The sequence below is a fragment of the Staurois parvus genome, unplaced genomic scaffold, assembly GCF_062004578.1.
Source record: "Staurois parvus isolate SC_StPar_1 unplaced genomic scaffold, SC_StPar_1.0 ptg000147l, whole genome shotgun sequence".
Lineage (NCBI taxonomy): Eukaryota > Metazoa > Chordata > Amphibia > Anura > Ranidae > Staurois > Staurois parvus.
The window spans coordinates 10,897,763-11,041,941 of NW_028317943.1; the positions used below are offsets into that span (position 1 = coordinate 10,897,763).

At 39.9% G+C, this 144,179-nt stretch overlaps 1 protein-coding gene and 1 long non-coding RNA gene across 4 annotated transcripts; one reads left to right on the forward strand and one right to left on the reverse strand.

Moving 5' to 3' along the window:
- The first annotated feature begins 7,445 nt into the window (after positions 1-7,445).
- SLC16A7 (solute carrier family 16 member 7) lies at positions 7,446-117,062 on the forward strand. Of its 3 annotated transcripts, none has more exons than XM_089674030.1 (5): positions 7,446-7,768; positions 65,195-65,428; positions 109,611-109,754; positions 110,970-111,746; positions 115,551-117,062. In XM_089674030.1, exons 2-5 carry the CDS (start codon positions 65,215-65,217, stop codon positions 115,802-115,804), a joined length of 1,389 nt encoding a protein of 462 aa, XP_089530156.1. In that variant the 5' UTR covers positions 7,446-7,768; positions 65,195-65,214; the 3' UTR covers positions 115,805-117,062. The 3 variants fall into 3 exon arrangements, with proteins under 3 accessions (XP_089530156.1, XP_089530157.1, XP_089530158.1); XM_089674031.1 differs by lacking the exon at positions 7,446-7,768 and adding an exon at positions 29,529-29,681; XM_089674032.1 differs by lacking the exon at positions 7,446-7,768 and having other exon boundaries at positions 65,174-65,428.
- LOC149464758 (uncharacterized) lies at positions 62,898-70,208 on the reverse strand. Its single transcript, XR_016312292.1, has 2 exons — positions 69,925-70,208; positions 62,898-65,665 (listed from the first exon to the last, which is right to left on the reverse strand). It is a non-coding gene; the product is annotated as an uncharacterized LOC149464758 (long non-coding RNA).
- Positions 117,063-144,179: the final 27,117 nt, after the last annotated feature.

Sequence of the window (144,179 nt, forward strand, 5' to 3'; positions counted from 1 at the left end):
CTCTTCTTTCTCTCTTTTTCACCTCTTTACCATATTCTAACTAACTATATTTTTCATAAGGTACAGAGTACTTACAGACACACAGGTGTAACAATACTCCTCCAATCTAATCTATAATGTTCAAGTACGGAATCCTAAGACATATATGCCTTGAGTTGACACGACTATTGCTATATACCTCACTGTCCTGTTTCTTTAGATCTCCCTACACTAGGACTATTGTACCCCGTATTTCTATAAATTACTTACTGCTAACATCATTGCTATGGGTATATACGGTGCCTTCCCCTTAGGACTGTATTTCAGGTTGAGCTACGATTTACTTCTATGTCCTGAACCCGTCTGCGTTACGGGAGAACATGCTTAAAGACTCGCGCGGACTGCGTTCCGTATTTGTTTATGACTTGTTATGCCTTTCATATCTCAATAAAATTTCTTGGAAAAAAAAAAAAAAAAAAAAAAAAAAAGTTTCTCATGTGATTTAATTCCATTCACAGTACTTTGAATAACAAGCTCACCTGAACTGAAATCTTTCACCTTCAGACTTGCAAACAAATTTTCCCAATTAATCCTTGACCAATGTATGCCATTGGTTTTACTTTGAGTGTAGTAAATGCATTATTATTATACAAGATTTATATAGCACCAACAGTTTGTGCAGCATTTTACAATTTAAGGGAGACAGTACAATTACAATACATTTCAGTACAGAAGGAATAGGAGGGCCCTGCTTGTGGAGCTTACAATCTAAAGGAAGGGGGAGGTGATACAAAAGGTGATAGCTGCGAGGGATGATCTGGTAGAGGTGATTCAAGTACAGTTCTTAGGTGGAGGTGGGGTAGGCTTCTCTGAATAAGTGAGTTTTTGCCTAAAGGCAGACAGGGTGGGGGCTGACCGGACACACTTTGGTGGGGAGTTCCAGAGGATGGGAGAGGCTCTGGAGAAGTCCTGGAGGCAAGCGTGGGAGGAGGTTATGAGGGAGCTAGAGAGGAAGATATCTTGGGAGGAGCGGAGTGGGCGGTTTGGGCGGTTTCTGCAGATGAGGGTGGAGATGTAGCTAAGGGCAGTGTTGTGGATGGCTTTGTAATCTGTGGTTAGTATTTACATTTAGTATTTAGCATTACATAATATTATACTGTACTATTTTATAAGAGTACGCAGAAAGTAGTACCATATGTTACACAGCTTAATATTATTGACATTCACCATTATCTGAAAAAAAAACCAAAAACAACAATGTACACATTTTCTCTCACACATACTGCTTGAGAATAAATAGAGTTTTGTTATTCTTAGCCTCAAGCTGCTATTTAGTGAAATGTTCAATTCAATAACAGAGCTACGATTCTTAGCACATGTATAAATTTGCTAAATCTTATGATAGGCATTTGCAAACGTGCCAACTTTAAGTATCTTCAATAGACTCAATAACAGTCATCAGCCAGACACAAGAACTTAGCAAATTCAGTAATAAATAGTGCAATGTACTATTTCCAATGGCTGCACATGGCAGGGGGACCATTCCTATGATTTACCAGTATTTGCCAAAGTTTAGCAGTCACAGCAAATCTTGTAAATAATTAGCAAATGTTTATTGTATGAAGGGTTGTATTTTCATTATTTCTGCTTGCTATTTATGTTGCTACAAAAAGATGAAACATATGATGTTCTTTTTTATGTGGCTTTGTATTAGCAAATGTCTGTTTTTTGGTTTAGTTATATTATTATATTCCATCTGTGTCTGTACCTTGAAAGTAGCATATACATGCACAGTTACAATACTAAAGAGTAGCATTCATCTAAAGTGTTAACTCTGCACTGCAATCCCACCCCTACATGCTTCTCTGGCAGAGATCCTGTATTTCTTGTGCTTCATCCAGCAGCATAAAGTCATATGGTGTAACGTGATCTCAATGACTTTGAAGGACATTTTTTTTAAGATCTTCAAATAAAAAAGAATTTAAAACTTACTATTCATTTTAAAATGCAATTTATCTCCTAATCTAAGTAATTTAGTCCAAGTAACGAGTAGATAAATTGTTATTATTATGTTTTCAAATATTGGCAATAAGGATTTCTAGATTTAGTATACTGTATGTTATCCTAAAATCTATTTTTCAGTATGTTTGACATCCTGCCTCACTGCATTCCGTTTTCTTATAAATTATTTTTTGTGACTCTATTGCAAAGTTTTTTCTTTGGAGATCCTGCTAGTAACATCGTTTCAGGTTGACAATGCCAAGCTACTGCCTTGCAATTAGCAGCAACATTTTTAGCCCACCATGTGTGCTCCTTCAGTTAGATGTTGGGAGGCCTATATGACAGATTTAATGGGCAGCACAACAGCCAACTGATGGAATGCACATAGCAGGCTCACAATACTGTTGCTAATTGCAAGAGGTGGTTTAGCTATGTCAGTCTGCAACATAAAGTGATTATAGTGTAATAGTCCTTGGTGGGGGAAAAAAAAATAAAAAGAAAGAACAAAAGAGGAAAGATGGGAGAGCCCTAGCCCTTATGGTGTAGTAAATATGCAATGGCATTAGATTTATGATGGCTTGAAAGAGATAGAAAAACAAGGTTGCAAATATCCAGAACTTTGAGTAAACACAACCTTCCAGTTCATTGTGTGTAGACATGGGCGTAGCATCAGGGGTCTCAGGGGTCACAATTATGACCCCACTCATGCTCCAAGGGGGCCAGTGCTGTTTCCCTGTCACTATGACGGGCAAAGCAGAATCCACAGCAAACTGAAAACTCCGAGCTCTCAGTTTTTTGCTCAATTTTCAAGTCCTGAGCCAGAGAGTAGCAGAGGAAGGACAGGGTGAGGCCAGCCAAGCTGGACGGAAAAGTGTCAAAGCTGACAACCAGGTGGGGATGGACACTGAGATGTCACCGGGCTGAGCAAAGGAGGAGGAGAGCACCGTCCAGGAGGGACTGCGGGCTCCAGAGGCTGCAGATTTTAGTGTGACAGTTTGAGCAGGATGAGCAGAGGGGGAGCTGGATGGGGAATATATCATTGTCAGCATGGGGGGGGTGAATAATGTGACATTACCAGGATGGTGGTGGTGGTGGTGGGGATTAGTAATTCCCTGGGGGCTATGTGTCATTACTAGGAGGAGGGCACCTGAAGGTGGGGGTCATCTGTCATTACCTGATGGGGAAGGGATCATTTGTCATTACCTGGTGGGGGAGGGGGTATCTGTCATTACCTGGTGGGAAAGGGGGTATCGGTCATTACCTCATGTGGAGGGGGGGTCATCTGTCATTATCTGATGGGGTAAAGGGTAATCTGTCATTACCTGGTGGGGGGACATGTGTCATTACCAGGAAGGGACATCATCTGTCTTTACAGGAGGAGGGGATCATCTATGATTATATGAAGTGGGGGCTCTTGAAGGAGGAGTTATCTGTCAATACCAAGAAGAGGCAGGAGGGCATGTGCCATTACTAGAACAGGCGGTGTTACTTCATATCCCTGCAGCCTGGTCATGAGAGAGGTAACTGGGTGCTGTTTAATAACATATAAAAGAAAGGTGTTTACAAAAAAAAGTGTGATATCTGCAGTGGTACATTCTCTGATCAGCCCCCAAGCCAGCCCAATACAGTACCCCCCTTTTACCCCTGCTCAGCCCTACACGTGCACACAAAGTCGGGGCAGGCAGGCCACACTGTGAGCTGCTGGGTGAAAGCGGTGGGCTTGTATGTGGATCTGGAAGTCAGAGGGCCTACTGAGTTTCCACTTTTACATATAAACCTACCGCTGTCACTCGACAGCTCAGAGAGTGGTCTGCCTGCCCCACCTTGTGTGCATGTGCAGACAGCAGCAGAAGAGAGAGAAAAAAGAGACATCCACCATACATCTATCATAGCTTGGTGCGCAGTGGGAGTATCTTGGCGCATGGTTGAAGGTAGTCGGGGGCCCCAGGTCAACTTCTGCATTGGGACCCGCAAGCTTCAAGCTTCACCTCTGTGCGTAGAATACCCCTCTCTCCAAGCAGAAAGTGGGTGGTCACACTCAATGCCACAGGGAAACTCAGCCCTAGGCCCTCATTGGGGGAGATTAGGATGGTTAGTAGAGCTCATTATTGGAAAGAAAAAACCCACCAACATAATGTCATAAGTAATGGTGTTTCACAAAGGTCTGTAATATACAAATCCCATTGATTGTTTTTTATACTCAAGATAATAAGATATGTATATTGACAAATTACTTGGCCCATTATCCCTTTTATGTTTTATATACACTCACTGGCCACTTTATTAGGTACACCTTTCTAGTGCCAAGAAAATATCCCCCACACCATTACACTGTTAGGGGCGAGGAGCCAGACACACAAGGAGGTGCAATTAAAGGTAGGTTTATTTACACAGAAACAAGGCAAGAGTCTATGCAAGTCCGACAGCAACAGCGGATGACTTGGTAGGACAGAAGTTCCCCTGCCGAGGTCGTCTTCCAGGATAATCAAGTCGAGAACCAGCGGGAATCGTAGCCAAAGCCGGGATCAGAAGCCTGGAAGAATGGTCGCCAGAGCTGGGGTTAGAAGCCAGGAAGGATGGTCGCAAGAGCCGGGGTCAGAAGCCAGGAAGAATGGTCGCCAGAGCCGGGGTCAGAAGCCAGGAGGAGTCTAATCTCACTGGATGTTTTCTCTTTTTCTGACCATTCTCTGTAAATCCTAGAGATAGTTGTGATTGAAAATATCAGTAGATCAGCAGATTTTGAAATACACAGACCATCCCATTTGGCTCCAACAACCATGCTATGTTCAAAGTCACTTAAATCCCCTTTTTTCCCCATTCTGATGCTCAGTTTGAACTTCAGGAAGTCATCTTCACCACTTCTAGATGCCTAAATGTATGTAGTTGCTGCCAGGTGATTGGCTAATTTGTGTTAAAAAGCAATTAAACAGGTGAACCTAAAGAGTGGCCCATGAGTGTATATGCTTGCATCCCTGATTTTAAACCAATATACTTTCATGTTTATGAGTTACCACATATTTATATATTTTAATATAACAAAAGGAACCACAATCATTTAGTTTCTCGTTTTTATGTTTCTATGGGATTTGTATATTACAAACCTCTGTGTAACACTGAAAAACTGATGAAGTGGCATGCAAACTACAAAATGCCTCTTTGGCATAAATAATAAATGCTTGCTTTTTAAAAATGATAACTTTGACCCCCATGATCTTTACCCCAAACCTTTAAAGACGTTTTGGCCACAAAAGCCATTAAAGGGTTTTTCTCTTTTCAATAACATGAAGTGATGTTACTGGCAGTATGTCTGGGTAAGAAAATTTGCAGCAACTCCCTCCCATCCATCTGTACTAAATTATCTTTCCAGAGAGTGCCCGAGGTATGTTTATGTAAGTTCACTTTTTGCAGTTGCTGCAAACCACTGGAGATCACTCTGACCTTGGACACTGGAGTTTCGATCAGTAACCGCTTTGAATGGTTATTGATCAAGTCATGAGCATGATTATTCCTTCCACTACCACCACTGTAGCTGTGTTATGGCAGTGCAGTGAAAGAATGAAAACAAACCCACATGCATTATTAAGAAATAGTTTTTCTGTTAACCATACCAATGTTCTGTTTCCCTACAGAAATTATTTGAATGACCCGATCACTTGAATGGGCAGGTGGGCCAGTGGTCATCCCCTACTTCCTTCCTGTTCCCTGGTTTCCTTTTGAAGAGCAAGGGCTAGTAACCAGTTGTGGGCCACAATGAAAAGGTTCCAAATTTCACATTTTTTATTTTAAATAGCATAATGAACATTTTCCTCCTGCACCCACTGAATGCCAGTGGGATGGAGAGGAGGAGAAGTCAGCTTTCAGTGGTTGCAGGAAGAAAATGGGGAGGATCAATTCCTCTCATTGCCCCTCCTGTCCAAGTGTAAAACAGAATGTGACAGGGAGGCTGAATGGGCCCGCCTGAGAGCATGGATCAGGGTCGCCATTGCAACCCCTAAAGCTACAGCAGTGTTTGCGGAGGATGTGATAAAAACAAATCTCAACTATGGGGTTTTAATGCCTCCCCAACTGCAGTTGTACCTCTAGTAACCCACAGATCAGGTTCCCCCAGAGCGCGGAGTCTAAGTCCTGGTTCACTTGTTCACCAGGGCCCCTGATGGTGGGGATGGACTTGGAGTGAACCGAGACCAGGTCGCGGCTCCGAAGTACACCTACCCGTGGTAGAGGAATTTTCCAGAGGCCCCCGCAGGGATAGAGTCTGATGTGAAGAGGCGGATATGCCCAGGCCAGGTGGATGGATGGATGAGCGAGAGCGTAGTCAGACAAGCCGAGTCAGTAGCCGTGGGAGCGGTACGGTACAAAGAAGCGGGCAGAGAATGGTCGGGTCACACGCCAGGTCAGCAACAGAAGATCAGGTCCATAACGGGGCATCCAGGAGAGAGGTCAGGTAAGCCAGGGGTCAGAGCAGGAGAACACAGAAAGGTCAAGACGATCCAGGTCAGCAACAGTAACTTAACAGCACAGGTACAGAATTAAGGACACAGGGATGCAGAAAAGACCATTTGGCGATTCCTGTCAGTGCAGGGCGGATTTAGATATCGCGTCCTGCGCTGTCATTGGTGCCAGGCGCGCACTCGCGGCTCCGAGTGCGCATGCGCAGATTTCGTCTCAGCCGCGGCTGGCCAGGACCTAGTGCCCGTACACCAGCGTGAATGGGCACACTGCGCCCGCGCCGAGCCGCGGATTGTGGCAGCTCCTGACAGATGCACTGCAGTTTACCAGCACCTGCCTTCCCATCTGGCAGGTGTGGTGCACTTTCTGAAAGTGCACCAAACCTCCTGCATTCAGTTTGAGCTGAGGGCCACATCAGGGGGCTCCGAGGGCCACACGTGGCCCACAGGCCACAGGTTGAGAACCCTTGCCTAGCAATCGGATTGTGGTGACAGTATCAGCTGCTAATGTACCAGTCTAAAAACCTGTCCTTTTCAGGTGCCAACTGTCAGAATACAACACCTATCAGTGGAGAATTACTGGGGAATCAATAAAGGATTCTTACAGTGTATGGCCAGCTTTAGACCATTGTCACTAGCACAGTTGAAGATTTAGCCTAACCTTTTGTTTTTGTTGACAGCTGTAAAATTTTAAATTCCCCATCACTTTCTGTCTTGGTGACAGTGTTCGCCAGGATGAACAATGAGGGTGAATTTACCTAGACATACACAGCAATATAAATATGTTAAGGATCCAAATCCTACTATATTCAAAGTTAAAAAAAAAGTTTTGGCTGTACATCCACTTTAGAAATGTAAAAAAAGTCAAATAATAGTAACCAGTCAGCAAGCAGCTTTCTTTAAACTGACTATCCCAATGTTTTTAAAGGTAACAGCTAAATGGTTGCTATGGTCAAACACGCCCACATATCACATCATGTGGTGCGTTGTTAAAGAAGCCTTAGAAAAATCCTTTAGGCAAAGAGGAAGCTGAACTTGCGTTGTAAACTGTTTGAAGCCATCACTTTAGCACCGGTTTCCTTTCTAGCACATTACATACATGGAAATACTTGGGCTGGGTTGCCTGAGGCGCTTGTACAGAACACTGAATGCAGAAAGACCAGCCCAAGACTCGTCACCCTCCCTTCCTTGCTAATACAAACAGCAAGATCATTCTCAGTCTACTCCTCCTACTAAAACATCAGAAACGTCAGTGAAACACTCTAGTGTATTCATTCATACTTCTAAAAAAAAAAAGAAATATAAAGCAAGACGTGAATAGGAATTCCAGCATTGATCAGGTAACCTGATTCCTCATACATTTATTTTACAGCCTAATGATAACAGTGTAGTGTATTCAGACCATTTATTTAACACTGTATTTGTACAATGTATATTTGTAAGGATGGATGACATTGGTAATGCTTTGTGGGTAATTGCTGCCTTGTTGTCTTTGTTGCTTTTAGTGAAGTATGTGAAATATACCGCTTGGATTGGGAGTACAGAATCTTCCCTGACTTGGCTGGGAAATATCTGTAGCTGTCCTACATTTCAGGGGGCGGGTGAGCTTGTTCCATGCTACCAATGGAGAGGAATAAATGTGTCATTGTGACGTCGAATAGTCTCACACTGCCATGTTTACACTGCATATGGATGAGTGAAATCTGCATTATACAGACGGCTTGCAAACCCATGGGAAAATCTCCGCACATACATACACTTAATCACAGCTTTGTACTGATTTATAGCTTTTATTCAAGCAAACGCTGAAAAAGGAAATGTTAGCTTTAACAGAAATGTTAGCTTTAACACAAACATGTTCCCTTTTTTTTTTTTCTTTTACAATACACAAGAAAATATGTGACCATATGGTGTCTTTAAAACTGCTGTTCAGAGGTCGAGAGCTGCGTGAGACATAACCACTATCTGGTAATGCAGCTGTAATGAATGTGCTACATTTGTAGGAAGTATGAGCACATCCTTGCTTGGTTAATCATATCCTTATGTAAAATAATCAAATGCAGATCTTAGGCAACATATCAAGCATATCAAGCAGCAGAATCACATTACTTAACGGAACAAATACTCTTTCTATTACAATTTTAATTTCAGTAAATAAATGTATTAGTGTATCCTTATCTGTTACCCTGTATATTAACAGTAAGTGGTCCCATAAAAACTCCTTTGTGGTTCGTTCACATGGGCGACAGACTTTGGCCACCCCCCCACCCAGAGGGCGGTAGAGCAGCAGCTTCCATGTGTTCAGGAGGGGAAACTGTTACCCCCCCACCCCGGATTCCTTTTTTTTTTTTTATCCAACGGGAAATTTTATATGGAACTACTGTGCTGCAATCAATTGGCATATGGTTGTGTGGTTGCGGTATAGTACTGTTCACCTCAGTGGTTGCATGTGGTACCTTGTCCTGGCACCTCTTGCTAAACATGGCATGCTGTTTAATTTTTGCAAGTGAAGTATCGCACCCAAGGCATTGTGTACAGAACTGTTAACGTATCAGGAGGCAGTCATGGAGCAGTAAAAATGTAGATCAGCTACCTGTTTATTACCACCCCTTGGTTGCACGCACATGTTAACTTAGCCTTCAAAAAGAAATGAATCCACATTTTCTATCTGAATGTATAGAACTAATCAAAAGCTGAATTTTTTGCTTGCAGCCCTTTTTGGTGGGTGAATCAATCCACTGAGTGTATGGACACGTAAAAACGTCCTTTACACCAACTTTAAATTTCATCATTGGGCTCATGCTTTATCTTTTAGCCCCTGTCCCATACCTCTGACTAGACATTAGTGATTGAGCAGGATCCAGTGTAGACTCTGAATTAATTATACGTTAAGACTCCTGGACTCATAGTCTAATAGACTTAATAAGGAACTACAATGCTTCCTTAATCATAGAAAGTTCTTATGAGCAAGTGGCTAAGTGATTAGAACTTTGACCTTGCAGTGCTATGGTTCCCAGTTTGAATCCCAACCACGGTACTACCTATATCATTATTATTACATCAAGTTTATATAGCGCCAAAGGGTTTACTCAGCGCTGTACAATAGAGGGGGGGGCAATACAAGAAACAGAACAGCAACAACAACAGTACACGAGGGGTGAGAGGGCCCTACTCTTTCGAGCTTACAATATGGAGTGTACATGTTCTTTCTGTGCTTGTGCAGGTTTTGTCTGTCCTAGTATGTGTATGAATGTGAGGTAGGGACCTAATAAGGAAATACAATGCTTCCTTAATCAGGGAAAGTTCTTATGTGCAAGTGGCTAAGTGATTAGAACTTTGACCTTGCAGTGCTAGGGTTCCCAGTTTGAATCCCAACCACCGTACTACCTGTATGGAGTTTACATGTTCTTCCTGTGCTTGTGTAGGTTTTGTCTGTCCTACTATGTGTATGAATGTGATGTAGGGACCTAAAAAGGAAATGCAATGCTTCCTTAATTGGGGAAAGTTCTTATGAGCAAGTGGCTAAGTGATTAGAACTTTGACCTTGCAGTGCTAGGGTTCCCAGTTTGAATCCCAACCACGGTACTACCTGTATGGAGTTCACATGTTCTTCCTGTGCTTGAGTAGGTTTTTTCTGTCCTAGTATGTGTATGAATGTGAGTTGGGACCTAATAAGGAAATACAATGCTTCCTTAATTGGGGAAAGTTCTTATGAGCAAGTGGCTAAGTGATTAGAACTTTGACCTTGCAGTGCTAGGGTTCCCAGTTTGAATCTCAACCACGGTACTACCTGTATGGAGTTCACATGTTCTTCCTGTGCTTGTGTAGGTTTTGTCTGTCCTACTATGTGTATGAATGTGAGGTAGGGACCTAATACGGAAATACAATGCTTCCTTAATCAGGAAAAGTTCTTATGAGCAAGTAGCTAAGTGATTAGAACTTTGACCTCGCAGTGCTAGGGTTCCCAGTTTGAATCCCAACCACGGTACTACCTGTATGGAGTTTACATGTTCTTCCTGTGCTTGTGCAGGTTTTGTCTGACCTAGTATGTGTATGAATGTGAGGTAGGGACCTTAAATATTATGCTTCTTGATGGCATGGACTGATTTGAATGTACTAAATATATATATATGGACAGAAATTCTTGTCCCTACACTCTAACTTTTTGAAAGGGGGTTAACTTTGTTATATGGGGGCACTTTGTATACATTAAAGTATACCTCAGCAATGTTGCTTGGAAAATAAATCAGTTGGTTGCTGTCTCCAGTAGTTTGCCTCTTATCACAACATGAGGACTTGCCATGTGATTACAGCAGGAAGACCACTCAGCATTCATTATGTAGGAAGTGGCTTCAGGAGGTAGAACGTGAATTGAATCCATATGCAAATTTCCATATAAATAACAGCAGGTAGGACCAGTGTGATGCAATCTTTGCAATATATATAACTAAGAAGAGTAAGAAGGACTTTTTGGTTTCAGCCAAAATTGATTGGCACTGCAATTACTATTATGACTGAGCTTAAGAAGCCATTCCCTCTAAAGTTGATAACTCTGCTAATTGTTTTTTTAAGAAAATGTAATGTTATATTTTATGAGGGCATTTATTAAGGCTACAGCAATGAAAAGCTGTGGCCACCAGAACCCTGTCATTATAGGGACCACACCTAGCTGCTCGAGCCGCAGCAGGAATCTCTGATTCCTCCAGCGACAATTAGCGCGAGCCTAAATCATCGGAGTAAATGTAGCCTTACACTTTTAACGTATGTAATATATGGAATGAACAAGGTCATGCATGCCTAGTGGAACCGCATGCAAATAATTTACCACAAATTAAATCAATTCAGATTAAAAGAAAATGGATTCAGTAGCAATAGCTAATATTAAAATGGCCATGCAGTAGTAGATTTTCAACATTTGTACAAACATTCAGATGAAAATTTGTGCACTGCTGTGCAGTCATGTTGGGACAGGAAAGGGCCATCCCCAAACTGTTCCTACAAAGTTGGGAGCATGAAATTGTCCCAAATGTCTTGGTATGCTGATGCCTTAAGAGTTCCCTTAATTGGAACTAAGGGGCCAAGCCCAAACCCCTGAAAAACAACCCCACACCATAATCCTCCCTCCACCAAACTTTACACTTGTATAATATATTAGTTTTTTTGGGGTTGGTTTACTCTTAAGTGCTAGAAGCCCTTTTTCTCTCTATTTGCTCACTATTTTTGTTTGTTATTTTAAACTTTACACTTGGCACAATACAGTCAGGCAAGTACCGTTCTCCTGGCAACTGCCAAACCCAGACATGTCCATCAGATTGCCAAACAGAGAAGCGTGATTTGTCACTCCAGAGAACATGTCTCCACTGCTCTAGAGTCCAGTGGCGGCGTGCCTTACACCACTGCATCCGACGCTTTGCATTGCACTTGGTGATGTAAGGCTTGGATGCAGCTGCTCAGCCATGGAAACCTATTCCATGAAGCTCTCTATGCACTGTGGTGCTAATCTGAAGGCCACATGAAGTTTGGAGGTCTTTAGCTATTGACTCTGCAGACAGTTGACGACTTCTGTGCACTGAGTGCTTCAGCATGATCTGATCCCGCTCTGTCATTTTACGTGGCCTACCACTTTGTGGCTGAGTTGCTGTTGTTCCCAGTTGCTTCCACTTTGTTATAATATCACTAACAGTTGACCATGGAATATTTGGTAGCAAGGAAATTTCACGGATGGACTTATTGTACAGGTGACAACCTATCACGGTACCACACTTGAATTCACTGAGCTCCTGAGAGCGACCCATTCTTTCACAAATGTTTTTAGAAGCAGTCTGCATGCCTAGGTGCTTGTTGTTTACACCTGTGGCCTTGGAAGTAATTGAAACACCTAAATCCAATGATTTAGAGGGGTGTCCCAATGCTTTTGCAATATAGTGTCGATGTTAACTTGGGACCCAAACTCAAAGTAAAATCACATGGGGTTCCCCCTAATTCAAACCATACATGTGCATAAAAGCAAACACCAAAAAACAATGTGAGGTCTCCCCCTTAATCTCAATGCCTGCTAAGATGCCACAGAAAAACACAGCTATTTCTATCACTTCACTCCAGTCAATTGACATCTGTTATAAACAAAAGGGTATTGTCTCCTGAGTGACATATATGGACATAACCATACTTGGCTAATGATGCCACAATATCTAGCTGCAGAGTCCACCCATAGTACCTCTATTCCAACAAAATGCTCCCCAACCTGTAACAGAGCGCCCAGCCCCACACAGTGACTTTCAGCCATCCACAAATGGCTTTTGGAGCCCCTAATATGTTTTCTCCTATTGATATCAGGGCATTTATTCCTCCAACTGAGAACTAACACTGGGGATTCCTTCCTCCTACTCAACACCAATATGGGGGGATTTATTACTACTAGTGATCACGAATGGCGATGCATTTTTTTCTCCTACTGACCACTGATGTTGGGTAATTTTTTCTTAGTATTGATCATTAACAATGGTGCATTTTTTCCTCAATCTGACCATTGACACCAGGGTATTCTTTACTTCCACTTACTACTGACAGGGATTTTATTTACCTGCTGGTTACCACTGGCAAGGCCTTTTCTCCCTACAGACCACTGATTAAACATTTTCCCCACACTAACCACTGATGAGAAATGTTTTTCTCTTATTGATATGTAATACTAGAATTTTTTTTTCATACTTTCCCTTTAAGTGTTGTCATGGTAAGACCAAAACATTAGCTTCCTTCTATTCTAGCTCAACTGTCATTGCAATGTAATTACAAATTGGCTAGTTATTGTTTGGTTACCAAAGAAGCTTGAAAGATATTTATATACCAGACACCAGGTACACTCCTCAGAACAATTGAGCTATCCAGTAGTATTTTGCAAAGAGAGTGCTGTACTTTATCAGCATATTGCTTTTGAACTTTTATTGTTTTTTTTTAAAATACATGCAATTTTCACATTTAACTTTAATATGAAAAACTTAATCGGGAAGTCTTAGAATTATACATATCTGAAATAACTGTTAATTGTAAATTCTAAGGGCTGGTTTACACCTGCAGCTGCTTTGTGATGTGGCTGCTTTCGTTCTCTGTGGAGTTCACTTTGCTCATATGCTAATTATTTATTCCTTTTTTCAGCTTTATTGGAATTTCATTATATGACATTCCATTCATGTTTGTTCCCCTCAGTGGGTTGCTAAAAGGTGAAGTGTGTTGTGATGCTGCTGTGAAAATAAAAAGTACTGTATGTCCAACTTTTTTCAGTGCACACTTTCGCAACACAGTTGTGTTAGAACTGAACAAACAGGACATAAGACACATTATCTTGTCCATGCATTGGCACTGCTGGTGTGAATGGACCATAAAACCCCCAAAAAGGGCCAGTGAGATGAATTAGTATTGACAAACTGTGTGAGTTTCCATTGTTAGCCTTCTTTTGAAAATGCAGTTGCCTGATTTTACATAGCTTCAAGACCTGCAAAACACAGGCCTGGAAGAAATATTAAGCAAATAGGTCAGAGAAAAGCCAACATTCCTTATGTCTACATCTATTTCAGGGTCAGTGGTTAAGAACTTGCATATCCAAATGCATCAGAATCTCGAGCATCATAGCATTTTCAGAAGTAGAGGTCTACAATAGGAGCCTACATATTTCTTCCATGAAAGGCTAACCATAAATACTGATCTAAAAAAAAAATTATATACAACCACTGGGAAATAAATGGACTCATGCGACATGTGACAAAAAGTAATCAAGAAGACTCCTACATCCAATAATCATTGTTAATTAAATCATAGCCAAAAGCAGATATGCCATCTCTGTAGACCGTGTATTGGTACAAGGGCCCTTTAGGACTGTGAATCAGGCTAGGACCCCCTTCTTTCACACAGACCTGCATGCTGTGGTCTACTGTGGCAGGAGAAAACACACCTATTCAAAATGAATGTTTGTAGCTGAATGGGTGGCCCAGAAAATGTTCTCGCACAGGGGCGAGACTTTTTCCACCACAGAGGATAGTTATAGACAAACTGCCTCTAGTATAATGTATGTATCATTTTTAAAGAAAGATATCATCATGAATTCATATCCAACTTATTAGATATAATTATCCCCTGTTATAACAGAATAATGTTCATAGCTGCTGCTCCTCACTCCAATTATTTTCTTAATTTAACGCCATAATTTATTTATTTTCTTAAGTTAATGTTTCTAATGTTGATACTCTCTGGTGGTATGATTGTCTTTGCTGGATTGCAGCTACCTAAAAATATTCCTCAACTGTTGCTGCCTCACTTCTGGATCACCTTCATAGATTGCTGGATCAGTTTCCTTTTGCTGCACAGCAGATCTCTCAGTCATGCTACAAAGGTACTTTGCACTTCAACTGGTGCAACTAAAACAGAGCTATTTCCAGATTATGGCTTTTGTTGTCATATTGACAACTGATGTGTTACATGCACCATAGCAAAGGACAGTGTTTTCTTCATTCACGTACCTGTGCAGTCTCTATCACTGCTTAATCAGTGCAAGACTTCAAGACCATCCTGCACCAGCACTAACCTCAAAAGCCTGTTTTATCTGCCTCATCTGGAGTCCCCAGAACCACTGAGACTGGCCAGAGTAGAATTGCCGAGCACCCAATACATTGGTTTGAACTAACTCGACTTGTTTGCATCCCCATAAATAACAAAGGATGCACCCTGGACCTTACCATTGCATATGACTCCTTTTCTTCCCCTTCTTCCATTGACCTAGAACTGTCTTATCACCTAGCTATTCTCTCTCAATCTGGAATTTCCGGTTTCTAACACCTCTCTATCTTCTCTGTAAATTACCACTTCTGGGTTTTAATTGATCAGCCCAGATTTTTGCTTCCCCTCCTCTGAATCTCCACTTCCTTAAAGTATAACTAAAGGCAAAACTTTCTTTTTAGTTTTAAAACCTGTCCGTTTTTATTGCTGTCTGTGCCCCCATTAGAGAGATTTGCCTCCTCCATTTGTCATGTTTACTGGTATCATTAAAAGTGAACGTAAAACAAATCTCACATTTTTGAGTTGTCCCCAGAACAGTAAGAGATGGGAAATCTTCCATTGGTGACACTAGACCCTGGTGACAACTAGAGATTCACTCACTTTGAAGGGATTTCCACCCACTTTCTGTGTTGGTTATTGGACAGGAAGTGAAGGGAAATCTCCCAAATGGGACACAGATGGCAATAAAAAAAACTTGACAGGGGTTATAACCCTCTCTTAATAAAAAAAAAAAAAGTTTTGCCTTTAGTTCTACTTTAACTGTGCTCTTTCATCTTACCTTACTCTAAAGTACAATGACCACTTCTAAACAATAAAGGCAGTCACCCAGACATTTGAAAATAGGTGGCATATTTCTGACCTGACTGTGCACTTTTAGGTTTGGAAAGATTATTTGTGTAAATATAACGGTAAAAACGAGCCTGCTAGATCCATCTACTTCTCCCACACTGTTGAAAAAAATCTTTGCAACCATAGACAGCTGTTGCACCACCATCAATAGATTGTTAAAAGAAAAATAGGCCCAAAGCTCTTTTGGCCATATTTCTCATGTGGGTCACAGGAGTGCACTTAGTGCTGCTCTCCTGTGACCCAGAATCAGCCAACAGTGGGCTAAAGACTGCTGTCAACTGATGCGGCTGCTCCAGTCTGTAGATGTATACTGACAATAATGTCAGGATCTACCCAGATACCTTTCAGGCAGCTGGCTCAACCTCTCAGCTCCACTGAGTGCCTGAGCTAGCTGATCCTGCCCCCTCTCTTGCCTGGTGCTCTGAAGGGGCAGTGGTAGTTGATAGTTACCATTTTGTGCTCAGAGTGGACCCAAGAACTGATTAGCAGTCACATGATCACTCAGTTCTTGGGCTTAGAACTGACAGGGGATAGCTTGCAGCATCAGATCGATGCTGTAGCAGGTAGGTGGGTATGTTTATTATTTTATATTCTTGCACTTCTCCTTTAAAACCTCTCTGTCCTACCACATTACCAGCCCTAACAGAGCTTTGTCACCTTTACATAGATTTTTTCACCTCCAAGACTGATAACATCCAACATCACATTTTTTCTACAACACGTTTCTTCAATATCTCTTCCTGGTTTACCTGGCTTTACTGGTTCTTCTCTCTCTCCCACTTCTCTCTACTTGACACCAGTGTACTTTAATTTATTCTCACTCATTTATTTAAATATTGTTTTACTTCTCTCTGCCCTTTTACTCTCAATATAGTAAATGATTCTTAAAATATAACTAAACACAAAACCTGTTTTTAGTTTGGGATAGAGTGGAGAGGGGTTAAAAGCCCTGTCAGTTTTTATTGCTGTCTGTGTCCAGGTTAGGGAGATTCACCTTCTCTATTTGTCCTGTTTACCATTATCATTGAAAGTAAAAGATAATCCCCAAATTTTGGATTTTCCCCAGAAAAGTAAGAAAGGGGAAATCTAATGGGGACACTAATTTTGGTAACCTGGGGGTTCCCAAGGAATCCCATAATTTTCAGGGATTTCCTCTCACTTCTTGTTTGGCTATGGGACAGGAACTGAAGGGAAATCTCTCCAATGGGACACAAATGGTGAAAAAGAAATCTACCAGAGGTTATAACCTTCCCTTACTATCTAAAATGAAAAAATATGTTTTGCCTTTAGTTTTACTTTAACCACTTGCCTACTGGGCACTTTTACCCCCTTCCTGCCCAGGTCAATATTCAGCTTTTGTAAACAGGTAATTTTTCTCCTTCACTGATGTGCGTTGATGAGGCTACACTGATAGGCAGCACTGATGGGCACTGATAGGCAGCACTTATGGGCATTGATGAGCTGGCACGGATAGGCAGCACTGATGGGCACTGATAGGCTGCAACGATGAGGTGGCACTGGTGGGCATTGATGAGGAGGCACTGATGATGCTGCACTGATAGGCAGCACTGATGGGCACTTATAGGCGGCACTGAATGGCAACAGTGATAGGTGGCCCTGACTAGTGGCACTGATGACAGCACTAACTGGTGGCACTGACTGATGGCACTGATGAGTGGCACTGCTGGGCGGCACTGCTGGGCAGCACTGATGGGTGGCACTGCTTGCCACTGATGGGTGGCACTGCTGGGCACTGCTGGGAGGCACTGCTGGGTACTGATAATCAGGGCACTGATCATCAGTGCCCTGTGTTATTTGTTGGTTGTTGGCAGTACTTTCCTCACACTGTCACAGCATGAGGAAAGTGCAGTCAATAACTGGCAACTGCATTGGACACAGCTGATCATGTGGTAACAGGCTGCTGTGATTGGCCTTTCACCCCATCATGTGATCAGCTGTGTCCGTAGGACACAGTGATCATGGACAGCACCAGGTGCGTGCTGCTGGGGGCGTGCAGGAGGGTGTGTTCTGGGAGGACATCATATGACACCTTCCCAGCACTGGACAACCTCGCTGTAGCTGTTATTTGGCTATAGCACGGTTGGCAAGTGGTTTTTAAAGCACAGGTGTTGTATCCATGATCCTTAAAACTGCTGGAATCACCTGCTACCAAAAAAAAAATAATATGGCTCAGGACATTTTAAACAATATTCTCCCCATATTCAATTTATCCTTCCTGGCTAAGGTTCTAGAATGTGCTATCATATCTCAATGACATAATCAGCTGTCTGTAAGCAACCTGTTTAAACCGCTCCAATCCCATTTTCAACAACTGTACAGCACAGAAACTGCCTTGGCCAAAGTCATCAATGATCTTTAATAGCTCCTGAGCCGTTAAGATCACATTTCCGTAACTATTACCCCTATGTTGATGATACTCAGATATACATGCATGCTAAATTTGGCTGTTTCTCTCCTATTCCACTATGTCTGTGGCTATGGATTCATTACCCTCTTTCATTTGCACAATTTGAGGAAGTCCACAGAAGAGACTGAGCTCATAGGAGTGCACAAGGGCCACTGAAACATAAGGCCGAAACTAGGAAAGAAACCTAGCAAAGAGTATGAGATTAAGCCCATTATATCAATCTGCAGGTGAGAGCTGGTGACACCTATAGTGCCCGGTCTTGTGCACAAACAAGTGCAAATGATTGTAGGCCTACAAGTGACTGTTTGTTGCTGATCCCTGACACACATTCTCATAGAACTAAAAGTAACTGTTTTCAAGTAGCATGTTTTAACCATCATAATATCAGCATGTTTCTTCATTTCCTAAAAAATGTGACCAGTAGCATCTCTTAGGCCCCATTCACACAGGCGGTCCATTTTTTAGTTCAACCATGTTTTTTCCAAGAAAAAATGGATACGTTCACATCAGTTTTTCATCAGTTTACGTCAGTTATGCATCAGTATACATCCGTTTACATCCTTTTTTGTCCATTTACATCAGTTTTCATCAGTTTACATCCATTTTCATCCATTTTTGTCTGTTTACGTCTGTTTTCGTTTGTTTTCATCCATTTACATCTGTTTTTGTCCGTTTACATCTGTTCTCTTTTTTTTAACTGAAGAAAAATAGGATTTTCTTCCATTCAAACAAACGGATGTTAGCGGATGCGGACATTAACTGATGTAAACAGATGATCATTCATTTACATTTGCTAGTCCATAGAAATACATGAATATCCATTTTTCATCCATAAATGGACAGATGAAAAATGGACATATGGAAGGGGCCTTAATCTAACACAAAATTATGTTTCTGGTGAGCAATAATATTTAGATAGTGAAAAGTATACCTTATGATGCTGCTCCAAGCGATTTCAGTGTCAGCAAATACAAGTGAAGGGATGGACGCTGCTCAACCGACCCTTAGTTCTCCTTAGTTGCTATTATCAGAACATTTGATAATTCCTATAGTTTGGCCTTTCCCCACTCTTTCTCTCCATTGTCCTGCATGACGTCCCTGATGAGGACTAAAGAGTTCTGAAAATTTTGTTTTTATAACAGTTTTGATTTTTCACACATACACATAGTTGTTTTTCTATTCTTAGCTATTTTTACCTTTTTCAAAATAAAGCTTAATTTTAGAGACTGATTTTTTCTTTCTTTCTTTCTTTCTTTCTTTCTTTCTTTCTTTCTTTCTTTCTTTCTTTCTTTCTTTCTTTCTTTCTTTCTTTCTTTCTTTCTTTCTTTCTTTCCCTTCTCTTCTCTTCTCTTCTCTTTTAGCATTACTATTCAGTTTCTCTTGTCTTCTTCTTGTTTTCCAATCTCTCTGTCATCACATATACACACCTAATTCTTTTTTCACGGCCGATGATGCATACATATTTCCTGGCTTCTCACATCCTCACTACCTCTATGACCAAGCCCCGGTCGGCGGGGCGAAATACTTCAGAGTGCGTGTCCAGTACGCTGGCTGAGGCCATTCCTCAACATTGGACTCCTGAAATTGGTTGAGCAGCGTCCATTCCTTCACTCAATAATATTTAAATATTATGATGATGAGCATTTGCACAGTTCATAGTATTTGCTAGCACTTCCTTGCCACATGTTTGTACCTGGATGAATGCCTACATAGATTTGCATTGCTGTTTTTAAAAAAAAACAGCATTGTACCAACAGTAGGGCAGCACAGTGGCTAAGTGGTTAGTACATCCATCTAACACAACACTAGGGTCGTTGGTTCAAATCCCAACCATGGCACTACCTGCTTGGAGTCTGCATGTTCTCTCTGTGCCTGCGTGGATTTCCTCCAGGCACTCTGGTTTCCTCCCACACTCCAAAGATATGCAGGTAGGTTAGTTGACTTCTATCTAAATTGGCCCTTGTATGCTATGTATGAATGTGAGTTATGGACCTTAGATTGTACACTCCTTGAGGGCAGGGAATGTTGTGAATGTACAATATACTGTATATGTAAAGCACTGCATAAATTGATGGCGCTTCACAAGTATCTGTAATAAATAATAGAATGAAACAGTATGATGGAAAAGCTATATCTTTTTCTTAGGACCTCAAGCTTTTATTGACAGTCTTTATGTATATAGGTCAAAAAGGGGTGCTCATGATGAACTGAGAGTTGAAAAGCTCAGTAAACTTTTCAAATATTATTTTGCTTTGTACAATATCATCTCAAAGTTAGCATGCCCTGCTGCATTTGGTTGTATTTATTCCTTGAGACCTATTTATTTTCCTAGCTTTCCCTGATGTTCTGTCTCCAGGGGAGTATTTCAGTGCCAGACCAGTAGCTCTTCTGAGCCACATGAGCTGCATGCCACATGTTTAAATGTTAGATGCAGCTTTATCTTTTTACTTTACTCTTAGGACATATATTTGATGTGTCTATCATTGGCAATAGAAGGGACTAGTACATTGAAGATGGTTTGTCTATTTATGTCCATGGTTTACTTCTACTTCTACTAGCTATTATCCACTCAGTCCAGTGTTTGCAGCAGAGCAAGGGGATCTGCAATTTCTCAAAAGGTGTGTAGTCCTCACTTGCACAATATAATACTGCCCTTTTTAGGTTATTAAATGAATTAATCACTTAGCACCCTACATTTATTGAGCTGATGCCAATGTCTTCAAATTAATGGCAATATTTGAATTTAACTACACAATGGGGTTGGAAGACTACACCCTGGCATATAGGCAATCCTGTGAAAAGAATTAAAGGACCACATTTGGCAAAATTCACTCACTGCTAGGGATAAATCCTTAGCAATTTGACCCTTAGGGATCACATTTATGAGAACAAAAATCATTGTTTACTAATATACTGTACATTACTCTAGTTTTAACTTATATTGCTTTTCACCTGCTTTCTATAGTACGCAGCTTCCAATTTTTACAAGTATAAAAGTAGAATAAATTCCAGAACAAGTGAATTTCAGTATCCTCTATGCAAGTTTTCGAATGTGAATGTTTTAGGAGTCGTGTGCTTTTTTGCTCCTGTCATCGTTGGGAAGCTATCAGCAAAATAAAAGCATATGTAAACTCAGAAACAAAATATTTTACCTACTGAAACTTATCATTCCTTTAGATGTGGTGGCTTTCTTTTCATCATTTTTTGTGGTCCTGCCAGTAACACACTTCCTATCAGACAGTGAGAGTGCCTACTCACTGTACTATATATAGGGAGCAGAAGCATTGTTACCCCAGGCTGCCCTCTTTATTTGGACTACAAACACCTCCCCCTCTGTATTATATACAGGGGAAGTGTTCTGTATTATCATTATTATTGTTGTTATCATTATACAGGATTTAAATAGCGCCAACAGTTTGCACAGCACTTCTAATATAAAGGGAGACAATACAGCTACAATACAATCAAAAGGAGGATTAAGAGCGCCACAATCTAATAGAGTGGGGCAAGTGCCACAAAAGGGTATAACTGTGGGGCATGAGCTGATGGAAGTGATAAATGTCTATTCAGAGGCATGATAGGTTTCCCTAAAGAGATGAATTTTCAGGGTTTGCCTAAAGGCAGCCAGAGTAGGGGGATAGCTTTCATAAGACAGCTTTAAGCCCTGGTCCTCACCAAATGTGGCTTTGAAATCATGCTACTTCAGCTAATTTCAAAGCCAAAAGTCAGTGCGATTTCATGTGCGGCTTTCAGACATCTGTGTGATTTCATGCACAGATATCAATGCAAGTTGCACATGAAATCGCAGGAGTGCAGGAACCTTTTTCAAATTCAGTGCAATTCGGAGTCACACCGATTTGAACGGTTCCATAGACACAAGTAGGGTGCCACTTGTCATGTAATTTTGAACTGACAAATCACATGACAGATCACATTGGTGTGAACGGGAGCTGAAAATTGATAGGATAGGGTGAACAGGTATTTTTCTGTGAATTCAAGTGTGGTACCGTGATAGGTTGCCACCTGTGCAATAAGTATAATTATGTGAAATTTCCTTGCTACTAAATATTCAATGGTCAACTGTTAGTGGTATTTTAACAAGGTAAAAAAAACTGGGAACAACAGCAACTCAGCCACAAAGTGGTAGGCCATCTAAAATGACAGAGAGGGGTCAGCGCATGCTGAAGCGCACAGTGCGCAGAAGTCGGCAACTGTCTGCAGAGTCAATAGCTAAAGACCTTCAAACTGCGAATGGCCTTCAGATTAGCACAACAACAGTGTGTAGAGAGCTTCATGAAATGGGTTTCCATGGCCGAGCATCTGCATCGAAGCCTTACATCACCAAGTGCAATGCAAAGCGTCAGATGCAGTGGCGTAAAGCACGCCGCCACTGGACTCTAGAGCAGTGGAGACATGTTCTCTGGAGTGACAAATCATGCTTCTCTGTCTGGCAATATGATGGATGTGTTTGGGTTTGGTGGTGGCCGGGAGAATGGTACTTGCCTGACTGCATTGTGCCAAATTTAATGTTTGGTGGAGGAGGAATTATGGTTTGGGGTTTTTTTTCAGGGGTTGTGCTTGGCCACTTAGTTCCAGTGAAGGGAACTCCTAAGGTGTCAGCATAGCAAGACATTTGGAAAATTTCATGCTCCGAACTTTGTGGGAACAGTTTGGGGATTGCCCCTTCCTGTTCCAACATGACTGCGCACCAGTGCACAAAGCAAGGTCCATAAAGACATGGATGAGCGCGTTTGGGTGAAAGAACTTGACTGGCCTGCACAGAATCCTGACCTCAACCTGATAGAACCTTTGGAATTAATTAGAGCGGAGACTGTGAGCCAGGCCTTCTTGTCATACATCAGTGGCTGACCTAATAAATGCGCTTCTGGAAGAATGGGCAAACATTCCCATAGACAGACTCCTAAACCTTGTGGACAGCTTTCCCAGAAGAGTTGAAGCTGTTATAGCTGCAAAGGGTGGGCAAATTCATTATTGAACCATATGGACTAAGACCGGGATGCCATTAAAGTTCATGTGCATGTAAAGGCAGACGTCCCAATACTTTTGGCAATATAGTGTGTATATTTTTTTATATATATATATATATATATATCCTAGATTGTAAGCGCTAACGAGCAGGGCCCTCTGTTTCCTCTTGTACCAAATTGTATTGTAACTGTAATGTCTACCTTCATTTTGTAGAGCGCTGCGCAAACTGTTGGCGCTATATAAATCCTGTATAATATATATATATATATATATATATTGCTCAATGAACACAAGAACAATTTCATAACTTCTGACCTAAATTGAGTTTTATAGAACATTTGTTTAGCTCATTACACAAAAGTAAGGTTAATAATATAACTTAGATTACAAAATCTTCAGTTTTACTCAAATTACTCGATGCAAAAATGAATACACCCCACAACAAAAACTATTCCATCTAGTATTTTGTATGATCTCCATGATTTGTAAGGACAGCACCAAGTCCTAGGCATTAAATTAACAACGTGGCGATATGTTGCAGCATCTATCTTTTTCCATCCTTCAAGAATGACCTCTTTTAGAGCCTGAATCACTTTCACCCTGTTCTTCTTCAGAAATGCAACAGTTGCCTTAGATGTGTGTTTTGGATCATTGTCATGTTGGAAAAGTGCACAACAACCAAGGGCACAGAGTGATGGTAGCATCTTCTCTTTCAATATAGAGAAGTACATGTGTGAATTCATTATACCATCAACGAAATACAGCTCCCTAACACCAGCAGCACTCATGCAGTCCTACAGAAGGACACTGCCACCACCATGTTTCACTGTAGGCACCATGCATTTTTCTTTGTACTCCTCACCTTTGTGACACCATACAATTTTGAAAGCCATCAGTTCCAAAAACATTTATCTTGGTCTCATCACTCGAGAGTACAGAGTCCCAGGAGCCTTCTTTTTCAACATGGGCCCTGGCAAATTCTAGGCAGGCTTTTTTGTACATGGGCTTTAGGAGAGGCTTCCTTTGTGGACGATACCCACGCATGCCATTCCATTGCAATGTATGCCGTATTATATCACTGTAAACAATCACGCCAGTATGACTTTTTACTTCTTTAGCTAACTGCAGTGAACTTGCATGGCAATTTTCTTCAACCGTTCTCATCAGAAGATGCTCCTGTCAAGGTGTTACCTTCTGTGGACGGCCTGGACCTCTGTGAGATGGTTGCAGTTCCATCTTTGTTAAATTTTTGTATCACTTTGGCTACAGTATTCTGACTGATAAGTAAAGCTTTGCTGGTCTTCTTGTAGCCTTCACCTTTCTTGTGTAAATAAATTATTGTCTTTCCCAGGCCTTGTGACATTTCTCTTCCATGTGGGGGCCATTGCTGACAGCATGAAATGGGAAGGGGTTTTCTTTGGTGGGCAATGCACTTTTATAATCAACTGTCTGCTGGACACCTGTTTATTGAATAATTATACTCACCTGTAGTTGAATTCTTGTTAACCACTTGCCAGCGGGCACTTTTACCCTCTTCGTGCCCAGGCCAATTTTCAGCTTTCAGGGCTCTCACATTTTGAATGACAATTGCGTGGTCATGCAACATTGTACCCATATGAATTTTTAAAAAAAATTTTCACACAAATAGAGCTTTCTTTTGGTGGTATTTAATTGCCACTGGGTGTTTTATTTTTTGCACAATAAACAAAAAAAGAGCACAAAAATGTTTTTCTTTGTTTCTATTATAACATTTCGCAAACAGGTAATTTTTTCCTTCACTGATGTGCGTTGATGAGGCTGCACTGATAAGCAGCACTGATGGGCACTGATAGGCAACACTGATGGGCACTGAGGTGGCACGGATAGGCAGCACTGATGGACACTGATAGGCTGCACTAATGAGAAGGCACTGATGGGAATTGATGAGGAGGCACTGATGATGCTTCACTGATATGCAGCATTGATGTGCACTGATAGGTGGCAATGATGGGCACTGATGGGCAACACTGATGGGTGGTGCTGACTGACAGCACTGACTGGCGGCACTGACTGACAGCACTGACTGGCACCACTGCTGGCGGTACTGCTGGGTGTCACTGCTGAGCAGCATTGATGGGTGTCACTGCTAAGCACTGCTGAGTGGCGCTGCTGGGGACTGGAGGATGGCACTGCTGGGTGACACTGCTGGGCACTGATCATCAGGACACTGATCATCAGTGTCCTGATGATCAGTGCAGATGTCCTGTGTGACATTTGCTGGTTATCGGCAGTACTTTCCTCATGCTGTGACAGTGTGAGGAAAGTGCTGCCGATAACCGGCAACTGTATTTACTTGGTGATCTGCTGTGTCATTGGACACAGCTGATCACGTGGTAAAAAAACGCTGTGATTGGCCTTTTACCTCATGATGTCATCAGCTGTGTCTGTAGGACACAGCGATCATAGACAGCTCTGTGTGCGCACCACTGGGGGCATGCGGGAGGGCACGTTCTGGGAGGACGCCATATGCTTGACTGTAGGCAGGACACACTTGTCTTTGTACTCCTCACCTGGTTGCCGCCACACACGCTTGACACCATCTCAACCAAATAAGTTTATCTTGGTCCCATCAGACCACAGGACATGGTTCCAGTAATCCATGTCCTTAGTCTGCTTGTGCTCAGCAAACTGTTTGCAGGCTTTCTTGTGCATCATCTTTAGAAGAGGCTTCCTTCTGGAACGACAGCCATGCAGACCAATATGATGCAGTGTGCGGAGTATGGTCTGAGCACTGACAGGCTGACCCCCTCACCCCTTCAACCTCTGCAGCAATGCTGGCAGCACTCATACGTCTATTTCCCAAAGACAACATCTGGATATGACGCTGAGCACGTGCACTCAACTTCTTTGGGCGACCATGGCGAGTCCTGTTCTGGGTGGAACCTGTCCTGTTAAACCGCTGTATGGTCTTGGCCACCATGGTGCAGCTCAGTTTTTTTCAGATCCTCAAAGAGTTCTTTGCCATGAGTTGCCATGTTGACTTTCCAGTGACCAGTATGAGAGAGTGAGAGCGAGAGCACCAAATTTAACATAGCTGCTACCCATTCACACCTGAGACCTTGTAACACTAACGAGTCACATGACACCAAGGAGAGAAAATGGCTAATTGGGCCCAATTTGGACATATTCACTTAGGGGTGTACTCACTTTTGTTGCCAGCGGTTTCGACATTAACCTCCTTGGCGGTATTCCCGAGTGTAGCTCGGGGTAACATTTCAGTACCAAGAGCGGTAACCCCGAGCTACACTCGGGAATACCATGCGGCACTGCTCCAGCATTTGTTCTTCACTTACCTTACCCAGCGCTCCCACAATGTGTCCCCTGCAGCGTCCCCGGCCATCTCCTCCGGCCGATGCCGGCATCCGGCTTCTGTGTCCTGTCCCTGTGACGTCGGGACGCACGGGCGCCGCCACCGGCGGCGGGAAATTTAAAAATTTTAAAAAATTTCATTTTTTTTTTTTTACATTTTATATAGTAAAACATTGCTGTCTCAACCAATTTCACATACATTTTGTCCCTACTGCTTTGTTCTGCGCCCTGCCTGCATTTTGTCTGTTCTTTCTGCCTGGAAACTGAGAAACGTCCATGGCGTCCAAAAAGTGTCCCTTTAGGTCAAAAGCAGGTTTAGATCAGCTAGAGAACAGCGATAGTAAATCAGAACCACTTGCAGAATTGAGTGATAATGATTTCTGGGGAAATTCGTCATCAGACACTGAAAACGATTTTGCGACTTTGCTCAGCAATGTGCGAACTTATTATGGCGCTATATTTCACATTTCAGTGTTTTTGGTTTGATTATATTATTGAATTAAATTTATTATTATTATATTATTATTTTTTATGATTATTTATTAAATTATAATTTATGATTTCGTGTTTCAAATTTTATCATACCCGGGATGTTTAATAGACTCTTCTTCGGACAGATTTCAGTGAGTTATTCCTAAATATTACAGGCCTACAATAAAAAAACTACATATTTCCATGTAAAATAATGGTACCGCTTTCAGCACCAAAAATCTGAAATAATCAGACCGCCAGGGAGGTTAAAGACTGTGTGTTGTTATTTTGAGGGGACAGCAAATTTACACTGTTATACAAGCTGTACACTCACTACTTTACATTGTAGCAAAATGTCATTTCTTCAGTGTTGTCACATGAAAAGTTAAAATAAATTATTTACAAAAATGTGAAGGGTGCACTCACTTCTGTGAGATACTGTATATATATACAGTGCATCCAGAAAGTATGCACAGCGCTTAACGTTTGCCACATTTTGTTATGTTACAGCCTTATTCCAAAATTGATTCATTTTATTTTTTTCCTCAACATTCTACAAACAATACCCCATAATGACAATGTGAAAGAAGTTCATTATGAAATCTTTGCAATTTATTAAAAATAAAAAGACAAAAAAACCCCAAAAAACAGTATTCACAGCCTTTGCCATGACACTCAAAATTGAGCTCTGGCGCATCCTGTTCCCACTGATCATCTTTGAGATGTTCCCCCAACTTGATTGGAGTCCAACTGTGGGAAATTCAGTTGACTGGACATGATTAAGAAAGGCATAAACCTGTCTATATAAGGTCCCACAGTTAACAGTGCATGTCAGAGCACAAACCAAGCCATGAAGTCCAAGGAATTATCCGTAGACCTCCAAGACAGGATTGTATCAAGGCACAGATCTGGGGAAGGGTACAGAACAATTTCTGCAGCATTGAGCACAGTGGCCTCCATCATCCATAAATGGAAGAAGTTTGGAACCACCAGGAATCTTCCTAGAGCGGGCCACCCTGCCAAAATGAGCAATTGAGGGAGAAGGGCCTTAGCCAGCGAGATAACCAAGCTCCCGTTGGTCACTCTTAAAGAGATCCAGTGTTTTTTTGTGAAGAGAGGAGAACCTCCCAGAAGAACAACCATCTCTGCAGCACTCCACCAATCAGGCCCGTATGGTAGAGTGGCCAGACGGAAGCCATTCCTCAGTAAAAAGCAAATGGCATCCAGCCTGGAGTTTGCCAAAAGGCACCTGAAGGACTCTCAGACCATGAGAAACAAAACTCTCTGGTCTGATGAAACAAAGATTGAACTCTTTGGCCTGAATGCCAAGCGTCATGTCTGAAGAAAACCAGGCACCACTCACCACCTGGCCAATACAATTCCTATAGTGAAACATGGTGGTGGCAGCATCATGCTTTGGGGATATTTTTCAGTGGCAGGAACTGAGAAACTAGTCAGGATTGAAGGAAAGATGAATGCAGCAATGTACAGAGACATCCTTGATGAGAACCTGTTCCAGAGTGCCCTGGACCTTAGACTGGGGTGACTGTTCATCTTTCAGCAGGACAATGACCCTAAGCACACAGCCCACATAATAAAGGAGTGGCTACAGGCCAACTCTGTGAATGTCCTGGAGTGGCCCAGTCAGAGCCCAGACTTGAACCCGAATGAACATCTCTGCAGAGATCTGAAAATGGCTGTGCACCGACGCTCCCCATCCAACCTGATGGAACTTGAGAGGTACTGCAAAGAAGAATGGGAGAATATGTCCAAAAATAGGTGTGCCAAGCTTGTAGCATCATACTCAAAACGACTTGAGGCTGTAATTGGTGCTAAAGATGCTTCAACAAAGTATTGAGCAAAGGCTGGGAATACTTATCTTCATGTGTTTTTTTTTCGTTTTTTATTTTTAATAAATTGCAAAGATTTCAAAATGAACTTATTTTATGTTGTCATTATAAGGGTATTGTTTGTAGAATGTTGAGGAAAAATCCATCAATCCATTTTGGGCATAACAAAATATGGCAAAAGTTAAGTGCTGTGAATACTTTCTGGATGCAATATATATATATATATATATATATATATATATACTTTTACATATTATTTGTAGAATATTTTGTTCATTTATTTTACATTCATATAAATTCTGCAACTGCTGATCTTATTTCTACTCTGCATATTACGTAAGCAAGAATGTGAAGCTCTAGAGTCCTTTCATTCACTGCTCTAAAATGTGCTTTAGAGGCACCTGACAAAAAGGAATCTCAATGTGAATGTCTTCTTTAAAGGTCATCTCTCAATGTCCCAGTTAAGGACTCAGCTACTCATTTTAATTGTTGGCAGAACACTAACCCTTGTTACACATGCTTAATTTTCAGTATAGTTATCCAAGTCAAGGCAATTGTCAACAAAGGGTTACATCTCGTGCTTACTAACAAATATAATCTCACATGTATTCTTCATGCAAACAATGAGGGGTATGGCTCTATTCAGCCAATCACAGGGAAGTCTAGTGCAGCTGGTGGAATGAATTGAACTCTCTTGAACATTGTTGTAAGACGTGGTAGGAAACATTAAACAGTTCAAGATAACCTTGCTCCTTGCTGCTTCTACAGGTGCAGTATAGTTTTCCTTTTATATTACAGTTTTTAATATAATTTTAGCATTCTTAGAGCTTAGTTTGGAATGTAATAGAATCTTTTGTGTGTTATGTGCTGTGAATATCTTTTTTACAAAATGCACGTGGTGTTAAACGGAAGCTACATGTATATACTGTATGCACACACAAATAACTGTCAGCTCAAAATATTTTGTAGGTGAAATATAAGGAGACAACACACTTCATACTTGAAACTTGAATTATTTTCATTAGTTTATTTTAGGATACACGTATGCTATGTTTTTGTAATTATTTGCAGTTCTGTAGCAATGTTATTTTTAACTGGGACTGTGTGGATTGTATAAATGTATGCAGTCCTAAGCAATACCATGTTGATGTAGAATCATTTAAATGATTACCAGGGGTATGGGGCAACTCAGAAAAATGAAGTGGATGCTCAGTAGTATTACTCTTCCCACAACAGTGCCTTGCTTGCTTTGAACCCTATTTACCACTTAATCTCTCAGAAAAAAAAACCTTAATGAACAGAATTTATTAAAGCACTTACCACACTTTTCTGGCTGTAGGGTCCCTTTAAAACAACCTGTGCCTAATTCAGGAAAGCCTTGTGATAGTTTAATTAAGGTTTCTGGCATCTGCAATAGATTCAGGTAATTCTTGTTACCACCACTTGAAAGCGAAGCTCCACCCAATAGGAGAAGTTCCTCTTTAAGCCTTTGTCCCTCGCTCCCCATTAAGGATTGTCACCTTTGGGGAGCAGGGGGGAGGGGGTGCGCAAATTTTTTACAGGTACCCACTCCCTCTTCCGCTGCGATCGCCTAGGCAATTGGAATCAGAAGTTGTCCTCCCCCCTCCCTCCCCGTAGTCTTCTGTGACACGTGACTGGTCTCAGAAGGCGACGGGGCCATTCACAAAGCGCAGCGCGTCTCACGCATGCGCAGTGGGCACCCGGCTTTGAAGCTGCAAGCTGTCACAGCCGGGTGCCCACACTGAAGATGCCAGGGAGAGAAGATGGTTGGTGAAACCTGCCCATGGTGAGGACACTGCTGGACTGAGGTACAGGTAAGAGTCTGTATTTTAAAAGTCAGAAGCTACAGTTTTTGTAGCTGCTGACTTTTTTTTCAGGTGAAACTACGCTTTAAGAACCATGACAGCGACAGATTCAAAGTGAATTACCATAAAGTGGCAGATTAAGAATCCTATGGAAATTAGGATCAGCTCTGATCTGGTGTAATGAGAGACTCCAATGCTCAGAGTATGAGCTGGGAAGTGGTCACGATTATAATTGTTCCCATAGGACATGTGGATTTCTAGAAATCCAGAAGCCTCTGGAATCCTAGCAACTGGTGACTTATCTCCAGCCCCATTCAGCTGCCAGCAGGCAGATTCCCCAGAAGATAGATGAATGTAAACAAAGGGACATACATGCTGGCTAATGTCAGCACCTGACTATGGCAATGGACATATTTGGACAATGAGAGGAATCTCCCAGCAGGTAGTTGAATGAGTCGTTAGTCGTGATGCTGTCTGCTACATACCAGCAATGTAGCTGTACTCTGACAGTAGAAGGAGCCTAATGGGGAATTCTTAGAGACGAGTTCCCGATCATATGATTAACAACAGACGGCAATGTGTGAATTCCATAGCCACTAATAGGTCCAATGATGGCTATGGAACTAGTTAGCCACCAATGCTATAGGAGCACTCTGACAGTGAAAGGAGTCTGATATGAGATTCTGGAAGAATAACTACCCATCAGGTCTGCCTGCTTTGAGGTTGATAATGGATGGCAGTGGGCAAATTTCATAACCACTACTCCAATAGTGGCTATGGAATCCTCTCACTATTTTCCACTTTCTATCACAAGGAAAGTGAACCTATAGGAAACTAGCCTTAGAGTTCCCATTTTGGCTCTGTCCACCCCACAAAAAAAATTCTCAACTGTTGTGCCTATGTGATGGGTGCAGCGGCTGGGGAGGGAGATTAGTAATGCGGAGCCTGTGATTTTGTCATGCTTAGAGTCAGTTAGCTGCACTAAGGACAGAGTGCCTGGTAGTATGAACACTCCGATATCAGTGCCAGCCACCTCCTACGGCAAATATATGTACATGTTCCCAAAAGGTGCATGAATCTATCACAAAACACTGACATTATGAATCAGATGTGTGTAAATTCTAAAGAATGTCTACAAAACTATTTATGGATTCCATTGATTCCTTTCTTTTCTATACTCGCCTGATGTATGTCCTGGCTGCTTGTGCTTGCATGTGTCCCAGCTGATTCCATACACACATAATACTGTATAACCTACTCCTCTGTTTAATATAGAGCAGATACTGTATGTGAAATGTCTGCTATCATTAACTTAGAGAGAAATTCCAGGAAGGAATATCTCATATTTGTGATAGGTTAGTATAAATTACCTACCTTTGTTCCTCAGGAGATCAGATGCTGCAGAAACCTGGCTCTGCCACTGTGCTAATTGTTCCAGCATTTTGATTGAAGTTATCAGACCCTTAAAAGTACATGGCAATGTTCTAAATTGCTTCAGAGCAGAGTGCAAGGACCAGAAGTGTACAAGAATTAAGAATGAACAAGGAAGCCAAGTTTACGTAGCTCTGATCTGCTGAAGTAAGCCACAGATGAAAGTATAATTTGCTACTTACATCTTACAAATCTAGAACAGCCTTCCTGGAGTCCTGAAGACACTTGTTCCCAGTAGTACCAGACTAGATCCTCAGACAACGGCCCCTCAGTCAGCTTCAGAAACTTTTAGTAGCTCCAGAGTCTCCAACTGCCCAACTGGGGCTTCCACATGGCATGCACATGGCAGAAGTGTCCAGGGAGGGTGAGTAGCCCTCCCCTAAACTGTGATCTTCCTCTCTGGAAAATACCCTGTTGCTCTAGGTTCCAAGGTATTTATGCATTCTTCCAGAATCCTCTGGGCCAAGACTTCCAGGGATTGCTTAGGGTTACATAAATATTAAGCTGCTGATTAGAGTCTTCCTGCCTCTATTACCCAGAGCTCCTCCAGGTTAAAGGGGGGGAGCAAACAATCACGCAACCTCTGGAACACAGACCAGACCAAAACAATCAATTGATTATAGTGGGCCCAAAGCTAAAATTACCTATCCTAACACTATCCAAATTCTACTACCCAGACAAAGTCCAGCTCCACTGGATATGGTGAGCCCAAAACTAAGTTTGCCTAACAGGACAAACTAGCTCCATTGACTACAATGAACCTAAATGTAATCTGCTTATCCTAGAACCTATCTAGGATGTTGCTACATGTATATACACAATACATGAAACACACATTTATATTTTTCCTCACAATAATATGCAGACCAATCTGTCCAACAAAAGTGACAGAGAAAGGCAATGGGATACACTCCTAAATGAGAGAAAAAAATAGGTTAGCCATATCCCAATGACATCAGCCTTCACAAAGCTTTTATTATTCTAGGACAAGATCTCAGAAGAGTCTGCCCAGACCAAGCTGGACTTATGATTTCTGTAATTAACCCCCTTTTGGGTGAAACCAGGGGCGGACTGACAACTCATAGGGCCCCGGGCAATAGGGGATCATGGGGCCCCTGTGTCCTTGCCCAAACTCAAAAAAGTCTATGAAAAAGGTACCAGGGGCATCTCATGGGGCCCCCTACTGACCCAGAGTCCAAATGATCAGTCCACCCCTGGGTGAAACATGTCGGAGTAAGATTTGGTCTGGGTGGATTCTAATGTGATCTAGTGAAATAATAAGCCTTGTGAAGGCTGGTATCATTGGAGTGTGGCTGACTTGTTTGTTCATTCTATATGTGAGGGCCTGAGTTTCCAAATGGTCAGTCTGCCCCTGGGTGAAACATGTCGGAGTAAGATTTGGTCTTGGTGGATTCTTCTGTGACCTAGTGTAATAATTAATATATAGGAACATTGACATGCTCCATCGGCAGGTAACTGAAACTAAAGAAATGAGCAGATTGCAGGCTTTATATGGCAGTTCTTTTTGATACTTCCTTAAAGTGACCATGTCAGCACAGGGTCACTTGTATGTAGAACATACCTGATACCTGATTACCCTTTCTGATGGCCCATTTCTTGAAAAACCACTGCATTACTTCTTGCTCATTATCTTTTACAAGTATTAGAGGTCAAATGCATTGAATGGCAACCTAGGGGTCTGCAAGAAAAGCCACAGCAAGTTGCAGGAGGAGCAGGTATTCACACAATCAGATATGTGTGAATATTTGGAGCAGTCAGGAAAGAGGTGAAAGAGTAGTTTTTCACAAAAAAAAAAAACAGTATATGGTAAAAAAAAAATTGCTTGCAGCATCTTTGATGCAGTTTCATCCAAACAAACATTACCTAGAGTTAAATGGTAACACACCAGCTGGTAGATGGGAATTTTCAACACAGATTTGTAGAGCAGGTGATGTTCTTTCTAGTGGAAGCCATCCAATCAATTCCACAACCTGGAAAAGGTACCACCCTCCTTGCCATGCATACTGAACTCCACTGTCAGTGGATGGAACTAGATGTGTGCAGTTAATTTAGTTCTGAATCAAAATTTGGATGAAATTTTCATTACTCAGAGATTTGGATGTATCCGAATTACAATAGTAACAAATTAAATGACTCCACAATAACAAAACCAAATTTCATCCGAAATAACAAATTATCTGAATTTGAATCAAATTCAAATCTAATTCAAAACAAATTAAAAACTTAAATCAAATTTGAAAAAACTAATTTGAAGTGGAAACATACTACTGACTATTGCTGATTTCCTTCAAAGACTGTGTATTACAGCCATCTTCCGAAATTTGAATAAAAAACAAATATAGTCGTCTTCTAAAATTCGAACTTAGAATAGAATAAAATAGAATAAAAAATTGAGTGAAAAGTAATAGAAAATAATATAATAGAAAATAAAAGAATAGAATATAAAATAAAATAATACAATAGAAAAAATAGAACAAAATAGAAAGAATATAGCCGTCTTCTGAAATTGGAATTTCAAATAGAATAGAACCAACAATTCTTCACAATGAATTCACTTTGATTCAATATTTTCTAATTGAATTAGATTAGAATACTTTGAATTCATTTGAAATTCAAACTTCAAAAAGAATAGAATAGAATAGAATATAGCCATCTTCCAAAATTCGAATTTCAAAAAGAATAGAATAAAATAGAAAAGAATAGAAGTGAATATAAAAGAATAGGAATATAATAAAATACAATAGAAAATAATAGAAAGAATATAGCTGTATTCCAAAACTGAAATTTTGAAATTCAAATTTCAAAAAGAATATAATATTATTAAATATAATGAATATAGCTGTCTTCCAAAATTCACATTTTGCATAGAATAGAACCAACATTCTTCACAAAGAATTCAGATGGATTTGATATTTTCAATTCAAACTTGATTTGAATACTTCAAAACCATTAAACAAATTAAAATCCGGTTGAAAACAAATAAATAAAATGAAACAAAACAAAACTAAATTACCAGAATTCTGTTACAAATACAACAAAAAAAAATTAGGTACTGACCGAATCGATCCGATCTGTTCTGTTCATGTCTAGGTTGAACAGAGGGAGACAAGCCAATAGTGAATGAACACAGAAGCAACGTGTATTACCTCCAGGTCTGGCTTTCACTTTCCTGGCTGCTGTGGCTGGGGAAGATAATAAAGGAACACAATTTGTGCTCCATTAGTTTCAGTGGAAGGCAGAGGAGACATTAGGGGTTTAATAGATCCCTGATGTCTCCGTAAAGAACCTGTCACAAATGCTATCACATAGGGGCTATCTACATTCTCCACCAAAAGGAACATTTAGTCTTCTCAGTATAGAAAGTACCACAATCACGTGTTCTGCAATCCACAAACTGCATAGGGAATACGCTGGCATTAGGTAAAATAATCCACTGGTGGTCATTAAATAATTGCACAAAACTACTAGACCCACATTTAAAAGTCCCTTTCTGTTTACAGGGATCTTCTTGCTGATCCCCCAAGTAATGGCTTTTTTCCAATTTTTCCCTAATGGAAGTAATTCTCCTAAACATTATCTCAGCAGTATCCCTAATAAACTCATTAACTTTTACATCAGGACAAATTCTCCCCAGACCTCCACACCATAATAATCCACCTTCTTCATGCAGCCAAGAATAATATTACTGGCCTATGGAAAAATATAGACTCCCCCACTCTAACTAAAGTGGTGACCACTCTGAACTTTCAGTGCGATATGGAAAGGAGATTTTCCCTGTCCCATTCCTCATATCACAAATTCTACAGAGCATGGCACTTATGGGCACTGCATCCAAAATATTTAATTAAAGTTTAATGGCATTTAAATTTTTAAAGAACAATATCCAGTACTGTGTTATAAGTTACTAATTTGATTGGTTTTCTCTACTCGTTAACACTATGAGTTGTAACTGCTGTTTCCTCCCCTACCTCCCCCCCCCCCCTACTCATCCTCCTCTCCCCCCTCCTCCCTACACCATACCCCTCCCCCCCTTTCCTCTGGGGTTTATATAGGAATAATTACTGCCATGCCTGTACACCTTTTTTACTTGTATATATGTATCTGCATACTTTATTGTGAACCTGAGGATGTCCTGGTTCGGTGTTTTCCATGTTTAATCAAAACAATAAAAAAGAGTTGAATATAACTTTTACATCAGTACGCAATAGATACTCAATACTACTGATAATGTTATGAATCTATTTATAATGATGAGTGTAGAGGATTTTTACTTTTACTCTATTTATTTTTTTAAGTGTTTTTTCACATTGCATTATACAGTGGGCAATGTCATGGTTTTTGTTTCTCATTATTGTAAGCTTTTTCAAACCTTTTTTTCACTATATCCACATTCGATTAGCCACTTTTGTACCAAATCACCTCATCCTCATCCGAACAGTTTTGCTTAAAGGATAAGTTTACCTTTGGAACATGTTACATGTTCCACCCATGTTAGTGTGCAACATGTAACATATTCCAGCATCTGTAGCCTCTCTCCCCCCCTTCTCCCTGTGATAGTGGGCAGGGATCCTCTTGTACCCACTGATCATGGGTACAATGCTCTGCAGATCCCTTAGAAAAAAATAATAAATGCACATTTTTTTTACCTCCAAAAAATGGTAATTTATTATTTTTTGTTTTTCAAAATTTGAATGTATCCTTTCAGGCTTAGATATTGAATATATAGGGGTTGATTTACTAAAGACAAATAGACTGTGCACTTTGCAAGTGCAGCTACACTTACTTTCCCCATAGGTTAATGAATGTGGTGAAGCTTCGGTTGTAAAAAATACACAATCAGGTGCAAGGGAAAAACAGCATTTTTGCTTGCACATGATTGGAAGATGATAATCATCAGCAAAACTTCACCACATTCACTAAATTCTGGGGAAAATTAGTGCAACTGCTCTTGCAAAGAGCACAGTCTATTTGCTTTTAGAAAAACAACCTCGTGTCTTTTTTCAATGGCTGAAAGCTAGTAATATGTGGTCTTAGGCTTCATGTACACGAGCAGCTCCTAGGCTTGAGTTTAGGAGCTTTTGGCATTTTTTTGCCAAAGCTCCTAAACTCAACTCCATAAAAGCCTGTGTCCATGTACACATAGGCTTTTAGCAGAGTATAGAAGCTGCCGCCTTTAGGTGAGGTTAAACCTCCCTCTCCTGAACGCAGAAGAATCGAGTTCAAAATAGGAAAGTTTTGACCGCCAACCATGGGAAAATGCAAAACGCGGCAAGAACGCAGTACCGTGGTTGCTGTGGTTTTGCCGTAATTTGCATTTTGCCGTGGCTGGCGGTCAGGGTAGGCACGTGTACATGAAGCCTTAGATTTACTTACACTAATTTACTAACTTTTTCTGTTGTATTGCCCACACCAGAGATAACAGGTCTTCTAGGTGAACATTGTAATTTGTCATTCATTTGTATGCATGGGTAGTATGATTTGTTTTGGTGGGAAATGCAGTTAGATTATTTAATTTTGTACCAATCAATATTTTTGATTATATTGGTACACATTATTTTGTATTCTTGATTATCCATAACCCCAACATTCCCTCTCTTATTAGAAGGCTTTGTTACTATAATATGGTTAACTTGCCATTGAATTAAAGATTAAAATTGTTTTTTTGTCAAATTATATACATTACATAAACCAGATTTCAGAAGTCATCTGTCTAAAAAAAGCACAAATACTCTTCTTTGTTTTTATTGATGGAAAAAAAATTCCTTTTAAATATATATTACAGTATCTTTTACTTTGTAAACCCTCAAACTCCTCATCCCCTTAGGCTACATTTGCATTAGAGTTTTGCAACGGTGTGAACAGCTACTTATACACTTCAATGACAGATTGTTGGTGGCTGCAACTATTAGTGGCTGCGGTGATCAATGATGGATCCACACAAAGCCACTCATAACTGTTGAAAACAGCAGCAGCAGGAATCAGCAGATTCATGCCCCTGCCATTTCCTTCCATCCATAATGCTACTAGTTTCTCATCCCTATTTCCTTCTCTCTTCTATGGCTAGATAAAGTGTTATTGAGATACTGAAATGGAACAAAACCCCGTAAGGGCCTGCTATGTATTTTGGCTTTGTAAGGGGCTTTGTTCCATTTTTTTAACGTTATCTGCCGGCAATGTAAACTACCGTATATCATTTTTTTTTCTTTGTAATTATCATATTTGATGTAGCACATCCTACAGTAAGAATGAAAGAAAAAGCATAAAGTCTCCCCAAAACGCACCTAAGTCCATACCAAACCCTTAATATGAGTATGCAGCCTGGCTGGCCAGGTGAGGGTGGGGGGGGGGGGGTGAACACGTAGTCCCTGTCCCAAACCATATCTAACCACATGTCCTCAACCATGTTGATGAGGACAGAGGCCTCACAACCCTGATCCTTTGGTTGTAGGATTCTGTGGGTGGGGGGCTTATTGTCATCTAGAAGGCCACCAATATAGAAATACCCTGGTAACAAAAATGTAAAGTGTAAATAAAAACACACAGTTTTTGCTTATTCCTTTATTTTTTAATAGTCCCTTAATGTACATCCATGATGCCCAATGCCATGGAAAGAAAACACCCGATTGCGCCACTTGCCGAATGACAGCTCCAAGAACTGCCATCAGCAATATAAAGAAAGGGGAGGGCATATGGGGGACATCATTGCCCAAATATGGCCATGTGGTCATATTTAGGTCATCGTATTTAGGTGCATGGCATTTCCAGCCATGTAAGTGAATGGATTGGGTAACGTCAGTGGTTAATGAGGAGGTGGTAGGTACAAAGACCTGCTGCTTCCTTAACAACCATTGACAGCTCAAAGCCATTACATTTGTTGATGATGCATGCCCTAAATATTCAGTGTTCGGACAAACATCTGAAAAGCCAGGGTTCGATCCAAATTTACATTCAGAGCAAACACTGAGCTCATCCATCATTCTTAACCCATTGACGCCAACGTCACACAAATATGTGGCCTCCCAGAACTGGGCTTTTTTCCGTGGGGTCGCATATTTGCGTATTTGTCTTTGTGCTCGGAGTGCGCCTCTCGGCAAGCTCCCAGCACAAAGACCACGGTGTCACAGGGTCAAAGGTCAAATGTCAAGATTTAAAAAAAAAAATTGGTGTCAGTTAGTGTCAATGTCAGTGTCAGTGTGTTTTAGGTAAAAAAACAACAACAAAAAGACAAAAACAAAATGCGCACTATTGTTTCTGGGCTGTACTACTAGTACAAACAACAAATAACACACACATATATGGTATCGCTGTGATCGTCAAGAGCTGGAGTATTTATTTTGGGTTGTTCTTTGGTGGTAGGTTATGGTAGTAACAAGAAACACACAGCTAAATAAAAAAAAATGATTTTTTTTTTTTACTATTTTGGGCCAGTTTTCCTTTGATAATAAAAAAAAAATCAAGAGCTATCCATTACCATTTACAGCCAAATGAAAGCCCAATTTCTCCTGAAAAAATCATGGTATAATCCATCTGGATGTACAAAGCATTTGTGATGATATGTATGGTTTTACTAACACATGTCAATGTTGAATTGCTTAGGCATTTAGATTTGTTTTACCCTTAGGCGTGTAGGGGTTTTCATATCAATTTTGTCATTATTGATATGGGCACAAATTTAGCCCCAATGCTAAGACTTCTTGCTCTTCTGTAGATAATTTGTAGGACACAATATTTCTAAATTTATCTTGCCCTGTACTGGTCTTGTGGTGTACTGTTCCATACTTCCTTCTCACTTCTGAGGCTAGACAAAGTGTTATTGAGCTAGTGAAATGAAACAAAACCACCATATTATTATTATTATTATACAGGATCTATATAGTGCCAACAGTTTGCTCAGCGCTTTACAATATAACGGGAGACAATACAGTTCAATACAAAAGGGATAGGAGGGCCCTGTTCCTTGGAGCTTACAATCTAGGAGGATATATACATATAAGTAGAAGGATGCAAGAAAGAAACTGAAAGTGGTGAAGTGGGCTTGACAAACCGGGCAACATCATAGTTGCTAAATAGATGCATACAATATAGTAAACCATTAAAGGAAAGCTAAAATGGTTTATGGTCCAATTTTTGTATTTTTTGTTTTAACTGTGGAATTTTTTTTTTTTATATATTTTATTTACAAATACATGCATGCAGTCTTGATCCTAGTTTTTAAAAGAGAACTATGTGATTTTTAAGAGGAAGCACAGCAATAGCTTTTCCCTTTGTGACTGTCTGTTTTTGGCTCTCCCCATATGTTCAAATTTGGCAGGAAGGGTGGATTGGAGATGAGTGTGTAATGTAGACATCAGCAATTTGGCATGGTAAGATATATTTTTTTAGTAAAGCAGTTAGGTTCTCTGGACTTGTAAAAATATTTGTGTTTCCTTGACCTGACCATGCTTTTCTGCTATGTTAACATACAGCACCTCACAAGTTGGAAATATAAATTATTCTTCCGAAGTTTTCCTGGCTCAGAATCATCATTAATTGCATTTGATTCAGTTTTTTTTTTTAATTAAGGCAATGTAGATGGAGCACTCTAAGAATGGTTCTCTCTTTTCTTTTTTTTTTACTTTTCTTCCTTTTACTTTGTGGGTCTGTTTTCAGGCCAGACCTCTTAATCTATAGTTCTCTGCTATTGTAATTCCATAATGCTTTGTGTTTGTACCAGACAGCAAAATCTTTTTGTGTTAGAAGTTAGAAATTCTGTCAGAATATTATTTCCATCTGTGTCCCCTTGTCTGTCTGTCAATCATCTGATTCAAGAAAATCCATGCAAAAAGGAATGATACCCATTGATATGTTTCATGTCTAAACAAGGCTATCATTTGTTGTCATGTGATATATTAGTACGTGTCTTTGTTCAAAAGATCATTTGTTGTCATGTTATATATAATTATGTGTCTAAGTTCAAAAGATCATACTTACACAGAGAACATGACAACATTTCTAGAATTCTAAGGGTCAGATAAATATTATTTATGGTCAGAGCAATTACACCCTGTTTGTGTTCATAACAGGAATCACTTGACTTACCCTGCGTTTATTAAAACGACAAAAGTTCATTCATTTAATTGGTCACTTAATAAACAGGTTGGACTGCTTTCATATTTTTTATGGCATTGAATAGATTTATTTATCCAATCACATTTCAGTTTTAATATACGCATATAATTTGTCTTTCCCCTTTGTAAAGTAGTAGACTACTACAAAAGAAAAAAAGCATTAATTTTGAAACCTTAGATTTATATTCGTAATGCTGCTGTTAAACGTATTGTGAACATTCTATGTTATAGACACAAAAGTTTTTTTTTACCTTACTGCATTCTATGCAGCAAGGTAAAATACCTTCTGCATGCAGCTTCAAACGCAGCCCCTCCTAAATACAGAACTGAGCCCTATCTCGATCCAGTTATGTGCGCTAGAGCTGAGGCTGTCTTGGCTCTTTCGCTCCTTATTGGTTCAGATACAGCAGCAGAAGTCATTGGCTCTTGCTGCGGTCAATCAGAGGAGTGGGGGGGGGTGGGACTGAGCCCTGATTTGTGTGTCTTATGGACATACAGAGCAGGGCTCTGGAGCAAGCACTCATGAGTGCCCCCAGAGCAAGTGGCTTGCTCTGGGGGCACTCGGTGAGGAGAGGAGCTCAGAGCACCGGCGGGGGACCCCCGGAGAGGAGGATCAGGGCTTCTCTGTGCAAAACCACAGAGAATTTAAGTATAATATTGGTAAAAAAAATAAACAATGAGCCTTTAATATCTCTTTAACTTTTTAAAAAGAACTGTCATGTGACCATCTTTTCTTCCTGGGGTTGCGGTTACAGGACACTGGGTGCCTGTGTTCCATAGTCTGTTCAGGCAAGATGCAGCAGCAAGGGGCATGTTCAAGAGGTAGGCTGTGATAGGAAGGGTGTGTGTGCCAGAGACATGTTGTGATTGATAAGTGGGCATGGTGGATAAATAAACTACCCAAAGCAAGCATGTTGTGTGTCTGCACCTCTGAATGGCAGCCAAAAGATGAAAACTGACCACACAAACTCAAATCAGCTTGTCAGTTTAGAACAAGGAAGGAAGCTGACTAGCAGGATCAACCAGGTACTTCTGATGGAAGAAGTACATGAAAATGATTGAGACACTTTAAGCACTTTCAACACATATAACTAATTATTGATATTTAGCTAACTGACATCTACATTGTTAGCTAAATGTCCAAAACCCACTTACTTGGCAATACAGTCTCAAGTACATTCATCTATGGAAGTGATCCTTTTCTCTGCATGTACAAAAGATGGGTGCAAGTCCCTTTAGATAAGAGTTTTTTTGCAGTTTTACTTCACTAGTGCATGTAGAACAGGAAGGAGGAGGAGGGAGCACAGGATACCGGAAAGTTGCTATATACACATGGCCAATGGCCTTCTGCACATCTTGCTTGCCTTTCTGGATCCCTCTCATAGGCTTATGCTGGCTCAACACTTCAGCTTCAACTGTGGCTGTTTGACAATTGAGGTTATAGTGGTATCTCAGTCTTAGAGAAGAGCTATCACCAGACGAAATAAAAACAGGGGTCCTTGTGAACATAGCACTTGTTCCCATTAAAATCTGAGCAGTTAACATAATAAATGTTTGTTTTCTGTTATTGCTGGCTGTAGATCCACCTACCTAAAGCCTAAAAATATGACTGATCTATGGGAAGGGGGGGTTGTTACAGTCAGCACTCAGCCCCATCCCTTCTCCTTTCCTCAGCACCTGTCCCCTCGTCTGTCCTGTCTAGTCCACAGAGAGTCTGGACCTGCAGCCTGTTATTCAGTACATGGAGAGAGAGTGGAGACTCAGCTTGTGTTGCGATCATTCATAACACATTCAGTGACAGTTTCCACTCTCTCTGCAGGCAGGCAGCAGCCCTGGACTCTGTAAACTAAAGATGACCAGACAGCACTGCACAGTAGATCAATGTTTTGCCTGTTAGCTTAGGCGGAGGGGACGAGGGCTTTGCAGGCTCTGTTGTTTCTGATGAACCTTGAACTTTTTGCTCCCCCCATGAACTTCCTCTGTTTCTGCACTCCTTGTTTTCCAGATTATTGTGCTCTTCTCTGGGAAATATCTTGCTCCTTTCACTCCTGCTGCCATCTATACCTTCACTACAACTTGCTTTGCTTGTTCCTCGACTTAATCCTAAGCTGCAACCATGTGTTATTGATCTTTGACTTGTTCCTTGACTATGCTTCCACTTGATCCCAACCTGAAACCATTTGTTATTGATCTTTGGCTTGTTCCTTGACTATGCTTCCACTTGATTCCAACCTGCAACCATTTGTTATTGATCTTTGGCTTGTTCCTTGACTATGCTTCCACTTGATCCCAACCTGCAACCATTTGTTATTGATCTTTGGCTTGTTCCTTGACTATGCTTCCACTTGATCCCAACCTGCAACCATTTGTTATTGATCTTTGGCTTGTTCCTTGACTATGTTTCCACTAGATCCCATTCTGCAACCACTTGTTACCGACCTTTGGCTTGTTTAATGACTATGCTGCTGCTTGATCCCTACCTGAAACCATTTGTTATTGATCTTTGGCTTGTTCCTTGACTATGCTTCCACTTGATCCCAACCTGCAATGATTTGTTATTGATCTTTGGCTTGTTCCTTGACTATGCTTCCACGTGATCCCAACCTGCAACCATTTGTTATTGATCTTTGGCTTGTTCCTTGACTATGCTTCCACTTGATCCCAAACTGCAACCATTTGTTATTGATCTTTGGCTTGTTCCTTGACTATGCTTCCACTTGATCCCAACCTGAAACCATTTCATATTGATCTTTGGCTTATTCCTTGACTATGCTTCCACTAGATGCCAACCTGCAACCACTTGTTACCGACCTTTGGCTTGTTTAATGACTATGCTGCTGCTTGATCCCTACCTGAAACCATTTGTTATTGATCTTTGGCTTGTTCCTTGACTATGCTTCCACTTGATCCCAAACTGCAACCATTTGTTATTGATCTTTGGCTTGTTCCTTGACTATGCTTCCACTTGATCCCAACCTGCAACCATTTGTTATTGATCTTTGGCTTGTTCCTTGACTATGCTTCCACTTGATCCCAACCTGCAACCATTTGTTATTGACCTTTGGCTTGTTGCTTGACTATGCTTCCACTTGATCCCAACCTGCAACCATTTGTTATTGATCTTTGGCTTGTTCCTTGACTATTCTTCCACTAGATCCCAACCTGCAACCATTTGTTACCGACCTTTGGCTTGTTTAATGACTATGCTGCTGCTTGATCCCTACCTGCTACATCTGCTACCAGACCCTGGCTTCCTCACCGCTTGAGGTCTGTGGCCTTGCACAAGCACACAGCAAAACCCATCTCAACCATCAGGAGCTCTGGTGAAGACCAGTTAGTGCTTAGACCAGGGATGGACTGACAACTCATGGGGCCCCCGGACAATAGGGGATCATGGGGCCCCCGTGTCCTCACCCACACTCAAACCACACCCAAAAAAGCCTATGAAAAGGTACCAGGGGCATCTCATGGGGCCCCCTACTGACCCCGGGCCCTCAGGCAGTGCCCGAGTTCCCAAATGGTCAGTCCGCCTCTGGCTTAGACCCCACACCTCGGGTGAGCTTACGTCATCAGCTACCTGCTCATGTACTTATCTCTCTCTGCTGCTATATCTTATCTATTTATCTGCTGCTCTCTGCTGCTACTTAGCCTCTCTAATGCTATAGTTACTCGTCTCCTAGTCTGACCCATGACCATGACAGTTAACTTGCATTAGGGCAACACATTCATTTGAATGAACCACCCAACTATGGAAAAAATTGTAAAAATGTAAACAGCTGAGCCTGTCCATTACTGTACATGCTGTGTGCTAGGGCTCCCCTCCCCCCATCCTTTGGATCCCTCCCACTTGTCAGAATTGAAAGTGCTTTGGATCAAACAAATCAAGTATACACTATAGAAGGATATGTTTTGTTCATTTTTCATTTCAGAGGTGTACAACTACTTCAATACATAATACATAAAAATTATATATATATATATATATATATATATATATATATAATATAGCGCCGCCCCCTCCCTTTCCCATGGAAGGGACACTTCTGTGGGAAAGGGACATGGACTGCTGTGTATTACCTGTGTCCGTGACTCCATGTCCCACGTCGATCCGGTCCACAAGGCGCTGCTGGAGGAGGGGTGCAGAGGGTGTCCGTCCGGTGTCTTCATCTTTCTGGATCTTAATCGTGATGTAGGCGGGATGACAAGCCACCCCTCGAATCTGGCCACACCCCTGGGATCACTGGGCCGCCTATGGCAGCCCGTCCCTCCCTCTGCAAGCTCCGCCTCCTCGTCAGTGATTGGCCGCCAGATCTGTAGCTCAGAAAAGGCACACAGGCGGCCAATCACAGGCGAGGAGGCAGAGCTTGGAGAGGAGGAGCTGAGCGGCAGGGCGAAGATTGAAGATCGAGTGAGGGAGCAGCTGGAGCCGGTGAAGAGGAGGAGAGCGGCTTGAGAAGGAAGACAGCTGATGGGTAAGTGTCTGTGCCTGAAGGAGGGAGCCCGGGCTGGAGCAGGGGTCAGCACAGCGATGTAAGTATAAATGGTGTCAGTGGGAGTAATAGTGCCCCATCACTAGTGTCAGTGTGAGAGGAATAGTGCCCCCTCATTGGTGTCACTGACATCAATGAGGGGGCACTTTTCCTCCCACTGACACCAATGATGGGGCACTATTCCTCCCACTGGCACAAATGATGGGGCACTATTCCTCCCACTCACACCAATGATGGGGCACTATGCCTCCCACTGACACCAATGATGATACACTATCCCTCCCACTGATACCAATGATGGGGCACTATGCCTCCCACTGACACCAGTGATGGGATACTATTCCTCCCACTGACACCAATGATGGGACACTATTCCTCTCACTGATAACAATGATGGGGCACTATGCCTCCCACTGACACCAATGATGGGGCACTATTCCTCCCACTGACACAAATAATGGGGCACTATTCCTCCCACTGACACCAAAGATGGGGCACTATTCCTCCCACTGACACCAATGATGGGGCACTATTCCTCCCACTGACACTATTGATGGGGCACTTCCTCCCACTGACACCAAAGATAGGGCAGTATTCCTCCCACTGACACCAATGATGGGGCACTATTCCTGCCACTGACACTAATGATGGGGCACTATTCCTCCCACTGATACCAATGATGGGGCACTATTCTTCCCCCTGACACTAATGATGGGGCACAATTCCTTCCACTGGCACCAATGATGGGGCACGATTCCTCCCACTGACACCAGTGATGGGGTACGATTCTTCCCACTGACACTAATGACGGAGTACTATTCAGCACACTGACACTAATGATGGGGCACTATTCCTCACACACTGACACTAATGATGGGGTACCATCATTGGTATCAGTGGGAGAAATAGTGCCCCATCGTTAGTGTCAGTGTGTGGAATAGTACTCCGTCATTAATGTCAGTGGGAGGAATAGTGCCCCATCATTATTGTCAGTGTGAGGAATAATGCCCCATGGTTGCCAGTGGGCGGAGCTCTAATAGGAAGCGGTGGAGCCTAAAGAGGAAGGAGTGGAGTTTGCAGATGAAAGGGTGGGACAAATTTAGATGGGGGGGTTTTAGTCTTGCCTAGGGCAGCACAAAACCAAAATACACCACTGACTCCCATAACTGTGGTGTCTCATTTCCCTTTAGTGTTCCATGTTCCTTTTGGCTTATGGACTTGCAGCCTAGTCCCCATACTCATTGCTGACCTTGACAGTTTTTCTAAAAGCCAACTGACACGTTCTGCCACCTGGCAAAAAGTATACCCTGTAGTGACTTGTTCCCAGCCTAATCACAGCTGTTATTAGCAGCTGCCTTATTGCAGCAAGGTAATATATGATTTGAATAACACATGCATGTTCCTGATCATGTACAGGAAATGTGGTATTAATATTTGCAGGTATTTGCTACATATAAATGCAGCATAACAGGTGATATATTCATATATACAGCAGCTTTGGCATGGCACTAAAGTAGACAATAAACATAACAAACAAACATAAAAATTAGCAATGCCCCCCCCAAAAAAAAAACCCAACACACATTTATTAACCTGCCTTTATAAATACGGGTATTATAGTTACCCCACTTTGCTGTTCAGTTTTGCTCTTTGTACTGCCTGACTGAAGAAGGCAGAATGTGTGTAAGCTCCATAGCTTCTAGATCAGGGGTCCTCAAACTTTTTAAACAGGAGGCCAGTTCACTGTCCCTCAGACTGTTGGAGGGCCGGACTACAGTTTATAAAAAAAACTATGAACAAATGTGGACACAGTACAGGAGATGACCAGAGACTGCGGACATAGTACAGGAGATGACCAGAGACTGCAGACAGTACAGGGGATGACCAGAGACTGCGGACACAGTACAGGAGATGATCAGAGACTGCAGACATAGTACAGGAGATGACCAGAGACTGCAGACATAGTACAGGAGATGACCAGAGACTGCGGACATAGTACAGGAGATGACCAGAAACTGCAGACATAGTACAGGAGATGACCAGAGACTGCGGACACAGTACAGGAGATGACCAGAGACTGCGGACATAGTACATGAGATGACCAGAGACTGCGAACATACAACGGCGGTGGGAATACTGGGCCGGCCGCTCCATAAGACGCACAGACATCTTCCTCCAAGTGTGTCTTATGGAGCGAAATATACGGTAAATGCAGGACACCTTGTTGGGTCAGATCTGTGTACAATGTAAAGAGAGAGAGGGGGGGAGATAAGGAGGGGAGAGAGAGAGGAGGGAGAGAGAGAGAGAAAGAGAGAGAGAGGGAGGGAGAGAGAGAGGAGGGGTAGAGAGAGGAGGGGGGAGAGAGAGAGAGGAGGGGGAGAGAGAGGAGGGGAGGGGGGAGAGAGAGATAGTACATGCACTACTTTTGGTGCGATTCACATAGACATCTGTATTAGATGTCTTGCAGATCGTACCTGAAATCGGCGGGTTCCCCGACTTTGAAATCGTGCGCTTTCACTATAAGTCGCACTATTTCAAAGTCGGGCTTGATGTGAATGGAGGGTCAGATGTCTTGCAAATCGCACCTGAAATCGGCAAGTTACCCAATTTTGAACTCCTGCGACTTCACTGTAAGTCACACGATTTCAAAGTCAGCTTGATGTGAGCGGGGTGTTCATCCTGTATGTGCAGAGATGGCCCTTTGCACAGATATACAGACACCCCTGTGTTGGAGGCCAAGTGCGTTGCGCTTTTTTTTCTCCTTTAACTTTATTGAACTATCTAAATGACATTTAATTCCTTATGTACAGCAGCTCGGTTTGCTATTATAACTTTCACCCAAGATTCACTTTGTTTTCCTTTAAATTTGTTTTTATGTAAAAATGCGTGAAAGTCCTGTGAATCCCAAGTGAAAAAGTTGGTAAGTAGACCCCTGTGGGTCACATGTGCCTGTAGATTGGGATGCATGCACTTTTTGCTGTGATTCCAGCCTGACACAAACATGCAGTGTGCTCCGGCGATGGTTTCCTGTAAATCTCAGCATTGATGAGTAGGGAGGCCATTGACATTTGGCAGCCCCTGTGATCGTCTCACACGTCACCGCCCCTTAAGCTCCTCCCAATAACCTCCCGCTCTGTCACCGAAGCAGCGGCTCGCACATGACAGTGCCCTGAAAAGACCACGCCCCTTATTTAACTTATCGCTCGCCCTCCCCACCCCATCCTCTCACTAGCCCCGCCTACTGCCATCTCTTAGTAACCCCTGTTCTAGAATTGCTGATCCCGCCCTCCTGCCTAGCTCTCCCGACCTGCCAAACCCTAGTCTCTTGCCTCGCGGCAGATACGCCCCTGCCCGGCGGGCCGGATAAATGTCCTCGGCGGGCTGCATGTGGCTTGCGGTCCGTAGTTTGAGGACCCCTGCTCTAGATAGTAACATTTTAGATACGTGAATCCTTTAGCCCTAAGACAATGTAAAAGTACTCAAGTAAACTATAGCAAGACATTCAAATATGTACATATTTTACAAGCAGTAAATAGCTTTAAATAACCCTTCACTGACCTCTGCAGTAACAACCACTGTGAAGTAATTCATCCTAAAAGTTTACAACAGAAACAGTGAAGACTTTGAAGTCATTAGACATTAGAAGGTTGGCAGGCTGACAACTCACTGCTGAGAGGGGTGAGCAGAGCTTCTAATAGAAAGTGAAAGTAGAATCTGGAAGCTTTGGCTTCAAACGTTGAAGTATCCCATCACCCATTAATATAACTATTGCCTCTGTCTCCTCTCCCTCCCTCTTGGAAAAATCTATCTGGAGTACAAAAAACAATAAATACTTTTAATTATTAACTTTCTACTTTCTATATCCTCATCTAGGTGAGCATGACATGTCCAGAGCAGTATACCATCATATCTGGCACATGTGCAGACATGCCACAGGTTTATCGGACCTGTCAAAGTGTCTGTACATGTGTGAAATCTCACAAGCCTCCACACATGTGCCGAAAGCAGAACGTTTCTGCCCAAAATAGAAGCGTAGCATTTCTCCACATATTTGGAGGTTTCACAGGATTTTGTAAATGGCATGTGTATACATGCACATGATATTAGTCCAAGAGTAAAGAAGATGAACATTGGCCTGGAAGGAGGACAAGGCTGGTTTCCATTGACTAGTAAATCGTTTTTTATTTATATACATGAACAATTACCAGGGACTCAAAATAAAATTTTAGATAGTTAGGGTAATGTTCCTCTTCAAGGAGAAAGTGCTTCACAGTGCATGCAGGTACAGAGGTCAGTGAAGGAACAAATGTATTTACTGCTTTATAAGAATTTGTAAATATTTAAAGGTCCATAGCCTGACCACTGTTCTACTTTAGGGATCAGTGGTAACAAAAAGTTATCGAGTGTTACATTGTGCATAGTGACTACTTAGTGTCATCAAAAGAAAGATGCTACTGGACACAGCCTTTGTTCTTCTCTTTAGGGCAAAAACCTTATGGCATATTACTTTGCTCTGCTGAACAATATAATTAACAAAATATCATAGTTGGCTAAACAGATTTATTCTGAATATTTAAAAGGACTTCTTCAGATCACCACATTGTGCAGTAGTGGACAAAGTGGGGTGCAATGCATTGCAATGCCATTCATTTTAAATGGACTACCGATGCTTCTCCAGATGCATCTCCAATGTATTAAAAATTATGGAGCAGTGATTTTTTTTTCTGCATGGCGATTCTATTCAAAATGAATAGGCTATGGTAATGCAGCATGTTGCAATGCACAGGTCATATGTGATAATATGTGTTAATGCAATACAAGCAGATATGAACAAGCCCTGACGGAATATACCCAGGAAGTTGTTTAAAGTAGAACTCCAGGACTTTTTTTGGGGTGGAGGCGGGCAGCACCACAGTGTAATAAGGTATTTCTATTGAAGACTTTCCTATGTCTGAATCACTGCTGGTTACTATACAATTTTCTTTATTTTTGCCGGATCTACACACAGTGCTCTTCTTCCAGCAGCGACTGATAGTTCTGACACTCATACAGTAAAGAATCCTGTCATTAACCCGCCCCCTACTCTCCCTTCAACCAGAATGCCTTATAGTCATTGCACACAACACAAGGCATTCTGGGAATGGATGAGGAAAAAGGGCAGGAGAAGTGGGTAAACAACACAATCTCCCCTTTTCTATTCACAGAGTGAAATAGAAATACAATACAATAAAAATGTGAAAAGAATACAAGACGTTTTGTGAATGGACAAGGGTAGAGGAGAAAGCAGGTGAATGCCAGGATCCTTTATGAGAACTTGAACTCTCAAGCCCAACACTGGAAGATCACTGTGTGTAGCATCTGGCATGAAGGAAACTAAGATTTAGTCCCGGTTCACACTATTGCGGTGCGAGAAACCACATGTGATTCGGACAGGAATCGAATCACATCCCTGTGATTTCATGTGTTTCTTTGCAGTGCGATTTGAGCCATTCATTTTGTATTGGTTAAATCACACCACAAACTGCATCACACCTGCAGGAAAGGTGCATGCACCTTTCTTTTTTCCGCACTGGAATCAGATCGCATGGGTGTTCACACCCATGCGATCTGATTCAGCCAATCGCACTCCTTTTTTGTGAACCACATTTGCCCACAGCGGTTCGCACAAATGGAGTGGGATTGTGATGTAGTGTGGGAAATGCACAGGAATTGCTGCGTATCCTGCATTGCATCAGTTGGAACCCGTACTCAGTCCCAATTCACACTATTGCAGTGCGAGAAACTACATGTGATTCGGACAGGAATCGCATCACATTCCTGTTCAAATCACATGCGATTCTTGGCAGTGCAATTTGAGCCATTCAGTTTGAATGGCTCAAATCTCACCGCACCCGCACAAAAGGGTCAAGCACAATTTTTGCACTGGAATTCGATTGCAATTTGTACTGCTGTGATGTAAAATCTCAGGATTTGTGTGCAATTTGAGCACGATTTCAGGTGAGATTTCTAAAGACTTTATTGCTACTTGTGAAGATTTTCAATGATTTCTTGCAATTTGCAGTGCGATTTTCATTACATTCTATGTATGTGAAATTGCAACAAAACTGCAGAAAAAGTAATGCAAGAGCTACTTTAGAAGTCACGCTGCAGCAAATCGTAAATGTTAAGACACTGACATTCACATTCATTAGATGCGATTTCAGGTGCGATTTCAATTCCCAAATCGCAAGGTATGACTGGGCACTTAACCTTATTTGCCAAAATTCATTATACAAAGTGAACCTATATATATGTTAGATCAATAATCTCTACTCCTTTCATAAATGAATCCCAATGTCCCAGATCTAGCTGCTACTGTCAACATTTAATGTGATAATGTGGGTCTTTAACTCCATATCTTACATAACATTGTTAGTTCAACGAAACATTCCAAGAGCAGAAGCCAGTAATGTCACTGAATGTACAAACGTAAGTCACATGCTTCGTACTCGGACAAGTTGGGCATGTCAGCTGATGTACGTATGCGTAGATAAAAATAGACAAGGTGACTCAGCTCCTTAATTCATTGTTCTCTTGAAAAGTCTGTTTCCACTCCATATATGTTGCTGCTGTTAAGGATTCTTTGCAGCCACTGTGCTATGCTCAGTCATTTTTTTTAAATTTCAAGTTGATTGCAAATGTAACTGTGATATGCTAAATGATACAATTCATTGAAAACAGCAGCCAAAATGTAATGTTTGCGTTATGCATGAAGATATCCCATAAAAAGATGAAAAATATATTTGAAATATATTTTAAAAATATTCTTCCCAAATTTAATGCATATATTTGAAATGCTAAGTGTTTTGGCCATATTCCATATATATAAAAAAAAAAAAAAATATATATATATATATATATAGATATATATCATGTTGAAATGCGTTATTACAAAATATAACATAAACGCATTTCAACATGATATATATATATATATATATATGTATATATATAGTATGTTGAAATGAGATATTACAAAATATATGAAAAATATTTTTAAGAATCCATTCAAATATACTGTATGTCTTTAAAAAGACAAATCTACATTTTTGCAATGCATTCACAAATATATACTGAAGACTATATATAAAAATTCATATTTAAAAATAATAATAAAAAAATATATATATATATATATATATATATAGATAGATAGATAGATAGATAGATAGATAGATAGATAGATATTTAAAGAAATATATTTTGAAATATATTGAATATGGTCAAAATTGTAGCATTTCAAATATATGTCAATATATTTGGGAAGAATATTTTTAAAATATATTTTTCTTCCATGTGGGATGGCAGTCTAAAGGTGCCCATAGATCTTAGGTATGTTTTGCCACTCAGTCGCTGACATGCCCGTCTACAGTAAAACATTAAATTATAATACTGCGTTTCTTTTGCAAGCAGGAATACCCATTGATCAGTTGTAGCTCTAGGTGTATGTATCATTAGTTGGGAAACTGATCTTCTCATTTATTGCTAGGCTGAACAAACAAAAGCAGATATTATGTTGTGGTAGAACATACTGCCAATTTAAGTATTGGTCATTTTACAGTGTGCATGGATAGCCTCTTTCCTATTATTCTTTCTTAGGGGCAACAGTTACATAAACTGAGTATGATCCCCATATGATAATGTCTAGACTTGAAGATTATTTGCTCAGACTCCAGACATTGCACTCTGGCATACGGGGTGAGCTGACTAAATATGTGGGGCACCATCTGTGATTGGACTCAGAATTAAAATGGCATTTTGTTCTAACAACACATGGTGCTTGCTGTGATATCCTAATGGTGTGTATATTCAGCCTAGCCACAGGTTTATTTCAAGGTTAGCCATAGATGGATACACTTTGTAGATCGGATCTTCAACTAATAATTTGCTTTCTAATAGAGCTACTACTGATAAAATCATGTGCTATTGCTGCCTGCAAAAATTAAAATCAGTGTCAGAATTTGATCTCTTATTGTACATAAATCTTGCATAAATAGATTAGGTATTTAAAGAGATTCTGAACTTTTATCATTTTTTTTTTTACAAATATGTTACATGTACCCCCTCTGTGCAGTGGTTTTGCACAAAACAGCCCAGATCCTTCTCTTCTGTGGTTTCCCGTCAGCACTCTTGGGTCCTCCTGCCTTCCGAGTACCCCCCTAGCAAAGGAGGGTACTTGTATGAGCTCAATGCTGAGCCCCGCTGCCTGCGTCCATACACTGGATATAAAAAGTCTATACACTCCTGTTAAAATGTCAGGTTTCTGTGATGTAAAAAAATAAGACAACAATAAATTATTTCAGAACTTTTTCCATCTTTAATGTAACTTATAAACTGTACAACAATCTGAAATCTTTTAGGTGGAGGGAAGTAAAAATAAAAAAACTAAAATAATATGGTTGCATAAGTGTGTACACCCTTAAACTAATACTTTCTTGAAGCACCTTTTGATTTTATTCCAGCACTCAGTCTTTTTGGGTATCAGTCTATCAGCATGGAATATCTTGACTTGGCAATATTTGCCCACTCTTCCTTGCAAAAACACTCCAAATCTGTCAGATTGCGAGGACATCTCCTGTGCACAGCCCTCTTCAGATCACCCCACAGATTTTCAATCAGATTCAGGTCTGGGCCATTCCAAAACCTAAATCTTCTTCTTCTGGTGAAGCCATTCCTTCGTTGATTTGGATGTATGCTTTGGGTCATTGTCATGTTGAAAGATGAAGTTCCTCTTCATGTTCAGCTTTCTAGCAGAAGCCTGAAGGTTTTGTGCCAATATAGACTGGTATTTGGAACTGTTCATAATTCCCTCTACCTTGACTAAGTTCCAGCTGAAGAAAAACTGCCCCAAAGCATGATGCTGCCACCATGCTTCACTGTGGGTATAGTGATCCTTTGGTGATGTGCAGTGGTGTTTTTTCATTAAACATATCTTTTGGAATTATTGCCAAAAAGTTCAACCTTGGTTTCATCAGACCATAACACATTTTCCCACATGCTTTTGGGTGACTTCAGATGTGTTTTTGAAATATGTAGCCGAGCTTGGATGTGTTTCTTTGTAAGAAAAGGCTTCCGTCTTGCCACTCTACCCCATAGCCCAGACATATGAAGAATACGGGAGATTGTTGTCACATGTACCACACAGCCAGTACTTGCAGCTCCTTTAATGTTGCTGTAGGCCTCTTGGCAGCCTCCCAGACCAGTTTTCTTCTCGTCTTTTCATCAATTTTGGAAGGATGTCCAATTCTTGGTAATATCACTGTGGCGCCATATTTTCTCCACTTGATGATGACTGTCTTCACTGTGTTCCATGGTATATCTAATGCCTCAGAAATTCTTTTGTACCCTTCTCCTGATTGATACCTTTTAACAATAAGATCCCTATGATGCTTTGGAAGCTCTCTAAGGACCATGGCTTGCTGTAGGATGCCACTAAGAAAATGTCAGGAAAGACCTACTAAGCAGCTGAACTTTTTTGGGGGTTAATCAGAGGCACTTTAAGGGCTCATGTGCACTGCAGCTGATAAACTCACTTTTAGGAGCTGTTCAGCGTTTTTTTTCAGCAGCCCCTGAACTCACCCTAATGTTTTCCTATGTGTCCATGTACACTATGTCATTTACAGTTGTTTACAGGCAGTTGAGTTTACAGTTCTTTTTTTGAATGCAGAAAACTTGCTTTCAGGAGTAGATTTTATCAGCGTTTTAAACACCAAACACTTGTAAATGCAGCTAAACGCGGCTAACCATGTTATAAGCGTTTGTGTTTGAAAATGTTTTTTAACTCTTCCACTTCCAGATGCTGTCTAGAGCCTTTTTTCATCATGAAAAATGCATGCAAAGCATTTTCCCGGTACTCAAATGGACCTGGTACACCAGACTTTGAGGTTTCTGCACAAAAATGAGCTGGAATACATCCAAACACTACAAAAAAAAAGACAGCTAATCTCAACAAATACTGCTCTCTCTGCTTCTGCTCTCTCTATTTCTCTCAAAATGTCTGAAATAGTTATTTTTTACTGTTTTTCAGTGCATTCTGGGCATTTTGGAAGGTCCATTGAGGTTATCTTTAAAAAATGCTTCTAAATGCAAACGCATATAAACGCCCATAAATGCGGTATGCAAACGCAGCTAAACAGAAGTTATTTAACCTAAGTTTTCCAGCAGTCAGTTTCCATCTTTCAGAAGTGTCCTGTGTGCATGGAGCCTAAATGATGTTAAGTGTGTACTGACTCCTATTTAACATGATTTTGAATGTGATTGCTTAATTCTGAACACAGCTACATCTCCAGTTATAAAGGGGTGTGCACACTTATGCAGCCACAGTATTTTAGTTTTTTATGCTTAACCCCCCCAAAAAAATTTCAGTTTGTTTTTCAATTGACTTGAACAGTTTATAGGCCACATTAAAGGTGGAAAAAGTTCTAAAATTATTGATCTTTGTCTATTTTTTTTTACACCACAGAAACGTGACATTTTTACAGGGGTGTGTAGACTTTTTCTATCCACTGTAGGTACAAATAGCAGGGCTTTGTCCCTTCTCTGTTCCCTCATCATAGAATTTCATTAACAGCAGCAGGGCTGGAGCCAATGGCTCCTGCTGCTATCAGTCGACTCCTTGTTGAGGGAGAGAGCGGAGGGAGCCGCTGCTCTTGTGCACAGCTCTGGACCAAGATCGGGCTAAGGTAAGTATGAGGGGGGCTGAGGGGGGGAGCTGGACACAGAAGGTTTTTTGTTTTTTTACCTTAATGCAGAGTATGGAGTAGGAAAAAAACCTTAAGACTTTAGAACCACCTCAAAAAAGAACAAAATATTATTTTGGAAACATGACATTGTCCCTTCATATTATACAGTATTCATTTTTTTTCAAGACAGTTAAATGTTTCACAGACCTTTCCTGCTTCTACAGACTATATGGAAATATAGCATTTATGTCATATAGTGTACATGTGCAGTACTCTCTGTGGATATGCCAACTGCTCATGTACACTACAGTATATGACACAAGTTTTATATTTCTATACAGAGGAAGCAATTCTAAATTATACAACATAGACCCCTCTGATCTCAACATGGACCCTAATCAAAGACAAATGCTTTTAACATAGTATCTCAAAGAATCAAACATTCCTGTCCTAACTGCAGAAGCAGTACATGACCTTGAATAAACAATTTTCGTAGTCAGATTTATTCAGACAATTAAAAACATGAAACTTGAGAAATCTCCAGACCCTGACAGCTACACCCTGACTTATTAGCAGGCAGATTTGTGGAAGCATATAATTCTGTCAGACAGGGTCATCCACTTCCCAGGGATACTTTCAGGCACTTATTACTGTAATCTCTCTGGCCTTCAGATTAATATCCTACATCCAAAAACGTATCCACCGGTACCAGTCTGGCTTTGTACCAGAACAAGAGGCCTAGAATATTACCCAACGCGTCTTTAATGCAATTCATCTAGCACAGACCAAGCACATACCCTTCATTGTAGTATCTGTGGATGCGGAAACAGCTTTCAATAGGGTTAGCTGGGACCAAGGGCAGACTGACCATTTGGAAACTTGGGCAGTGCCCGAGGGCCCGGGGTCAGTAGGGGGCCCCATGAGATGCCCCTGGTACCTTTTTCATAGGCTTTTTTGAGTTTGGGCAAGGACACAGGGGCCCCATGATCCCCTATTGCCCGGGGGCCCCATGAGTGGTCAGTCCGCCCCTGGCTGGGACTTCATTCATGCTATTCCAGCTCATATAGGCCTAGATGACAATGTGCAACAATGGAATTTAAGCGGTAAATAGTAATATTATAGCACTGGTATATGCCATGCGTCTGAATGTACTACTACCGAATATCACATTCTTTTATTTATGTTTTATACATTTTCTGTATATTTTATGATGTAATTAATACAAATTATTATGCAATAATGGAATTTAAGGGGTAAATGGTAATATTATAGTACTGGAATATGCCATGCATATGGATGTACTACTACCGAATATCACATTCTTTTATTTATGTTTTGTACATTTTCTGTATATTTTATGATGTAATTAATACAAATTATTATGCAACAATAGAATTTAAGGGGTAAATAGTAAAAATATAGCACTGGAATATGCCATGCGTCTAGATGTACTACTACCGAATATCACATTCTTTTATTTATGTTTTAAACATTTTCTGTATATTTTATGATGTAATTAATACAAATTATTATGCAACAATGGAATTTAAGGGGTAACTAGTAATATTATAGCACTGGTATATGCCATGCGTCTGGATGTACTACTACCAAATATCATATTCTTTTATTTATGTTGTATACCTTTTCGGTATATTTTATGATGTAATTAATACAAATTATTATGCAACAATGGAATTTAAAGGGTAAATAGCAATATTATAGTACTGGAATATGCCATGCGTCTGGATGTACTACTACCGAATATCACATTCTTTTATTTATGTTTTATACATTTTCTGTATATTTTATGATGTAATTAATACAAATTATTATGCAACAATGGAATTTAAGGGGTAAATAGTAATATTATACCACTGGAATATGCCATGCGTCTGGATGTACTACGACCGAATATCACATTCTTTTATTTATGTTGTATACCTTTTCGGTATATTTTATGATGTAATTAATATAAATTATTATGTAACAATGGAATTTAAAGGGTAAATAGCAATATTATAGTACTGGAATATGCCATGCGTCTGGATGTACTACTACCGAATATCACATTCTTTTATTTATGTTTTACACATTATCTGTATATTTTATGATGTTTTTTAATACAAATTATTATGCAACAATGGAATTTAAGGGGTTATTAGTAATATTATAGCACTGGAATATGCCATGCGTCTGGATGTACTACTACCGAATATCATATTCTTTTATTTATGTTTTATACATTTTCTGTATATTTTATGATGTAATTAATACAAATTATTATTTTATTTTTCGTAAACATATCTTCTTTAGTGAAGGACCTGTTGCCTCCTGAAAAGGTACCCATTGTAGGCTGGTCACTAGAGATTTCCTAAAATACTAGAAAGTCTCCTCAATTGACCCCATGATAGAAATAAATTGTTGTGCTCACCACAGTGATTCTACTTTAAATAGGTAAAGTTGCATCTCTAGCAGGACAGTTTTAATCAAAAGGAACTGAAGGTACAGGCAAAACCATAAACGTTTACTTTTACTGCCTTTTAGTTTGTGGTTGAATTATCATAAATTGTACTTTATACCCTTTGTTCTATTTATTTTTCATACAGGACATGGAAATTGTAAAGCTCATCACCTGTGTTCTATTTACCTAAAGGTCTTGAGCCAAACCTATCCTAGCTCTATACAAAAGCCTGTTAGACAGGATGGAGTACACTACCAGAGTGGAAGTGTAAATGCAATAGGACATTTGTTTTTGTTAGTCATACACAGTCTTTTAGGTGTGTATTTTGAGCAGTGTGATGCATCCTAGAAATTGCTGTCTTATGTAATCCAGTGCTTCATTTTCACTTTTCAGTTGTGTAATACAATATAGGTAATTTTCTAAATAGGCTTCTTGTGTTTTACATGTGTTAATCTTCTCTAACTGTTTGTTTGCTTTCTTTTGACTTTGACGTGATGTTATAAAGATATCAGTTTATGAAGGGATAACCAAACAATATAAAATAAATATTCATAAAAGAAAATGTGGTATGAAAGTGCTTTTATAGGCTGTGCTCAAATAACACCAATCCAGGATAGATAAGCACTTTTTATGGATGTTGCTTAGTGACTGTTTAACAGCATCACCCTTAACCACTTCCAGACCGGACACTTTTACCCCCTTCCTGTCCAGGGCAATTTTCGGCTTTCAGCGCTATCACACTTTGAATGACAATTGCGCGGTCATGCAACACTGTACCCAAATGAATTTTTTACCATTTTTTTGAGACAGATAAAGCTTTATTTTGTTGGTATTTATTCACCGCTGGGATTTTTATTTTTTTGCTATGTAAATGAAAAAGTCCAAAAATTTAGAAAAAAAGTGTTTTTTTTATACAATTTTGCAAATAAATAATATTTCATTATAAATCTTGGCCAAAATTTATTCTGTTATCTTTTTAGTAAAACAAAAAAAATCCAAATTAGTTTATAACCAAAAATTATCATTTTTAAACATTTTTTTACATTTTTTTTTAAATTTTTTATATTATTATTTATTTTATTTTTTTCACATACTGTCACCCTAGCAGTACAGTGTCACTATGGTGACACTGTACTATTTGTAGGGGGTGATGAAGTTTTTGTTTTCTTTTTTTACACTGATTGCTTTTACACCCATATAGGATTAAAAGCAATCATTTCTCTTTCTCTCTGTCTGCATTCTTGCAGTCATTGAGAAGTACTGAGTGAGCTGTGATTGGTCACAGCTTGTCAATTGGTACAAAGCTGTTGTGAATAGCCTTGTACCATGTGACCTCTGTGATCATTCACAGATTTCACAAGTAGTAAGCAATGATGTCACAAGTGACATCTTGCTTACTACTTTGCATGTGATCACTGATTGGCCAATCAGTGATCACATGATCGGGACCTCGTACAGAGGTCCCGTCCGACGATCAGTGTTTCACTGTGTCCGGAGGACACAGCGGGCACCGGATCGCGGTGCTGCACGCTCCCAGGGAGCGCGCACAAGCAGGGTGCGGGGAGGCCATTTATAAATGGCCACACGACCCTGCACTGCCACCGTCCGGCCATTTATATAGAACGGCCAGTCTGGAAGTGGTTAAGGGGCAACTCTCCATTTTTTTCTATTTTCAATCTCCACTTTTTTAGCTGGGTTATCCTCCATGAACATAGGTGTAGATTTATTAAGCAGAGATAATTTATCTCATTTCAGTTCTCTGCAGTTCTCAGGGAAAAATCTTCTCCTCTGTACCCCTGTTTATGATGGGGAGAACATTTGTTCTCAGAAGGAGAAGAGAGAAGTTTTTCCTCTGAGAACAGCTGAGATATGTGTAGAAAGGGGAGGGCTGCATGTGATCTTGTGAAATAATTGTGTGATTACAGATCACCTGAGATTAAACAGTGAAACCAAAGTAAAAAAGATCATGCAATTACATTAAAATAATAAGCACTTACCACTGCTGTTTTTTAACAAACATTTTGGCACTTTTTTAAATGTGTATTTCTGGCTCCTTTTTATTGCACATTTTAGCATTATTTATGTTCATTTTGCCGCTTTTTAACATGCTGTATTTTTTTACCACACATTTTGATGTGGGTTTTTTTATGTGCATTTTGGCGCTTTTCTAAACACACATTTACCCTAGGTTCACACCTAAGCATTTTCTGCAGCGTTTTGCAGAAACACAGTTCAGTCCGTTTCAAATGATTTCCTATGGGACATGTTCACACCTGTGCATTTTCACCTGGTGCGTTTTTTGGAAAGGGTAAAAAAGTTGAATTTTTGGTTTTATAAACTTCAATGCAAACCTTGCAGAACAGCTTGTATTGCATTTTTGATGCGTTTTTGCCACGTTTTGCTTTTTGCAGTTTAAATCTGTCTAGCAACAAGAACAATAAAAAAATTTAAAAAATGCAAAATGCATAAAAAACACAGCAATAATGCAAATGCAAAAACGCAACGCAAAACACAATGCAGAAACAGCTCAAATGCAACTTGCATAGGTGTGAACCTAGACTTAGGCACTTTAGTGCACATTTTGGCACAGGTTGTTTTAACATGCATTTTGCTGTGGTTTGTAACACACATTTTGGCACTTTTCTTAGCATGTATTTTGACACTTTTTTGAAGTGCATTTGCTTTGGTTTTAATACATATTTTGGCAAACTGCACATCTGCTAGCCAGTTTTGGGTGCCATTAGCAAATAATGGCACCATAAACATGGCATGCATTTTGCATGGGTTTCCAGAACACACACAAAAACTGAGGCAAAAAAAGGAGCCAAAACATAAAGAAGCACCAAAATGCACATAAAAATTTCAGCTCATGCGTTGAAAAAAAAGCAGCAAAATGTTTGTTAAAAACTTCACCAAAATGTACATTAAAAGGGCTCCAAAAAGCCAAACTGAACCTTTTTTGGGCATGGAGTGTTGTGTGTTTTTTCAATACGTATTTTGGTGCGTTGATAGTGTATTTGTCAAATGACAAAATGTGCGCAAAATGCATGTCTGCTAACAGCATTTGGAGTGCCATTAAAAATTAATGGCACCCAAAAGCGCACTGCAAATTTTAAAACAATTTTAGCACAATTTGGAATTATGGTAACAATTGTGCAATTCTGACAACAATTCTGCATTGCTCAGGTATGAATGCGTCCTAAACAACTATACATTATAACTATACTGTATGCATATGTGTATACATATATATATATATATATATATATATATACATACATTGTACACCATATATAAAACACAAATATACATATATACATACATAAACATAGTTATAATTTTATATCAATGTTTAACCCCGCTGGTGCTGATATTAGGAAGAAAGAAACCTTCTTCCTCACATCATAGCAGCTTCTCACCAAGATTCTCCAGCTCTGGGATGGAGAATCTGGGACGGAGATATTTTAAAGAGATGGCCAGTGAGATCTTCAGATCTCACCTTCATAAAGTGGCCATCTCCGTAAAAGTGAATGACAGAGGAGTGTGTCCTGTGATGAGAAGTGAAGAGAATGTTCTCCACTTCTCACCTCAGCTTCATAACCTAGCACACCTGAGAGATCAGCTGTGATCCTCAGGATCTCAGCTTTTCTCTCTTTCTTAAACGGACACCATAGTCACCTGCCCAATAATTTCAGTGTTGTTCTGTTGTGATCTGCCACTCAGTTGTTGCACACCCAGTCTCATGTTGCCACCTTCCTTTCTTAGGACACCAGGCGCCAACACTTTCTGTGTCCCCCTGATGATGTGGCTCCAGATCCTTCCTCCTTTAGTTCTGTCTTTTAGCTAATGTTGTGTTGGCTGCAAAAGCAATTTTGGTGTGAAGGTTCACTTTAAAGACAATCAATCATGTTTGGGATCCTTCAAGACTTCCATTATTGTTATTTATTTATTGTTGAAAGAGTTTTATTGGTTTTGATGCACAAAACAATTCACATAAAGAGAACCAAATAAGAAGAAAAAGCACAACAGGAAATAAGAGGGGACATGGGAGGACATGAGTCCACCCCACCACATTAAACATTTAAATTAGGTAACATTACAGGACAAAGGAGATAGAATTCCATCTCAGAATGGTAAAAATTCAAGTATAAAAAAATCAAAAAAGCGCAAGCAAGAACTGAACTCCTGGTATAGCTAAGCTCAGAGGGAGTTCATAGTAGGACATAGTCCAGGGAGTAGATTTCATAGAGGGAAAACTGTAAGAGGGAACGAGGGGAAAGGGATTGGAGAAGAAAGAAAAAATCCATTAATATTACATTGTAGTCTGAATAGTCTTACTCTGGAATAAATTAAAAATTGTGCAATCTAACCTAAGAAGATGTATATTCCTTCCTCTTAATCTTTACTTATTTTGTCTGAGTCTGGCACTTCAACTGCAGTGCTAGAATTCATGTGAAGTCTGGAAGTATCTACCCTGCGAGCCTGACCTCAGTAGGATTGATTTACTAAAGGCATATAGGCTGTTAACCTTGCAAGGTTAAAGTATTTTTGCTTTTACATGATTAGATGATTGAGTCACCAGAGTTCACCTCATTCATTAAGCTAAGGGAAAGTTTCCTTGCAAAGTGAATAGCCTCATTTGATTTGTAAATCATCCACACAGTGTTCTAACTTTTGAGAGGGAATAACAAATGACACATCCAGTTGTTAATGAGAATGTAAACAGCCATAGGGGTCTATTATTTGTCATAGTTATGAATTCAGAAGCTAAGACAATGTATGAGGTCAGTCAGCTAATATGGCAGCACTTGTCAAAAGTTTGGTCTTTTCCGAATAGACATGTGCCGTTTGTTTTGTTCTGATTCGAAATTCGGACAAAAGTTTTGTTATTTGGAGATTTGGATGTATCAGAATTTCTGAATTACAATAGTAACAAATTTAAATGAATCCAAAATAATGAAATAAAATTTCATTTGGAATTTGAATCAATTTGGACTCAAAATGAAAAAATTTAATTTAAATACTAAATTGAATTAAAAAACTAATTTGAAATTCAGTATAAACATATTGCTGAGTGTTGCTTATTTCCTTCAAAGGGTTGATTTACTAAAGGCAATAGGCTGTGCACCGCAAGTGCACTTCAAGTGCAGTTGCTTTAGATCCAAGGGGAATCTCTGAAATGAGGTGAAGCTCTGATGATTTCTTTCATCCAGTCATGTGCAAGCAAAAATTCAGTTGTTTTATTTTCCTTGCATGTTCCCCTCAGATCTAGAGCAACTGCACTTTCAGTGCACTTCCAGGTGAACTTGGAGTACACTTGTGGTGCACACCCTATTTGCCTTTAGTAAATCAGCCCCCAAGTGTATTAGTGTTAGAATATAGCTGTCTTTCAAAATTTGAAGTTTAAAAAGAATAGAATAGAGTAAAATAGAATAGAATATACAAGAATAGATTAGAAAATAAAAGCATACAATAGAATATAAAAAATAGAAAAGAATAGAACAGAAAAAAGTAATAGATTAGAACAAAAGCGAATAGAATAAAATATAAAGAATATATCCATTTTCCGAAATTTGAATTTTGAAAAGAACAGAAAGAATAAAGCACAACAAAATAGAAAATAATAGAGTAAAACAGAACATAATAGAATAGTATTCAAATAAAAGAATAGAATAAAATATAATAGAATAGAAAATAAAGTAATATAATAGAAAAGAACTGAATAGAAAAGAAAAATATAGAAAATAAAAGAATAGAATAAACTAGAAAAGAATAAAATAGATACAGCAAGCATAGAACAGAAAAAATAGAATAGAATAGAAAGAATATAGCCAAATTCCAAAATTCTAATTTTTAATATAATAGAAGCAGCTATTCTTCACAATGAATTCAGTTTGATTCGATATTTTCAATTTGAATTCGATGTGAATACTTTGAATCCACTGTATAACTTTGAACCCGGTTGAAAATGAATTAACGAAACAAAACTAAACAAAAATATTTTGTTACTAATGCAACAAAACAAAATTAGTAACTTAACAAATCTATCCGAAACTAAACACATTTTTTCATTCTGCACATGTCTATTTCTGACCATTGATGCTCAAACAGATGTCAGAGTTATATTATACAAAAATATTTCTTGCTGTTCTCTAGATTGTGCATACCTGTCTTACAATCCAAGTGCATTTTCAAAAGGGCCTCTGCAATATTATGTTTTTCAGACCATAAATCCCCGGAAAAGATGCCTGATATGCCAGTGACACAAGCTCTTGCCCCTCCAGATGGGGGATGGGGGTGGATTGTTGTCTTTGCTTCATTCATTTCAATTGGATTTTCATATGCATTTCCCAAAGCCATTACAGTATTCTTCAAAGAAATCCAGGAGATATTCAGCACCACATACAGTGAAATTGCATGGATATCCTCCATAATGCTGGCAGTCATGTATGCTGGAGGTAAGTTACCAAGCATCATTATTCTGTGTGCTGCTTTTCCTGGATCATTGGACCGATCATTTCATTTTTTATTGCAGTTTATTGAAGTCATTCAGCTTGTCATGAACAGCAGGATGATAATCCAGTAGTACAATATCCACATATGTCTGCTTAATGCAGTTTTTCCCAAACCTGTCTTCAGGCCCCAAGAACGATTAATGTTTTGTTGATATTTACACAGCCAGCTAGATTGTAATGCTGAGACAAAAAAAACAATCATTCTCTGTATGTGTGAGGTGAATTACAAAACACATACTGTTGGTTGCACTTTAATGTGATGTACTGGATTCCATTGTCCTCTGTGAAAAGATGGTGCACAAAGTTCAATTCCAGTCAAAACATTTTAGTTTTGATAGAATAGGGCAGGGTTGGAACTTATGTAAGGCTTTTTCCCATGTCTAACTTCCTGTCTCAATGACAATGCTTAACATGAGTAAAAATGGACGCAAAAACAGAACACAATAATAACCTTCCCCCCCCCCCCCCCAAAGAAAGTTCAGCTTCTGCCTATGTACCTATTGGAGGGATTCCTTCCGACTTCTCTTTTTTTATTTCTTGTAAATGTCCTTTAAAGTTTTTAGGGACGGGGAGACCTTGACTGCACTTGGTGCTTCAGCTGAGATATTGTGTACCTTTTACAGTTATTTCTGGAAGGATTATTTCTCTCTTTTTTATGCTATTAAAGAAGATACACAAATCAGTAACTAATCCTTCCTTAAATATCTCTTACTACAACATACTATTGAAGCTTTATTTGGTCCCCCCTCCCCCGTGTTAAGTGTCTTCTCAACCTCACTAGAACTACTGGTAAAACCAAGCTGACCATGACAACCTATAATCATTTACAAACCATAGGTGCCAAGTCATTTACATAATTGCACCATATCTGGCTTCAATTCATCCCAAATTTCATGGAGGAAGAAGTTACATGATATATGGTTTTGGTGATGTTATAAACAATGTGGAAAAACTTAAATTCGATCATAAATTGGCACTACACCCTTGAAAACCTGCAATGCATGAGATTCATGCCACATGCACAATGCCACATATACATACCATGAAAACCATTCTACATGTTCTGACTTGTCCATTGGTTCTTCCGGATAACCTGCATTGGAGGTTCCCCTCATGGGCATTATTAAAGATTTCATTCTACTCACACATGTATGCACTTTCTTTAGATTAATCCTCTTTCAAGCCTGGAAGAATATTCTTCTTAAATGGAAAAAAACCCTCCAGCCCTTTAATAACTATTTAACCATATCAACATGGATCGTAATAAAAAATATCCACACTAGATGAGCATGTCCCCCAAAATGAATTCTTTAAGATTTTGCATTTGTGGTTGGACTTTTCCAACTTATAGGTATAGGACATGTCATCTCTTGAGTAGCTTCATAGCCCTGTGTGGGTTCTGTGCATCTGTTTATAATTATCTATTTGGATAGATGAGATGGGGAAATGGTAGATATGTAGCGTAGTATGAGTTTTATATGTATATATGTATGTATGTACGTTGAAGTTTTTTTTTTTTTTATCATCCACCATTTGTTATGGCTCTGTGTAACTTAGTTTCTCTATTACCCACTAAGGGATACAATATAAATATATTTAATAAACATAGAGTTGGAATTCTCCCTACAAGAGAAATGGACTCTAGGCACATAGAAAACTGAAGGCAAGCCTTGTTAATACAGGTTTTCACAGCTCATCAAGTACACTGGTGTTCTTTCAGGGACTGTCCTGCAGTCAGCAGTGACTACCCATCTGTGTTTCAATTAGCACAGAACTCTGCTTTCAGGTCAGGCCAGTGTATCTGGGGATTCCTTGTGGAGTTATCAGGACCAGAGCTATGACAGTCTTCCTGTCCCCATCTCTGAAGACCCACTTTAATGTGTGACTAGCAGACCTATGCTGTTTTGAAGGCCTGTCTTGAGGCCATGTGTGTGGGTATTTGCTACAGAAATAGCTGTTGACAACAGGCCACTTTGTGTGAGCATTTAAAATTTTCCTAGTTACTACTGATGTATCTTATAATTTATGTAAGTTTGAAAGCTGCTCACATGGAGGTGCTCTCATCTTTATTTTAATTCTCAGACTGTGCTTTATTTAAGTTAGCAAGCTAGGCACTTGGGGGCCCTGCTTTTTATTCTAACTTTGATTGTTTTGGTTGCTTTAACAAGATCTTGTTACATTCAGAGAATGAGGAGGGGACTGGTCCCCATCAGACCATCTTGAATGGAGGTCAGCCCAAAGATCTGAAGCTTTTAACAACCTGATATGCAGTACATTCGGCACTTAGAAGAGGAATAGGCACTCTGTAGAAAATTTCTATATTACACAGCAAGCCTGCACAGCATTAGATATACATTTTTAAAGGCAAGTGATGTGACTGCAGCTATAGGGGGAAAAAATCATTTTTGAATGAGCTTCAGCTTTAGGCACCCTAATAATAAGAAATTGGAAGCAAATTTAAAAACATGTCGAGACACAAAAAGTTATTTATAAATGTCGCAGGTCGACACCTTCCTATTCTGTATCAAGATGTTCTCTTTGTTCCTTCAAGTCAGAGTCCACATTCCAGAAACACAATACTTCTCCAAGCCTAGCTGGCTCAGGGGGTTCAAAATATTTAAGACAAAGCAAGACATCCAAGCCTGTTGATGAACCCACTACCACATGAATCTCTTTCCCCACCAATTCCATCAAGGATGGGGGATACCCAATAGCTTTCATGGAGATTTGGGAAGCTAGCTAAAGAATGGCTGCAAGATGTAGTATGAAAAGGTAAAAAACGGAGTTTGGTCTCTGCCCTCCACCTTGATTCTTTGCCTCACCTCTGTGTTTCAGCAATATTGGACAGACCTCTCTTTAGCCATTCAGGTATTGTTTAGACAGAAGGTTGTCATGTTTATTTCCATTCAAGGACATTGCAGTGGAACATTCTCACAGCATAGGATAAAAATAGTCTTATTCTAAACAGGATATTTTGTTACATGCCCAAACCAAGATCTCTCTCAAAGGGCAGATTTTTTTTCTTCACTTAGATTGAAGATTGCCACAATGGATGCCAGTCTTCTGGTTTAAATTCTAGGAGTTCTGGATCATCTGTTTGTTCAGAGTTGTTGGCCCCAGGAAGACTCCAAGCTTCCAATCAACCTTGTAGAGTTATGATTAATCAATCTGTCATTACTTCACAAGATGCCTCTGTAGACATCAAGTCCAGTTGAATTCCCTGTTTGTCATTCCATAAAGTCCTAAAAGAGGTTCTCTGGCTTCTAGAGCCAATATTTCAAGGTGGATTTGGAAGGTTATTGTGCAGGCCCATAAATTGTTACACAGGTACCTCTTTTTTTTCCATTAGGCAAACTCCACTAGGTTAGTGAGTATTTCTTGTGTTTTTAGTCATCAGTTCTCTGTGTTTCAGATTTGTAAAGCTGCAACCTGGTCTTCCACACATTTGCATGTGCTACAGAAGATGCTAATTTTGGCTAAAAGCTTCTGCAGTCATCTTTTGTTGCTCTTTTTTTCCTTTTTGTTTTCTTCTTGAACTGTCTTTTGGATGTCCCTAGGTTGCTTTAATAATCATCAAGCTTTGTCCCTCAATGGATGATAGAGAAAATAGAATTTTTATACTTACTGTGAAATCCCTTTCTTGAAGTCCATTGATGGACACAGCTCCCTCTCCTCATACATTATCATTTATCATTATTTTGGACTGCTTGCTACAACTGACCTTTTGTGAGGTAGAAAGGGCCTGATTTTCAATTTTATATGTGACAAGTGTCCATTTCTCTTGTAGACGGTGGCATAATTCTAAACTGCTTAATTATCAACAAGTTGTACAAAAATCATGTTTCAGTTCCAATTTTCCTAACATTTTGGCATAGAAATCTTTATGTCCGCTATTGTTTGTCGAACATACATATGCAAACTTTAAAAACCTAAACAAAAAAGGTTGTAGAAACAGTTTTGGGAAAATCCAAATACCAAATGATAAGGTATCACTACTAAAGAACCAAATCGATTAGTGTGCATGGAAGTGAATGATGCTGAAATGATGTTAAACACTGCTTAGGTGTTGATTTGCTAAAGGCAAATAGGCTGTGCACTGCAAGTGCACTCGAAGTGCACTTGGAAGTGCACTGCAAGTGCACTGAATGTGCAGTTGCTCTAGATCTGAGGGGAACATGCAAGGAAAATAAAAAAAAACAGCATTTTTGCTTGCACGATTGGATGAAAGAAATCAGCAGAGCTTCCCCTCATTTCAGAGCTTCCCCCTTAGAGATAAAGCAACTGCACTTGCATTGCACTTTAAGTGCACTTGCAGGTACACTTGCGGTGCTTTTGCAGTGCACAGCTTATTTACCTTTAGTAAGTCAACCCCATTGTGTCACAGAGTCCAAATAGATGCTTAAAGGCTTTTTTTAAAATAACAAACATGTTATACTTACATGCTCTGTGCAATGGTTTTGCACAGCGTGGCCCTGAACATCCTCTTCTGGGATCTCCCAATGGTGTAGGTCATTTCCTTGCTGTAGAAGAACCTGCAACATCTAGTCCTTTCCTTCTTTGCCTGACTGTAGCTTGTCCTCCCCTTTTATGCATAGGATTTCAGTTCTTTCAATTATGGAGCCTCAACATCACATGCAATTGAAATGGTTAGGAATGGCCACTCCTCTAGATGGACATCCACCCACCATGGCATTTTAATATTTGCATAGCTTCTCACAAGATTCGGCATACTTCTTGCATCAGGGCTGAGTTCACTTGGCAGGAGCACTGAGACAGGATACTGTGATGTTTTCTGGTACAACAGCTTGCTGGCCCCTTCCCACCAGTCATGATCAGCTTACATTGCATTGAGAAGCTTCATTGAAATATATCACTAACATGTTGGTGTCAGAGAAAGCAAAACATAAACAGATTAAACTTTATCTTTAAGTCGAATATCCTAATGTGACAGTATTTTTTCCTGCCAAACTGCTAAGAGCAGTTCTAGGTGACAAGTGAGACCAATCAGTGAGCTACCATTAGCCAGCCAGCAAGCACAGCAACTGTGCCTAAATCAGAAGGCTTGCTCAATATATCCTAGTCTTTTCTGTGAATTCTATATAATTACTGTAACTGAAGCCAAAATCAAAGGCACCCTTTACATTTTCAGTGTAAGCGCTGTGAAATGTTCTGTTTCTCTGATTCCTGAATCGCCATTTGAATTTAACGGTGGATTTGAGAAGCACATTAGTGCTGACATTCCCAGGTTATCAGATGACAGATTATTTGTAAATGAGAGTAGGTTGGACTAGTGCGCTACAGCTATGCCTGAATGAAAAACTACTAAACGCCATAAACAGGTAGATATTTATAGACCTGTACATTTAACAGATTGGATTCAGCAGGACAAATAAGCTTCAGCAAGCATAGCAGAATTCCTGTCTCCTTTATTTACTGAAGCTCAGCAGGAGAGTGATCAGTGCTACAGTGCAGGAATTTAGTGAGCAGTTTAAACAATTTATTTGAAGGGTGATATATTATTTAAAGTTGAACTCCAGGCAAACATCTAAATTCACAGAGGAAGCACATTTGAGGGAGCACTTTTACCTGCCAAATTTTCAGTTCTTTATAATGTTTCCTTTTGTAACGCTCACACAGTGCAGTCAGGAGGATAATACCAGCTATTCTGTTACAGGGCATATAGAGAATATAGCAGCGTCATATTTCTACTCTAGTCAAGAAGTAGCAACAGACTAAAGAAGTCATCTGTCTTCTCACATTACTTTCACTCTCCTCCTATCAGCATGCTCCTCATCAGCACACCTGCATGCAACACAAGCTACTGTCGCCTGTTACTCTCCTTTCATCCAGTCTGCATGCTGTTTTACAAAGGATTGCAAAAGGCCGCAGGGCCACAGGACCTTGCAGGGCTGAAAATAGGGGGGGCATGTACCCCAGGCACCGCATTAGCAAGGGTGCCGCTGTCTCCATGCTTCAGGAGACCCATGCGGCTTTCCTGTAACCCCTGGATGGCATTTACTAGAACCCAGGGGCTGTATTTTCTTCTTACTGATGCTGAAAACCAGCTTCTCTTCCTCTCCCTTTCAGCTGCTGCAGGAGTAAAATACAGCCCATTGGTTCTAGTAAATGCTGCCCCTGCCACCCCTCCCATCCAACTTCCTCTTCTTTCTGCTGCCCCCGGGTCCCTCCCCAAAGTGCTGCCAGCTCCCCTCCTCTTCTCTCCTGCCAGCTGCTGCAGAGGATGTGTCAGGATGGAGAGCGGGGAAAGGGGCCAGTAAATGTGTCATTAACTGTCCCTTTTCTTTTCTGAATGAGTACAGTGAGTGATCGGTACCAGGGACAGACTGACAACTCATGGGGCCCCCGGGCAATATGGGATCATGGGGCCCCTGTGTCCTCACCCACACTCAAACCACACCCAAAAAAGCCTATGAAAGGTACCAGGGACATCTCATGGGGCCCCCTACTGACCCCGAGCCCTCGGGCAGTGCTGAGTTCCCCAATGGTCAGTCCACCCCTGATCGGTACAGATTGCTCCTGTGTCATTGTAAACTGTGTTTACTATTCTTCAGTTTGTGATTGAACGGGACACTGCTCAGAACAGAGCACATCCCATTCATTCACTCTCCAGTGCAGTTGAGGCTGCAGAGAAAGGTACTAGGGAATCTCTGTCCTCAGTCCCTTTCTCTATCTCAGACGCGACACAACAGAGGTCTGTTTAGACCCCTGCTATATCACCAAAGCCCCCCAACGGCAGGATGCAAAATGTAAAATAATTTAAAAGCTGTAAAATCTAATAATAAAAAAAAAACAAAATTGCAAAAATAATAAAAAATAAAAAAAAAATAAACTACTGACATTATCTACTGCCCTACTCACACCAACCTCTGTTCTACTGACACCGTCATCTATGCTACTGACAACGTCCACTGCCCGACTGACACTATCTACTGCTCTACTTACAACAACCTTTGCTGTACTGATACATTCACTGCTCTACTGACATGGTCCACTACTCTACTGACACCCTCTACGGTTTTACTGACATCATCCACTGCCCTACTGATACCGTCCACTGCCCTACTGACACCGTCCACTGCCCTACTGACACTGTCCACACACTATCCCCTGCCCTTCTGATACTGTCCACTGTTCTACTGACTGACACTGTCCACTTTTAAGGTAGACTAAATTCAAATTTTTACAGTGACAAGAATGCTTTTGTTCTATTTAACTATGCCACTTTAAGACTCCCTACTATTAACACAATTTGGCCATGTGCACTGTTCATCATGGCTTTCTACACACGCCCCATTGCTGCTCTCCTTCGGGCACCGAAGGTATCCCAGATCTTTTACAATCATGTAGTGTATGTGACGGGCGTGGCGTCAGACCCCCAGCCCTTCTCACCAACTCGTGACCGAAGGACTAGCCAATCTAAAACCACGCTGTCACTTGAGTAACAATGCCATGGTCAGCTGCACCCTGAAAAAAGATTTTCCAGCTCACTAGACCACAATCTATGTGCCGCAGCCTGAGAGCGATCGTTACTGGGTCAGGTTAATTCCGCAATTAACTCTTTACACTGCCACCACCGCCTTTTTGTATGGAGAAGGAGGAAACTCGCCAATCTTAGCAGTAATACTATGATGTTTGAATAAGCGTCTGTATACACACTGTCACCGCAGGCAGATGTATGCAGAAGTTTAAAACACACAGTAGCGCTCTTCAGAGACAGGGATTCTTAGTTTGCATAAAAGAGCTTTAGAAACAGTTCAACACTTTACAGAAAATAGGATTTATTACTAAAAAGGTCAAAATGGTGCAATAAAAATATTTACAGAAAAAAGATGTAGCCAATATATATATATAAATACAGAGAGCAATAACACAGCAGAGAGATAACAGAAAGAAGTTTAGAGAGGTAGAATACTTGCCAGAGTACTTGGTTTAAGCAGATTCAAGGGTCCTGAGCAAAAGGGTACTGTTTCTCCCAAAGTTGGTTCCTGATGTTAAAAGGGAGATCTCTTCATTTTACTTCTCCAGGCCTGATAGACTATTTTGTAGTTCCCCAGCAGGGGGTGTCTCTAAAGCCAAGGGCCAATCGCCTCATTTGGGGAGGGGGGGGTCTAGGCGGAGACCCAAGTTAGGACCAAAATCCCTCCTAGTTATACCATGGTCAATAACCTTCCATTGGTACATGTAGCATCCTATCCACTGGTAGGATAATATGCAGAATGATATTCTGAACGCCCAGACATCACATATGACATATCTGGCTGTGACGGTTAAAGAGATATTGCTTTCTGCTCTCGGGTAGACGTAATCTAGGGGTGTAAGATATCAGGTGACTTGTATTAAAATGACCTCTCTGAATATATGTTTTGTTTTATTGTATGTATTTCCTAAGAGAAGTTATGAAAGTGTATGAAAAAGTGGTTTCCAAATGAGATATATGTTTTACTGCTATGCCAGAATGCTTTCAAGTCCAGTGACTGGCGGGTTTACAGCTTTACAATCAGCTCCGAGCAAGAGGCTAACAGACACTATGGAACCAGCTAATGGGGTTTACAACCATGAAGGGTATCCAGCTGTGCCCGATGCACTCCTGAATTCAGCCACACCAGACCACCTGCCACTCAACAGAAAGGGAGGGGGGCTGATTTGAAGTGAGAATGACACAAGATGGAGGATCTTAACAAAATGGATGTTCGCGTCCATATTTGTACGTACAATTGCTACAGTGTATACTACAATAAAAATTGACGTGTGCCACTCAAGTGTTCAGGTTTGGCTTGGAGAAAAGGTGGCAACCCTAGCTGCCGATCTAGAAAAAAGCAGCAGCGCTTTAAGAGGGGATGTCAATCCTCACCTCTCCAGTGGATTAGGAGGGGTGCCACTGCTACAAAAGAAGAGAGCCCAGAAGCAGGTTTTTAATAATTTACTTCTTTCCTGCTGGTGCTCCATTTAATCCACACCAGAGGTGATGCTTGAGATCACTTCATTCAACCCTCACCTCTGTGGAAGATTAGAAAGGGCGTTACGACAACAACAACAACAAAAAATAGCCCCTGGGTGGGGCCTTTAATAAACCAGGCATGACTGTAGAGTGAGGTCATTTCATACCTCACCTTTGCAGTAGATTAGGAGGGGCTGCTGGGAAGGAACAGCGCACAGAAACAGACCTTATTATTCTTTTCTGAAGGCACCCCTCCTAATCCACTATTGAAGCGAGGTGTCTCATTTAAACCTCACCTTTGTGGTGATTGTGTAGCCCTTTACGCTACATGTACAGCAAGTCACTATTACCAAAACATTGATATGACTAATACATACTGCATATATTATTGCTATACTATGGCTTATATTTGTATTTAATATACTTAAACTTTTCTCTCTAGGCAGGGGGCTGAGTTTTTGGAGGGTAGGGGGGCACCAAACTGAGTATTTGCCCTGGGTGAAAGAATATCTAGCTTCACCACTAATAGCTTGTACAATTTTAGTGCTTGCAATATTTGCAAAAAAAATGTAATGCTTTATTTATACAGAGCTGCATTCATTTGTGTCTTTTATATCTGCCTGGAATTCATTTTCAAATTAAGTAATACTAATACTGAGGAGATGTCAAGCTTATCCAAACAGAAAATACAAAGTGAACTCTTAGGCCCCTTTCACATGGGCTATCCAATCAGGTCCACTTTCAGTTTTTCAGGTGGACCTGAGCAGAAAGTCTACGCATTCCTCTGAACAGGTAGGTGCTCCGGGTTTGATCATGTCTACTAAGAAAAAAAACAGAAAGGACTCCATCCACTTCTATTTATGTGGATCAGATTATAGGGTAGTTGGGTTTAAAAAGACAGCACAGTTTGTTAAATCTCAGCCACCCATATGGAACAGCGGACTTTGTCTGTGTCCGCTCTCCAGAAACTGAGTGGATGTGTCATCCGCCCACCCTGCTCTAATCAGCAGGGGATCTGTGAGCAGATTCCCTGCTGGTTGGAACAGAATCCTCTCCAAGTTAAATGTTTTTTGGCTGATAAAAATCTAATCAAAATTACTTCACCAAACTTAAGGGTTCATTTAAAACAGACAGCAAGTATTGCTATCCATTTCCCAATACTCACTGGTACGCTATGCACACCAAGGCCTATCCCAACGCCTGCTTTATTTAAAAAGCCCCTGAGAGTACAAGATAGATTCTGATTGGCTGCTATGGTTGTTAAAGTAAAGTATTGTTCTCAATAGTTTATGTTTTGCTCCTTGTATTGTTCTATTGTAAAAGCCCATTGACATATCTGCTAAATTGTGTTCCTAGTCTCATGAAAGCAAAGCTATTATTCCAGCACATAGTCAAAGGAAAAGTTACTCGTAATTTCCCCCCAAAATTCTAGCCAGATAGAGCAGGCAGGTATTAAAAACAAATGGGACTGCATGAAAAAAAGTTGGACCAAAAGTGAATGAAGTGTCCAGATGTTATCATTTAGTTCTCTTCCATTTGCTGAATAGAGACCACCCACCCCTATGCAATCTTGGTTCCTTTAAACAGTGAATAGAAACCCAGGTATCGGGTTATCATACAATACCTCCCTACTTTCTGAAATGATATAGACGGACAACTTTTACAACACAGTATGAAGGCAAAATACATGTCCTTGTCAAAGCCCCAGTTACACAGACCACAATGATTTAATATACAGAAAAGGATTGACTAAACCACATAAGCACTATTTTGACCTCTGCTTTTCCTTTTTTCCTTTTTTTGGCTTTTCTAAAATAACAAATGCAGTAATATAAAGGTTGGATAAAAGTTTCAGTTTGTCATAATATATTTGGTAATAAAATAGTACATTTTATACAGTGATGTACACATCCGACTAAAAAGAGGGCCAACTGAAGCTGCACAGGGGAATAGAGGGATTTGTTCTCAACAGAGGGACAGTCCTTTCATATGATGGACATTTGGGAGCGATAGGTTGTTCCTGGGCTGGCTTCTCCTCTTTACTGTACTGTGCTGCATAATGTGATGACCCAGCCTTGAGCCCTGGTTCACACTGATGCGGTGGGGAATTTGCAGCGTTTTCTGTGAGAATTCCTAACCACATCAGAATCGCACCCAGATCATGCGAACCGCTGCAGGTGTGTATGCTAAGTTAATAACACCCCAAAAGCACCCCAAAAGCAGTCCGCAAAATGCGGTGCGATGTGAAGAATCGGATCACATAGGTGCGATCCGATTCTAGTGCAGACCAAAAAAAGGGTCCTGCATATTTATAGTGCAGTGCTAATCGCACCGCACAGAAATCGCATGTGATTTGCACAGGAATGCGGTGCAGTTCCTGTGCTAATCACATGCAATATACCGCACCGCATATATGTGAACACAGGCTGACAGTAATCCTCAATAAAATGCTAGAGAATAAATCATATTATTTTCTAACTACTGTAGGAACCGTAGCAATGACATAGCACTGCACAGAACAAATATTGTGTCTAACTTTGTATACAATGTAACTACTTGTCAGTCTAAACAGTTTTATCCTAGATTATTAGTTATTTTACTTGTTTGCAGCATATATAATACTCCCCTGCATGGGAAATGCAGCTCATTACCTTGGAGTAATACACATTCAAACTAGTGTGAAAATAATTGCCAGTAACAAAGTGCAGGACTCGGTGTTCAGATTTTGCAGACATGCTTCAATAACCTTATAATAAACTATGAATCAAACATATAATTTGTGTCATTGAACTTAAAGAACCTCTGTTAACTAGATATCACATGTCCATGACCTTCAGTGTAGTCTAAAGGGCTTGATTACAGCAGGGAAGGCAAGGGAACTTCAGCTTTTATGTAGAACTTGTCAAAGAGCTCTTTGTAGGTTTTTCATTTTATTTGTCATTGCCCCGGAAAATAGAAATATATAACATCTGTATTATATTTTTTACTTAATCAACAGTTATTTAATTAAGATAATGATTCTGCCTATATTATTCTTCATAAATAATTACACACTGTTTCTATTACACAGACTAAAAGCATGTTTCATCCGTTAAGTGATATTAAAGGCAATAAAAAAAAATGTCATACTTACCTGCTCTGTGGTTTTGCACAGAGCAGCTCCGATCCTCTTCTTCTCAGGTGCCGCATTGGTGCTCCTTGCCCCTCTCTCCTGCCGGATGTTTTCTGAGGGGGTCATCCTTAAAAACATCCTTTTTGGCATAAATGTGCACTTAAAGGAAACCTGTGTTTAGGAACTAAAGAGACTGCCTTTCATGAGCTCCCCTGAAAATATTAGATCTCTGGCTCTCATGCTTATCCACTGTCTTCAGTGTCACTGACCTTTAAAGTATAGGGTAGGAGCTCTGGCTTTCAAGATTTACATGTTTGTTCCAGGTTACTGTTTCAAAAAGTATTAAACAAGGAACAGCCAATCAACTAACATTTTCAGCAAGAGTTTAATCTCCACAATCCTGTCAGTAAATGCTTTATAAAAAATAAATGATTTAGGGGGCCATGGATACCATCAGCATGGAAAGCTGCTGCTGAGCTTAGCTCCCACTGAGAGCCGCACATTCCAGTACTGTCCCCTAGATTGAAAGCCCATATAAGCACATTATCACATTTCACAGACTGAAATCCCATACAGCCACATTATCACACTCTACAAGTGCCTGAACCCCTCTAGTGTCTAGCCATGAGCAAAACCATGGAGAAAACAGCTGCTGAATGGCTTGAAGGACAAGTTCACTTGAAAAAAATAATAATAAAAAATGCCCATATTTTTGCAGGTAAAAAATTTGCATTTTTTAATGCCACTATTCTATTGCTATATATTCTGTACACTTGGTTGTCATAGGATTGTATAGCCCCCATAAAATATTATCCATGTAGCAATATCCTTCATGGTTCAATTCTCTGAGGCCTGTATACTTTGTACTGGGAATTTTATCATGATACTAAACCCAGTGTTGGACAGCCAGGTCAATTCTAACTTTCCTTCTGTACCTTATGCTACCACTCTCCAGCAACTACTTACTGGATGGATCTTTAGAGATTTTCATTTCCAGATACTAAGGCATTGCTTTGTTTCACCTCTGGCAGCGAGGCATTTTGATCTTATGTTGGGCAAGGTGGACTCTATAGCTTAACCTACAAGAAATATGTCTAACCATTGTCCACTCCTACATTTATCCTTCCATTTGGCAGGTCTCAGGCTTAAATGGAAATTTCACACCTTTTAGCTCCGATAGGGTCTAATGGCTACATCTCAGATCATCTACAAATGTTCCTAGAAGTCCATAAAACCCTACTACAAATAATGCCTTTTGGTATATATTTATGGCATTTCTTCTGTGTGTTCTTAAAGTATAACTAAAGTCAACTTTTTTTAAAGTTTTAGATAGAATGGAGAGGGAGAAGAACACTTGCCAAGTTTTTATTACTGACTGTGTTCCCATTAGGGAGAATTACCCTCTCTGTCCTGTTTACCATTATCACCAATAGTGAAAATGAAACAAAATCCCATATTTTGGGTTGCTACTAGAACAGAAATAGAGGGGCACTAGTTCTGGTGACCTTGATGAGAATCAGGAATTCCTACACTTGTTTAGGTTTTTTCTCTCACTACCTGTTTTGGCTATAGCATTAGATGTAAGAGACAATCTCCCATATGGGACACAGATGTCCACAAAAACGGACAGGAGTTATGACCCTCCCTTACTCTATCTAAAATTAAAAAAATGTCTTTAGTTCTACAACAAACTTTCCACTATTTCCTTTATTAAAAAATCCTCTCGCCAGACTGATGAGAAACTAATCAATGACTATGATGATACTGATTCTTTTTTCATGGCAAACCCCACTGAAATAAACCATTTTGGCTTGGGAGAATGTGCAGAATCATATACTGCATGACCAGTTTACACAAGAATGCTAAATATAAACTGTTCTTTGCTAAACAGAAGTCCTTACATAATTATCATATTGTACTCATCCATCCAATTATAGGAGAGATTTGATTTACCTCGTAGCTTCTTCTATAGCACGGGATTCAGACTGGTGGCCCTCCAGCTGTTGCCAATCTACAAGTCCCATGAGTATTGCAAGACTGACAGTTACAAGCATGACTCCCAAAGGCAGAGGCATGATGGGACTTGTAGTTTCACAACAGCTGGAGGGCTGCCAGTTTGATACCCTTGTTCTATAGAGTCCCACAACTGCACAATGACTTGGAGGCACAATTCAGGGACCAGGATTAACCCATATCTGAATATCCACTGTGATATTTGTGGGGTTTCACTCAAGTGTAGTATTTTGCAGTGAGTTCACTCCACACAGGAAACAGTTTCAAAGAAATAAAAGGTTACCATTGCAGGAATTTGCACCATCACTTCAAACAAAAAATAAAATATATTTGACCTGGTTTTTCAGACCGTTACCCAGCACCACTGTGCTCACATGCAACATCTGCACCTTTTCCACAGCTACTTTCTCTCTTGCAGCTCCCTGGTGCTCTGGTCTACACTCTGGCCTCTGAGCAGGGGACCTCCTGTGTGCACACTCAACCTGCTGACGTTTGGTAAAACCTGGACACAATGTTACAGGCTTCTTCTCTTACAAAGCTCTTCAAAGCCTCTGGACTCCAGAACCTAGAATTCCAAACCAAAAGAAAAATTATCTTTCAGGCTTACAACAGCTATTCTGGAGTGCCTCAAACTGTAATTGTGACAACAATGTTTTCTTTTCACTTCTTTTTTCCACAGTGGCAGGACCAGCACTGTCACACCACTAATAGGAGTGTTAGGCCCAAAATGGTTAATATCCACACTTTATTCCCACTTGCTACACACTAAGCTGAGTAATACTCCACAGGCTTTTAAGACTAAGGGCCCAGTCACACCAAATGCTTCAGGGCTACACCACCAGCTATTTCCAGTGCAGCCCCAACATGTAGACAACACAAACGTCCTTGTATCCAATGGTTTTAGTTCACACTACAGTGTTTCTGTGGTGTCCACTGAAAAAGTACTGTATACAGAACATTTTCAGCACAGTGGGTTTTGATGCGAACATCACTGCAGTAAATAGAACTATATAGAAATGCCACCTGTGACAAAGAAATAGTAAACAGTGTGATGCCCTGGAATTGGCACATCAAAACTATTTCTCAGTACACACCAGCGGCTGTGTGTTCAGTGCAGCTCACTAGTGTATATTGGTCTTTAATGACACAGACCCTGCTGCCTACTATGTCTATAGAGGAATAGAATAATATGTCTTCTCATATGTTGGTCTCAACAAGAGTGAAGCATAGATTTGTTCCATTGTATATTATACACCAAATATACATATCCCCTATTCACCTGTACAAAATGGGACATACAATATGACCATTTTCAACTATATACTATGTGATGAGCCTCAGGCAGATTTTATGCACCTCGTTTTGGGTTACTGTGTTACTGTAGTCACTGTGTTCAGCACCTTATTGCAAATCCCTCTTCCCTACACATCAGACATTTGTTTATTTGGTATACTAGATGAAGAATATTGGCCCCACTATACCAGAATATTAAATGAATAAGTCCATATTCTCCAAGTGTGGACCTTTGGAAATCATTGGTTATCAGATCCCTTATAAAAAAATGTTGTTATTATTATAATTAGACACTGTCCCTTAAAATGATATCAAATTTGGGACCTATGATGTAATTCTACTCTCATATTAGGTTCTCAGTGACCTCAACCTTTAACTTATAACTACTTCACTCACTTCTTGGTAACGTGTTTTTTTCATTCTTGTATGTGACGAAAGCACACATATCTGTCACTGTTCTAGTTCTTTATTTGTACTCAGATTTTTTTTATACTATGACTTCAGTTGTGAACATGTGCATTTTTATTTTTATGTACTACTGTTTGGATTCAATAAGCAGTATTCAAAAAAACAAACTAAAAATGACTTTGCATAGTATGTATATTATGCAGCATTTGTATGAACTCTTTCAATGCAATGCTGAAGCGCCCTGAATATTTGACTTTATGAAAATCATTCTTTGCATATATTTTCACATGTGACCCAGCTTGGGCCTTTTCATAAGTCACCGAGGGCCCATTCACATAAATGTGGTGCGAATGGGTGGTCTAATGCACCACAAAGGGATATATGCACCTTTTGTGGCATTGCAGTGAACCAGAATACACATCTGCTGGCAAGGTGTGTTGGGGTACCATTCAAAATGAGTGGCACTGCATTTCACCAATGCATGTAATTGCATTGCAGCAACACAATTACCGGTATTTGAATGGGTTTTCAGTGTCACAGTGTGGAGTTAGGCATAAGATGTGCCTACTCCACCATACCTTGGAGAACAGAGTATGTTTTGGAGTGATCCAGCTGATAAAGGGGTCTGCAGTAACACTGCCTGTATGGCACATATTTTAATTTGTGTAGAATACTCCTTTGAGTCTCCAACGATTTTGCATAGAGCAGCCTATAGGTGTTATGGATTCTGATCCCTCAGTACAGCTTTGTACCTGGCTGCTAGAGATAATTATTCTGCATTGATGAGATCAGAGAGAATTTTATATGACATTGTAACATTACCCTGACTGACTGTACAAGAAATACTATTTTATCTGCTACATGTCCCAGCATAAAAGATTCCCATTAGGCCCCAGTATGAAAAGAAACATGGTTTAGGTGGGCATGAGAAACAGACTCAATCAATTGCCAAACAATTTCTGCCCCAGGTAACCCTACTGTTTGCTAGCTGTATATATTTGTCAGACATAAGATTTACAACACAGAGGTCTACAGGTAATTGTCTGACACACATGCTCCAATGCAGACTACAGGCTGCGAAAAAACTCTTGAAAGAAGACATGCTCTGTGTGCAAAAGTTTCATTGATCCATCAAATACATACAAATAAAAAAAATTTTTTTTTGATGCAACAGTTTAGGAAACTTTAGGAAGTTTAGAAAGTGGAAATATCTGCCTGCTAGCAATTGCTTCTTTCTGTTCACTAGGAGAGTGTAACTTCAGGGTGCAAGTGTTACATTATCGGTTGCCTCTTGTCCAAAAGAACTAGAGAAGTTGATACTGTATGGTTAGTGAAAACTTGCTAGTGCTGGAAGAGGGCTCAGAAGTACAATAAATCTTCCATTATGTGCAAATAAGCTGTGCCTATTTGCACATAATGACAATGTTGCCACACTTGGATCCTCTGCCCGCACCAAAGTTACACTTTAAAGTGAAGAGCGACAAAAGATACAAAACTTCACTGCAAACAACATTGTTTCCCCCAACACTTTCTAATCATGGAATTGCCAATTAATCGAAATACATAAACTGAATTCCCCCCCCCCCCATGTTAGTTTCTGTCTGATAGCTGTGATCTAGGGGCAAATCTTCTAAGATGGGACACAAAAGGCAATAACAGACAACATTTTGTAATAGTTAGTAAAGGTTAGAAACCCTGACAGGTTGTGTCCCCCATTTGGGGAAGGTATTTCTTAACTTTCTTTGCAGACAGAACAAGCAGTGTATACACTACAGAAGACAAAGTTTTAAATTAAATGTTGTAAACCTTTTTTAGTGCAATTTTTAGTATTTAATACTATTTTCGTATCAGACATTTACATCATTAAACAAAGGTACAATCCCCTCTACAGTCTGCAGTGGCCCATGCGAGTTGAAAGCATTTTGTAGCATTGTCATAGCTGGCATAAAGTTCACCTGGTAAGAAAATCAAGACGACATCTCCAGCGCTCAGAGACCTAGATCCGGAACAGGTTGATAAATCAACCTCCGTAAACCACGTCCACCAAGCGATCAAAGGTTGTGCAGCCCTTAGGTAAGGCTGGGGAAGCCTGAACAACACTGCAAATAAGAACAAAGGAAGCGCACCAACCTTGCGCATTACCTCAGCAGTACAAAGATTTTATTAAAATAAGATGTGTACTCACAAACGTAGCAATATAAAAAGAGTATAGTATCCAAGAGTAGATCACAGGAGATCAAGTAGTGTGTGAATCTCACAGACAGGGAGACTCTCATGAAAGGCTGACACATTTCGAAGGGAGATCCCTTCTTCCTCAGAGCCAACTGGCTGATGCGTTTCGAAGCGAGATGCCTTCGAAAAGCGTCAGCCTTTCACAAGAGTCTCCCTGTCTGTGAGATTTGCACGCTACTTGATCTCCTGTGATCTACTCTTGGATACTATATGCTTTTAATATTGCTACGTTTGTGAGTACACATCTTATTTGAATAAAATCTTTGTATTGCTGAGGTAATGCGCAAGGTTGGTGAGCTTCCTTTGTTCTTATTTGCAATAAAGTTCACCTGATGAGGGACAGCTCTGATTGGTTCAGGTCTGGAATTTTCGAGGGCATCATGCTGTGAAATGTTAATATACAGATTGTAGGTAGGAAAGGTTTATAGACTTAGAAGAATGCAACCAAGCTAACATGGAGGTATTACATTTTGGTTCCAATCCTTCTGTTTTGTGGAGTTAAATTTTTTTGCATTTTTATTCCCTTAAACCCCCCCCCCCCTCCCCCCAGAAAAAAAAAAGTTTTGCTGCCAAGCATTCCAGGCATACAACCCTTGGTAGAGTCTGTTGAGTTTTTTGCTCATACCCACGCAAATAGAGTTTGTGGTTTTATGATTTTTTTTTCTGTTTATATATAATCTTTATATTGCAAATATACATATACATGCAAATGAATGGGTAATGAATAAGCGCTGTCTTTAGCGTGAAATGCGTTTACCTGCCAGTCTCCCATTGTATTTCCACTATCTGTATTAGTTTTATCTTAGTTCAATAAAGTGGCGTGTTTGGAGTGCAGCTGAACGGACGTCCTTTGTTCTCAAATATACAAGAGAACTATAGATTTTCTGAAAAGAGAGCATAGCAGAGGCCAATTTTCTTTCCAACGTACTGGGGTATATTTACTAAGAGGGTAGAGACTTTTAGACATGCAATCTCAGTTGAAAAACTTGACAGGGCTAAATGAAGGGAGGAGGAAAGGGGTAGATGCATCTCTGCTGTGACCCATTCCATTCTGTTCTATTTAAGCTTGAACTATTCAGCTCTGTAAACTAGCATTGTACAGCAAGAGGTCATAAAAATCTTCAAAATGTGAATGGAGTCCATATACATATACACACGATATATATATGAAGGAAACTAGCACATTCTGTGATCACCACATCCACAGCCAAAAACAAATGTAACACTAGGTGGAGTTATTTAACCACTTGCTAACTGCGCTGTAGCCGAATGATGGCTACAGCGCGGTTACCCAGTTCTGGGAGGGCGTCATACAACTTCCTCCCAGAACGCGCCCTCCTGCGCGCCCCCTGCAGTGTGCACCTGGCAATCTCTGTGATCGCTGTGTCCTACAGACACAGCTGATCACCTGATGAGGTAAAAGGCCAATCACAGTGGCCTTTTACCACATGATCAGCTGTGTCCAATGACACAGAAGATCACGGAGTATATACAGTCAGAAAAGATGAGTAGGGAAAAAATGTCAGTGGCCTCTACCTGTAAAACCATTCCTGTTTTGGGGGTTGTCTCATTGTTGCCCATCTAGTGCACCTGTTGTTAATTTCATTAACACCAAAGCAGCTGAAACTGATTAACAACCCCCTCTGCTACTTATGTGACCAGATCAATATCCCAGGAGTTTATTTGACTTGATGCTATACTTTAATTTTTATGAGCAGTGTATATAAATTATGTCCATATGATGACCTGGATCATACCTGGTCCTAGGGGACCACAGAACCTGAAAATCACAAGAAACTGGCACTGTAGTAAATGAAGCACACGTTCCTATAGCAAGTGTGATAGGTGATATCAAAACATCACAACACTGCTTGTGGAAATACCTAGGTATATAGGATGAATAGGAATTTATCCATTAATAGGTAGAAACATCCAAAGCAATCAATGTGTACAACATAAATCATGTCACAAATGTCACAATTTGATGAAGTGAGAAAGAATATATCACCATCAGTGGCAATTGTGCAGCATATGCCGTACAAAAAACATTAATATTATCTAATGCTTGTGACTTTGTTTGTGAAAGTTCCCAAGTTGCACCAACTGTGTGAGCACCAATCTCCAGTGTCATAAAGAATGTTACCCCAACATTTCATATTTCTGATATGTGCCTGCTGTACTTTGTACTTGTATGTACAAGTATCCTGTTCTCTTTGTATTGCTTCTTTGTATGAAATCCCTGGTGTTCCTGCCACTCTCTCTGCTTTCCTATTAAAAACTGACCACACTATGCGTAAGAACACACCATGGTCAGTTCTCTAACTGTGCTGGGAACTCAGCTTGCTCTTCATTAATGATCAGACTTCTGCTGACACCCCACTCCCCTCCGGACAGCCTTTCCCTGGGGAAACGTTCAGCAACAGCAAACAGAGAGAATGTGACCACTTATAAAAAAAGGGAAAAATAGGTATTTATAATATTTTAATAACTATACACAAATGTTTTGCCTTTCGTTTCTATTTTAAACACTTGAGCTCTGGAAGGCTTTACCCCCTTCATGAACAGGTCATTTTACGCTATTCAGCTACTTTCACTGGAAATTGCGTGGTCATGCAACACTGTACGCAAATTCCATTTTTATCATTTTTTTTCACACAAATAGAGCTTTCTTTTGGTGGTATTTGATCACTACTGGATTTTTTATGATATAAATGAAAAAAGTCTGAATATTTTTTTACATATTTTCTACATTCTGTTATAAAAAATATCAAATAAAATCAAATTTCATTATAAATTTAGGCCAAAATGTATTCTGCGACATGTCCTTGGTAAAAGAAAAATCCTAATAAATGCATAATAATTAGTTTGTGTGAAAGTCATAGTGTCTACCAAATTTTTTTTCACAATTTTTTTTGTGCAGTACATCATCATAGTACATCTTTATATGACTGATGCAGGGATGATCTGGCATTTTGACTGATGACAGCATGTACAAAAAAATGTGAATAATTTTCCATTCAAGTTTTTAAATATTTTTTTTTTTTTTTGTTACTTTTTTTTTACACCCTTTCATTAGTGTTACCATAGTGACATTGTACTACTCTGGAGGGTGATCAGGGTTTTTTTTTTACATTGTTTTTGCTTATAGAGTGAAGATCACTGTATAAGCAATAGCCGTAGCTGTCATGAATGAGTCTCCCATTCATGAACAGCTTGCTTTTGGATGTGATCTGTGATTGACTAAGCTAATCACATGGTAAAGGTAGCCAGGTACCATGTGATTGCTGTGGGCCAATCACAGATCAGAACAGTAAGCAATCTGTTCATGAATGGAACCACATTTTGCTTACATTTGTATTATGTGATCTCTATGACCAAGCATATCAGTAACAATGATCCGCTGTGTCAGGTGGGCACAGCCGTCACAGGAATATATATATACGTGACTGAGCCTGCACATGCTGCCATGCCACAATAAATGTATTGTGGTGGGGTGGCAAGTGGTTAGACGGAATGGATTGTTTTACAAGATGAGAGTTTACACTCATTTTAACTCTTTTATAGGCAAATGTTTTAACTGTTGTAACACCACAGTGCAGAAAAATGTTAGGGTAAACAAACACGTGTTAGCCTGCTAAAATCCAGAGTGTAAGTCTATAGTAAGAAGGTCCATCCAGTTACTGTAGCACACAGTGTGGACAATCAGGACCAGCATAACCAACTCCAAATTTGAGCAAAGAAATGCTGGTGTAAAGTAGATCTCAGTAGCTTTTGTCACCCCTTCTCTTTGTCCTAGCAATGAAACCATTGGCAATAGCCATTAGATTATTGCCAGATGTTTGGGGGTTCCAAGAACATATGCGGAGGAGAAATATGTATGCATTTTATATGCAGAGGATGTCCTGCTATTTTTGGGGGGACAATCAGTCCTCGTTGATTAATGTAATGGATATAATTGGGGACTTCAGGCGGTTCTCTGGCCTGACCATTATTTGGGATAAATCAATATTGTTACCCATGCATTCATTTAATGAACCATTACTGGCCAGGCTTCCTTAGATGGAGATAGCTAATAAAATTAAGTATTTAGAGGTATATATAACAGGAGATCCTAAACATTATGTTATTGATAATATAGCCCCATTAATAGCTAGTTTTAAAAAGAAAAAGTGGGGTGTGGCGCCAACTTACATTATCTGTAGAAGATGCAACCTAATTAACCACTTGCCTATTGGGCACTTATACTCCCTTTCTGCCCAGGCCAGCTTCAACTTTCAGCACTGTCGCACTTTGAATGACAATTGCGCAGTCATGCGACACTGTACCCATATGCAATTTTTATAAATTGTTTTACACAAATAAAGCTTACTTTTGGTGGTATTTAATCACCGCTCGGTGTTTTATTTTCTGCACTATAAACAAAAAAAGAGCAAAAAATTTAAAAAAAAGGTTTTCTTTGTTTCTATTATAAAATATTGCAAACAGGTAATTTTTCTCCTTCACTGATGTGCGTTGATGAGGCTGCACTGGTAGGCAGCACTGATGGGCACTGATAGGCAGCACTGATGGGCAATGATGATGTGGCACTGATGATGCTGCACTGATAGGCAGCACTGATGGGCAGCACTTAAGGGTGGCACTGCTGGGCAGCACTGATGGGTGGCACTGCTGGGCACAGGTGAGTGGCACTGAGGGGAACAGGTGGGTGGCACTGATGGGCATAGGTGGGTGGCACTGCCTTGTACAGGTGGGTGGCACTGATGGGTACAGATGGGCGTCACTCCTGGGCACCGGTGGGTGGCACAGGTGGGCAGCACTTCTGGGCACTGATCATCAGGGCACTGAGGATCAGTGCTGATCACTTCTCTGACAAATGCCGGTTATCGACAGTACTTTCCTCAGTCTGTGACAGCAATTGGCAATTGTATTTACCCGGTGATCTGCTGTGTCATTGGACACAGCTTATCACGTGGTAAAAGGTCGCCATGATTGGCCGTTTACCATATCCCATGATCATCAGTGTTTGTAGGACACATCGATCACCGGCAGCGCCAGGGGTGCGCAGGGGGCGTGTTCTGGAAAGACATCCATGGACATCGTCCCAGAACCAGACAACCACACTGTAGCCATCCTTCAGCTATAGCGTGGTAGGGACCTGGTTGAGATGATCTGGTTACCATTTTGTATGTATTACATAACTTCCCTATATAGATCCCTAAACAGTGGTTTCAGAGATTGAATACTATTTTATGCTTTTGTACGTCACAATTGCCTAAATATATGGGGAGATTAGCTTTGCCTCACCCCTGGAGTTATTTTTTGACTTCACAGCTACAGCACTTAAGGAATAGTGGATGCATGTAGAGGTATGGTGATCACCTGTACTGGGCACAATACGGTGGTGGAGGCTTTCATTTTGAAGTGTCCTACACTGTCAATGTTACTAATATTGTGAACGGTAGTTAAGGCACTAATGGGTTATTGGGGATTTACGGAATACTCCCCAATTTGGGATAATAGCAGGAGCTGTTTAGTAAAGGAAGAATTAAGGAATAGGAAGAGAGTTGGACAGTACATCTGTGCCAGTTGTATTATTCTAATTCAGTAAGAACATTTCAAGAATTAAAAGAGGAGTTTGCCATCCAACATGCCATCAATCTTTCTGCAGCTGCAGGTTAGGTATGCTCTGAGGGAGCAGTTTAAAGGAAAGGTATTAGAGTGAAATAGGATACCCTTGTTATATAAGGTTATATAAGATCTCCTGTGTGGAAGTAAATGGGTGGAGAACATGGGGAGTATTATAGAAGAGGAGTGGAAATATATATTGGAAGCAGTACCATTGGTTTCCATGTCCCCCTCACAGAGGATTTCACATTCATTTGTATTACATAGAACTTAACATATCCATATGCCCACAATGTGGGGGTCCGACTGGTGTCCTCATCCATATAGTCTGGAGATACTCCAAACTGAATAGGTATTGGTTAGATATTCTTGATAGCATAACTTCTGTGTTTGGGGTGTCCTGGGACTGGATCCCAAGTTATGTACTGTATGTTGGGCTATATGGATGGAGGGATCTTGTCATATTATATACAAATCTTGGTGATTAGGTGTCTACTTCAGGCTCAGAAGCTTATTGCTCCGATATGGTTGACATGGGACCCTCCAACAAGTATAGAATGGGTTAAAGTAGTAAACAAATACTGTAAAAAGTAAAAAGTTTGTCTAACGCGAAAAGGAGGTGTCTTAGGAAATTTGAGAAAATATGGGGACTGTGGGTGCATACTATGGGACTGACCTCTAATGAGAGGGTGGTGAATAGAGTGTTAGAATCATTTTAAAATGTGGAAATAAGAAATGCATGCACATTATGTTTATATTTGAAATTTTTTTTGTAAATATTATTGTTAAGAGAGTGATACACCAATTTATGCATGGGAAGGATGGCATGTTATGTTATGTTATTTGTATGTATGGAATATATGTGTGTAGACGTGAATTTAAAACATTTTCAATAAAAAATATTTGATACAAATGTCGATCTCACCCATATGTAGCCTGCATGGTAAAGTATGGATCAAAACAATGACTAGCAGTATCCAGATAGAATTTCCACAAAGCTGAGGGATTAAGGCAGGTTGCGCACCTCATGTGAACCACACAAGTTCTAGCATGTTTCACCTAACTGCTTCTGTAAACTTTAGAAGCTGAGGTGCTGGCAGTTTGTAAATTTTTGCTGGTATACTTACATTGTTCATACGATTTAAATATATTTTTCAATATTACTGAGGCCTCAGAGAGGGATGTTTGTCTTTTGTGTAATCTTCTGGTTTTAAAATTATACAAAAAGATATAATTTCAACCTATTTTTATTCTGTGTTCCTAGATCTTTTTTTTAAATACAAACTAAGCTGAATTAAAACAACTAGTCTACCCAAAATACACCCCTTCCAAAAAAAAAAAAACCTCTCTAAACAAAAATAGTTTTTAAAGCAAATTTTGCCTCAGCAGCTCAATGTGTAAAATTAACTTTCCACTTCATTGAGATCAATCATTTTGCTGCAAATCGCTTTTTCCTTAATCACTTCCCTCATCCCTAGCCATAGCACAAAGGCAGTTTTTGATTCTGCACGAGTACTGTTGCAGAATTGCCCACATAGCAGAACTCTTTTTCTTTATGAAATGCCAGCACATCATATTAAAATAGTAAAATACATGATATCAAACAGGCACTAAATCACTTTCCTGTAGGTCTTCCTAAAAGCCAACAAAAGTAATTGTGAACACTGTAGACTTTCTTACGTGGCTCGTTAATCTTTATTTATCTAAGAAATAAAGTAAAGTAAACAGCTAAAGCAAACAAAAAGAACACAATTTAATTTTTTCTTTCTCGTGAATTCAGCACAGCAAAGCCATACATTTATAAGACATAATGTCAGTGATAAGGTACAATACACCTTTTGTTGGCCTATACTTTTTGTAACTGTTGCAGAAAAAATGCTCAAGAACAGAGTCACATAAATTCATTTTAAGTGCTGGTATACACTGACTGAATATTGACCAGTTCAACAGAAACCAGCCGACATTCAGCCAGTGTGCACAGTAGACTGTCCGACAGAAACTGACCTAATGTCCGGCTCCTGTTGAATGGACATGGAAATCAACAGCAAACCGGTATCTAATCAGCACTCGCAGCCATTGGCTGCAAGCGATAATCAGTGTGTCCTGGCAGGGGGGACAGTCCACCTGCATCACCGGGCTGAATGAAAAAAAACTTATTGTGTATACCCCTCATTAGTGTTTCAAGTTACTGGGAATGTACTGTAGATACTAGTCACTGAAGTGTTAGCTTGAATCATCACAGCTTATTAGAGTTTTTCATAAATAATATATTAAAATAGCATCTTCCATAGGCACAGTTAAATACATTGTGTGATGGACCTAGAAAATAAGTCACCCAAGCTCTACTGCTCACCAGAAAGATGTGAGTGGGGTGCTGGTGCTCAGGCTGGTTTTTAAATCCAAGATGTATGACAAAGTAGCTGGCAACTCATTTCCTCATCATAATGACTTTATTGGCACACAGTGGAAAATATGGAATCCATAAAAACTGATGCGTTTCAGCCATAGCCTTTTTCAAAGCTTTGAGAAAGGCTGTTGCCAAAATCCTCCATTTGTGTCTGAGGATTGCTCATATTATTATTGCCCACTGTTTCTCTAGGTTATACATGATCGAAATGTAGACCAGTGGTTGAATATGAAATTTTCACCCAGCTGTCATGCATTGCAACCATTATGAAGACTGAAGGTTAGGGATGTGGTTGTATAAAGGTCATGCCCCATCTAAAAGTACAAAGGCAAATGAGGGAAATGTGAAATTTCAATAGTGTTAAATTCTGTGAATCAGTATATTTACCCAAAACTTCTAAAATACACACACTTGGATTGATTTACTACAACTGAAGAGTGCAAAATCTGGTGGAGCTGTGCATGGTAGTCAATCAGCTTCCAACTTCAGCTTGCTTAATTAATCTTTGACAAAGAAAAACTGGAAGATGGATTGGTTTCTATGCAGAGATGCACCAGATTTTTCATTCTCCAGATTTAGGCTCAGGAGTGAGCCTGCACAAGTGGCCACCATAGAAAGTGGCTTCTTTGGTGGGGGGAGGATCCAGGAGTGCCACCGGGGGACCAAGGGGCTGCTCTGTGCAAAACCATTGCACACAACAGGTAAGTATGACATGTTTGTTATTTTAATAAGAGAAAATCCGGAAGCTTTAATATCACTTAAAATATATCCTGGGGCCCAAGCAATATCTACAACAGCGCTCAAAAATTTTACATAATAAAGGTATCAATATTTAAATCCACAAATTGCCATTATTATTTAACATTCTGCTAAGTTCACAGTAATATTTCTACTTTTAGACAGTTCATGTAGCATAATATTTTGGGAAGCTATCAGCATAGTATTGATGATAATGTAATGATCAAATCTCCTAGATAACCTACAAAATGAAAAACAAGTTTGAGTTTCCACACTTTTATACATATAGTATATATGTTTAAAAAAGTGTGCAACTTTTTAAAGAACCCTCAGGGTATGTCAGCAGGTGCTGCTATATCAAAAATGACTGGAAAACAGACATCAGTAAAGCAGCACAGTGGTTTAGTGGTTAACACCTCTGCCTCACAACATCTGGGTCCTTATTTTGAATCCAGGGCAGGATATTATCTGCATAGAGTTTGCAAGTTCTCCCTGTGTTTGTGTGGATCTCCTCAGGGTACTTTGGTTTCCTCCAACACTATGACATGTTGGTAAATTCAATGGCTCCTGTTAATATTGGCCCTAATATGTGTATGCGAGGTAAGAACTGTAGATTATAAGCTCCATGGTGGCAGGTACTGATGTAAACATGCAGTATGTAAAATGCTGTGTAAATTGTGGCTGCTATTTAAATGCCTATAATAAATAATGTCAATATGGTACAAGTGATACCAGCAAGTACTAGTATATCTAAGTGACAACAATGATGCTGATATGGTACAAGTGGAGTTTTTGTCAGCCAACAAGGTAAGTACATATCAGCAGTAAATTGTGAGACCAATATAAAATAGTGCTTGCAAGTTCAAAAAATGGTCAATGAAATATTAATAATAATTCCTATAATAGAAAAATTCCTAAATAAAATACTAGAAAAGAGTTTGTATAGATCCATGGCACTAGCACACATGAAATCACAATGTGAGACCATCCACAAAAAATGCTAGTCCACAGGTAAGAGATTGTTGATAATGCAGACAAATAACAATATCCAATGGACTTATGATGAATTGGCCATGAACATCATTCACAAGTGATGTGGATTTAGTTATTTTATTTATTACAGGTACTCATATAGTGTTGTCAATTAATGCAGCATTTTACATATATATTGTACATTCACATCAGTCTCTAACCCTCAAGGAGCCTACAATCTAAAGTCCCTAACTCACATACACATACTAGGGCCATTTTGGACAGGAGCCAATTAATCTACCAGTGTTTCTTTGGAATGTGGAAACCAGAGTATCGAGAGGAACAGGGACAGGGGTAGGCACATGGAAAGCATGCAGACTCCAGGCAGGTAGTGCCGTGGTTGGGATTTGAACCAATGACCCTAGTGCTGTAAGGCAGAAGTGCTAACCAGTTAGCCACTGTGCTGCCCAAGTAGATGTAAAAAATACTGGATTCGTACTTTACATTGCTATACACATTGTGGGAACTAGCTCAAATGTAGCGCTTCTAAGAAAGCACGCAACCCATCAAAATTTTTTTTTCCTTGTCACATTTATTAAAAGTAAAGTTGATGCAACACAAAGGGTTACCTATGGTAAGCACCACACTGCCACACTGCTCTTTGACTCACAGCATATGAAATGGTTTCTGGGAATTAACACAGAGCACTTGTCAATGAGGTGTGTAATGTACATCCCAAGGAGAGCAATGTACTGGAATGAGTGAAGCTCCTTGTAGGAGCATACCTAGAACAGTTCCACTCAATGCAAGCTGGGAGCTTCTTGAAGATGTCAAAATGTGGTTAAACATGTTGAGGCGACATCATTTCCGGCTGTCGGAGTAGCAGCAGCCGGCTTACATTGCTGAAATTCGCTGGGTGCCGGTTTTTAGAATTGGATGATGAGTGACATTTTGCCTCCTTGTCTGTGTGACATTGGTTTATTAAAGTGGTCACGCAATGATCCTGTTAATGGTCCTTTATCCCTGAGCTGATGAGCATACTTAAGTGGAAGCAGAGGAAGGTGGAGGCACAGATCCTGGATAATTTAAACAAGTGCATATAGACCCGTTTATCTCTTTGGGTCTAAATGTCTGGTGAGTTCTAGTGTGCATGGTGGAAGCAGTGAGGTCACTGAAGAGCACATTGAAGAGCACTTATTTCATGGAGCTTGTAGAGCATATTTAAGAGTGTTTCATAAATCATCATTGGTACTAATTTAATTTCACTTATATTGGACATTATATGGACACTTATTGTATTTATGAAAATAGGAGATTCATGGCTTTCTCATGAGGAGAAGTATTTGTTGTTTATTAGTATATTTTCGTTTATTTAACCACAAATTTTCATTGGTGTTATACATACTGATACCTATTGCTAATCCCCTTTTTCATTTTATGTACACAATAAGCCGTAGCAGTTCAATAGCATTATGTATTTTCAAAAATGTCCAGTATATGCACGCATTCACTGAATTTAAAAGTGGTTCATAATCATAGCCCACAGAGAGATTCCTGAGCAATAAGTGAATCCAGCAAATTCACCTGTAAAATGAAATTATTGTTTGTGAATGGTCTCACATTGTTTTTCTTCCAAAAAGTTTTTATTGAGTATTACAATTCACAAAAATGTACATACAATAATATGAAATACAGTTGTGATTGCCACTAGCCAAGCGATTAGTCACAGTTTTTATCTCTGCTGCTGCTCTGGTTCTATACAAATTCCTTGCTACATCTGTGCATATATTGTATGGTAGGAATTATTGCTTGGACCTTGGTATTCGATGATTGGTTGGCATAGGATCGTTAGGGTGACCAATGAATTGGGGGCTGCAAAGTGGTATTAATTCAGAAGAAGTCAACTTAAAGCACTTTACTGCACAATGGTGTCCGTTTATGAACCAGCGGTAATAGATCGCTGCTCAGTTCTCCGGCATTCTCGGAGAACACAGTTTTCCTGTGAATGCCGTTTATGAAGCATATGTAGATCAGTTCTCCAAACGAAGGGAGAACGGTCTACAAACTCTGGAAAACGGCTGATTTTACTATGATCTCGTGAGATTACAGTAAAAGATCAGTTTACTAAACAGAGGTAAATTATCTCTGCTTAGTTTGCGGTCCCTCCGATTCTCCAGCTCTGGGCTGGAGAATCTAGAGGGAGAACACAGATCTCCAGAGAAGGGCTGAACATATTCTCCTGGGTGTCATAAACTGTGAATGACCAGAGAATAGCTGTGATCCTCTGAATCTCAGCTATTCTGTGTGTCATAAACGGACACCATAGTCGCTATGCATTAGTTTTTGAAAACCATAGAACAGATGTGCTTTAAAGGTAAACTACCCCTGCATTAACCATTAGCCGCCTGGCCAATGGCCGTTTGGCGGCTTCAAAAGTGCTTCTGCACTCCGGGTGCACGCCATTTGGCGTGCTCCCGCACATGCGCAGTTTGCGCTAATGCAGAGCGGCGCAGCAGCGCGATCTGTCACCGGCCGCGTACCTCGGACACGGCCGATGACAGATGTGAGTACCGGCCCCGTTGCTGGTGCCATGTGACCTGCTGTGACCAATCACAGCAGGTCACATGACAGTTGTATACAATGGATGGCTTCATTCATGCCATTCATTGTATACTAGTGCCTAGCTGTGAATGGTCACAGCTAATCACATGCACATGTCATGTGATTAGCTGTGACCAAATCACAGCTAAGCACAAAAAAAAAAAAAAACCTGAATGAATCGATTTCATTCAGGTAAATGCTTGCTTATAGCAAAGTAATTCTTTGCTATAAGCAAATTGTGTAAAAAAAAAAAAAAAAAAAATACTGATCACTTCCCCAAAGTAGTACAATGTTACTATGGTAACATTGTACTACTTTGGTCATAGTAAAATATGAAAAAAAATCTTAAAAAAAATAAAAAAAATGTAATAAAAAATTAAAAATAATAAAAAAATTAAAAAAATATATATATTTTTTTTTTTTCATACTGTCACCAGTCAGTGTCCCTGATCACCGCCATGCCAGTTATAGGATGACGCTCTACTGCACTGGTGACAGTATGTAAAAAAAAAATTAGTGAAAATAATTTTTTTAATTTTTTCATTTTCCGAAAAATTATGAAAAAAAAATACAACTTCAAAAAACTCGCCATGCCTCTTATGAAGTACGTCGGACTGTCTACTCTGCAAAAAGGGGTCATTTGGGGGATATCTGTACTATTCTGACATTCTTGGACCTCAAGAAATTAGATTGGCTGTCAGTACTTCAGGATTGATCAATATTCAGATCTATACCATAGTTTGTGAACTCTATAACTTTCCTACAAACTAAATAATACATCCTAATTTGGGTTATTTTCACCAAAGACATGTAGCAGAATACATCTCGGCCTAAATTTATGAAGAACAATTATTTATTTGTAAACTTTTATAACAGAAACAAAGAAAAACGTGTTTTTTTTCAAAATTTTTGGTCTTTTTTTGTTAATTTAGCAAAAAATAAAAACCCCAGCGGTGATCAAATACCACCAAAAGAAAGCTCTAGTTGTGGGAAGAAAATGATAAAATTTTAGTTTGGGTACAGTGTTGTATGACCGCGCAATTGTCATTCAAAGTGTGAGAGCGCTGAAACGTGAAAAATGGCCTGGGCAGGAAGGTGTAAAATTGCACGGTATTGAAATGGTTAAAAAGCCTCTAATATTTAGTTGAGGGTTTTTTAAGAATTGTGTTAGGCTGAATTCTAAGCAAATTGCTAATAAACAGATAGAATGCATATATGGTGCTGTTTTACTTGTCAGATAGTTAGTATTTCTTGCCATCCAGTCATAAGATTCACACAACTCTAATATACAGGATAGTCCTTTCTTACAGTGTAGGAGATATAATTAGTCTGCGCTGCAATTCAGTAACACAGATCTTGCCCCTTCCGTAGCCTGTAACTGGACAGTGAACAGAAAAGCAGCAGACTGATAAGCTCATGTCACTCAGCTCTCTCCTCCATTCATCATATTCTTTGTTAGCACATGATCACAGCAGCACAATTGATTGTCCCCTTGTGCCGCTTCTTCTTCCAGTCTACGCTTTGTTGCACAGGAAGTGTAAGAGGCTGACACCAAGTAAAATTCAGGTACTTAAATTGCTTGGATTAAAAATACATTTTGTGTTGTATTTATGAAAAAAAGCAGTATTAATCTGATTTTTGTTCTCTCTTCTGAGTTCAGCTTTAAATAAACCAATCACATTTGGTTATAGTGCACTAGATATAATATGTATTTGTATCTTCAAATTATGTGCCTTTTTTCAGCATATTGGCTTCCACATGCCTTGACCTGCAGACATCCTTCAGTAAACTGCCTGTTTGCTAAAATTAAATGTCAGTTTAACTAGCTATACTTCATATTGCTTTCATGGTCATCATTTCCCATTTTAATTGTTGGTTGGCATTAATTAATTTTGGAATCTCTGCTAAACCTATAGTCCAGGATGAGCCAAAACACCATATGGACAACCAGATGGTTTACTGTAATTTTATATAATGAATTCTCAATATGAAATAAGTGATAAACATAATTATCATTCTTTTACATATTTGTTGGATAGCTTTTGTTTATTTATTTCCACAGAGAGATAAATGGATGCAGCAAAGTATCTAAAGGTCATGAAAGTCAAATCATTAGTGCAATTTGTTGCAAAGTGCATAATGAGACTTGGTGAGAAATTTTCACGCTGGTCTTAATAATTTGTTATATTCACGAAGGTGATTGAGTATGAATACACTGGTGTAGACAGCAAGAGCAATCACTTGGTAGGTTAAAATAAATAAACTTGCTAAGATATTGGCAAGAGTGACATTGGAAAGTATACAATGAATGTTAAAGCTGAACAAACAGAATTTGTAATTTTGTCCATACACCCTAAGATTTACACAGCTATGCCAGTTAGCACAGAAATAAAACATACACTATGGCGCTGTATTATTTAGTAATTTGAATAAGTTGGGACCTGGTGGGGGAAGATGGGAGAAAAATTAAAGAAGGTGAGGAAAAAGGCAAAGGGGGGGGGGGGGGGACAAGTCCTATTGTCCTTCAAAAAATCATTGCAGATGAAGAGGTCTTTAGTAACCTACAGCACATGTAAAATAAAAACAAAAAGAGTGCTAACAGCTAACCGTATATTGTTTAATAAAAGTGCTGAAAAGAATTAAAATGCACTCACTGGATGGAGGGGGTCAAAAGAGTATCACAACAAGCCCAATTATATATATCAATAGGGCTGTCATGTCGGTGCCCTTTTTGTTTTTATTTAATAAACCAGACAGTACATTGCTGACCTCACCTTTTTATTTTTATTTTATTTTTTTTTACTTTTAACTGCAGATAAGGAATGCAAGTTTGTTTTTTTTTGCTTTTCTGCCCTCAGCCTGTGAAGAGACACTGAAGGAGAAGAAACAGATTAATGGGTTCAGGTCAATCATGGATTAGAGGCGAACCGCAACCTTTTCGCTGAAACAGTCATAGCAACCAACTACCAATAATGCAATTCCCCTTTGTTTAAAATATCATGCAGCCCTAAAGGGGAGACACAGAGGTTCTGCACAGGACATAGCAGGGGATGAGCAGGTTTTGCAGGACAAAATTGTTGGCCACATCATGAAGAGGCAGGACAAATCTGCCTTTCATTTTTTAGGGTGGCTATGCTATACAGGTGGAGCAAGTGGAAGAGGTGGTTGAGTGGCCGACAAAGCCTTCCTTTTCTTCCTCCTTCCAGGTAAAAAACAACCAGCTGTTTGCAACTGCTGAAAATGGGTCCTCCACCTCCTCTTCCACCAATCCCACCATAGCCCTGCAAACTGGCATGGAGGAGACAATGGAATTATATTATTGCACCATCAGTCACTTACTGCAGGAGTAGGATCTTGTTCATGCACAAGAATTCCTCATTTCAGATGCCTAAGATGAGGAAGAAAACACTAGAACCATAGAGAGAGTGGACATCTGGCAGAGGGCAGCAAAAGACAGTGATGTTCCTGCAGCTGCAGCTTAATGCCCATTAGGCTCTAGTGATGGAGGGGGGGAATGGCAGACCATATGTGTGTGGCAGATATTGGAGAAGAGGAAAGTGAGAGGATGACAGAACAGCAGCAAGGGAGTATTTGGGGCGGCTTGCAGTAACTGCAGGTAGCAGTCATCCTATTCCATTGGATAGCACTGCCCCAGTGGTGCAGGCCACTGCTATCCCCAGGGCTGGTCCACAGAGCTCTGCAGTCTGAGCTTTCTTTTAAAGAATCAGAGTCAGCTGCACTCAGGGCCGATGTTAGACTATTTTGTGCCCTAGGCAAGACCAGCTACTCGCGCACTGTTTAATTTTTTTTTAAACAGTAGGAAATATTAAATAAACAAAACATGCTAAATTTCTTTTAATTAGCCAAAATTAGTGCCTTAAGATGCCACCAGCACCAATATTATAGACAAAATCAGTGTCATTTGCAGTGAATGGAGGATGATGGATCCACACACTGACAGATCCCAGGCTGGAATTCCCCAGCCAATGAGAGGAGATAAAACACTGTGACAGCAGGCAGCCCAGTCCACACACACAGAGAGAACACCTGAACTGAGCAATCCCACACAGTGACAGATCCGACACAACACACCACCACCAACACTGACACAGATCAGCAGGCCCAGCAGGCAATAGAAGAGTAGGCCTTGGGATTGTGATGATGTCATCACTCACTGACGCATTGCACATTGCACATGTGATGGATGGACATTACCTTCCTCTGCAGGGCCAGGTGCAGATCTGTCTCCGCTGATAAATGGGAAGAGAAGGGCTGGAACTCCACAGTGATCAGCAGCTGCCAGCCAGCTTGCAGTAAGGAACTGAGTCTGAGAGGAACACTGGAAGGAGCAGAAGCTCAGCTGCTACACTGGCCTCAGACATCGGCATCTTTCTCTGTGTTCCTCTGTGCTCTCCTCTTCTCTGCCACCCTTCCTCTCATCTGGAAGATCATTCATGATGTGGTGGTATCCCACACAGAAAGAGTGCCACCTGTGCTGCACCGGGGCACCCCTAGGTGGCAGTGCACCCTAGGGTGCTGCCTAGTTTGCCTAGCGGAAGCACCGGCCCTACTTGCATTCCAAACAAATGTGGTTCATGTGTTGTTTGTAAAGATAGCCAAACATGAGGCATAAGTAACTGAGGTTTCAGGGCCTTGCAGGATTCCTTTCTCAAAGCAATGGACATTTTTTAACACATCTGCTGCTGACAGCATGGCTGTGGTCTGCAGTGTATCAGCCATAATAAAACTACCAGCCATTCGGGTACTATATGCATGAGGAGACATTTGAATCTGCACCACAAAGCCTGGTTTTGCACCTCTACCACCACCTCCTTAAGTACCTAAACTTCTGACTCGTCAACGACCTCATTCTCTGACTCCTTAGAACCACCAGTCCCACACAAGCACCCAAGAGCTTATGCAAGGACCCAGGCAAAAGCCTCCTTGTTGTTTTTCAGCTGGTATGCATGGGGGCAGGGGCCACGCTGGGCCAAAGATTCTGGTAGCTCTCCAGGGTAAGGCAGGTGACTGACTCCACATCATCCTGTGCCAGGCAGGGTTGTGTTTGATAATGGCACTGACCTGCTGCCTGCCCTTCATTAGGGAAAGGTTACACAAGGATTACCTTGCCTGACACATGTCTTCAACCTTTTGGTACAGCAGTTCCTGGATAGGCACCCTGTCTTTCCAGGATGTCTTGTGTCAGACAAGAAAAGTGTGTGGCCACTTAAGGTGTTCATACTCTGCAAGTTTTCTCCTAACAGAAATGCAGTGTCAACACAATATGCTTGTGAACCACCTAATATGTGATACCACCACATGCTGTAACTCAACACTGACCATGCTGCAGCAGTCTTGAGATTTCAGTGTGCCCTGCACAGATTCATGGTCACATGCCTGATGAAGGGGTCCTGCGAGACTCTGAAAAGTTGTCTTGCTGTAACTATGTGTTTGTTTATTAAAACATTTGAACCCATATTGGTGATCCTCGGTGTGCTGGTGACATTCTCCCCTGCACAGATTCATGACATGACAGCTAGGTATCCCCAAAACATAACTGAGTTTCCTTAATGTTTTACAGAAAGTAAAATGTCTACCTTTTGAAAGCTTTTGTTTTTTTATCTATGAACATAGAGCTGAAGGGAATGTCAAAAAAACTAAAAAGAACATTATCCCTGACTCAATGTGGCTTGTCAATATACATTTTAGCAAATTCCAGTCTGGCTTTTTTATGTTTTTCTTTTAACAGTGCTGTCCTCCTGGGTCTTTTTCCTTTGAGCCCCCTATCACTTGATGGATGATGGGTTCAGACACTGATCACCTTGAGAGTTCAGCTTGTATCTCTTCGGAAGATTTCCTGGGCTCTTTGCCTACATTTCGCAATATCCTTTTTTTCAGTTTGAGTTCAGTTTTCTTTTTGGAGCTACATCCAGGGTGAATGGCCACATTCCCATGAATGTTAAATGTCTTAATATGATTTGTAACTATAGTCACAGGAACCTCAAGCTGTTTGGAGATGGTCTTATAGCTTTTACTTTTGACATGCTGATTCGTAAACTTGTTTCTGATCTTTGCAGACAGCAACGGTTGCCTTTGCTTTCTCTGGTACATGTTCAGTATGGTGCATACAATGATACCAAATAGAGTATCTACTTTTCTCCATTCATATTGGCAGACTGACTAATTACAAGATTTAAGACATGTGTGATACTAATTACAGAAAACAGTTAGTTTGAAATATCACTAAGAACCAGTTATAATCTTTTTCAAGGTTACCAACAAATCTGTTCAGGCTATTTTAGAACATCGCTGTAGAATAAACAATAATGTATCTCTTTTCACATTTTCCTTCCTTTACTCTAAGGCAAACTAAAAGCATGCAGGTATATATGTATGTATATATATATATATATATATATATATATATATTAAAAAGAAAAAAACAAATCAATTTTTAGCAGGAATGAAGCATTGTTTCATTAAGCTATACGGGTACCAACAGGTTTGTCCAGCCAATATGTGTTGTAAGTGTCTCTGAACAATGCAAGCTATTTTCTACATATAACCTGCCTCACCTCTCCCATTTATATTGTGACCTAACCAAGCTGCTTAAATAATGTCCAGGCACCAAACAACATATGTGACTATTGTCTCTCAGATAATACACTCAGATAATACACTCTAATTTTTGTTACAAGACAAAGCCTCTCTTTGCTCATTTCATTTTCTGTGTGCTTACATACTGTCCTGATGAGGTCCAGTTTTTTTTTCATCAAACATATAGCTGAAGTTCATATTTTTTGTATTTTGAGAATAACTGGATATAGGGTAATTGGAGTGGGCTTAGGGAGAATGTAGGGTTGCGTTTTTGTGCTCTCTCTTTTGATGTTTTTCACATTTTAAGACAATGCAGTGTGTTACTGTGAAAAAGAAGCTCACACACTTTACTATAAAATTGTTTTGTAACTGACTAAATTGCTGCATACAGGCATTTCTCAAGCACGTTACTAAAAGGATTGGTGTTTTCCTATGTCACCCACAAAGTTAAAAGGAAGACCCTCTTCCCACCATATGGTATTTTTTACTTTTTTTTTGCATTGGTACATGTTCGCCATGGTTCTGCCCAGCTCTCCATGCTCACCTCCCAAAACGTAATAGATTTTAAGTTGATAATGTTAGACTTCTACGAACAACCTGCAAGCTGCATCCAGACACCTTTGCTCACTCCTATTGATGAGGGTGCTTTTTTCTCCTTTCCCATTCTGACACCAGGTTCCTTGTCAGCACATATGCATGAAGCAAAGTCTGTCTATTTTTTCAGCTTTTATTTTTAGATAAATACTTTTAACTTAGTACCATGAAAGTGAAGGTGGTAATTGTTGACCTATGACCCGTGCTGAACAGGCCACACTGAAGGAGGTGAGCAGTGGCAAACACAGACCTGTCATCACTGCCCACATCACCACTGTAAGGTTTGCCTCCAAAACACTATGTCAACTATGCATGTGCCAGTTTTCATTTTCCTGCTCCTGAACTTGTAATACTGGATTCCTTGATGAGGAGCTAGCTGCATTTGGTGGCAGACAAGGTGAATCTGGTGGCTGACAAGCTGCATCTGGCAGCTGTGGTGGCAGGTTACAGAGGCAATCTGCATCTGGTGGCTGACAAGCTGCATTTGGTGGCTGGTGGCTGAAAAAACTGCATCTGATTGCTGTGGTGGCAAACTACAGTGACAAGCTGCATTTGGGGGCTGACAAGGTGCATCTGGTGGCTGTGTTGGCAGGCTACAGTGATAAGCTGCATCTGGTCCTGTGTTGGCAGGCTACAGTGATAAGCTGCATCTGGTGGCTGTGTTGGCAGGCTACAGTGATAAGCTGTATCTGGTCCTGTGTTGGCAGGCTACAGTGATAAGCTGCATCTGGTGGCTGTGTTGGCAGGCTACAGTGATAAGCTGCATCTGGTCCTGTGTTGGCAGGCTACAGTGATAAGCTGCATCTGGTCCTGTGTTGGCAGGCTACAGTGATAAGCTGCGTCTGGTGGCTGTGTTGGCAGGCTACAGTGATACACTGCATCTGGTCCTGTGTTGGCAGGCTACAGTGATAAGCTGCATCTGGTGGCTGTATTGGCAGGCTACAGTGATAAGCTGTATCTGGTCCTGTGTTGGCAGGCTACAGTGATAAGCTGCGTCTGGTGGCTGTGTTGGCAGGCTACAGTGATAAGCTGCATCTGGTCCTGTGTTGGCAGGCTACAGTGATAAGCTGCGTCTGGTGGCTGTGTTGGCAGGCTACAGTGATAAGCTGCGTCTGGTGGCTGTGTTGGCAGGCTACAGTGATACACTGCATCTGGTCCTGTGTTGGCAGGCTACAGTGATAAGCTGCATCTGGTGGCTGTATTGGCAGGCTACAGTGATAAGCTGCATCTGGTCCTGTGTTGGCAGGCTACAGTGATAAGCTGCATCTGGTGGCTGTGTTGGCAGGCTACAGTGATACACTGCATCTGGTCCTGTGTTGGCAGGCTACAGTGATAAGCTGCATCTGGTGGCTGTATTGGCAGGCTACAGTGATAAGCTGCATCTGGTCCTGTGTTGGCAGGCTACAGTGATAAGCTGCATCTGGTGGCTGTGTTGGCAGGCTACAGTGATAAGCTGCATCTGGTCCTGTGTTGGCAGGCTACAGTGATAAGCTGCATCTGGTGGCTGTATTGGCAGGCTACAGTGATAAGCTGCATCTGGTCCTGTGTTGGCAGGCTACAGTGATAAGCTGTATCTGGTCCTGTGTTGGCAGGCTACAGTGATAAGCTGCATCTGGTGGCTGTGTTGGCAGGCTACAGTGATAAGCTGCATCTGGTGGCTGTGTTGGCAGGCTACAGTGATACACTGCATCTGGTCCTGTGTTGGCAGGCTACAGTGATAGGCTGCATCTGGTGGCTGTGTTGGCAGGCTACAGTGATAAGCTACACATGGTGGATGTGTTGCCAGGCATTATGGTGAGTTGAACGATTTCATTATATATTACAATGTAATAATAGAAGTGCTTCAATCATCCTGACACCATATCACCTACACATCGCATTTACCTCTGTACACTACCCTACATATTACTGACCTCTGTACACTACCCTATATCCTTCTGATCTCTGTACACTGCTCTACATACTACTGACCTCTGTACACTGCTCTACATACTACTGACCTCTGTACACTGCTCTACATACTACTGACCTCTGTACACTGCTCTACATACTACTGACCCCTGTACACTACCCTATATCCTTCTGATCTCTGTACACTACCCTACATACTACTGACCTCTGTACACTACCCTATATCCTTCTGATCTCTGTACACTGCTCTACATACTACTGACCTCTGTACACTGCTCTACATACTACTGACCCCTATACACTACCCTAAATACTACTGACCTCTGTACACTACCCTATATCCTTCTGATCTCTGTACACTCTCCTACATACTACTGACCTCTGTACACTGCTCTACATACTACTGACCTCTGTACACTGCCCTACATCTAATGGACCTCTGTACACTACCCTACATACTACTGACCTCTGTACACTACCCTACATACTACTGACCTCTGTACACTGCCCTACATCTAATGGACCTCTGTACACTACCCTACATACTACTGACCTCTGTACACTGCCCTACATACTACTGACCCCTGTACACTGCCCTACATACTACTGACCCCTGTACACTGCCCTACATTTAATGGACCTCTGTACACTACCCTACATCCTTCTGACCTCTGTACACTCCCCTACATACTACTGACCTCTGTACACTGCCCTACATACTACTGACCCCTGTACACTGCCCTACATTTAATGGACCTCTGTACACTACCCTACATCCTTCTGACCTCTGTACACTCCCCTACATACTACTGACCTCTGTACACTACCCTACATCCTTATGACCTCTGAACACTACCCTACATACTAATGACCTCTGTGCACTGCTCTACATACTACTGACCTCTGTACACTGCTCTATATACTGACCTCTGTACACTGCTCTACGTACTACTGACCTCTGTACAGTGCTCTACATACTACTGACCTCTGTACACTCTCCTACATACTACTGACCTCTGTACACTCTCCTACAATCTTCTGACCTCTGTACACTCTCCTACATACTACTGACCTCTGTACACTACCCTACATCCTTCTGACTTCTGAACAATACACTACATACTACTGATCTGTACACTGATCTACATCCTACTGAACTCTGAACACTATCCTACTTACTACTGACCTCTGTCTACTGCTCTACATATTACTGACTACAGATTAGCATTGAGGCCAAACCATTATGATAGACTCCTGTATCAGACTTATGGAGGTGACCAATTAAACTCAAAACATGAAAAAATTGTGAAGTAAATGCCAAGCTCCTCACTGAAGCTAACATTTAAAATAGCCTAAGTTTATATTTCTACAGTACCATTTGTTTCATTAGATTTTTTCAGTTTTCTGCAGTCCTTACTTTTTATTGGGTGCTTGAAGTTAATTTCTTTTTCGAATAAATAAATACATACAAAAAAAAAATGAGATCTTTGAAATTTTCTATGTTGTTCAGATAGATCTCCGTCTTAAAGGTTGCCTACCCCTATGACTAATTGACTACCTATGTTTACTTCAGGTATCAGATACTTGTAGATGTTAAGATGTAGAAGTTAATATACCAGTGAAAACAATATACCACAGAAATTTTTATGGCCAGATGATATGAGTTATAGAATTCCACTTCTTTCTCAACCCACCTTTGATAATATTTCCTTATATATCCAGGCTGTGATTTTGGCAAACCCATGATGATTATGTCTTTTAAAATTCCTCAATATTTATTTATTTTAGGTACTTATATAGTGCAGTCAATTTACGCAGTTCTTTACATAAATATATTGTACATTCACATCACTCCCTAACCCTCAAGGGGCATACAATCTAAGGTCCCTAACTTACATTCATACATACATATACTAAGGCCAATTTAGACAGGATCCAATTAACCTACCAGCATGTCTTTGGATTTTGGGGGGAAACCATAGTACGCAGAGGAAACCCACGCAGTCACAGGGAGAACATGCAAACTCCAGGCAGGTGGTGCCATGGTTGGGATTTGAACCAATGACCCCAGGACTGCCAGGCTGAAGTGATAACCATTTATCCACTGTGCAATATTAGAGTAAAAGATGGTCATGCATTTCTATACTATAAGGGTGTGTTTTATATTTACTTTTGCAGTTTCTCTTTTAGAGTTGAATGCCATTTGTTGTGGCATATATGTATTTTTTTTTTCTTAAGATGCAAAGTGGTCCACTAACTGAATTAATAATATATTTGAAACATTTAGAGTGTCATACTTGTCAAGTTTTGTATAATTGCATTGCATTCTCCCCTCACTTTCTTTACCTATGAAGAGATGCATTTGTCAATGTCTACTGTGCAAAATGTTACTAATTTGCCTTGTGAGACAGAACATTAAAATGTTGGCAGAAATATATTCAGAGTGTATATATAGTTTTGCCAGATAAATTTGACTTAATCTTAACAGTCATAAATCGCATAATTCCTCCTAAATCTCTTTATAGAGCACGGATTTGTTTGGATGGCAAGAAGATCAAGCAGATCTGGTTCCAAATCTGTGTTATAGTATATACTTGATAGTAAGCAAGCCATCAGGACAGAAATATGGGGCTACAATGGCTGAGATTTGACTTGGAAACTGTTGGTTCTTTAGCTGGCATGTTGAAGCATTGGTTTCATAATCCTGAATCATTGGAGTTGATTTACCAAAAGCAGCAGGCTTTTTCTTTGTATTTTTTCTTGCACATGATTGGATGATGGAAGGGAAACGGGATCAACTTCATTCAACTCTGTGGAACATTTGCTTGCAAAATGCAACGTCACTTGCAAAGTGAACAGTCTATTTGCCTTCAGTAAATCAACCTCATTTACCTAAAATAAGTCTTAATTGTAATTTATTTTTATTTGTTGCATTCTTAATTTGGCCCTGTTCTGGGTGTTAAGCACTGACCATACCCTTTCCCCACCTGGGACATAATTTAAGTCTTCCCCTGGATGACCAGTGTTGTGTGTATTAGGGCCCTTTCACATGGGCGGACCAATCAGGTATGCCTGTCCGTTTTTCAGGCGGACCCAATTGGACCACCCATTTTTCTCTATGGGGAGGACATGTGTGTGTGTACACCGGCCTACATCTGATCTGATCAGGTGACAGTTGGATGTAAACGGACAGGTGGTCTTTTTACATCTGACTGCCCCATAGAGAACAGTGAGCTCTGTCTGTGTCCACTCTGCACAAGAGTAACGGACTTGTCGTCCGCCTGCTCAGTGGGGATCAGCAGACAGATTCCCCCCTGAGCAGGCAGATCCCCTTGGCAGAGTCTGCCCATGTGAAAGGGTCCTTAGAGATGTTTGTTTTCTGTTGAATACAATGCTGATAAATCAAAACATACATTTGCAAACACATATTGAAGCCACACTGCCACATGATAGCACCTTTGTAAAGTGTAGTCCCTAACTCCCCAATAATGGGGAATATACAACAATGCACAAACTAACAGCAAGCTCATCTGGAGGCAATTTCTCCTTAGAGCCCAGACATCACTTTTGCAAAAGCAGCTGAAGACTTCCAGTATGTCTGCATCAAATACAAAAAGTAAAAATGGCAGCACTTTGATCAGTTTGAAACTAGCAAAAAGGAGAAATATACTATAAATACTGTACATTTATACTGTGTTGGACTATGAATTTAACATTTAATCAGGGGAAAACATAAAGCCAAAAGCACTGAGAATCTCAAACACTTGAAATGTTTATTTGCTTGAGTAATCTATTATGTATTCTTTATTTAATATCTATTGAAAAGCCCTGGGAACAAATAGGGAAAAATAAGGATGTATGAATTAAAAAGGCACATTTTTTGCATATTTATGTTTATTTTGCATATCAGTGGATTGCTGGTGCAATGTTAGACTCTTCCCAACACCTAATCCGACTCTGACTGTACTCCTGTATGGGCTTCCATTTGCAAAGCCGGAGGAAGTGTCTATGAACTAGAAGTGTGCAGATTACCGAACTCTTAGCCTATTTAGAACTATAAGTCCATATGCCATGGTGGCAGACGGGACTTGTAGTGCAATTTATTCCCAAATCTCTGTGATTGAATGGCACAGCTGTGTGGGCAACTTTTTTGCATATTTATGTTTATTTTGCATATCAGTGGATTGCGGGTGCAATGTTAGACTCTTCCCAACACTTTATCAGACTCTGATGCCGAATGAATGACACAGCTGTGTGGGCAGAGCCCTTCACAGCTAAACTAGGTTAAAAGTGACAGCTTCTGTGGGGCAGAAGAAACTCCCACAGGGTCATGGAGGGGAAGGTAAGTGGCGTGACAGTGGTGGTGGTGGGGGGGCATTTGCATCAGGTAACACCCTAAATACAAATGTAATGTATAGCATGGTGCAAAAGGTGAATTTCACATTTAAAGGAGTAGAACGTTATCAAACATGGAAAGCTTTGGGCAAAATCAATCATTTATGAAGCACAGATGTAAAACTGAACTTGTGAAGTAAATATTTGTGTGGGGAGTACAAGAGGCTATTATGAAGTCAGATTTGAGGTACTTCAAATAAGTTTTAGATCTTGTGGGAAGTTTTTCTTTATTTCATGATTACATGAAAATTATTTTTTTTTTTTACAGGCCCAATAAGCAGTATTCTGGTAAACAAGTATGGAAGCCGCCCAGTAGTATTAGCAGGAGGATTGCTATGCTGTTTAGGAATGGTTGCTGCTTCATTCTGCAATAGTGTCCTTCAGTTGTACGTCTGCATTGGAGTAATTGGTGGTAAGTGCTAATATGCTACTGATATTCTAGTGCTTCCTTTGCAGCTGCTGCTACTAAAACTATTATTTCTACTATTACTACTACTACTACTATTAAACTCCTCCAACTAACACTACTTCTGACAGCATGTTTTGTTTTCTTGGCATTCAATCATATTTTCTGTTTTTTAACTGCTTCAGAAATACTGCTACAGGGAGGCAGGGCTGCACAAAATCACGTATATATACGTGATTTTCCATTTCCGAGTAGGGGGTGCGCATGCTCGCTGCCCTACCTGCGCTACCTTTGGCGGCTACAGATGTTGATCACCGGGTACCGGACGGAGATTCCCCACGGGCACCCAGCGATCGCCGAGAAACAGTAACAGGGGAGAGACCTGTGTGTAAACAACACAGATCTCTCTGCTGCCAGCAATAACATGTTGTTCTGTATTTCTATGTGCAGCAGAAAACACACACAGCACACACAGTAAAACAGCACACAGAAAACAGTTAACCCTTTGATCGCCCCAGATGTCAACCCCTTCCTGCCCAGTGTCATTAGTACAGTGTCAGTGCTTTTTATTAGCTCTGATCATGATATTAGTGTCATTGAGATATCAGTGGCAGTTAGTCAGTTCCCCCCAGTGTCAGAATGCCTACCGCAATCCTGCAGTCCTGCTATGAGTCGCTGATCGCTGCCATTACTAGTATTAAAACTAAGTTTGTAAGTTGGTAATTTGAAACATTAATATGTTAATCTGTTGATAAGTGTTAGGCAGATTAGTTGTTCATTTTCAGGGTGGGTAAGGACAATCTTTCAGTTTTATGGATCATCCTACAGGTTGATCAACCATTGTGAAGATAATAAGTGTTAGGGATAGGGATCATATATGTTTTGCATATTTATAAGAGAGAGTAATTACTTGTAAAATGCATCTCCACTTCAAAATAATGTAATTCTGAACATGTTGAACAAAAATAATGCTCAAACAAATGTGCAATAATTACAACTTAATTGCCAAAATACATTACTATTGATCACAAAACTTTGGAAAGAAGGATACAGATACATAAGTTAAAAACCGTGAAAAAATAAAACACTATACCTCCATTCTAACTAGAAAAAAGTCAATATTCAAAACTAACAAATTTACTTTGTTCTTGTAGCTTGGCATTGCTATGCATTTGTTATTAATGCAATTCTGATTGACTATGTTTTTTTTTTCTGTTGTAGGTTTTGGATTAGCATTTAATCTTCAGCCTTCTTTAACAATTATTGGAAAATACTTCTTCAAAAAACGGCCTATTGCAAATGGACTGGCCATGGCAGGAAGCCCAGTATTTTTAAGTACTTTAGCACCACTAAATCAGTTTCTTTTCAATAAATTTGGATGGAGAGGGAGTTTTTTAGTGTTAGGAGGACTCCTGTTAAATTGTTGTGTGGCTGGATCTCTCATGAGGCCTATTGGACCTAAACCTGTACAAAAAGACGTAGAGAAAGCAGAGAAATTGTCAGTATGTCAGAATATTAATAAATATTTAGATTTATCACTTTTTAAACACAGAGGCTTTCTTATCTATTTATCCGGGAATGTCATTATGTTTTTGGGCTTCTTTGCTCCAATTGTTTTCCTGGCACCATATGCCAAGCATATGGGAATTGATGAGTATTCATCTGCTTTTTTACTATCCATATTGGCTTTTGTTGACATGGTTGCAAGACCTAGCATGGGAATGGTTGCAAACTCTAAGTATGTACGTCCAAGGATACAATATTTTTTCAGTTTTGCAATTTTATATAATGGTATATGCCACATTTTGTGCCCCTTTGCTAACGATTACACAGGATTAGTAATATATGCAGTATTCTTTGGCTTTGCCTTTGGTATGGTAAGCAGTGTTCTATTTGAAACACTAATGGACCTTGTTGGAGCAGCAAGATTCTCCAGTGCTGTTGGACTTGTGACCATTGTGGAATGTTGCCCAGTATTAATTGGACCTCCACTGGGAGGTAAGAATCTTCCCTTTTTCTTTTTTAAAAGCATTTCCATAGTGTAAAAATCCACAATATCCAAATCTGTATATTATTTCAAATCCTGCTAATTTAATTGTTGATTTTTCCTACCTTTCAAGGGGATTTTATATCATTAAATGACATTTTAAAGAATTATATAACCATTTTGGAGCAATCACCGAAAATGCAGTGGTTAAGTTTTGATCTGCAGATTCGTCTTTACTGAGAAATGGATTGAGGAGGGTAGTTGACTATTCATATTAAAAACTCTACCCCAGGGGTGTCCAACCTTTTGACTTTCCAGGACCACTTTGGAAGAAGAGGAATTGTCTTGGGCTTCACATAAAATACACTCACAATAGGCATAGCTATTGAGCAGAAAAAGTCAGGTAGACCACAAGTTAATGATCACTGATATAGATAATGTACCTATCTGAGTAATAAAGCTTTATTTTTTTTGTAATTTTTTTATTACAATAGTAAAAGAGGGCAACATAAAACTAGTGCGATCTTTAAAAATGTTTTTGATTAACGCATCAATATTTGGTTCAGTGGATACAGTAACATTTCTCAATGAATTCCCAAGGTGCTCATCAGATATTTTGCTTCTAATTTTGTCCTATGCATGCTTCATTCTTGAAAATAGTTGCTCAAAAATATAGGTGCTGCTGAAAACTTATAAAAGCCCAGTGAATTGACACTGTCAAATTTTTCTTTGGCTTCACGTGGCCGTTAAGTATAAATGCATTTTTTATAGAAAATGTCAAATAACAAAAGTCAAAAATTTTAGGTAAGTTTACAAATTTGTGTTAGGCAACATTCATAGTCATCTTGGGCCACAGTTTGAACACCCCTGCTCTACCCTATCAACAAGCTCCAGTCAATTGTAACAGTCCCACTGCTAATTTGTCATTACAAATTGCCACTTCCATTACTAATCCATTCAACTATTTGTGACCACAGAAATAAATATACACTCTGGTTGAGATCTAGTTGAGGCTAGATAGTTTCTAGATAGTTTTATGCTTAGCAACTGAGCATTTTTTAAATATCCTTGACTGCAACATTACTTTATTGACCTTTAATGTGTTTGTTATTTTGTTGGGAACCCTTTTAACATGCTGACAAATATAGTGTTAGGTGCAGTAAAGGTAACAGAATACATTTTCTTTTTATCTTGCTTTTCAGTGTAGTACATGAATATAACATACTAGGTCTTTATGTAATTAAAAGTTTGTCCTTCAGCACACTGGTGTTGAAAGCAAATGAAATTAATTGTTTTGTAAAAAGAAAATAAAGCTGAGCTCCTAAAAGGGGACTAAAATAACCCTTGCAGTGGCCTCCCCCACAGTACAGAAATACATTCTCATTTAGCTTAGGCCCTGCTGAACAGGTTTTATTATGCCTAGCTCTGGCAGGCTCTGGAGCTCTCCTTCTATACCTAATGGCCTGTGAGCAGGACCTCAGCAGATCACTTGCAATGCAGGGCTATTAACCGTGTATTCTACATGGTGAGTGAGAGCATGTGACCACAGCCTGAAGCACCTTCAAAGAGGAGAAGGCAGGGAACCCAGTCACACAGATCAAAAGAGTCTGTCAGAGCCATGAGTTAAGTAATTTCTCCTTACCTATTCTCCCCTAGCCTAAATGAGTGCTTAACCCTTGCAGGGTGGGGTAGGGCACTGTAAGAGTTGTTTTTGCCACATACCTAGAGTTCAGCTTTACGAATTTGAAGAAAAAAATAAATATAGGTAATATTTAAAGTGTTGCTAAACACAGGACCTTGCATTCACTATATCTGGTCTCTGACAGTACACAGAACATGGAAATGCAATTAGTTTAGGAAATATAAATTGCTAAATACCTTTTCTGTAGTATACAGCATTCTTGTGACTTCTATAGGTGTCTGGCTGAACATTGGTTAAAGCTTGTAGGAGAAGTTTTCATTCTCCTCCGACTGTCCTATGAGGCTGCATGACCCCTGACCCTCTGATTGGCCCTGTGCTGATCAAATGCACCTTCCAAAAAAAAAACTCTCTAGCAATACGTAACAAACGGAGCATGTACAGAGTGCCTCTTGGGCTCTGTACTATCAGCAGATAGATTGGGGAATTTAGAAGAAGGGCAGGTAAGAAAAGACAGGATCAAACAGCCTTCTTACACAATTCAAAGGATTAACCCCCTAGGTTCCACAGTGAGTATAACAAGCATGCTTTACTGCATATACAGACTGATTTTACTGTTGTGGGTTTAGTAACACTAAAGTAATAGATAGTTGTAAATTGTGTGTTCACCACCTGCATCATGTCCTCTGTGTTCCAGAGGTTGAGCAAACAACACTGAAAAAAGTGCCTGAAATATTTTCAGTAGAGCTGCACTCAAATTGTTTTGCTTGAAGAAGACTAATTTTGATAATGGACATTCTGAATTAGTATAACAACCACAGGTTGGCTATGCTCCAGAAATGGGAAGCACTTTAAATTCCACTGTAAAAAGAGAATGCATTGCACAAAATCACTGAAATACAGTTGCAAGAAAAAGTATGTGAACCCCTTAGGATTACGTGGAGTGTTACATGTTATGTGCAATTAAACCATGGCAACATCTAATGTTTGTGTAGTATTATGCTCAGCAGACTGTGTTCTTCTATTGTTGTGACTTAGATGACGTTCAGAGCACATTTTATGCCCAATTCATGCAAAACTCCACGTAATCCCAAGGGGTTTACATACTTTTTCTTGCAACTGTATACAAGGTTTACATCTATACACAACGGTGGATATATGTATGTGTCAAATTGTGTACTTGTTTAAGTTGTGGTGTTTAACAGTGTGTTCTACATGTTGGTTTCCTTGCAATGACTGACTCCGACAGCCAAGAGCTGTGTAATAGAGCTGTCCATTTGGCAGTTTTGAAACTCTAAATGGGTCCAGTCATGATATCATGATTTATTGTATCCTTCCCTTTAAGCCCCATCCTCTTTTTTTATAGGAGTTTCACAGCCTTAACATGCATAAGGGACTAATAGAAGAGCTGCAATCCTGTCTATCTGTAGAAACTGCAGCTCATACACCTCCCTTTTTATTACTGTATTCTGTGTGGTTTCTGTGCTGTACCACTGTATGAAAACATAGTCAATATTAGAGAGATCAATATATTTTAACTTAAAGTGGTTATAAACCCTTACATTTACCAGTGAGGTGATACACAGACATGAAAAAAAACATCCTACATTAGTTGTACCCGTTTATCTACAGCTGTCTTTCCCCTACATCCATTGAAAGTGTAGAATTTACACAGGATCTCTCAGCTCTAGAAAGTAAGGGGGAGGGAGCTGAAGTTACATCAGTTAGGAGAGCTCTGAGAGCTGATTGGAGGGAAGGGACACACCCCCTTCACACAGCACACAGGAACAGAGCTGAGACTGTCAATCACAGACTGTGCCCTCCCCTGTCACCATTTTCTCTTGGTGTCAGGAAAACTCATCAGAAGTGACACATGTTTTAAGCAGAATAATGAGGCAGCAGACAGTTGGTATTCTGGACTGAGACAAGCACACACTATAGAAGGATATGATTTGTTCATATTTCATGGCTGAGGTGCACAACCACTTTAAAGAAGTAGAGGCTAATGTGGGTATCCTCTCTATATGTTCTTTTTTTCTCATTTTCCATTTTTATATATGAAAATATCAAAATATGAGAAACCAACATAACTTGTAAAAGAAAATAAAAATAGAATAAGTATGCATTGTACAGACAAACAATAACATGTTTGCATTCTTTTCTTTTCCTTTTTTAGGCTTTTTGGTGGACATAACTGGAAGCTACAAATACATGTACTTTGTATGTGGAATTATTGTAATTGTAGCAAGCATCTATTTGTTCATCGGGAATGCTATCAATTACAGATTACTTGCAAGAGAAAAGCTGGCAAACAAGGCACAAAATGCAGAAAAAGAGGCTGAACCTTTGAACACGCCAAACTCAGTTGATGTAGTCAAAAACCAATCTAACAAACAGACTAATTCATCTGATCGAGAAACAAGTATATAATCAGAACACGTATTTATTGTTAATATTTTAAAAACCAGTAATATGCAAGTATTATACAGAACTCAGAAAATGGTACTGTGAGCATTATGATGTAAAGACTTACAGACATGTTTTGTAAATTACATTTGAAAATGTTAAGGCAAGGCCAGATGGGAGCTTTAATTTTTGCATTTTGTAAAAGAACAAAAACAAACAAACAACAAAAAAAATAAATAAACGCACACCGAATATCACCACGTTATAACATATAGGGACATACTGGGGGAGAGATGTGCTAAAATTGGAGCACTCAGACTCTGGTACTGCTGTTCATTGTAGCCAATCAGCTTTTAACTTCAGCTTGTTTAATTAAGCTTTGACAATAAAACCTGGAAGCTGATTGGTTTGTATGCAGAGCTGCACCAGATTTTGCATACTCCAGTTTTAATAAATCCCCCCATACTGTTTATAAAGCAGTGAACGTGACATTCACAGGTGATCAATCATTCCTATTTTAAACACATGCACCAGGAAGATTCACTTGGAGTGAATATATAGTGAATGCCATATTTGCTGCCTTATAAATACCCCAATGTGTTTCAGTAGAGGACTAAATTTCCCTGTTACAGTGCTTTGTAATTGAAAAAAAAATGCAGCACTCTGAAGTTACACAATATATGACATCACAACCTAATAAGAGGTTTAGGAAGGTAGTGTACTTCACGTCAAATATTATTCTGTTGCATTCTACAACATATTTTCATAAGTGCCTGACAGGGAGGGAGATTCTCCACATGTCCCAAAGCAATTTAGGGTTATGTTTTTTTTTACATTGCATGATTTTAGATTTAGATTTTTTTGTATTTTTAATTACAAAAAAAAAGAAACCTCTAAGTATCCACTAAAGCATCCCAAAGGCTATTTATTTTACAAATTTAGGCCACATTCAAACTGCAGTTTGTTTTCAAATGCATTTATATGCAGTACATACTTGGTTTATGCAGTATGGGTCAGTTGCCAATCATTTTTTAAGGCACTCCAATAAACATGCACAAAAAAAATGTTAAAAAAGTCTGATGCGTTCTTGATCTGGAGATGAGCATTGAGGGCTCATTAAATATCAATGGACCAGTTTAACACAATACACCAAAAGATGCAAAAAAATGTTAATGGGCTCCAAAACAATGTTCCTTTCCATCATATTTCACTAATTTGTTCCTAATATCCAAAAAAGTAAATCTGCAGTTTGAAATATAAAGAGATATTTGAGATGATCATATTTTGTATTCTAAAGCATTTATGTTGAGATTATCTATTGCAGTATGAAGCATAGGCATAGCTTGAAGCTGGTTGCCCCAATGCAAAAGTTGACCTGGGGCCCCCCACTACCACTCACCACTTCCACTTTGCGCCAAGATACTCCCATTACGTGCCAAGATGCTTCAAGTGGCTAAAGAGTTATTTTAGAGATTAATTTACATATTCAGAGGGGATGTCAAAAGATTTTGTAGAAACTATCCTAGTAATGTCATGACTTCGCCCCCACCCTCTCCATCCTAGTAATGACATGACCTTACTCCCTTCTCCCCATCCTACTAATAACATGACCTTGCCCCTTCCCCCCATCCTAATAATCACATGATCTTGCCCCCTCCCCCCATCCTAGTAATGACATGACCTCCCCCCTCCCCCCATCCTAGTAATGACATGACCTTCCCCCTCCCCCCATCCTAGTAATGACATGACATCACCCCCTCCCACCATCCTAGTAATGACATGACCTCACCCCTGCCTCCATCCTAGTAATGACATGACCTCACCCCCCCCCCCACACCATCCTAGTAATGATATGACCTCACCCCCCCCTCCCCAATAACTACATTACCTCATCTCTCCCCCCATCCTAGTAAAAACATGACCTCCCCCCATCCTAGTAATGACATTACCTCACCCCCCCCCACACCATCCTAGTAATGATATGACCTCACCCCCCCTCCCCAATAACTACATTACCTCATCTCTCCCCCCATACTAGTAAAAATATGACCTCCCCCCAACCTAGTAATGACATGACCTTCCCCCTCCCCCCATCCTAGTAATGACATGACCTCACCCCTCACCCCATTCTTGAAATGCTATGAACTCCCCCCCTCCCCAATAACTACATTACCTCATCTCTCCCCCCATCCTAGTAATGACATGACCCCCCCCCCATCCTAGTAATGACATGACCTCCCCCCATCCTAGTAATGATATGAACTCACCCCCCTCCCCAATAACTACATTACCTCATCTCTCCCCCCATCCTAGTAAAAACATGACCTCCCCCATCCTAGTAATAATATGACCTCCCCCCTCCCCCCATTCTAGTAATGACATGACCTCCCCCCTCCCCCATCCTAGTAATGACATGACCTCCCCCCTCCCCCATCCTAGTAATGATATAAACTCACCCCCCCTCCCCAATAACTACATTACCTCACCTCTCCCCCCATCCTAGTAATGACATGACCTCCCCCCTCCCCCATCCTAGTAATGATATGAACTCACCCCCCTTACCAATAACTACATTACCTCATCTCTCCCCCCATCCTAGTAAAAACATGACCTCGCCCCTCCCCCCACCATATGATCATCCCAGGGTGGGGAGGTACAGAGAATCCACATTAGGTGAGTAAGAAGAGCAGTGTTTCACCTTAGCTTAGTTACAGTGGTCCTGGCTCTCAGACAACTCTCCTCCTGCCATGCTTCTCAGTCCAAGGATGCTCTCGGCCCTGAGCTGTGCTTTCCTGCATCGTAACAGACAGGCAGCTCACTGTCCCCACCACTGTTGTCAGCAAACTGCCATGCTGGCTGATCTCGGTTCTTCACTCTGTTCAGGAAACGTGAGCATATATGAGAGACAATGAGTGTTGAGGAGGGGTGTGGACTGAGGAGAAGGCAAACAGCTAGAAGCTGAATACTGGATTATAGAGTTTGGCTGGGGGACACAAGGTAGATCGGAGTTGGACTTCAGCTCAGGGACTTTGTGGGGGAAATGTAATATGTCAACAGGGAGCAGAGCCGCGGGTCCCCTGGAGCTAGGGGCAGGGTTGCAATTGCGACCACTGCGACCCCTGATGCTATGCCCATTGTTTGAAGGTAATCTTACATTTTCCTTTATAAGTGCACAATTTTGTTTTTGTTTTGTTTTTAAAAGAAATGATTACAATGCCTTTCCTCTGCCTTAATCACACCCAGAAAATCCCAGCTATGCTAATTTAGGACAAGTCCTTTATATGCTGTATGCTGTGTCACAGCTCCCGAAATGTAAACTAAAAGAATTGGGACAAAAAGATAAGACCAATTATACATGTAAACACGTGATCTATAAATAGCCAGCAAATGGCTAATTATTGCAAACATTTATTAATATTGATGAAATTATCATTTTTTCTATGTTATAAATGCATTACTTTAGGAATGTATGTAGACAATATTGTCTACTACACAGGGAGGTGGTAGAAGAGCTATTCCAGCAACTGTACTTTTAAGTATGTTTCATGGTGAACTAAATTATTGCAGCAAAACGTAGCTATATGTAATATTTGACAACCGTATTGGGATGAGTGCAAATGGGAACTTCCAACCAGCCAACAAGGCTTGTTTTTTTTTTTCTTTTTCTGATCTTGTGTGACCCATTGGTAATCCATCATATGAACAGTGGGCAGAAGTTATTTCCTGTGTACTATGTGCACGTCAGTTGACATTTTTTCTCTCAATTTAAAAGAGCAAATCCACCTAAAATGAAGACATGTATGTTCTAGAAGAAATGGGGTGAATTTTTATCATTTCTTTCACTGATCTGGGATCATTTTGGGGCAATATCACCCCAGTTCAAGCATGCCAGTGACAGAATGGGACTCTTTGGCTAAGCTATTGTTGTCACTGGAATATAGAAATTATTTTCACTGTATATTTTTAGTTGATTAAAAAGCTAATAAAGGGCACACACACTATTTTCTGTGTTTGTGCTGACCCCTAGTGGATGCTGTAGATAAATGTACTGAGAACTCAGTTGTCTTAGAAAGTTTGGCTCAAAAGCCCTGGGAGAGGATTGAACCTGTTACAGTTCAAAAGGATCTAAGAAAACAGTCTTTGTTTCTTACATATTAATATGATATTCATGTCATCAATATTACGCAGAGCTGTAGAAAAAGCCTAATTATCATAAAATGTCAAAATGCTATTGGATCCTCTGAAATTACACAGCTAGTTGGTAAATACCACATACAGAGATTTGATTCTTTATTTTTGCCCTAATTTTGTGTTTAAGTGATAATAATGAAAGCAAATATGGCAAAATATAGAACGTAAATACTTTTTTACATTTGAAGAGAGTTCTGGGGTTGCACATTTATTGACTTGAACATCAATGGAGAAAGACTGTCATGAGTACATTCTTTTGAAAAAAATGTACAAAAGGGCCTGGGGAGTAATAGTGCTTAGTTGAAACAGTGTTGAAAAAATAGATTTGCTAAAATCCCAGTGCCTTTCTGTTTAATTACTATTTTATGTGAGAGTCTACTTCATCAATTCCAAAACTGAGAACTGGATGACTTTGTGACTGCTTTGCATATTTGGCTGTTGAATGCAGTATAGTGTATTAGTCTAAAGAGTATGATTATTATTTGGATTTTCAGCTAGTTTAAAATGGACATTTCAGTAATGTACCTGTAACATTTTATTATATAACATTATATAATATATAAACAATTCCTGATATGTCACAACAAACAGCAATGACATAAAGTTAAAAAAACCTGTAATTATATTATAGATAGATAATATTGTAGATTATAAATCTAGAACCCTAACTCCAAAAAAGTTTTGAGTAAAATCTACATAAAAATACAATGCCATACCATATATGACTCAACAGCACTGCTCTTAACTTATATTGAATAAAACAGACTACTATCCATGGGCTCAATAGTCCAATAAAGTGCAATACATGCAATCCATTATAAAGTGCAGTCTAATAATAAAAAAAAATTTAAAAAAGGTGCCACTGTGCAGTAGATGTTTTTGTGGGTGCGAGCATCGTGCTGTGCTCCCCTCCTTTATTTCCCCACTCACCGACTGATTAATACTTAAGAGTCAAACACGCTTGAATCACCAGCTTTTACATGTGGGTTCTCCTCTCCATCATTTCGCCAACACCTTGCCACACCGCAGAGTGCGTTCCACTGGCCAGAAGTGATGTCACTGGAATTCTCCTCCTAATGCATTTCTTCAGCTTCTGAAGTCGCCCTGTCGGAGGGGTGAAACGCGCTAGACGGAGACTTTCGATGATGTCACATCTGGCCATTGGAACGCGCACTGTAGTGGTGCTTCCGGCTCGGCAATACATGCCTGTTAAACAAGTTATTTTATGAGTGTAATTTTTGTTTTTAAGTATACAATAAAAAATATGGGATTACGCTATGTAAGTCTTATGATCCTCTTTACATTCCATCTTCTGGAAATCTGGTGAGGTGTTGGCGAAATGATAGAGAGAACCCACATGTAAAACTGGTGACTGAAGCGTGTTTGACTTTTAGGTATTAAGAGTCCACATCTGTTGGTGAGTGGGGAAATAAAGGAGGGGAGCACAGCACGATCCTTGCACCAACAAAAACATCTAATGCACAGTGGCACCTTTTTTCAATTTTTTTTTTATTATTGGACAGCACTTTATTTATGAATTGCATGTATTGCACTTGGACATGGATAGTAGTCTGTTTTACTTTTCAATGGTTTTTATTGAATAGTTTTACAAAGGAAAAAAAACATAAGTTAAACAAGCAATATCAATGAACAATGTTCCATCGTATATACAGATAGAAACACCAAAACAACAAATTCTGCCACAAAAATTGGCAGTTAAGACAAGACATAAATCGCGGCCAATTCAAGGTCAAGTATATCTTGTCTTGCCAGCACAGAATATACAATGCAGAGCAATACAAAAAGAGTTTTACTCTAGAAAGTAAAATCCAGATGAGGGTCAGTAAGGCACATTGAGGTATTGGATCCATGGGTACCATGTGTTATCAAATTTCTTCGAGTTATTGCATAGGATACAGGTGAGTTTGTCGTTAATCATGATCTAGTTAAGTTTCTTTTTAACATAATCAAGTGGAATGACCGATTGTCTCCAGTGTCTAGCTATAGTAATTCTCGCAGCAGAAACATAAAGCAAATCAATTTTTGGGATTTCTTGGGAAAATTATCTAGAAATTTGTGAAAGCGCGCTGTCTCCAGGGATCTGTGAATACTTATACCCATCACTGAGTGTACCAATTGAACACTCGAATCCAATATCTAGTTATAAGCGGGCATTGCCATCAGATATGAAACATAGACCCGACCTAGCCACAACGTTGAAAACACATCGCAGAGGCAGACGGATGCATCTTTGCAATCTGGGTAGGTACCAGATACCATCTCAAAAAAGTTTTATAATTAGCTTCAATTAAAGTAGTATTGATAGAAATTTTGGACAGTGCCAAGGCGATATCTTGCCAATCCGATAATTCGTAATTGACAGCTAAATCTTTTTCCCAAAGGGAGTTTACAATTTGGGTCAGTGAGGAGAGCATATATTGCAGAGACCTGGCCTCTTGGGGAATCCCTATTCCTGCAGGAAGGTTCAAAGGTGGTGAGCAAAGGTGACTCGTCCAATAAAGCGAGCTGCGAGCAGAGAAATGAGACAATCTGGTTGTATCTAAAGATTTCAGTAGCAGGCATATGTAACTTGTCTTTAAAATATTGCAGAGAATGTATACAAACACCATTAAGATAGTCTCCTAAGCCCTTATTGATCCAACATTGAAAAGGGGCCAGTGTTAATCCAGGCACAAATTCAGGGTTGCAAAAAAATCGGAGCAATAGGCGTATGTGGTGATGCTAGTGACGTTCCCTGTCCCAAACTACCAAGGAGAACGACAAAGTGGGGCACAATATAGGAGGGCGTAATCGACTAGGAAGCCAAAGTAATGCCCCAATAGCCAAAGGGTGACAGGAAAGAGCTTCTACAGAAACCCAATGGGGAGTATTACCCTCAACCATGGTATAAGCTAGTTGGGCAATCTGTACAGCTTGGAAGTACACATGGAGATTAGGAAGGCCAACACCACCCCGCGACCTAGAAGCATATAACATCTTCTGGTTCATCCGAAGCCATCAGTTATTTCAAATAAAACAAAGAACTTCAGCTTGTAGAAGCAGTAAGTCTCGTCATGGAATCGCTATCGGTAAGGTCTGGAAGTAATATAGTAATCGAGGCAGAAACGTCATTTTGATGGAGTTGACTCTACCAAACCAGGACAAGGAATAGTCAGCCCAACGACGGAGATCATCCCTAAGCGTTTTAAAGAGGGAAGTGTAATTAGCCTGATAAAGTGTCTCGATGGAATTGGTTATGTGTACTCCTAAGTAGGGTAAAGATTTAGTCGCCCACTGAAAATTGTAGGAAGTTCTAAGCTGCTGTTCATCAGATATGGGTAAAGGGAAAGCCCAGAAAGAGCAGAGAACTGGCGTAATAATGATAGTAAATTTGGAATAGTTATCAAAGGGGAAGTGATATACATAAGAACGTCATCAGCAAATAGGGCACATTTATGTTCCTGTTGGCCACATGGGATGCAATGGATTTAGGGATGGGAGCGAATTGCCATAGCCAAGGGTTCAATTGCTAGCACAAAAAAAGCAGTGAGGAAAGTGGAAAGCCCTGTCTAGTCCCTCTGCAGATACGGAAAAACCGAGGATTTGTAGCCTTTGATGGAGACCTGGGCCAAGGGATTAGCATATAGCGAATGTAGCAGAGCAAGAAACATGGGACCAAAGCCAAACGCCTGCAGGGTAGTAAACAAATATTCCCATGTCAGACTATCGAAGGCCTTATGAAGGTCCAGAAAAAGAAGTAAGCATGCCCGAGAGAGAGGAGCATCCCAATTGTAACGGGCAGCTGATATCAGGGTAATAGATCTACGAATCTGGTCCTAGTAGTCTGTTTTATGCAACATAAGTTAAGAGCAGTGCTGTTAAGTTATATATGGTATGGTATAGTATCTAAAGGTGTTATCCTTTACACACAGCAGCAGCTTTAGAAACATATGTTTGATGTACACATGCTGATTTGTACTATATATTTTGTTTGTGACTTTTAACATAGCGTGCTAGTTTCACATCTAGTTAATACGCAATGGTTTGCAAATCAAAAGCAGCAACTGGTTCCCAGATATTTACAGAGGGTTGTTAAAAGAAGAGGGACTGCTACACTGTGATAACCATGGCCATGTCCCAATTTTTTTGAGATAAGTTGCTGCATGCAGTTTCAAAATTATTTATTTATTTCAGGTACTTATATAGTGCCGTCAATTTACGCAGCGCTTTTACATATATATTGCACATTCACATCAGTCCCTAACCCTCAAGGGGTGTACAATCTAAGGTCCCTAACTCACATTCATACATACACATACTAGGGACAATTTAGACAGGATCCAATTAACCTACCAGCAAGTCTTTGGAGTGTGGGGGGAAACCGGAGTACCTGGAGGAAACCCAAGCAGGCACATGGAGAAAATGCAAACTCCAGACAGGAGGTGCCGTGGCTGGGCATTGAACCAACGACCCTAGTACTGCCAGGCAGAAGTGCTAACCATTTAGCCACTGTGCTGCCCCAAAATTATGCTATGTTTCTCTTAAAATGGTACCTTATTGTGAATAAAATGCAGTATGGGTTTAAGTGATTTGCAAATTCCTGCATTCTGCTTTTAATGTAGACTTTACACAATATCACAACTTTTTTGGAATTGGGGTTGTACTTAGTGCATCAAATGCCTTTGAAAATCCAGATATTACTTTGTAACAGTAGTGGCATAATTCCTGTGCTACACATAACCAATGCAGAGATCAGAACTGTGGGATGAATCCAGCAGGTCATCCCACTACAGCCTGCCTGCAGAAAACTACAGGCGGGCAGTAGATACAAGAGCAGTTACCCTTAGCAAACAAAGAGAGCAGCAATGGCTAGTTTTCAAAAACAAGAAGCTCAAAAAAAAAAAAATAAGATTCCAGTAAGAATACACATGCTTCTTGTAATTAGACAGTATTTGCTTATCCCAGATTGCAGCTAAAAAAAACAGTTATTCTAGGTAAATTATTTGGCATAGGTTGTGATTATGGCATTAATTTGCTGCATGCAGGATGAAGCATTTCCTTAGTCTTCTCTTCCCCATTGATCAGACTGTAGAATTATAACTTTTCAGCAAGTTAGAAATGAGAGGCTGCAGTAGTGAGCAAATCTGTATGTACACACAAAGATCTGATATGTGTGCTATTTTTGAGCCAGATTTTCCAGAAAAAATGCTGACCCTGTATAATGCACCAAGAGAGATGGTTTTGTCCATCAGAATGGAAAAAGAAGATGAAAGCATTGTCAGTCAGAGTACTGTGATCTCTGAGAGAGGTAATGACATTACATGTATGCACTGAACTTGAAAATATATTTCAGATGCTAAGTCCCCTTTAACCTGGAGCTTCTTGCAGCAATACACTTAATTTAAATTTAGCTCATACAAAGATTACCAAATATTAGCTCTGATGTAAAAAAAAGGCTACAAACAGACATTAAAAAAAAAAATCTCATAAACCTTTGCTACTGGGGACTATGCAGTTAACCTCTTCCGAGCTTGAAAGGGCTGATTATTATTATTATTATACAGGATTTATATAGCGCCAACAGTTTGCTCAGCGCTTTACAATATACCGGGAGACAATACAGCAACAATACTGTTCAATACAAGAGGGAAAGGAGGGCCCTGCTCCTTGGAGCTTCCAAAATAAAGCATGATACAGACTACATTCCATGTGACTTTTACAGAAATATTGAAACAACTGAATGATTGACATGGCATTGTGTGGGCAGAGTCCAATTTTTAAATTGTGACAGTGGGTGCGAGAAGAAGATCCCAAACCTGCTGTTACAGCTGGGGATTGGAGAGGCGCGTGCTTTTTGGTAACTTATTCATTAAACATGAAATAAGTGACAATTACCATGCTTGCAGGAACTTAAAGACAATCAGCTAGTGAAGACATTATTATATTCAAAACTCCAGGCAATATATTTAAGCCTTATAGAAGGCACCCTCCCTGAGAGTTGAAATGTATTTATTTTGAAGTGTTCTAGGCAAAGACTTCAGCATAACGTTCGCAGTAATGCACTGAATTCTCTATTGAAAAGCAGTTTTGTAGTATAATGAATGAGGATGGGGGGTTGTTTCAGAAAACATAGACAAATTATATATTTAGTTCTTATTATTGTTCAAATGGTAACATTGATTATGTGTCTTTACTTTTGCCGTAGGTGCAAGTATATGTAAAATGAAAATGTAATTTCTATAAATAAGTAGAATTGAAGTATGTTAGAGCAAGTATGATGCTCTGCCCTGCAAGTTCTCATCTTTGACCCATTTCAAAGATGACAAATTGGCCAGTGTACTGGAGCCTCTGACTGTGTTATTTATTTATACACAGTTATGAAATGTTACACAGATTCTCAGAATCTTTATGCACTGAAGTACTTGCAATAATGTTTTCTCTTATCTGCTACAGCAAAGAACTGTTTCTTCAGATGTTCTTACTGAGTCATATGTGGCCAGTCAATGGTAAGGGACATTGATGTCAGTATTTTTGAATGAACGTTTTTGGGTTCAGATTTCTCCGAGTTGATACATCATTTCAGAGTGAAAGGTAATAGAAAACACAGAGGAAGATTTACTAAAACAGGAGCACTCAGAATCTGGTGCAGCTGTGCATGGTAGCCAATCAGCTTCTAACTGCTGCTTGTTTAATAAAGCTTTAACAATAAACCTTGGAAGCTGATTGGTTTCTCTACAGAGCTGCACCAGATTTTGCACTGTCTAGTTTTAGTAAATAACCTCCCACAGAGTTTATATAACACAAGTGGGCCGCAGTTTATGTCATCTGATGGTTTTATGAAAAACATGCCAGCATTAAAGGCCAGTTCACATCAAAATATGGTGTGGGAGAGGTACGTTCCTTGTGTATTCCCCACAATGTGGGTGAACATACTGCCCTTGCGAGAGCAATAAATTGCTAATGGCACCCCAAATGCAACTCACAAATGCAGCACATATCACATGGTACTGAAACACCATGCAGTTTGGTGCTTTGCATTCTAAAAAATTAGTGCTTGCTCTACTTTTTCTGCATTCCAGTGTATTTTGCAGCCCATTCGGTTGAATGGGTTGCAAAACAAGACTGCACAGGAACACATATTCCAGGGTGAACTGGCCCTAACGGCTTGTGCCTGATCTTGCCTTAGGGCTTTGTAATAGAGATACAGGGTGCAATAACTAAATACAAGTCATATACACGCACACAATCAACATGTAGTCATGCAGGTACTTTTAATCAGCATTTAAACCATTACATATTCTACGCATGTGAAAGACCATCTACCAAATGAGCACCTACTCTGGAACATCATAGCATTCACCCGTCACTCCAAGAAATAACAGAATCCAACTGCAATATTCTTGCACTGTCAGAACCTCCACTTTTATGATCACACAACACACAAGAGGATATATCTTATAGTCATCACAATCTGCATAATAACACACTCCAGTAAGAGTGTGAGCATTACAGTATGAAATTGGCACATCATTTGACAGCATCACAGCATAGAATTAATACATTACCAAAGCTATGTGGAAGCAGGAAGGAACAAATCCCATCAGAACCATACTGCCCAGGGGGTCACGGAGAAGCCATAGGCACGACTAGTCGATGAGCCCATAAAGCCTTGGCAGAAATCCTGGCATCAGAGCGTCCTCTGGCCACTAAGGGGGGGGATTCTACTGGTCTCGCCTGGACCTCCGCCTTATAAACCTATTTTCTGGAAACTGTCCAATAGTGGCGGCACCACACCCACCACAGGAGGAGCTAGCAGAAGGGTTCTGCGAGGATAACAGAGTCACGTTCAACCACCATATTCATTATCCTAAAAGTCACACTTTTGCTTCTTATCTACCCCAAAACCTCTTTTCATCTCCCCCAGACTTAAGGATTTCTAACTTAGATGTTAGTTTACTAGATGTCATAAACATCTTGCTACAAACAGAATATCTTGTGGCTCTGTTCCTTTGGCTAAAGAAATGACATCAAGTGACTTCTCATGACCCTGGCATTTGGGCAACAATGCTTTGCTGTAAAAATTACCCAAGAAACAAAGGGTCCAAGACCAACACATTTCATAGGCATTACAGGCTTGCATACAGAAGCATGCAAACTACATATTCAGTTCCAACATTTCTCAGTGATTTAGTACTCTACCACCTAGGTAAGCCCACTTGGAAGTGCCCTTCAGAAGAATGCTTTGCTGATCACACATGTTAAGCCAATTAGCTAAATACACCCCCTTCCACACTATGTAGCAAAATGCACTCAGTAGAGTGCTGTTGAGGTGCTGGGTTATGAAGAAAAATAATTACTGATGTAAGCTGACTATGCAAAACAGTATGAATTTCCATATAGCCAAGTACTACTTCTGTGTGTGAATGTTTAAACTTATTCTCAGAACGCTATTGTTTGAATGCAGTCATACATTTAATAAAGTTTGTACCATTTATTGTACAATATACCCAGTGCTCAGTAGCAATATGTTGCATTGTAACTTACTCATTCAATTGTTCGAATGCAAGTTGATATCTGCATAAGGCTGTAAATTACCACACTGAATGCTAAATCTGAAACGTGCAGAAAGACAGTGTTTTCACTAGGCTAATGCCTCTCATTAAAATCTTTGTGCTGAAAACATCAAGGGATAATTTAATTATGGAAATATATTTTAATTAGCACAGTAAAAGACCTGGCTGGCTCACAAGGAAATAAAAATTAAATACAAATTCCCTCCTATCCTGTTTGTAGAAGAAGCTGCCCTTTCTAACCACAATTTTACCAATAGTCTTGTAATATCAGAGTCTTCCTTTTTTATATGTAATAAAAGGAACTGTTTCATCTTTTACAGATTACTTATCCTAAGGAACAAATTAATCTTTATCAATCTTACTTGTTCTGCTAATTATCATAAAAGGCAGGAATGAAGGCCAATAGTCTAAAGCTGAGTACACTTTATAAGAAAATCGGGTGAATAATTGTCCAGTTTTCTTCGATGTTTCACAGCAAGTCAAACCCAAGGATGGTGCTAATTGTATGAAAATTCTTGAATGACAAAGGCTATTTTCTTTTGTTTGATGTAGAAATGTTGTAGCGTAGATTATTATTTTGTATTGTTTCTGATCATGCGCAGTCTTTCATATTCAATTCGTCTTGTACAAAAACAGTACACGTTAAATGAAAATTGTTAATTCTGTTTACATACAAGACAAAGTTTGGAGTTTGTTTCTTCAGAAATTTTTGTTTGGAAAGTTTGAATCAGATGTCAAAAGTTGTGTACACACTATATGAAAATTGAATCGTTCCTCTTGTGGAATTCTTCTTCTGATTTTTTCATAGTGTGTACCCCACTTAAATAAGTAGCTAGGGTACTTTCCAAGAAAAAAGTTGAGAGTTCAAAACACTGTGCTGGCTGATAAGTTAGTTAAATTGTTGATAACATTTTTGTGTATGCCATACTGAATGGGGAGCACGAGTTTTCGGATAAGGCTCAAAGCTTATTGATCAACCTTTCATCTGTGTAGCTGGGAGTAAGGACCAAAAGAGCAAGTCACTGGTGTAGGAATGGTAAGGTAGAGATAGGTAGAGAAATGAGCATAAGATTTTTAATAATGACAAAAATATTACACCATGAAAACTGAATATACATCTGCTGAGATTGTGAAAGAGTTGTCCGTCAATACATTTCCTATTATGACATAGCTAATATATATAAATGTACAGTATGCCTTTGAATAAATCATTAAACAAAATCAAGAAGATATCATTAAAATTGGATTTATGAATTACAAATTAATTATTCTTTGTTGCATCCAAAGTAAAAATTTAATATAGCAAGTCACTGCCAGTTACATAAAAATAAATATGTACTTACTTTTGTCTTAATTTATTAAAAGAGAGGATGGTGTATGTAAAATGTTTCATATTATATTGGGTAAAATTATGTTACCAAAGAATACATAGGTTTTTTTTTTAGGAACAGATATCACATGGAGAAAATAGGGTAGTGTTGTCTTACTCTGCAGGGTAGATATACTAAAGGCAAATAAACTGTTTACTTTGCAAGAGAAGTTGGAGTTTGCAAAGGACTTTCCCTCAGATCTTAGTGAATGTGGTGAAATTTCACTTTGGAATGAATACTCAATCATGTGCTCTTTTGCTTGCACTTGATTGGATAATAGACATCAGCAGATCTTCATCTCATTCACTAAGGTCTGGGGAAAATTATCTTGTAAAATGCAGCTTTCCTTCCTAATGACAGCTCCTGGTTTGTAAATACTTACATATCTAAACTCAGGTAAGTATGCAATAACTATTGTTTTGAAGGTTTCCTTAATTTCCTTTGTCTCCTTAATAATCAGATGTTCAGTGTTTTACTGCACTTCAGTAGATGCCTTGGTGCACTATTCAATTAACCCATTACAAAAATGTAAATCAAAAGTTCCACGTCATCACGTATAAAAAACCTGTCCTGTGAGAACTGCATGGGCTACATTGTTGTCATATTTTTAAAGATGATTGTTGCCTGGCTGTCATTCAAATCTACTTGGCTTTGATACTTTAAGTGACTTGGGACAAACACGTAGATAAGGAGTTTAGAGATTTAGGACTCTAGTGAAATTATTGCAGCTATCGACAGCCCGGCAACTATCGTTTTCAGAAGGTGGTCAACATTGGCATTAGGAAACACTTTAAACAAGTATAAACAATGTATTTTGTTTCTTTGTTATAACTAGCAAAACAATGTGTATTCATAAAACATCAATCAAGTCATGTTGTAATGTTCATAAATTATGATTGTATAATAAAAATGTGTAATGTAATCTATGAAATGTACTGTTTGTGTCAATGAATCTCATCCTTATCAGGTTTCAGCAACTGATGCTAATATGTTCGTTTCCTACTCAGGTGGATTAAACAGTGGATGAACTTAATTGATTCTTGTTTTTTACAGTAGACAAGCTACGATTACTTGAACACAGATAAAGTCATGACATTGACCCTGATTTAGGTAGAACATGTTCAGATTCAAAGTGAATACATGATTTAAAACAAAGTGAAAATTCACAGATTCATCACATTCAGTAAGTTAAGTGAAAATTCCCTTTGCCAAGAAACACTTGAGTACTGTCCATGATACTTTTTTTATTTGCATTAACATACAATTTTCAGGACAAGCTTTTGGAGTATGTCCTCTTCTTGAAGGTCCAAGCAGTACTACTTCACAAAATTATGAAGAATGTTAAAAGAAACAATCTCTAAGGGGGAAAAAAATGAAAAAAACATACACAAACAGAAGTACACAGCAATGCTTATAAAACTAGGAGTAGACTAGAGATAAGACAGAGCAAAAGTAAAGACTGGGGGTTGGGACAACACTCACAGGGTCGTAAAACTGTTGGAAAATGAGTGAGGAATCCCATGTCCAAATCAAGGCTGTTATCTTTTGTATCAAATAGAAATATCATTCTTAGTTCAAAAGTTTTCCTTTCCTGGATAATTTTGACATTTCCTTTAAGAACTAAGATATTGAGGTCTTCCATAGTGTGGTCTTGTTGTGCCAAATGGTGTTCCACAGGTGTGCAAAAGTCATCTTCTTTATGTTCCTTGATGGTATGTCTGTGCAGATTCATCCTTGTTCGCAACTTTTGTCCTGTTTCACCAACGTAAAATCCTTTGCTGTATTTTCTGCACTGGATAAGGTACACAACATTACTGGAGGTGAACCTGTAATCATGGACATTACTCAATTGTTTCTGTCGCAAGTGCACTAATACGGCTGCAATCACCTCTTTGCCAAGAAAAAAATTTACTTAGCTTAGTGATCAATTATACAACTACATGCAAGAAAAAAATGCTTTCTTTTTTTTGCACATGATTGTTTATTTGCAAAATCAAGTTTCATCTTGTTTCACCTCTTTAACTTAAATAAGCAAAAATGTATTTTGAAAGTTCACATGATCTACCCTTTTAGTAAATAAACCTCATTGTTTCCTAATACCACCTGCCTGGAGTTTGCATGTTCTCCCTGTGCCTGCGTGGGTTTCCACTGGGTACTCCAGTTTCCTTCCACACTCCAAAGACATGCTGGTAGGTTAATTGGATCCTGTCTAAATTGCCCCTAGTATGTGTATATATGAATGTAAGTTAGGGACCTTAGATTGTACACCCTTGAGGGTTAGGGACTGATGTGAATGTACAATATATATATGTAAAGCGCTGCGTAAATTGATGGCGCTATATAAGTACCTGAAATAAATAAATAATAATACACCTAGCTTCCATCTTGACCTCTGAGCAGTACCACAGGCAATATACCATGAACACTGGCCTAGGATAAGGATGAGAAACACTGTTAGATGTTTTAATAACAAGTTATAACATTTTTCCTGTATTAACAATAATTGTTTGTGATATGAGATTATTACTATTGGCCTGATTTCTAAGAGCACTGATGTTTAAATCCACCCAATATTTGCTCAGGAAGTAGTATTTAGTTGTATGTGATAAATTAAATGTCATTTGGGTTATCTAAGTACATAGATACCTATAAATATGAATAGTTGTCTTGCCTATTTCCTTATGTATTTTCAAATGTAGTTAACTGGTTAATAGATATTATAATGTCTATAATGTGAATTAGTACATTTAGCTTGGCTGCAGATAGCAGTTTATTAAAAGCTATCCAAAGGCTGGCAGGTATGCCAGTACTTTATTAGCAGCATTCTGATGTTACTAATTTTGTGCTCTGAATTTTAGGTACCGCAAAATAAAATAAAATTTCGTATATGTACTGTATTTGTTTAAAATATTTTTCTTTCCTCTGTACTTTTGTCCTGAAGTGGTTTTCACATAATCAGCTGGTATTTTTTTAGACATGAAAATATTGCATTTATATTACTGTGCATAAATCAATCTATACTATGCCAAAGAAACAAATTACATGTGAAAATAAAATGTCTATGTGCACTTCTAGATTTATTGTTGTGATGTGACTATTTTGTTGAAAATACAGCATAGACCAGTTGTAGCTTTTTTAAAAAGTGCTCACAAATCATAATAAAAGAAGCTGGATTCTTTATGACAAAGTACGGGTCATTCAGATACACACATAATGCCACGGCTAGAGATGAGTGAACTTTGTAAAATTTGCTGCTCTTGTCATTTACCCAATTCAACTGCACAATGCATTTTACGACACAAAAAAATCTGCTGAAACTCATTATTTTTCAACAATAGACTTTTAAAATCTTTTCATTTTTAGACCTGTTTTATATAAAACACTTGAAATTTAAAACATCAATCTTGAAAGTGATAATAAAGCTTCATAACAAACGTATAAGAAGAAAGAGAAAGGGGTGCCTTCTAAGCGCAGTATTAACACAAGTTAATAAGCCACTGTATACATAAAAACTCACAATAGTGAAGAAGTAAAAAAGCCCATCAATAAGGTATAGTCTCCAGGTTTGCCACCGTCATCCACAACCTGTAGAAGTCTGTCTGACTGCCATAGGGACCACCGTAGATGGTAGAAGCGTCCTAGGGCACTGACTCCGGAAGTGTATGTGACCAGTGTGGACCGTAAGAGATGCGATGTCACCAAGGGGAGACGTGGGCAACCAAAGAAGAAAGGTTACGCACTCGGAGATAGCTGCTCCTTCTACAGGCCTTTTTTACTTCATCACTATTGTGAGTTTTTATGTATACAGTGGCTTATTAAATTGTGTTAATATTGCACTTAGAAGGTGCCTTTCTCTCTTTCTTCTTATACATTATCTATATAGAATTAGCAAACTATGGGATGGCTGCCATCTAAGCAGTTATACAGTAATGGACATTTATGGACTACTATGGACTTTTGTGCATTTGCAAGATATGAGCCTCTAATGCACTGAAAGTGTTTTTTACATTGTTCATAACAAACGTTTCATACGTACCTGCTTTGTGCAATAATTTTGCACAGAGCAGCCTCGATCCTCCTCTTTTACAGTCCCGGTCCCAGCCTAGCTCCCTTCTGCTCTCAACCAAGCCTTTGAAAGTTGGGAGAGTAGCTGCTGCAGACATGCACAGTGCTGAACCAATATCAGGCTCAGGTGAGAATTTGGGGCAGGGGGGGCTGTGGGTTTTTTTTACCTTAATGCAGAGAATGCATTAACCTCCCTAGCGGTATTCCCCAGTGTAGCTCGAGGTAAAGTTTCAGTACCAAAAGCGGTAACCCCGAGCTACACTCGGGAATACCTTCAGTGTTGCTCGGGGATTCCCTGCAGCACTTAACTTGTCCTGCGCTCCCATAATTTGTCCCCTGCAGCGTACCCGGCCATTTCCTCCGGCCAATGCCGGCATCCATCTTCCGGGTAGGTCTTCTGCGAGCGTAGGGATGTACGGGGGCCGGAACCGGCGTGAGATTTGAAAATTTTAAAATGTGACCTTCACAAAATACACTAAAATAACATAGTATAACATTACTGTATCAAACCATTTCACATACATTTTGTCCCGAGTGCTTTGTCCTGTGCCCTGCCTGCATTTTTACTGTTCTTTCTGCATGGAAACTTATAAAAGTCCATATCGTTCAAAAAGCGTCCCTTTAGGTCAAAAGCGGTTTGAGAACAGCTAGAGAACAGCGATAGTAAATCAGAACCACTTGCAGAATTTAGTGATAATGATTCGTGGGGAAACTCGTCATCAGACACTGAAAACGATTCTGCGACTGAGCTCAGCGATGTGCAAACTTGGAGCTATATTTCAAATTTCAGTGTTTTTAGTTTGATTATATTATTGAATTAAATGTATTATTATATTATTATTTTTTATGATTATTTATTATATTATAATTTGTGATTTCGTGTTTCAAGTTTTATTATACCCGGGATGTTTACTAGACTCTTGTTCGGACAGATTTCAGTGAGTTATTCCTAAAAATTACAGGCCTAAAATAAAAAAACAACATATTTCCATGCAAAAAAATGTACCGCTTTCAGCACAGAAATATGGACATAATCAGACCGCTAGGGAGGTTAAGGTAAAAAAAAAAAAACTTTTACTTTTACAACCACTTTAACTTTGTTGTTTAGCCCCCGGTCACATCGGGTGTGATTTGAATGCCAGACAACTTGCAAATGGTATGCCAAGTTGCACCCTATTGTCCGCTATTAGAGCGGTCATATCGGTGCGGTTCACACTTGGTCACAGCCGCACCGATTTCTAAAGTAGTGCATGCACTACTTTTATTGCGATTTGCATAGACATCTGTGTCAGATGTCTTGCAAATTGCAAGGAAATTGGCAGGTCACCTGATTTTGAAATTGTGCGACTTCACTGTAAGTCGCATGATTTCAAAATCGGCTTTGATGTGACCTGGGTGTTTACATGATAAAAATAAACCAAAAAGAGTGCTGTGCTTTCCCGTTAAATCCAGTGTCCATCAGGATCTCATCATCTCAAAAGAACCAAAAAAACTATGATGAATAAATAAAACATCTCATTTAATCAGTATAATCCTTCTTTGTGTTGTCTTCAATGTATGTGCCAATCTGCATGCAAATGAATACTCAACTTCATGCACACAGTGTCTCCTCCAGATGTGCTCTCACCTGGAGCTTTTGACCTCACATATAATACTTGGTCAAACCGTGCTTGTGTCCCTTTAATTGGACTCTGTGATAAGGTTTCTTGGGTTAATATCCTCAGTCTCTCTATAGGCTGGCCATACATTATAAAATATTTTTGAGAATTTTGGTTTAGATTTACCGAAAACCATATAATGTGAGGTCAAACCTAACAACACTTTCAATTGTATCCAAATAGGCAGGCTCTTGCACTACATAGTTGAAGGTAAATCTAAAGGAAATTGGGCAAAAATTGGACAAAAAATTGTATAGTGTATGGCCAGCCATAGGGTAGACCACATCCTCCATGCAAATCCTTCTTCTCCTTACTCCAGTACTCAGCCTTTAATGCCTTGTTTGGTTTAAGATTAGTTGTTATAATCTGTAAACAATCCTCAGGACAGAACACTGCGGAAAAAGCAACTGCGATGCCAAAGGCGCTGTACTGCAGGGTATAGAGAGGGGAGGTGTCGGGGGTGTGCCTGGGACTCCTCACCACCTCCACCAAGTGCAATATAATGTAATATATCCATGTAATTACTGGCTCCATGTAATTACTACTTTTGATATGCACAACACGTTACCACAACAATCGTTATGTTATGCCAAGTATAAATATGTATTTGTGGTGATCTCAGATAAATGCAATACACAAATTTATATTTTTTGCTTTGGTGTAGAGTCTTTTCAGCCATGCCATGATTTCCATGTAACAATAGTGCCAGCTCCTGTGTCTTACCATCCTCATTGTTCACTTGCCCTCCGGAAGATTTACCCCCCTTCATGACCAGGCCAATTTTTGCTACACAGTGTTGGGCTACTTTAACTGACAATTGCGTGGTCCTGCAACACTGTACACAAATCAAATTTATACGATTTTTCACACAAATAGAGCTTTATTTTGGTGGTACCTCTGGGCTTTTTTATTTTTGCGCTATTAATGAAAAAAAAAAAAAATTTAAAAAAACAATATTTCTAACTTTTTGCTATAGAACATATACAATAAAAAAAAATACAATTTCTTATTAAATTAAGGCCAAAATGTATTCTGCTACATGTCTTTGATTAAAAAAAATTTATGATAAGTGTATATTAATTGGTTTGCTTGAAAGTTAGAGAGTCTACAAATGGCGATATATATATATATATATATATATATATATATATATAAAATGGAACTTTTATTTATTTTTCATATTAGTAATGGCAGCAATCAGCAACTTATAGCAGGACTGCAATAGTATGGCAGGCATTCTGACACTAAGTTACACTGGGTGGGACCTGACTAACTGCCACTGACATGTCCAGTGACACTAATACAGTGATCAGTGCTAATAAAAAAAAGGGATTAACATCTGGTGTGATCAAAGGGTTAACTGTGTGCTAGGGAGTGATTAGACTGTGTACTGTTTTACTAGGGGACATGCTGGCTTTTATCTCTCTATGTTGCAGAGAGATAAAATCCAGCACGTCCCTGCTGACAGGAGAGAGACCTGTGTTGTTAACACTCACAGATCTCTCTCCTGTCAGCTTCTCCACTGAATACGGAGTCCCAACCATGAATTGCTGGCCATGACCCGGTGATTGACACATATGGGAGTCAAGAACAGTGCAGGTAGGATGGCGCCCGTGCGCGCCTCCCTATCTGGAAATGAAAAATCACACACACACACAGAGCAGCCACCCTGTAGCAGTGAAACTGCTATAGGGTGGCCGGGAAGTGGTTATGCCAAGTGGAAGGTACTACAGTGGAAAGTAAGTTTGCAGCATAAATGTTTCTCTCATGTGTTGGCTTAGCCTTGCCCCCTGATGACGTCAATATGACAATAGGCCTAGGGGTGTGTTTGGGGAGTGGCTTCACAGCACTGAGAGAGAGGGAGCAAGCTGACAGATGAAATTTACATTGCAGGATCCAATCCATTGCCATCCATCCTGACAGTTGCAGATGCAAATTTTTTAAAGCAGTATAGGATCATGTTTGGTCTTAATACATGTGAGTGGCTTTCTATTTTTTATAATTTTTTAAATAAAATAACAGTGAGCACATACAGGCTCCCATTGTCTTTTAACATGTAAATACACACTTAATTGTGCATCCATCCATCCACCTGTGCTGCTGAGGTTCTTCAAAGTCCTTGCTGATTAAGAAGAAAAGGAGTCTGTTTAGCGTTGGAGCGCATATTTACCTTTGTCATGGGGGTCAATATATTTGATTCATTGATAGTTTTTCTGTTTTTTCTGATTAGTTAATGATTGCTGAAAACACTTACAACATCAGTTCACAGACAGTGGTTATTTATTTGATTTATTATAGGTACTTATATAGTGCTGTCAATCTATGCAGCACTTTACATATATATTGTACATTCACATCAGTCCCTAACCCTCAAAGGGTGAGCAATATAAGGTCCCTAACTTACATTCATACATACACATACTAGGGCCAATTTAGACAGGAGCCAATTCACCTAGCAACATGTCTTTGGCGGTATTACTCACAGATAAACTATTAGTGATAGCACAGCACTCATATAATATTTTTCATACATGTTCAAGTGATTTTTTTCACTTCATTTTTGCATCATTATTTATTCACATGCTTGTGCACAAATAATCACATACACAGGTTTAGAAGCATAGGAGGTGGCTCTCTGAGGTATCAGACATACAGTGAAGAAAATAAGTATTTGATGCCCTGCTGATTTTGAATGTTTGCCCATTCACAAAGAAATGATCAGTCTAAAATCGAACGGTAGGTGTATTGTAACACTGAGAGACAGAATAGCAACAAAAAATTCTACAAAAATGTCTAACAAATTATGCACTGATTTGCATGTTCACGAGGGAAAGAAGTATTTGATCCCCTATCATTCAGCAGGATTTCTGGCTACCAGGTGTCTTTCATACAGGTAACAAGCTGAGATTAGAAACAGTCTCTTAAAGGGAGCGCTGCTAATCTTATTTTGTTACCTGTATAAAGGACAACTTTCCACAGGAACAATCAAACAATCAGATTTCAAACTCTCCACCATGGCAAAGACCAAAGAGCTGTTCAATGATGTCAGGGACAAGATTGTAGACCTACACAAGGCTGGACTTGGCTACCAAACTATCGCCAAGCAGCTTGGTGAGAAGGTGACAACAGTTGGTGCAATCATTCACAAATGGATGAAACCCAAAACAACTGTCAGTCTCCCTAGGTCTGGTGCACCATACAAGATCTCACCTCGTGGAGTGTCAATCATCATGAGAACAGTGAAGAATCATCCCAGAACTACACGTGAGGATCTTGTCAATGATCTTCAGGCAGCTGGGACCACAGTCACTAAGAAAACAATTGGTAACACACTACGCTGACAAGGACTGAAATCCTGCAGTGCCCGCAAGGTCCCTCTGCTCAAGAAAGCAAATGTTCAGGCCCATCTGAAGTTTGCCACTGAGCATCTGAATGATGCAGAGGAGGACTTGTTGAAAGTGCTGTGGTCAGGTGAGGCCAAAATCGAGCTGTTTGGCATCAACTCAACTTGCCGTGTTTGGAGGAGGAATGCTGCCTATGACCCCAAGAACACCATCCCAACTGTCAAACATGGTGGTGGAAACATTCTGCTTTGGGGGTGTTTTTCTGCTAAGGGGATAGGACAACTGCACTGCATCAAAGGGAAAATGGATGGGGCACTGTACCATCAAATTTTGGGTGAGAACCTTCTTCCCTCAGCCAGGGCATTGAAAATAGGTCGTGGATGGGTGTTACAGCATGACAATGACCCAAAACACACAGCCAAGGCAATAAAGGAGTGGCTCAAGAAGAAGCACATTAAGCCCAGTGGTCAGCAAGCCGCGGCTCGCGAGCCACATGTGGCTCTTTGCACACTTTAATGCGGCTCTTCTGTGTGCCAGGCGCCCGCTCCCCTCCCTCCTCTCGGGCGGCCGCCCCAAAAGTCAGGACTCTGCAGCTAGCCCAGCAATGGGCAAACTACGGCCCGCATACGGCCCGGCGGACCTTTTAATCCGGCCCGTGGAGCGTGGCAAACATTGGCTGTCAGGATGTAGGCAGGGCAGCGTGACGAACTCCTCTCCTCTCACAGTCCGCCCTGAAGACCGGAACGGCGCGGGAACACGGCGAGAGGAACGCGCGGAGCAAAGGTAAGTGAATTGACACAATATGGGGAATAAATTACTATGGGGGGATGAATTACTATGGGGAATGAATTACTATAGGGGGATGAATTACTACAGGGGGGGTGAATTACTATAGGGGGATGAATTACTATATGGGGGATGAATTACTATGGGGGATGAATTACTATAGGGGGGGTGAATTACTATATGGGGGATGAATTACTATGGGGGATGAATTACTATATGGGGGATGAATTACTATGGGGGATGAATTACTATATGGGGGATGAATTACTATGGGGGATGAATTACTATATGGGGGATTAATTACTATGGGGGATGAATTACTATATGGGGAATGAATTACTATGGGGGATGAATTACTATATGGGGGATGAATTACTATGGGGGATGAATTACTATATAGGGGATTAATTACTATGGGGGATGAATTACTATGGGGGATGAATTACTATATGGGGGATGAATTACTATGGGGGATGAATTACTATATGGGGGATGAATTACTATATGGGGGATGAATTACTATGGGGGATGAATTACTATATGGGGGATGAATTACTATATGGGGGATGAATTACTATGGGGGATGAATTACTATATGGGGGATGAATTACTATGGGGGATGAATTACTTTATGGGGGATGAATTAATATGGGGGATGAATTACTATGGGGGATGAATTACTATATGGGGGATGTATTTTCAGTTTTAAAGATGTGGCTCTCAAAATAAATTTCAATCGTGGTTTGGGTGAGGTTTGGCTCAGTTGAAAAAAAAGGTTGCCCACCACTGGCCTAGCCAGTCCCCAGACCTTAGTCCGACTGAAAATTTGTGGAGGGAGATGAAAGTTTGAGTAGCCAAATGTCCGCCACCAAACCTTAAAGACTTGGAGAGGATCTGTCAAGAGGAGTGGGCCAAAATCCCTCCTGAGATGTGTGCAAAGCTGGTGGCCAACTACAGGAAACGTCTGACCTCTGTGATTGCCAACAAGGGATTTGCCACCAAGTACTAAGTCATGTTTTGTGAAGAGGATCAAATACTTACTTTCCTCATGAACATGCAAATCAGTGCATAATTTGTTAGACATGTATTTCTTCAGAATTTGTTGTTGCTATTCTATCTCTCAGTGTTACAATACACATACAGTTGTGGCCAAAATTATTCAACCCCCAATGCTGTAAAGGGGTTTAGGGACTATAGTGTACATTTGGAATTGTATTCAGAATCAAATCCTACAAGGACGTTGTAACTACCCAAATGCAACTAAAATGACATCAATTGTTTATGTAATACAGTAGTAAATGGTTCTTATGTGGTTTCTTCATTGCCACAATTATTCAACCCCTTAAAGACTACCACTCTGAAGAACAGAGGTTCATACAGGTGCTTTCCATCAGGTATTGAAAACACCTGTGGATGTCACCGAGCAGCAATCAAGCATAATAAGCACCAATTAGGCAGCTTTAAAATGACTGTGATACTCAGCTCCTTCTAGACATTTACTGGTGTGGTTACAAACATGGTGAAGGCAAGAGAATGGTCCAGGAAGACAAGAGAAGAGGTGATTTCTCTTCACAGGAAGGGCAATGGCTATAAGAAGATTGCAAAGATGTTAAACATACCAAGAGACACCTTAGGAAGCATCATTCGCAAATTCAAGGCAAAGGGCACTGTTGAAACGCTACCTGGTCGTGGCAGAAAGAAGATGCTGACTTCGACTGCTGTGCGCTACCTGAAGCGTAGAGTGGAGAGAAGTCCCCGTGTGACTGCTGAGGAACTGAGAAAAGATTTGTCAGATGTGGGTACAGAAGTTTCAGCCCAGACAATAAGACGCACACTGCGTAATGAAGGCCTCCGTGCCAGAACTCCCAGGCGTACCCCCTTGCTGTCTCCAAAGAATAAGAAGAGTCGACTGCAGTATGCCAAAAGCCATGTGGACAAACCACAAAAGTTGTGGGATAGTGTTCTGTGGACTGATGAAACAAAATTAGAACTGTTTGGGCCCATGGATCAACGCTATGTTTGGAGGAGGAAGAACAAGGCCTATGATGAAAAGAACACCTTGCCTACTGTGAAGCATGGTGGAGGGTCAATCATGCTTTGGGGCTGTTTTGCTTCTGCAGGTACAGGGAAGCTTCAGCGTGTGCAAGGTACCATGAATTCTCTTCAGTACCAGGAGATATTGGATGGAAACGTGATGCAGTCCGTCACACACCTGAGGCTTGGGAGACGTTGGACCTTTCAACAGGACAATGATCCCAAGCATACCTCCAAGTCCACTAGAGCATGGTTGCAGAGGAAAGGCTGGAACATTTTGGAGTGGCCATCGCAGTCACCAGACTTAAATCCGATTGAGAACCTCTGGTGGGACTTAAAGAAAGCAGTTGCAGTGCGCAAGCCTAAGAATGTGACTGAACTGGAGGCCTTTGCCCATGAAGAATGGGCGAAGATACCCGTAGATCGCTGCAAGACACTTGTGTCAAGCTATGCTTCACGTTTAAAAGCTGTTATAACTGTAAAAGGATGCTGTACTAAGTACTAAGATTGAATGTCACTTGGGGGTTGAATAAAACTGATAATGCTGTGAGCACAGAAAAGACATTTGTGGTTATTTCATTATAACTGTTATGTTATATTTGTCTGACCTACAAGTGCCTCTTTAATGTAAATGTAAGCAAGATGACTGAATGATCAAAAGCAATGTCAAACTGGCCAAAACACTCAATTTCAGTGGGGGTTGAATAATTTTGGCCACAACTGTACCATTTGATTTTTAGACTGATAATTTCTTTGTGAGTGAGCAAACATTAAAAATCAGCAGGGGATCAAATACTTATTTTCTTTGCTGTATATGAAGCTAATATTTTAATTATGCACATTGAATTGTCTTCATGTGTATTTATTTTACTGTTTTTTATCAATACAAATGTAGATTTTTATCATTGTTTTAGGCCAGTCATTAAGTCTGGGGTACCTTTAAAATCTTATACAGACATAAACTTCTGTTTTTCTCCTATCTTTTGTCTGGATATACACAGGGGATGTGGTGCCTATGCTGTGAGCCCCATTAGTTGGTGGCTGGGCTGCCTACAGTATCTGATAGAACTGATAGGTATCTAAACCCCCTACTGAAGCAATGCACAAATGGCAGGCTGACAATGCTCCTGTGAACTTAAAAACCACTGCAACAAATTAACCAAAAATGATTTCAGAAGTCTGTATACAGTGAAACATAATGGCAAACATACTGAAAAAAACTTTAGAGTTTACCTATATACTAATATGGAGTAAAGGAATTGAATTAGAATTCAAGTGATACTAAATATTTCCAAACACAATTAAAGATGTTATAAACATATATTTAATTAAGGTTAGTGTGATATTTCCTTAATCTAGTGTTTTCCTAAATATCTTTGTGTCCCAATAAAGTTACCTACATATATTTGTATCTATTTTGGGTACTTATACTGCCATCAATTTACGCAGTGCTTTACATATATATTGTACATTAACATCAGTCCCTACCCTCAAGGGGCGTACAATCTAAGGTCCCTAACTCACATTCATACATACACATACTAGGGCCACTTTAGACAGGAGCCAATTAACCTCCCAGCATGTCTTTGGAGTGTGGAAGGAAACTGGAGTACCCAGAGGAAACCCATGCAAGCACAGGGAGAACATGCAAAATCCAGGCAGGTGGTACCGTGACTGGGATTCAAACCAACAACTCTAGTACTGCCAGGCAGATGTACTAACCATTTAACCACTCTGCTGCCCATATCTATATTCCAAACAATTCTAAAGACAGAGGTTCTATGTTAATGTATGCCCACATCGTATACTGTATATCATAGATAGAACCCCATTTTTGTAGCTCAAGGACTTTAATGGCCATACAAAATACTACTGGTATCAAACAAATACATATGTTAAAAATTCATATTTCATTATACAAATAATAAAAGTGTAACACCATATCCATATGTTATAACGAAAAAATTCACATGTGTGCTACACAAGAGTTAATTTCAACTAGAACATTCCACATGCCAGCTCAACGTGCTTTGAACATTCTTGTCTACTTTTGTCTTATGTGTCTTCAGCACATGTGAATAGGATCCATGTGGTTGAACATCTGTCTTTAAAACCAAAATATGTGTGTGTTTTCTACAGTGTTGTCAATGTGGACCCTCACTTTCATAAAGGTCCATGAAGAATATTAGTCCAATTTAAGGACAAAAAAACAGAAATCAATCTCCTCTAGTCAATCCATCCACATGCATAGACACTTGGCCTCAGGGTATATAACCAGTCAGTATATGATGGTCCCCTCCCCAGCCTCAGCAATGCCAGACAGTCTCCTGCTCTAAATAAAGACTGTCTGACAACATGTTTATCAACATTCTTCAGAT

What these genes read in the sequence shown, in the direction of transcription:
- SLC16A7 (XM_089674030.1), top strand. Translation starts at nt 65,215, where the DNA reads ATGCCTGATATGCCAGTGACACAAGCTCTTGCCCCTCCAGATGGGGGA. An exon ending in CTGCATTGGAGTAATTGGTG is followed by an intron (nt 109,755 to 110,969) that starts GTAAGTGCTAAT and finishes TTTCTGTTGTAG; the next exon opens with GTTTTGGATTAGCATTTAAT. An exon ending in AATTGGACCTCCACTGGGAG is followed by an intron (nt 111,747 to 115,550) that starts GTAAGAATCTTC and finishes TTCCTTTTTTAG; the next exon opens with GCTTTTTGGTGGACATAACT.